Here is a 141,019-nt window from a genome sequence, read left to right as displayed (position 1 = left end):
CATCCTCTCTTCCAAAACACCGACACTTAAAAGTCATCTTCCTTTTCCACTGCTTTATTGTGTCACTTCGCTGCGTTGCTCAGACGATGATGACTAAAAGCATTGTGGTTCTAACAGGCGTAATTAGAAAGCAAAAGAGAACACAATGGCAGTGGGACAGAGCTCTGCCAGCCCGTGGCACAGCCATGGAACCTGCCCCAGGGGTGGGACAGACTGGCCAGCAGCTGGGCTACAAACCTGAGAAAAGGACAAGGTGACACCTGGGCGTGTGCAGGATCCCACTGCCATCTTTCCACAGGGCTTAGGAAAACCTGCACTGCCCAGAGGAGCTCTCCTGAGCCCAGGAGAGTCACAAACTTCATCACCTGTCACTCAAGCACCTGGCATTTACAAGAACTCCTGCCTGGTATGCAAATATTCATCGCCATAATGTAGCAAGCATTTGCATTCGAGTAGGAAATATGTATATTTATAAGGCAGTGTGCACTTTGAATGAGATTGTTCAATTGCTTAAATCAGCCATTTGCATGCCATTAGAGATATTTAGGGACTGGGTACAGGGCAAATTTAATCTAGTCAGTGTTGTTATGACTTCCTGTCTATGTGCTTTTCTGTAACTTAAGAATTCTGTTATGTTTAAATCTCTGTATATGTGGACTAACATAACACAAATGCATCAAGCTACTAGGGAATAGGAAGGGGGAGTGTCCAATTCTGAGCTGGCATCTGACTGCATTATAGTCATTTAAATAATAATAGTGCTACGTCCTAGTTTTTCTATTACTTCTCATACACCTAGGATTGGGTCCTGGCTGCTTTCTTCTTAAAATAACTCTTTAAAATTCAAATATGAAGTTAATTTATTTGTCTATTACTGTAAAATTTACTTGTGTAACAGGAATAATGCGCAGACATTAGCACCCTATATCAGCAATGTGTTGTAAATCTGGTAAACGCCTTAGCTTGGCTTCAGCACTTAGTAGATCTGGCAACTTGTATACCCTTTGCATCCACACATTAGCACTTAATTACTTTGTCACATCATTAAACCCAGGTACATTTGCATTCCGGGGAGGTGCTGTGGGCGTGACTCAGAAAAAGATGAAAGAACAGCTGTTTTGCCTTCGCATCAGGAAAAATTTCTGGGAAGCTCCCTTCCAGCAGTGAGGTCATGGGATTAAATTTGTCACTTCGTCCAGGATCCTTTCAGCAAAAGGGTTGGCTATTGGTTACTCTGAGATTTTCTGTCCCTCTGAAGGATAGAATTAAAGCATGGCTGTTCATAGGACTAAAGAGTGGACATCATGAATACCACTTTGTGAACGAGCCCCAAAACATCACTAATAGAGCTTTCTTTTCAAGTAAATCAGGAATTATTGCAAGAATTAGCTTAAATTAGTGCACTAATGCTCAGACTTGCGCCAACTAATGTTAATGATTAAACTAAAATACTTAAGTTGTGATGGCTGTAAGATCAATGAAGAGAGATGATGGATGTGCTGATCTTTGTCAGTTCCTTGAAATTAGATCCTAGACAAGCACTTTATGCAGACTGGCTATGACTGAAGCCCAGCTTTGATTCTTCATTGAGCATATGATGAGCTGATGTTCATGCAGATTGTCTACTCTGTGATTGCCTACTCTATTTCCTCTGCTTCATCTTGATAGTACAGTTCCCATTCATAGCTGACCCTTCCTGATGCCTCTGCTGTGTTGGTCTGTGTCTCCATTGCAATCCAGGTTGGGGAATGAGTCTGTTTCCAGCATAAGATTACCCTCAGCTAGTATTGCCACCAGCCCTGGAGCTGTGCCTGTAGCGACCATCCCAAGGTGACAAAGTGTGAATCATTTGGGAGCTGAACCCTTCTAAGTTTTGCACCAACCAAGATATCCTCTCCTTTCATCAGTTGTCCCATGCTCTCCATCCCAAACACACATTAAATATAAAAGTCTCTTTGTACATCACTTAAAACCACTTTCTAATCATTTTCTGAGTTGCAGCAATAGTGAACAGAATATAAACCTCATGTTATCTTGGGTAATCACACAAGGTGCATGTGAATTACTTGAGTCTTTTGAGTTCCCACTGGTAGGTGGGAAATCTCAAAAGGCATTCAGAATTTCTGTTTGGTGTTCTGGATAGGACTTTGGTGAGAAAGGCTTCCTTGTCATTTCTCTGGAGCATTCCAGGGAATGAGTAAAGTCTGAGTACTGAAACTGTTGGAAACAGTAGACAAAGAAGCTGCTGGAACTCAAGAATAACAAGGATCTACAATGAGAGAAGACATTAGAAATGCAGCTTTATCCCATATTACATGTGACACGGTGAACCTGACTCACATCTGCCCAGAAGTCTTTGAGGTAGGATGGAAACTGGAGCCATCCCTCCAGATTCCCATGTCAGAGCCCACATGGCTCCCTGGTGTTGCCTTCCAGCCATTTGGGCTCAGCCCATTCACCCAGCTCAGGGTCACAACTGGGCATTTACCACAGTGGTTGTCTGCAGATCATGAGTGCTGAATAATTGTCTCTGCACATCTCTGTGCAGACAGTCTCCTTGCAAAACAGCTACATTGGTACATTACCAGTGGACAAATCTTGTGGCAAGGTGTGAAATGGAAAAATGGGCCCCTCTGTTGTATCAGAAGCAGCACACAGATCCTTTGTTTTCTGTCAAGGTTTTGAGCCAAACCCAGAGTCTCTCACTCTACCAACAAAGTATGATAATAGATTAGTTTAGATTTCAGAGAAACCAATGATACATTTGTAAAATACTCCTAAAGATATTTCAGTTTGAAGAATGTAAAGGAATGCAATGATGAGAAGAAAGGCATTTAACTGTATACTGAAAGGAACTGTAAGCTTGAAGAGATTACAAATTGCCAAATAGGCTGGGCAAGCTAAAAAAAGTAAGTTTGATCCTAATTAACAGAAGCTTCTTGTGTGTGGTAACTCATGTAAATCTGCACTGTTAAAACAAGGTTAATACCTCGACAGAACTTCAAGGTACATTATTTATGAGTTTCTATGGTGCTGCCTATTGTAGCACTTACCAAACATGAAAGAGCTTTACATTACGTCAGCATGTGGGACAGAACATGTTTATTAACCCTATTATACAAATGAGGAAGGAGGAAGGGTACACAACGTCCAGATGCTCACAAAGCAAGGCTGCTTGGTCCCTTGACTCCCTGCCCAGAGCTGGGAGCAAGGCAATAGCCCTCCTGGACCACAGGCTTCCCCTGGCCATGGGGCTGGTGGAGATCAGGGGCTTGCTGGACTTCCAGTGTTAGTGACAGTGATGCTGTGACTGGTTGCATGGTGGAACTCTCACACACACCTTTGCTGTCTGCCAGCAGGAGGGCTTGTGCCCAGTCCACCTGAGCTCTGCCCCAGGCAGCTCTGCTGCCATTCCAGCCTCCTCTTGTAACCCCATGGCCATCATGGGGATCCTCTTCCAGACCTGAGCTCTGCCCCAGGCAGCCCTGCTGCCATTCCAGCCTCCTCTAGTCACCCTGTGGCCATCATGGGATCCTCTTCCAGACCTGAGCTCTGCCCCAGGCAGCTCTGCTGCCATTCCAGCCTCTTCTAGTCACCCTGTGGCCATCATGGGATCCTCTTCCAGACCTGAGCTCTGCCCCAGGCAGCCCTGCTGTCATTCCAGCCTCTTCTAGTCACCCTGTGGGCATCATGGGATCCTCTTCCATCACATCTCGTGGCACTGGCCTACTTACTTATTCTAGAGGAAATGTGATCCTTTTGTTTTCCTCCTGTGAGATCATTGCCTCATTTTGTCTCTGGGTAAATAGGGGAGTTGAGGTTATAAACCCAAGCACTGGAAACCCAACCAGGACTATATAAAGTAGGCAGCAGAAAGGAAGGCATCAAGAACTGCAAGCAGAAAAGAAAGAATTGATGTGATTGCATCTGCACAAGTGGCTTCCAAACTGTTGCAAACTCAATTCTGCCAGACAACCCATTCCCAAGAGTGATATTAAGCTGCATACTCCCAGCAGGATTATGACACTTTGCTTAGGGTCTGTTGATTAAATGGGAGGGAGCTGACAAGAGTTACCTGATGTCCAGACAACCTCTTCTGGCCAGTTTCTTGGCTGGAAAGGAGGAAATGTGGAAAATATCACAACCTTGTGGAAACCTGGATGACTGCCCACAGTGAAATCATGTGATTCGTGGGATATGCTGCCAACACTGGTAGTGTCTTTCATCTGAGTCTACAAAGTTTTGCAATAAGGAGCAGCCCTACTGTTCCTCAGTGACTCTACTTCCTATTTGAAGGAGCCTATCTTACAGCCAGAGTGCCATTCCTGGAATGGAAGCCTTTCAGGTTCGGTATTACAAAGGAAAATAATTTCTGCAGCATTAGAAAGTCCATAGTCTATGGAAAAAAAACCCTCTTGTCCACCACCCAGTTACCACTTTGAAGAGTTTGCTGTGGTCTTTAAAAACATCATTTGCCTTTGTTTTATAATTTCATGTCAGTACCAGATCTTACATAGTTGATACTGAGAATTTCTTCCTTTCCCCTGTTGAGTACAGTCCTGGGAGTTGCAGGACACCCTTGTTTTAACAGAGATCTGTTTAAGAATCCAGATTTGGGTCAGGACTCTCAGCATCTTTCTTTGCAAGAAAGGGCTGTGAACACCATGGCAGGGCCTGGTAAGCCCACACTATGTATATAAGGCTGCTCAAATTTGCCAGTTCTGGTACAGGTTCCTCTCCAAGAGGGTTATGAAGTGAAAGGCAGCACGATGCCAACCTGGCTGCACCACCCCTGGATCCAAGCTGAAGGGCTTCTGTGCCAGGGGCCACTTACATTTCTGAAATCAGGACTAACTCAGAGCCACTCTGGCTTTGCCAACACAGTGCCAGCAGAACTTCCATCCCTCCCAGGCCAGGTTAGCCGTTCAAATGGTAAACTTCACAAAGGACGTGCATCCTCCAGCTCCTGCAGGGCAGATCACACAGCTCCACAGCCTGTATGTTTTGGAAGTAGAAAGTGGGCATCAAACCCCACCTTTGGACACCCCAAAAAGCAGCCTGAGCCTCCTAAGTGCTGAGCAAGCTCCCCCAATGGAGGAAACATGGTTTCAGCTGACTAACTGTAAGCACTGTGCTAGCTTAGCTTCTCCTCCTGTGTGCTCATCTAAAAGTGGGGATGATTACATCTGACTCCCTCTCCAGGTATTTGGAAGCTAATTTAGTTAATGCTTGTCAAGCACTTTCAGGTCTTGAGATGAAAGGGGCCGCAGATAGGCAAAGCACTGCCATTACTATTAATTATTTCTATTGTGCAAGGAGACATGAAAGCAGCAAGAGTGATGATTACTCGCTTCCTTTACAAGTGTCAAGGCACAGCGCAAATACACAGACGGGGATCCTCCCTGCCCTGCAGTGCTCCTAATCTCACCAGCCAGATCAGCCAGACAAAGAGAGGGGAAGGGAACACAAACCCAGACAAAAAGCAATGCATGTAGTGACTTACCGCACAGGGCCTGGGTTTTGCAATAGCTGCTTTTTGCAAGTGTCCTCTTAGCCAAAAAAAGCACAATATTACTGTTCTGAGGTATTTAAAAACCTCAAGTCAGCATCTCAAAAAAGGAAAAGTCTTTTACAAAAAAGTAGCAGATGCAACTTCCCTTGTTTGCCCTCTAATTTTTGAGCAAATCAAGCTTTGAAGTTTTTCTTTGCAGTCATGAGTACTGAAAGTATTTCATTAATAAAGAAGAAGCCAAAACTATCCACGAACAATTTGAAATATTTGGATAGGTAGAACAAATTCCTGGTGGTAGCAGGTTGCTGTCAATCACCTGCTCTGCAGGAAGGAGGTGTCCATGGGCTTGGTGACAGCTCATTCCTCTTCCCTTCCAGGTACCCAGTGAGTCTCACTATGAGTTTTCATCCTCCCAAAGTGCCAGGGGCTGGGTGTTAGGAGGAGCTTACACGCAGTGATGAGGTGCTCCACAGTAACTTGTTCCTTTATCTAGTGCCTGACTAGACAGGCAGACAGATACAGAAGTAAAAACCCCAAGTGGGTCCCAGACATGCTGAGAACTCACACATGACTGTGAAAGTGCTGGCTCTGGCTCAGTGGAGGGAGTGGGAAACATGGCCAAGGCCAGTAGCATAGCTGCAGTGGGATGCTCTGGGATGGGGTGTGCCAATCTGAGCCATCACACCTTTCCTTCAGACTGTGAAGGGCAGCAAGGCAGATCCTGGGTCAGGGAGCACCAGGCTAGCCCAGGGGTCAGGCATCTGCATCCCTCATCTCCTCCAGGGTCTGTTTTAGCCCATCAGTGGAATGAGGTTGTAGCTGGAGCTGCAATGTCCTGGGTGAATCCAGCAACTGCCGAACCTTCCTCTGACTGCTGTATGAATCCAAATGGTATTCTTGTTTTCTTTTTCCCAAGTAAAACTACCCAGTTCACTTAATAACACCTAGTGAACATCCTTGGGACAATATCAGCTGCATTTTTAAAAATTTAATTTATCATGGGATGAGGATGTCTGATGGAAGATACCACCAGAAATGTGCTTTAATTAAACTACTGAACTGTTATTAAAAGAATCCCAGCCTCTTTCAAAAAGCAATTCTTCCAAGGAAGAAATCTTCCAAGCTGTATTTCTTGGATATCATATGGAAATGCCTCCTTATCTCATTAATCATCTCAAAGATATTAAAAATAGGTTTAAAATGCTGAACCAGCTGTCTTCCATACACTGCTTCTGCTTTCCAGGGCTGCATGTCATCCTTGTGCTCCTCCAAGCTCCCTCTAATGGCCATCGGCATCGTGGGTCATTGTCCCCCTGTGCCATTGCAGGGGAGCCACACAGGCACGAAGCTCCAGCAGTGCACAGGGCAAGATGTGCCCCCTGGAGGAGCCCCTCCAGGCTTTCATTTTGGTAGAGTGTGTGTCTTCATCTTTCACCCAGCTCTTTTGTGATCCTGTCTCCACCCAGTGTCTTCCCTCTCATCACTTCCTGGTGTTCTTGCCTTTCTCCCAGATTCTGGAGCCTTGCCATCTTCACAGAGTTAATGCAGGTCTTGCCCTTAGCTCAGCTCAGGCTCACACCCAATATAAAAAATGGATTACACCACCAAGGAATGACAAGAGCATACTCCAGATGGTTTGTTCATTTTTTTAAGTCTGGTTTTTGGATGTCTTCCTCATGATGGCTCAGGCAGGGCTACCTGGAGCTGGCTAACCTGGACCATTTACAGACAACTTTTGAATATTTCCAGGACTGAAGATTTTGTATCTCCAAGGATGGAGACAGTCAGTTCACTCCTTTTCAGAAAGGACCTTTAATTCTGTCTGCTTAATTTTACACATGAATAAAATGCCTGCAGCCCACTTTCCTCAACATCCCCTCACCCTCAAAAAAGCCTTGAATCTGACTTTCAGTGGACATAGATGGAGTAAAGAATAAATAATTTGAAGATGAAGATTGCTTAATTTCTGGGGAAATCTGGAATGTGTTTGTCTATGAAAGCAGAGAATCCCTTTCAGAAACCCATGCAGTGCTAAGAAATGCCCAAAAGCACTTCCCAGTTTGGGAAATACTGACTTAATTGCCTGGGGCCCTTCTGCTACCTATGTGGAGATTTTAAATACTACCTTGTCCCACAAGGGATGCAAACAACTAGCAACTTTGGAGTCAGCAAGTTTCTCCAACCAGTCAGCACCAGCTGGAAAGAAACAAACTTCAGAATCTGAAAACTAGCTGTATTTCCAAAGGCTTGTCCAATTTTTCCACATATATTCATTTCTCTGAAATGGGCAAAGTAAGTAGTAAGCACTTCTACTAGCAAGCAGTAATTCTGGCTATAAACCTGCATGTTCAAAACATCACAACTATGCACACAGAGCTAGTATTGATTTTTCTTTTTTTTCCTTTTGGCACCAAACCAGATGGAAATGGTGAACGAGAGGACAATGCCCTTTGCAATAACAAAACACTTAATGGTCACTTCTGATCTCCTGGGTGCTACCCTCCTCTTTCATTCTGGTGGGAGTCACTGCCCCAGGTGCATCAGTCTTGCATGGAAATTTGTAATCTCTTTTAGGTTACCTGGTTAAACTGCATCTCTCAGTCTGACCAAAACCAGCACTCTGGACTACAGAAATCTTCCCTCCTCACAGTGTCAAACATCTATAAAAAATACAATAAGTATTTTTGACAAATCAGGTATTTCTTGAGCATATTCCTAATATTTGTTCTTTATTACTGAGGACTTCCTAAGAAACCTAGGGCAGTTCAGGGCAGGAGAGGAAGAGTAAGATTTCTCCTGTTTGTTCAGGTAAAGAGGGGAATTTTCCAGTCAGTACTACTTTTAGTTCCTAATTCACCCTCTCCCCAAGCACATTCTTGGGCAAACCCCAGTGTCAAAACATATGGCTGAGAAATGCCTTTCAGCCAAAATCAGAAAAAAGTGTTGCATGAAACCAACAAAATGAAAGCACAAACCTCTAATTATTTTAATATTGGATAGTGACAGCGTTGTTCTGTGTTGGGAGTACAAACAACCCTTGGCCACAGGTCACAGTTCATTGCTCTTTTAGAAAACATTGGGGTTGGTACAGTGCTGTCCCTGGGCAAACCACTCAGGTAATTAAATGAAACAAGCTTTGTTATAAATCAGATGAACAAACACGCAGACAAGCAAGCAATGGATAATGCTTTGTCGGATGGGCAGAGCTCACTGGGTGTTGTCTCAGGACCATTCTCTTCACCCCAGAAGGTGCTTCTGCAAAGGGTTGGCTGTGCCACCCTGGGGTGCCCTGGGGTCACAGAGTAACTGATAATGATGGGGTTTATTCCCACTGTCTCTTGGTAGTGGTGCAGATGTCCCCAGAGGCAATGATGTGCTGTGCTGCCATATATGTGCTTAGTAGGATGTTATCTCAGGGAGTAGAGAGAGACCCTAAGTATGTAGGAAAGGGGATTATGCATAAAAGGAGAGACAAGAGTAAAGAAAGAATGTGGGGAAATGAGTAAAACAGAACAGAAGGAAAGGTCCACCCATGTGACTATTGTTCCTGTGAAGGACATATCCAGGATATGCTGTGTGTTGGGACCACCAGTGAATGATGGTGCAATGCAGTGAATACATTCCCAAAGAGTGCAGAGAGACTATTTCAAAATATGTCCAGAATGACTTCCATTCCACCTCCTCAGACTCATAGGTATCCTTAAAATGAAAACCTTAACTTGCCCCACTCAGCCATTGACAGTAGTTTTTTTCTGACTATCTTTGATCTGATTCAAGTTATGAGCCTTTTTGTAGTGAGCTGTTTCTCAGCTTCTTCCATACCTTTGCCATGCAGTCAGCTCTTTGTGGCATAGGTCATGCAGGTCTTGGATACTCCAGATAAAGGAAAACCTGAATGACACTGGTAGTGCCAGTTACATCTTCCTGTTTCTACCTTAAGAGCATCTGCATGCTCCTGGACACAGGCAGGCAGGTTTAGCTGGGCACCTGCTGGAAGAGATGCAGGGCAGTTGGTGCTCCAGGCCAGGTTACCTGCAGTGCCCAAGCACATGGACCTTCTCAGAGCCAGCTCATCTCAGAAATAGCTTCTTAACAGCAGCTAAACTTCCTAACAGCAGTCTGATCTCAGGAAAATCAACCTCCCTTTCCCTCAGCTGAAGGGAACATTAACAGCAGCAAGAAATAACTTGTGTTATGGAATAAATTAAATTGAGTAGTGTGTCACTGTATACTCAGAAAAAAGGTGTGACTTCAGAGCCATCACTTAAGTTTTGTACAAGAATAGATGGGAGCAGAGCTGTCTTGCTCCTTTTCCCACGTTGTATCAACAGCTAAAAGGCCATTTTTCCTTAGTGCGCAGCAGCCACGCTCCAAATGGGGCAGATCAATTAATAGAGCAAGTGGGCAGTCAGATATGCCCTTCAAAAACCTGCACAGGGCTGTAATTCTTCAGTATCTCACATTGCACCACTAGGGAAATTGTGGGGCTGGAACTGTTTTCATTCCTATCATGAGGAGCAAGATTTTTCACACATTTCCAGTTCCTCTCTCAGTTCCCATGTACTACTGTAACTGGAAAATTAATAAAGGATTTATGGCTAAAAGAGTAGAATTAAAAGGAGGATCAGAGCTGGTGTACAGCAAGTCAATATAATCAGGAGGCATTGATCAGTGGAACACAAAATGTTTTCATTGCCTTAAAAGTCAATATTGCAGGGGGAAAAATAGATGTACACAATCGTATACACTCAGCTTAGCCACTAAACACTTCACAGACAAAGCTCAGTGTTTTTAAGTGTTTCAGAGGTTGCTTGTTTTCATTTCTTTCAGGTGAGTCTGTCGCTTTAGAAAACCAGGTAGTAGTCAGGATGCCTGGTGTTACTACAGATTTTTATTATGTTCTTCTTTTTGGCATTCTTCCTGTGCATGTGCAGTACTTAGCACAGAGCTCATCAAAGACTGAATGTAGATCCTACTCAACAATGAGCACATCTAAAGATATTCTTGAACCAGTAAGAGAATAGAGTTCAATACAGCCCACTAGTATTTTATTTTTTCTGCATTGACTAGAAGCACTAATCTTTGGTTAAGACCCTGAGCACACATGTGTTATAAAAATGTAGATGAAAACACTGAACTTGCCCCATATAGTTTAAAATCTACATTGTTGATAGACAAACTTTGGAAAGGGCAGAGAAGAAAATGAAAAAGGTCAGTAAAAGAATGTATAGTGCTGGGGACACAATATAGGTGAGAAACTACAGAGGTGAGGTTTGCATATCATCTTAGAGGAGTATGAGCCAGGCAAAACCAGAGAAAATCAAAATCAAAATGAAGGATGCTGAGCCCAGCTTAGGGTGTTGAGTATGTAAACATGGGAAAGGTGGTGCCTGAGAGATATTATGGAGTTAAAGTCTATAAAAACTCCAAGCAACCAGGATATGATATTTAGGGGCAGGGTTCGTCTTAAGCATCATTGTGAAGTTCCCTCATTTGCTTCTTAAATCTCTACATAAGCTGGCAGGTCCCTCCAGTTGTTTCAGCTGTCAGTGCAAATTGCTGATGGTCTTCAAGTTGTTCTAAAGTTAATTCTTTAACTGCTTTAAATGTCACTGGTGCCTTTGTCCTGTCTGAAGGTTGTATGACACTTACTTTGTTCCTGTCCCTTGGAGTTGAATCACTGCCACAAAAGACATGGTTAAAGGCTGCTGCTGCTCATGTCAGCTGGGCATTGGATTCAGTGAGTTAGTTCAGTTTTCCTCCTTGTTATCATCTTCATTTTAATGAAGGTTCTTTGCCTGAGATCCTGACTGTGAATCAGCAATTATTTGATATTATGATTTATATTAAATATGCAACCAGGGATTGAATTCCTGGTGCTTTTGCAGTCACTCTGCCATGCTGGTAGTCCTCATGGATGCAATTCATCTGACAACAGATTCTGATATCTGTATCTGAGCCAGTGGTAAGATTCTTTTCCCATTAATGATTTACTGTATCCCTACAGTAATCCCTAAAATAGATCTTGTGATCCTTTTCCTTAGAAATGTCTGTTTCTCTCATGAGAAATAAGATAGCCTAGGTTAACATCTGTGCCCAAAATCACATGAGATGAATTCCACCCTTCACAACCAATCTTTCCCAGAGGGTTTAGAGGACAAAGGTGAGAGGTGAGGATGCAGATGCTTGTCACAGAAGGGATGTTTTCAGTTGAAGGGAGGGATCTGGATACATTCTCAGCACAAATGCAGCCAAATCTGACCTATCAATTAACGTATATATTTTTATGCTTTAAAGTTTGGACATATTTTAAAAGTTATTATTATCATTGCATTTTCTACAAAAGAAACTCCCTTTCTCCTCAGTCTTCTCCCACTTCAATTTAGTGTCTTAACACACTTCATTGTGTTTTACATTTCTTGGCCCATCCCTAGTGTCTCTTCTACCTTTATTTTCTCCATTGACAAAGCAAATTTTCAGTTTCCCTACCATATTCCCATTCTCTCCTCTTTGGAATAGTGTGGGTTTTTGCTTCCTTGCTCCTTCCTTTGGTCACATATCTCTTTTTTCCCCAGCCTGTTTGTCCTCCTTTCTCCTTTTTCTTCTGTCTTACTGTGAGTCTTCTCCCCTTCCAATTCTCCTCACCTAACTCTCCCAAGAGCATGCTTTGGAGCATGTACTGAATTTTAACAGCCAAGCCTGGTGTGCAGAAGATGACACAACACCAATGGCCAGGCTTTGCTGTGCCACCGCCTCGTGCTCCAACCACATCTTCTGCCAGGTACTCATTGCTCCCCTGCCATCTCCTGCCTTTCCTCTTCTGCCAAACTCCACACAGCTGCAATGGTAACAGCTGTAAAAATGTCTCTGCTGCTCCCATCCACGTGTCCCGGGGGCTGAGGCATTGACCATTGGAACACTGCCTTAAAATGATCAATAACCGCGGGTGACGCGCCAGCCTCGCGCTGGCCAACCAGGGATAACTTGGGGTATTTCCTCATTCTCAGAGAGAAACAGCTATTTGTTTAAGAGAGGCCGTCACCCAAAAACCTTGCTGTGCCTCGCTCACACGGCCACGCTCCAGGAGAGAGGAGCTGGAGAGCCTGTGGGGAACTCTGGGGGCCATCTTAGCCCGTTTGGAAGGTAAGCAAAAGTATTTACATGCTTACTGCAGCATTAAAAAGCTAAACTTTCTGAAAACCTCACTAAAAATTAATAGCTTGCTTTAGCCGCCTTGCTTAACGAAGCTGTAGAATGTGCTTTTGTTTGGTTAATTAATGAAGTGGTTTAAGTGCTCCTGGCAAACCGGAGTGTTTTCCTAAGCTGTAATAACGCACGCAGATCCTCTGATGTGCACAGGTGGCAAGGCGGCATCGATTCTGGTGGTGGAGGCTCTCACTAGGGCTGGTGATTGTTGTTTAGGTTAAGTTCTCCCTGCAGTTTGAAGTGGTGTTGAGATAGGTCAGAGAGAATGGGCTGGAACCCCCAGTTCTTCAGACAAAGCAGCGTCGTGTTGCTTTGCGCCGTGCAAGAACTGGGCCCTCCAGCGATGGACAAAAGATGCAGAGGAGAATTTACAGCTCAACTACAAGGCTTAGCTTTTGTAGAAGGAGGTTAGGCTGTGCCTGTGCTTGTTTGCTTCTTTCTGGGGAGGGGAAGTAGGTGAGGTTGGGCAAATGAATGGAAAAGCTAAAGCTGGAATGAGATGGGAAAGCAGGCAGGCAAGAGTCAATGCAAAAAAATAACCTAGATATTGGTTATTTGAAAGACAGGTGAAATATCCAGTATTCTTTCCATTTTCTTCCATTCCCATCCCCACTTCATCTTTCACTTTCACGTTGTTGGTCTGTTTAGATTTTTATCTGTTTGAGCCAGGGCTTGCTTGCAAAGTGCTTTGCCAAATTTTGAGCACTGCATAAACAGCAGGTAATGACCATAAACACAGAAGTACCTGTGTTAAAAATGATCCCATCTAGAATAGTTTAATGCCAGTTAGCTTATTTTAAAGATGGATTATAAAGCTCAACATGACTGCAAAGTGCTCAGAAGAAAAGGCATAGTGCTCTTGTTGAACTCATGGCAGAAGAGAACAAATGCAAATTTTTTGCTGTAGAAATCCAAACTCAGAAGTCATCTCTGGCAACCAGAGCTGCTTCACAGCAATACATGGCACCCCATATAGTCTTTCTGTTTTCCCTCTCAGCTGGAGAGGTCTGAGGACATCTCACCTGCTATCTTACCTTATCTCTTCACTGTCTTCATTCTGTCACCAAAGTCTGTTTTAGCCTGTCTTTGGCTTTCTCAAATGGCTTCAAGCTACCTTTCATCTGGGCCTTTTTCTTGCTTGGGAACCCAACCCTGATTGATTTCTGTGTTCCCAGCCTGCTTAATACCTTCTCCACACCAATCTTTGTCATAAAACTTTCTGGATTAGCCAATACACATGAGTAAATTGAGGGACATTTCACTGCTGACTGCCACAGTTATTACGAAAACTATATGCACATAACAAGCAAAGGCATTTGCATGTGCTTGAAAGGGTGTTTGTCCAGGTCCTTTTCCTCCTCTTGCATTTGTTAACTTACAGGCAAGCCTGTCATAAGCTGACAGTTCTCTCCAAGGACAGAAATCCACAGCTTGATATTTTGTATTTTCATGCACATTTTATATTTTTATGCATTTGAAAGCCATGAGCTGGAATGAAGCTATGATAAAACATCATGAAGAAGTCGTGATCAGTTTGTGCCATAAAATTGAAGGTGGTATGTGAGTTCAATCACTTCTGATCCAGTAGTCTAAAATTTCCAAACTGACATGGAGATATACCAGTCAGGCTTTTCTCTCTGGCTATAGATCACAGCGTGGGTGCAGTGTGAGCTGAGGCTATAGACTTTGGTGAAGAGGGGTCTAACAACAGCCTACAAAAAACTGGGAGGTGACCAAGGTGATGGAGTGGTGTGAGAGGATACAATGAGGAGCAACAGCCCTGTTTACAGCTTCAGAGTTTCAGACTGGACATGAGAAAAGACTTTTTCATCAAGGGATTGGGTCAGCCCTGCAACAGAGAGGCAGTTATGGCTCTGTCCTTGGGGGTTTTTAAAGCTGAGCTGCACAAAGCCATGGCTGACACAGTGACCTAGTGTTGGTGGTAGTGCCCTGCTTTCAGCAGGAGGTCAGACTGGACCCCTGAAGAGATGTGTCTCAACCAGTGCTTCATCCATGTTGATTCTTTGATTTTTTTAAAAAATAACCTGAATGCTATGAACTACTAAGCTACTGTATGCTATGACAGGTCTCTGAAAATGAGATGGGATGGCTTTTTGACCTGCCTTTAGCAAATAGACACAGAATTAGACAAGACTGCAGCTTTTGAGATAATTTAGGGTGGGTGCCAAACAGGCCCATAATCCACAGTCTTATCTACCCTTATGTGCAGAATAAGCATGTCACAGTAAACAACAATAAATATTTCTCCAGTTCTTGCCAAGGGTGTATTTTTGACTGAAATAGAGGAAATGCAGCTGGAAGGCACCCTGGGGAAGCTTCCCTGCTTGTCCCAGTGCCAAGACAGGGTTGAATATTCACATGGTATCATTGGTAGCTGTAGTGGGTCGAGTGCTGGCCAAATGCCAGTGCACCCACTACAATTATTTACTCATTTTCTGCTGTGATAAAAGGGTTAGGAGGACAGCAAAGCAGGCTCAAAATTTTTAAAGGGTATAAAGAAAATTTTATTAACAGAATTAAAAGAAAAAACTAGAAGAAAATCAGAATAAACCTTCAGAACACTTCTCCTCCCCCCACACCCTCTTTTCTTTCCCACTGACCATGTAAAGAGACAAAACCTGGGATTTTCAGCCAGTTTAGCACCTCTAAAATAGTCTTTCTTCAGTACACTTAGGGAGAGGAGTCTCACTTGCCATGCTGTGGAGATTTCTCCACAAGTAACAGTTCTTTCATGGCTTCAATGTCACAGTGAATCAGCCACCCAGGAAAGGGAAACCTGTTCTCAGTGGGAAATCCTTCCCATGCATTGCAGGTTTCCCACAGCTACTTTCATGAGCCATGTCAACTTATTGGGGTGATATTTTAAGGATGTTCTAGCATAAAAAACAGAAGTTCTCTTCATCCATCCCTGGGAACACAGGTTTTCTTCTTCTATTCCCAGGTCAAGGTTTCTCATCTCTCTCATCTCTCTCTGTTCAAGTTTTTCACTGGATCACAGCTACTGCAACATCTGCTTATTTCAACACTGATGCTTCTGCTCTCAGCTGTAGTTAGAGCATTACATCCCATAGAGAGCCACTCCCCTAGCTGAAAACCACACAGAAGCCATTTCCTGCTCCTCTAGACCTTCAGTGCAAGAGATTTCAAATCAGCTTCCCAAGACAGTGGTCCCAGAAAACCCAGTGCATCCACCTCTCCTTCCACTCAAGCCTTAACCCTGACTGCCAGCCAGGGTATCTGTTTGTGGGGTCATGGTTTTGTTATTGATATTTCTAGTGGACAGACAATTGTCCATTAACAACTAAAATGAAACTCTCTGTTAATTTCCTACCAACACAGGTTTAGTCCTACAATTTTAAATAAATTCAATTAAACATCCCAGATTTGAATAATTCAATTTTAAATAAATTCTCTGAATGGAGCAGGGTCTATAAACAAGACTACCTGTGTAAGTCTTACCTGGAATATTTCTATACAAAATTGATTCTTCTTTCATTAAATAATAAAACTGCTGAAATCCAGTGCTTCCTGCATTGCTGTAACCCAAACCTCCCTCCCTGTATCTTTCCTGAGCAGAGAGCTGCCATGTGCACGGGGAAGTGTTCGAAGTGCATTGGGATCACCCTCTTCCCACTGGCAGTATGTGCCATTGTCTCCAACATTCTCCTGTACTTCCCCAATGGACAAGTCCTGCAGCTCAGCGAGATAACCGATTTGGTCTGGTTTTTCCATGGCATTCTGGGAGCTGGGATACTGGTAAGAGATGGATGTTTCTTGTGAGTTTTGCTCTGTTTTGTTTTAAATTTGGGGCCAAGAAAAACTCAGTTAAAAAAAAGGTCATAAAAATGTGTTTTGCATAAACTTGTGACAGCTTAAATGAGAAATTTGGTATGTAACTAAGAAAATGCAAAAAAGGCAAAAAAAATTGCCTAGTCAAAGACATAGAAAACATTATTGAAATAAATATCAGGACTCCAAATTAGGAAGAAGCAACATGCCTGACTGCTCACCGTGAAGAGTTATACAAGTGCTCATCCTCCAAGAGTGAAAGCAAAGGTGAGGTCCTAAACTCAGGAGGTGGAGAGTTTTCACTATTGTCTGCACCCCCCAACTGATTTTGTGTACACACAATTCACAAAAACATTAAGAGAAAAACTGAAACATGTTTCAGCAGCTGTTAGTTCAAGACCCAGCTAACACTTTACAAATGTGGAGTTGCAAATGGCTTAATAAGCTGAATGCCTCCTGTTCCCACACTGTCACCTCTTTTGGGTTGGATCTGGTTTGAATGTGCTCTTCTTTAACTAGTTCTGCATCCTAGGCCTAAGGAAAGATCACTTTTATGTGAATATCCATGGCTAAAAGGGAATATGTTGGGGAATACATCTTTCCAGTTCATCAGAAAGCCTGCTCCCTTTGTGCTCTCAATTATCTACCCAAGCACAGTTAAAAAGCTGAGCAAGTAACATGCATATGACCAGTACTAGGCAGATGGCAACCTGGCACAGAGCTGGCCAGAAAAAATAAAAGAATGTTTAAGAATAATTAACTTAGAAAAAAGTGAATCTCATTCACAGTCAGACTATGATGCAGCTGCCACTTAAGTCTATGGAAAGCCTGCGTGGATCTGGTTCATACTCATAATTCCTGAAGCAGAAACATGGTATAAGATCATTCAATAAACTGCTCTCCACCAGCAGCTTGTCTGCTTCTTCTTGTGGCTACCACTTGGGCCTATTACTCATGCTGAGCTTGAACATAAGCATGGGTTTGTAGAAGGAAGAAGTGGAACTATGTGAGAGACCTTGTGGAAAATTCGCATCACTGCAAGCCCAGGAGTCATTGGCGTTCAATGAAAGGGAAGGCAGATGTGAGAGCATCATTGGCTCATTGAAAACGTGCCTTCTTTCAAGGCTTCCACACAGACTTGCCTGTGGCCAGCACCACATACATCAAAAATGAGAACAGCTAGTCAGAGGAAAGGAAAAATTTGCATTGACCTTCAAAACGCGGCATTAGGAGTAATTATTGATCCACAAACAGTGCTGTTGAGCGTGCACATTTTCCAGAAAACAGCATGAGAAATGCCCACAGGGTAAGAGGAAAGAAAGCATTATCATCAGCTCCATCTTCCAGGTGCTGGAAGCATGGGAAAATGAAGATTGGCTTTTTGGTGTCCTAAGGAGTTAAAACAAGGGACAGGATGTCCCATGTCTGGAGTCTGGTCCTTATCCTGACACTACAATGAGGAGAGATGAAGCTGCAATTTGTTCACCCATGAACTTGACTTCCTCCCAAAGGAAACTGAGGCAAGCCAACAAGTTGTGTGATCTTGGAGAATCTCCCCAACAACTAGGCCACAGCCTCCAGAATCAAGACTGGGAGAAATTTCAGAACAGCCTGGCTTAGCTCTGTGAGCCAGTAAACGTCCCTTCACCTGGGAACTTCATCTCTAGACTGATACATAGATCATCAGCACACACTTTGGCTGAGTAACCAGCTCCACCCTTTCCTCCTCCTCTGCTGAATCTCTAATGGAAATTGTATGACATGAAAACCTCTCAATTTCCTTATTTCAAATATTTAGGATGTAAAGAGAGTAAGACTGGCTCTATGTGTCATAGTAACATTTTTCCTCATGGTAAACCTGGTGCAACACAAGGAAATGCCTGACTGAGCCATGGCTCACACACAGCTCTTGTTTTACTGACAACAGCCAAACCCAGCAAATTCTCATTGCCATGTCAAAAGGCAGGTATTTATAATCAGGCACTGCATGAAAAGAAAGCTGCCAAGCAAACCCTTCATCCTGAGCCAGGCTAATAGATGGCACAAAAGTGTTTGCTGCTTAGATGGGAAACCTCAAAAGAAAAATGACAGCCCTGGAGGAAAAGGAGTGTTGGTTTGATGGGCAGAGGTATTAACTCTTCTTCTGAGTGACAGACAGTTGAACACCAGGGCTGAGGCTGCCTTGGGGACCATTTGTGATTATTTAAAAGCAGACTTCTTTGCAGGAAGAGGAGAAAATCTCTTTTTAACCTCAGTGATCTACTTCTGCAGGCTTCCAGCCACCACTGCAGGTGCTGTAGGTTGCCTCTAGGGTGTGCATAAAAGGCAACAGAGAATAAATCCTTTGAAAAATACTTAGAAGCCTACAGATCTAAGCAAGTTTCACAAAACTGTCCCACGCTGTTCAACAGAGATATTCACACTACACACATAAATTCTGTGCACTTTGCTCATTGTGGTCATTCTGCTCTTCCTGCCAGCATCTAGTCAGGCCATTTTTACAGTTTTTACCTTTCATGTTTGTTTGGTTTTTTGATTGATTGATTGATTGACTGATTGATTTGGGTTCTCCTTCTTCCATTCATTTTATGGTAAGCATTTCCTACTTTCTCAAATACTCCTTTACTTGTGTTGCTCTTTGAGATGCTTTAACAAGCACTGGTGTGTGTAGACAAGGCAGTGGGAGTGTGCTGGCTGCACAGCCAGATCCACAAAAGCTTTCTTGCCCTCTGGCTACCAAACTAAAGGCAACTTTTCCTAACTCCAGAGTGTCTGTAAGGCAGCATTATATCCCGAGTCAGAGATGGTTACTGACTGAATTGTATTGGTCCAGCTCCACTTGATAATTACCATGAAGAAAGCTGATGTGAGCTGGAAGTTCCCTATTGACTGAAGTCCATCTTGTAGGTTTTCCAGAAGTTTAGCACAAAGAAAAAACAAACAAAAAATAAAGCCCCCCCCCAAAAAAAAAAAACAATCAACCAAACCAAAGTCAGATCTGTTTCAAGAAGCTCAAGGTTGATTTCCTAATTATAATCCGGAGCAGAATGCTCGGGAGGCTTAAACTGCCATAATTTGTAGCACAGCTATGTATCTTTCCTGGGCAGAAATTCAATTTTCTCAAAACTGACACATTTTTTTCCAAACAGAAAATCCCCAGCAATACCATACTGAACCTTTTTATGCCCTGAAAAAAGCAGTATAGCTTCAGCAACCAGAATTAATGCACCAGCAATTTGCCAGACAGCTCTAGCTGTAATCCCACACTTATTTCTGAGTAACTCTTCAGCAGCACCAACATCCAAGCAGGTATCATTCCCAGAGAAGAGTCAAAAAGTGACTTGTATTTAAAGAACATGCTGCCCAAGCTCTTAGAATTTAAAAACCACCCCAGCAGAAGTGCTGCACACTAATTCAGCCTGTGCTTTTCTTACAGGTTATTCTGCCAGCGTTCATGATGCTGGGAGCAGGTGGAGCAGGATGTTGTGCTAACAGATGTGGGGTAAGTGGATATTTATATGTTGAAATGGCACTACAGAGTTTATGCAACAGCTCTTTAAATGGCTGCTCAGCAGGTGGAAATGTGCAGTGACAAACCATCACTCCACTGTCAGCAGCCATGCCAGGGAAACGTAGAAGAGGAGCTTGATCCAGAGTGTCCCTGGGCTGGGGCTGAGAGCTCAGCTATGAAAACAAGAACATTGTGATGTTGCAGCTGCTGATATGAGGGAAATCAGCCAGGGCTGGAGCTGGAGTCCTTAGACACAGTGCTAAGGGCAAAGGGGACTACATCACATAAAGTAAAACGTGGCTCCAGCTTCCCCTGCTCAAGGCAATCCTAAAGACTGGGACAGCTGCCTGTTCCCCCTGCTTCCAGAGTCCTGTTTCCTCCATACCCTTCCTTGGCAATCTGGTTCATCCCTGCTTTTCTCTGTAGGGATACACAGGTCCCCTATTTGCAGGTCCATGCCAAAAGTGTGAGCTGCTGCATCTGGTACCAAGGAGCCAGAGCTGCTTCCTGCAGTTCTGACCAGGAGCTCACATGTGCCCAAATGTTATACATGTGAAATGTGAAAACACAATTCAGGCTCTCTGACACCTAAAGAAAGGCCAGAGAGACTTTTTCCTTGATATTTAAGAATATTATAAAGCAACAGCTCCTGGGAAGAGTGTTTTCCAAACATTCAAAAAGAGATGAGTCTTACAGGGAAGTCTGAAGGCTGATGATCTGCTTCTTCAAGGGAAGAAACCTCAGGCAAAATTTGCTTTGTGGAGAGTGGAAGAAAATGCACAGCTATCCTCAGCAGGAGTGCTCAGATGTCCTGACTATAAGGGCTGCATATGCAAGGCAGGGTATGTTGTGAGGCCCTGGAGAGCAGAGGACTCCTGGGATTGGTACCAACATTCACAATATCAGCAACATCCCAAAGTGCCAGAGCTCCTTGGGAGGTAGATCTGGATGGACCTGCTAAGGGATCCACACCTACTGGCAGAGAAATAGCCCTCATGGAACTACTCAGGAGCCTCTCTAATCCAAAGGCTAGTTTGGGCACCTTTCTGCTTTGGATAGCTTAGGTATAAAATGATAATGTACACTGAATACTTATAACGGCAAAATTGCTTATCATAGTAAAAAAAAAAAAAATAAAAATTAAACATTATTACTGATCATGTTTATTGTTCAATCAAAATGTAATATTTTCCTCAGGGCAGGGACTGTTCTATTTGATTTTGCACAATTCCTAGCTTAATAGTTTCAGACTTCATCAAAGCCTTTACACAATGCCAAAGTATTTTCAACAGTAATAAAAATTACTGTGTTTCTCATTCACTTTGGTGAGCTCTCCAGTTCTCAGTGATTACATGCTACATTAAGGTTTTTCATTAATCAACTTTAAATTATTACTTACAAACATACATCAATAGCTTCTTGTCCTTGCACTATGGAGGAATGAATTTGGAAAGCAATAGATTTAGAAAGCTTCAGTGTCTTGCAGCTTAACACGTACACATCTGAAATCATCCACTGCACTGACGTGATGAGGAAAAAGGCCCACCCAAAATACAGCTTCTCTCATTGCATCAGCAAACAGATACTCCAGTATTTCTGTCTTCTTAAGAGTTACTAGTAGAACAAGAATAGCCATAACAGCTTTCCAGACAAACAAACCTAAGCAATGATATCCAGATAACCAGACAGAATAACAACTCCATCAAAAACCCAAAAATTAAAAAAACCACTTCCAGACAAAGAAACAGAGAAGAAAGAAATGTGTATGGAATGAGAACCAGAGTAACAAAGAGCAGCACAAGCTGGGACAAGAGGAGCTTGGTAACTTCACCAAGTAGCTGATGCAAACATTCAAATATTGAATTCTAGAGTCTTCATCAGCTCACCAGGGACAATTCAATTTTTGTGAGGGATAAAGAATGGAAAAATCAGCAAAAATGACCAGCAAAACCTTTTTAGGAGTACAGAACAGGTCAATATCATGGGAAACAAATTTCAACACACTCAAGTATCCCAGCTTAGGCCTCCTATTGCAATTAAGGGCACAAATGAGGAAATGAAATATTCCAAAGAGAAGTACAGCTAGGGAAAACACTGAAAGTTTTAGATGAAGAAACGGTTAATAAAATTCTTGGATTTTCACAAATTATGAGGCAAGCCTCCAGATCAGTAGATAAAATGGGGAAATGCCCCTGCATGTCTAGAAAATGCTGAGGAGAGCAATCTAACAGCTGCAGCAACTTCAGACTCCTCTTTCAGTGACAAGTCTCTGTCTAGATGATCTTGTACACAGTAAGGGAAATAGTTGGGATGAGGCTATTCATATGGTCAACAGATTCCAAATGAGACAATCATATGACAGAGCACAGTCATCAGAGATAGCACTGGCAAGTACTATTAGTACTAACTGCTATCATGAAACATCATAATACCAAGAGACCATTTGATTTTTTCTTCATAATGATCTTTGGGATGCCCTGTACTGCTCTGCTATACTAAAATGAATTGTTAACATAATTAAGATCCTTCAACCAAGAAGCAGAATGTGCAGTTGAAGTAATGAGCAAACAAATGGGAAAGTGATTCAGAATAGGTAGGAGTTTTAAAGACAGTATCAGTCACTCACCTTCACCACAAGGCATGGTTGGTGATCTGATTATGAGAGACAGCTACAACCCAGACACTTCCAGGGCAATAGACTAAATTACCTACATTTTGCTGACAATGGAGCTCTGCTAGAGGCAATTCAGCCAACATGCAGATAAAGACTAAAGAAAGAGTATCCAGCTTTGCAAGAAAAGACTAAGTTGTTAATCAGTTATGATTAAATAAATCCCATGAGAAGTCCCAGCAACTTTTAACTCAAGGATTGCTTTAGAGGCAAAACAACACACAAAATTAGCCATTCACACACCAGCATCTTGCAAGGTTCTACAGAGAGCAGTTGGCTGGCAAGCTGGAAACTGCATTCACCAGTTTGAATACAATCAGACAGAATATGTTCAGCCTTTTCAGGGCTTTGTCAAAAATCTCCAACATGGATGGTGGATATTTCCATTTGACTCTGTAGTGCAGTGGTCTGTGGAACAGCTGGGACTAAGAGAAGATTTGTTCCTTCCTTGTGGGCTGGTGGATTTCACCTGGTATTTGCTGGAAACAGGGAATTATGAGACTTGAGATATTTGGCTTCAAATCTGAGTCAGGGATGAGAGTCTTTTGTATGTGCTTCCTTGGTCACACCACTGCCCTGACTTTAAGGCAGGCCTGCTGCCTCCTCCCTGCTCCAGTCTTCTCCTGGCTTTATCAGTCTGCCCCACAGTTCTTCCCTCACTTGGCAGAGCTGTGAATGACCACAAACAGTGATTCTTAACAAGACTATTGGGAAGCCTGTCCCAGATGCACCACCAGTAGCACCCTCCTGGGATTTTTGTTGCTGTAGACAAACAGCAACCAGATTCATCCCATTCATTACTAGAAAACTAGCCCAGAATGGAGTAAAGGTAACATTTCTATGGGAGTGGCTGATGTAAAACATGCGTGCATTACATACAACTTGAAGTCATTGCTGGCTTGTTGCCACATGCAGCACAATTAGATTTCTCAGCAGGAGAAGTGTCATGGTGTTGCAAAATGAAGGAAAGCAGCAGTAAGAAAGGCTCTTCTGCATTCCATCAATTAGCAAAAACAATTAATGTACCCTCTGTTGCTTTCATACCTGATTCAGTACTTGCTTGTTTTTTTCTGTTGGTGCAAGGGTCAAAAAAGGTAAAGAGCTGGAAATGCCAAGGCACATGATGCAGAACAGATCAATCCAGGACTGACCTCATACTGGCTTTTGAAAGAAAACTCACCAGATTTTTCATAATTGATGGCTTAAGATAAAACTATGAATAAGTTCTTTAACATCTAGGACAGCTACAACAGTCAGAAAAAGTAACAATTTTTATTCCCACAAATTTAGTAGCAGTAGTGGCTTCAGAATAAAGTAAGTGACAAGAAAGAAAATTCTTTCTCGTTCATTGTGAGCTCTCCCTGCTACTCAAACCTCACACAATGCTGAAGGTCTTTTCCCTTTCAGATGCTGCTGTCAGTGATCCTGTCTGTGCTGGGATTTGCAGGAGGAGCATATTGTGTGGTCATCTCTTCATTGGGGCTGATTGGGGGTCCTCTGTGTGACACAGGTGATGGAGAATACCTCTATCCTTTCAGGAATGACACTCTAGAGTGAGTATGGCTGACAAGCTCCTCCAGTTTTGTTTTCCCTGATCCCTCCCCTATCTTTTTAAAGTGAACTTGGATTTTTTCCAAAATGAACTGATGGTTCACCCTGTGTACACCTGAACTCACACTTCTCTGAGTAGCATGTTCCAGCTGGTCATCTCTTTGACCAGGGCATCATTCTTGGGCAAATTGCCTGAGTTGCTGTGCTTGCCACAGCCCCTTGTGCAATTTGTACCATGCTTTCAAAATGCCCATGAGCTGTGACTCCCACTGGAGTCAAAGGGAAATGTTTGCTTACTGTGCCACATTAATCTGTTAAATTATCAGGGATTCAGCTGGCTCTACCTACTTCTGAAAAACAAAGCAAAAATCTTCTTTAAAGTCAGTCTTGACAACCATGCTCTTCAAATCAGAGCCAGAGATGTTGAATGGACTGGGCTGAGATACAACAGCTGGAATGGAGAATGTAGAGACAAATTTTAAAACCATCACAGACCTTTCTCTTTAGGTATTAACATAATTTTGCCATACAACAAAGTGGAGATTTTTGTGCATGCAAAAAAGTACAGATGTGGCTCTCCTCCCTAATTACCAATTGCATCTCTGCAATGGAAGTTCTGGGGAGGATCCCCAGCTTTGACCAGTTATAGCACCATCTGAGACTCACTTTGTGCAGTCAGAAAATAAAATGCCAGAAAACACAGAAAGCATTCTCAAGTTTTTACTTTCTAATACCTTGCCAATTATTTTCCTCTATGACAGAGACAATTATTTGTTTAACCAGACAACATGGAGTATTTGCAAACAACCTGAAAACATCATCCTTTGGAATATTGTCCTTTTCTCTATTCTCCTGGTCATTGGTGTGATTGAAGCTATCCTTTGTTTCATTCAAGTCATCAATGGACTCACTGGCTTCATATGTGGCACATGTATGAGGAGAAGAAAGGTTGGTATGCAGTAAAAGGGCACTTAATGCTCTTCCCAGTTTTATTTTTCAGGCTTTGGTAATGGTACATGAGATGAGAGATCTGTACAGTCCCTGGACAAGCTGCTCTGGGCAGCACAGATGCATTTGCACACTTTTTGTCTGTCACATTACAGTCAGGGATAACCTGGTCCTCAGATTCTTCTAAACAGCAGACCAGTATGACATACTGACATACTCCTTGCATGGTTCTGTTCCTATTTAAGAAGCCTTTTTGATAAAGTGTAATGACTCTCCCCAGCATTTGTAAGTGAGAGAAAAAAAAGTAGAGATGTTTTAAATTGGTCAAATGTAGTAATATTGTTATTTTACAGAATGGAAGAACACATCTTCCAAATTTCACTTATCACTACTGCTTCCTTTTCATTGTTTATTTTCATTGTACAAGATATTTGCAGTAAGCCAGATATACCCTGGAATATTAACTAATCATCTTTCATTCACTGTCTTTCAGACAAATATTTCTGGAATGTGAATGACCTACAAGGAATGTCAAGACAAGCCCCAAACTGCCAATTCACATACAAAAAGGATAGTGCACTGTACTGTTATACTTATGGGGGACAACAAAAACACATGGTTAGGTGTTTCACAGGGCAAAATGATTTTTTTATAAAGAAGTCAGGGTGGAAAAGGGCTAGATCATTTCAGTCTGAGACTCCACATTTTCATCTCTCTAAACAGACCTGCTAAACCTCAGGTACTGGCAAAAACATTAATTTATCTGGCCCTTACTGCTGTACTTGTGTATAAAGCACAGCAGTCCTCAGATAAGAGATCACCACTTGCCCTCTCATGTATGTGGGAAATGCAGCTGCTGTTAATGTGTATATTTATCAGCTGCATGAAGCAGGTGCTCTCTGGCTGATGTAAATACTGTCCTGTCCTCCCCAAATCCCACTGTGAGCTCACCTGTCTGTTCCTATTAATATTCAATTGGGGCACTTACAGATTTGAGTGAGGATGAGCAGAGAATGTATCAAGCAGTGTTTGAGACACTGCAGAGGCAACTGAAGAATGTGGTTTTCAGCTTCTTTCTGCCACCCTGGAGCCAGATCCCCTTGCCAAAGCCCAGTGCACTTCTAAATTGGTTCTTCAGGAGCATCTGAGAGTTGTGGCAGCCTTAGGGGAGCATTTGGGTCAGCAGGGTTTGCAGCAAGAGTTTAAAATGTCTGGTTCAACAAAAGGGTGAAGAACCTCACCACCAATTTTGCCTTCATGAAACTGCCTAAGAATTTCACTGACTTCCACACAGGTCTGTAGGGCTGTTCTAGAAAAGAGAACATGGATCAAGGAATTAACTCACCAAAGATAAACACAGATATATGTAGTAATTACATGCAGCTTAGTAATAAATAGAAGATATAATCTGAAGGCAGCAAATTGCATCAACTTTAATTTTTTTGCAACAGTAATACCAACCAGGAACTGCATAATTCCCCATCATCACTCAAGAGAAAGCTCTTGAACTTGAGCTAATATCCATGACTGGGAAATTTCAGAAAACTCATTATTTTAGTGACTTTCTCAAAGATTAATTTTTGGACATGAGCTGTCTTTCCTCGGTCAGCCAAATCATGAAATAATCTTTACCCATCCTGAATGCATGTAGGCAGCTATGAAAACCTGAATATATTTAAGGCACTTGGAGCCTATTTTTCCTGATTCATGTTTTCTCAAAGTTGTTCATATTTCTGCACTGTAGCATTGGAGCAAGCTCTTTATTGCAGACATATGTGGCTGCTTGTGCTGTGCAGCAGGCAAAATACTTCACATTCTCCTTTATAAAATGGAGAAGAAAATGTCAGTTGCCTAGATGAGGAGCACATGCACCTTGGAGCATAGTTTCACCCCTAGAAGCAGGAAATTTAACCTATAAAATGTCACTTCTGTAAAGAAGAAAGGGTAAGACTTGCTGAAGTTTGCAATCCAAACCTGCCAGGTGGCTTAAAAAGCTCATGTCCATTGCCAGCAGTGAAGTGTGGATGGTGCAACCACATACAGCAGACAGCAAACCAGGAAAAGAGTTAAAGGACAGTGGGAAATAAGGATATTCACATGTAGTCAGGTGGAGAGAGACTCCTTCATCAGCACAGGGGCTCTATGAACTCTTCACAGTCCCACCCTTCTTCATCCCTTAGTTTTGACTCCCTGATTCTCACCTCTGGAATAAAGCCAACTTTGGCTGTGCTAGCACCAGTAGAGGAAGAGATACCCACTGGCACATCTCCAGCACAGAAGAATAAGAGTTCTGTGTTGCTGTCATCTGCTTGTTCCAGGCTGTCCTGCCCTGGGGATATCTGTGTGCTCCTGAGAACACCCTCTGTCCTGCCAACTGTGTGACTACTGGCCTCACTGATATTGTAAATATTAAATATTGCTGTTCTGAACTTATTTTCTGGCTTGATTTGTGTGGTCTAAAGGATTTGTGAGTTCACACTACTTCCAATAGGAAGATAAATGGGATAACAGAGAAAGCAGAGTTAAATTGTCTAACTTGAATCACCATGAAGAAGTTTCTTCTAGGGTAGGCATCAAGATACAAAGGTCTTGGGGAGAGGAAACCTTCCCCCTGCCCACACTGAAAGAGATGCCCAAGGCAGGTGGGAGGTGTTGCCTTTCTGAGAACGTTCAGTTGTCCTCCATGGACAGGAACATCTGTCTACCATGGACAGGAACATCTAGTGCCAGCTGAAATGCAGCAAGGAACCCACTCACAGATGTCCAGAGATCCAAGAGTCTCATCTGGACCTAACAACACGAAGGTGTGGATGACCAAGGCAAACAGCTGTCTCTTGCAAACACAAGGATGCTGAAAATTCATTTACTGAAAATACATAAAGGTGACTAAAATTAGACTAAATTATTTCAGCTTATGTTTTTTTGGATCCCCCAAATCACCTTTTACATGAGGCAAAGCCTGTCCTCTCAGAAGTATCACCAGAGCCTTCTCCAGGAGCTGGCCAGCATTGCAACAGGGGCAGCTCCTCATGCTGAGCAGTGTGGGGAGACCTATGAACTCAAGCTCTTCTGGTGGGCAAGGCTTCAAAAGAAAATGTCAACATAATACTAAATATAACAAAAACTTGGATTAGAACAGAGGGTTGGCTTGACTAAAGATATCGTGCTTCAGATTTTGAGTTATTGGTTTGGGATTTTTTCCAAAATGGAGAGAATTTTTTCAGGGAAATCTCCTAGCAAAGGAAAAGAGCAATTTTGCCTTGTCCTTGTCCTTTTGTATTGTAAACATGAAGAACTTAGTAAAACAAAGGAACTCATTCTTCTATATCTAACTTTTCTCTATATCCATCCATCCATCCATCCATCCATCCATCCATCCATCCATCCATCTTTTCCATTTCTATCAGCTTTAAATAATTCATATACAAAAACTACCCAGACATAAAGACAAAAATATTTGTGTAATTTTGATACAAATTCACTGTGCAATCACGCTACATAGGCTGTGATTTAAGAACTTAAATGTGTTGGGTTTACATCAAATTTTCCCTCTCTGTCCTGCATTTGAAACTCACGCAGGAGATCAGCCACTTGCAATTAGGACTACTTTGGGACAGGAATAAAACTTTAGACCAAGGACATCATCTCAAAAATGTAAATGTTTGGAGACCAGCAGCCCCATGTTTCAGCTGTCAGGATCAAGGACACAATCCAAATACCTGGGCTGGACACCACAGACTGGTTCATACCCTCTCATTTCAAGAGGAACTGTCAGTTCATTTTGATGCAAATGGCTCAGATGCCTCAGGCCCTGGCACTCTGATGTTCTCAGGTGTTTTTTTTTTTTTGCTTGCAGAGCAAAGTAAACCAGTGAGAGGTTCATCCCTGCAGACTGCAGGCCTCTGCTCTACTGTCCCAGTTCTGTGCCTCCGCTCTCAGGTGAACTCTTCTGTACAAATAAACTTTAAAAAAATCCCAAAGGGAATTTAAAAAAACCCTAACCTTTCCAGACTCTCAGAGTGCTTTATTTCATCTCCTACAGAGCACCAGTTCTTTGGGCTTGTCCCTTTCCAGAGGAGTGACAGCCTTGAGCACTTCCAGAGATGGGGCATCCACAACTCCTCTAGGAACCTTTGGCAGCGCCTCAGCACCCTCACAGTAAAGAATTTCTTTGTGATATCTAATCTAAACCTACCTCCTTTCAGTTTAAAGTAATTACTCCTTGTCCTGTCATTACATGCCCTTGTAAAAAGTCACTCCTCAGCTTTCCTTTATTTCCTTCAGGTACTGGAAAGAACTTGTATCCCCTAAGCTCTGAACATTGGAGATACACCAGAATATCTTGGCTGCTATTCCAGGAAGGCAAGGTGTCTCCAACAGGGACTGTAACCTCTGCTTGGTCAAGTGGACATTTCACAGGTTTATGGCATCTCAGGGGACACCAGCCTTCTCTATGTGAGCATTCAGAGCAACCTCTGAAACATCTACTGGGTGTCACTGCTCTTGGAAGTAACCCTGAGTTCATCAGTCTGAGACCTGTGCTCACTCTGCCCTGCCTAGAAATAGGTCAGCCAATCACCCCCTAAGATTTCTCCAGGAAAATCTGGAGATTTGAAGTGAGCAGCACAGCAGCTGGCACCCAAAGCTGCAGCCCCCTGTCATGAGCAGGTAGTAAAGCCCACCTCAAAAATATCGTCATTTGTGAGATTTCTTTTTTTCCCCCCTTAAAATAGATTCATTAGCTGAGAGGCATTCACTGGCAAAAGAGTATAATAACAGATTCAATGAGGAACTGGTCTTCTTGGTATAAGCTTGTGTTTTTACAATCATTCTTCTTTGCACTGTATATCAGCAAAAACACCCCAGATTCAGATAAACTACCTTACACATCCTCTTTCTCTAAGTCTCCTTCATCCCATCATGTAATGTTTTCACTTGCACTGTGTCCTACCACATCTGCCCTCCACCCCTCTGGGTCTTTAAATGAAGTTTCTCTGGAGAATTTTATGCCTGACAATTTTTTGGGCTTTTCCCCAAGACATGAAAAAAAGCTGGGTCAGTCCAGACATTCTCTGCAGATGTCAAAGAACAAATGCAAATCTTGCTTTGGGCATGTTGAATTTAGTTGACCCTCACATGAGGGGTGCAAGGTCAGGGGTGTCCTCCCAGGAGTGTCTGATTGCATAGCAGGCTGAGACCTGGCTGCATTCACCATCAGCCACATGTACCTGTTCCTGCTCCTGCCTACAAAATATACTGCAAAACATTTGTTTGTAGCAAAAAACTTAGTATGTGTATGCTGTTTTAAAAGTTTGTGGAACATTCATTTTGAGCAAGGAAGGCAAACCAGAGAAACCAACGGTGCCACTGGCAATGGAGCTGCAGTTTCTGTGACCTTGTAGCAGGTTCATTTAAGGTGGAAGGGAGTGTTTCTAATTACCACCCCAAAAAATGTGCCTTTAAAATGCACAGTGTCCCTTTTTGTACTTAAAATAGTAATTGTACTTAAAAAAATTTAGAAGTCATTACTCAGTGAAAATAGCGAATGATTATAAATATAAAGGAATATTTATCCTAAGGTAGGTTAAGTAATTATCTGGTTGTCAGGCTTCTTCATCTCTTTTAATTTTCACTTCTTTTTAAACACTAATTATAGAGTCTTCCCACCAGATCACTGCATATCTTACCAAAACCTTTACTTCCCCTTGTGCAAGGAGGTGTCACAGACATCATGGAGTTCTGGCACTTCTCTCCTGTGTGTTCCTACCATGTCCTGCTGGCAGGATATGCTTAGCCTGTGCCACTGTCACTTCCATGCACAGCTACTGCTGTCTGTCTGCAGGAGCTGGCACACTGCAGAAAACCTTCCTAAAGATTTGGTCTGTCACTCAGAGTGCATCTGAGAAGAAGAATTCTGAGATTTCCCCATGGAAAGGAGCTACCCACTCCACAGATGAACAAAGGAAAGCCCTACATGTGCCATAAAATGGGCAGATTTTACATAGAATTGGTTATAAAGAGCCATACATGGACAGATGGTAAAGATTGACAGAGCACCTGAAATATATTGGTGTGGCAACTCTACAATAAATGTACAATAAATGTAACCAGCTCAATTCTGTAATGCATGTATGAGGTTTTCTCCCAGAATTGTTTCTGTTTACGGAGAGCTTCACAAAGTTTAAAAGTCTGCATCATTCCTATAGTTTCCCTGAGGAGTCCAACACTACCTCACTTTCCTACCACTTTCCAATGCTTGTTTTGAGTATCATCATGTAGCTCCTGCCATTGGTCAATGGTAAATATTTCTTTACTTTTTCCCAGGTTTATTTTGACCATTGCTGAGAGTTTAGTTTAGTCAACTTCAAACAAATTCTTAGCCCTATCTTCTGCTATAGCCTTGTGCCTAGAACCCAGAGAAACATGGATTATCTTCATACTATTTCACACAGACAAAATATAACATTTCCCCTACTTTAAGCCAATCTGGTAACACTACTCACATCAGTGCTCCATTATGCATATCAACACTAACTCCTAGGCTCTTAATCTTTGCTTCTCACAAAAATAAGATTGGATATCTACTGGAGAAGGGGGAAGGCCACAGAATTGCCAGTGTCTTTCCAAAGACTGAGACTCTCCAGTTCTGCAGACTTCTGGGTTTATCACTCTGTTTCATACTGCTTCTTTTGTTGCAAAGTCCAGCAAATACTCAGCAGTCTCTTTACAAGGCACCATTACTTCCACTGATTTTTTCTGATTGTGTACCTGATCAAAGAACATTATCATCACACCATTTTTCCTCTCTATAACCTAAACTGAGCAACAGAAAATGGCTCTGAATGTACCAGGCTTAGTATCTCTGACTGTATTTTTTACATTAACTTTAGCCACTGGAATTTGGGCTTCTTGGAAAAGCAGAAAGGATCAGCAGAACAGGAACCCAACAGAGATGGCCATGGTTGGAGGCAGGAATATAAATGTTTTCATTGGATTGTTTACTGCAACAGGTAAGTTTTCTTAAAAGACTTTAAAATTCTTCTTAAAACACGTGTATTGCATAGGTCTGGGTGACTTTTATTTCAAAGGAAGTGAACTCCTTTAATGTCAGGGTAGATTTTGCCTAAGTGTGACTTTAAAGGAGTATGGTTTAATGAATCATTTTGGGATGGATTCTTACAAACCTCTTTACACTGAGCAGAACCTAATGTTTATGTAGATTCTCTTAAATTAAAGAGATTCATTTAAGAGTTTAGTTAAGAGTTAAGAGTTTAATTTAATTTGACAAAAGAATACAACACTTTTCATTAAGGAAGACTGTGGTCTTAATTGTGAACCAGTTTCTGTTATCCAATATAACAGAAGAATTTTACTCATAGAAAAGTCCAGTTCTGTGTGAAATAAATTGTCACTCACTATGAGCATTGGTCTGTCTTAAGGAGAAAGCTTCCCTCAACTTCCCTTTTCTCTCCTTGCTGCCTGGCATAATGTGAAATTTACTTCCCTGACCTCTTTTTTGTAGAGGCATACCCAGTGGCATTGGCTAAGACACTTAAATCATTGTTGTAGGTTTGTTGTCTGACTGCATTGCCTGTTTGCATTTGTTTTCCCTAATGTCTATTTTCTTAGACCCTGTAAGTGATGCTCTTGAAGGAGAACAGTTCTACAAAGGCAATTCTATTTCCTCTAGCAAAAGTCTTCCTCTGAGGAAAAAAAATGCAATTAAAAATTGCTATATTCAAATTGCCTCTAAATGTTTAAACATTGAGGTTTTCCATGCACATAGATATCCATTCTTGAAGCTGGAAAATTATTTAGAGTGAGATTCTAATTCAGCAGCACATCTCTGTATGGCAGAAAACTTTGCAAAGAAAATAGAGGTGTGATTAAATATTTGTATGAGAAAAATGTTTACAAGCTCTCAGTGTGTTCTGCAGGGAATATGTCTCAATTCTAACCTTTTCATCTTACATGATTACAGCCACCTGGGTTGGAGGAGCATATATCAACAGCACAGCTGAAATTGTCTACCTGCCTTCTAAAGGATTACTGTGGGTCCAGGCACCTGTGGGATTCGCCTTGTCCCTTGTTATTGGTAAATAATTCATGTAATTAGGACACATAAGCTTTAAAAATATACCATAGAAGTATATTCAGATATGTAACACATTATAGGGTTCATTTTAAATGTGATTTTGTTTTTTCAGTCTCCCATATATCAAGGATAAGCACCCATAATGCAATCCTCTGAACTGGAACAAAAGTTAGAGTAGCTTGGAGCTAGTGTAGAGTTTTGCCTGCTTGTAGTAATTTATAGGACAAAAAAATCTTATCTGAGGATTTAGAAAAATGTGTCTATGTGCATATTGCTTTTTTCACATGGTCTGTAATTCACAGACTATTGAGAGTATGAGTATCTAATTTTTTTCTTGGAATTTCTGTGTGATAAAATAATAGTATCTTGACTTTTCCATTAAATTCATTCTTCTGAGTAGTCTTGTCTCAGGATGAATGTGTCATGCATCCACATTCATGCCACTTTATAGCTGGTCACTTTTTTGTTGAAACTAAGTGTGCAGTGTTCTATACTTGAGTTGCCATTTCTGATTCTGAGAATTATTGGACTTGTGCTGAGTTTCAGCTCTCTTGCCAAGACCAAAGTTGCTTTCAGGTCACATTGTGTTATACCAAAACTCTCTAAGGACACAGGATGATGAAAGCAAGGAGACCTGTGCAGACCTTACAGGAATTTCTAAAAGAACAATAACCTTTATTTTCAAGTCAAAGAAAGAGTCCAACTGACGTGAATATGAATCAGGCTTGGAAATATATTGCCAGCACTGCTTATGTTAGTAATTCTTACTAATGAAACTGAGGAGTGCAGGTCTGATCCTGCAATCTTTGCTCAGGTCAGTAGTGCCCAGACAAGCAGTCCTTTTGGCTTCAGGGTTAGACACAATACATATTCTTTGCTTTTAATGAGATGGTTTCACATCTGAGGTCCAATATTTAGATGAAGGTTGGTGGGAGTCAGCACAATGCAGAGATTAAAACAATATGGTTTTGGGAAGAGACAATAAAGCCACCAAAATGAAAAATGTCATCAGAAAATGACCATATATCAAGAGGTACTATAACATAACCAAGGACAAAAACTTTCCCTCCTTTTTAGCCAAATATGAGTCTTCAGTGCCTCACTCTTGTCTACTGACATCTTCCCCAGGATGCTTTCCAGAAAAACTTATGTCTCAGATTGGTAGGTCTTTGAGGATGCAGCAGAGATTATATGGAGGTATTCACTGAGCTAAATTCCTGTTACAGTCACACAGGTAGTTTGTGCCACTTGGGGTGTTACAGGGGGTCCTCTCTGGCCTCCAGTAGCCATTCCAGAAAGGTCATATATATCAGCTGTAACCAGATATCCTTTATAAGATGGGACCTCTCGAATGGATGAAACCCCGCATTTAGCAAATGAATGTAAACCCTGGTGTCTGGTTGCCTGCATCATTCTCTAGGCTCCTTTATGTACAAATTCCACATTCAGGTGGGTCTGATATGCATATACCATATTACTCTCACCTCTTTTTTTCCTGGAATATAAAACATGCAAAATTCTACCAAAATGTCATTACTTCCTGATAGGTGGTTTCTTCTTTGTAAACCCAATGAGGTCAAAGAATTACGTGACTGTGATGGACCCCCTTCAAGAAACTTATGGGAACATGATGGGAACCTTACTCTTCATTCCACCACTGCTAGGAGAGGTGTTCTGGTTTGCAGCTATCCTGGCATCCCTGGGTAAATTCTTGCTTTCCTGTTATATTTGTTAAAGGTCACGTGGACTGACAGAGTGTGGCACACATTTGGGTTTTGTGGAAAGCTGTGCTTCACATCTTTTGTGAGAGGAACAAGCATTTCTCATTTCTAGAAAACACGTTCTAAAGTTTAAAACAAATAGTGCTATATATTCATTATAATAGAGAACTCTTCCAGTGTGAGTCTGTACCTTCCAGATGTAAAAAGGCAAAGTGCTTTGGCAATGGTCATGCAGTAAGGTGAAGCAGTAAGAGCAGGAAGGAATAATGGGCTCTCTTGAGTTCCCACTGTGCATGCTCTCTGTAGACTGCATTTTTCATACAGTGTGTTGTACTGTCGCCAGGGAAATAACATATCCTTATTTATCCTGTATTCTGCACTTATAAAACCTGTCTTAAAATACTTGACTGCTGTCCTTGTCTGCAGGAGCAACAATGAGGGTCATCCTGGATATTGGAGGCTCTTTGGCTATCACCATCTCAGCATGCACTGTGATACTGTACACTCTGCTGGGAGGCCTCTACTCTGTTGCCTACACTGATGTCATCCAGATGGTTTTCATTACCCTCAGCCTGGCAAGTCCTGTGTATTTCTTTGGTACCAGTTTTCTAACTAAAGGGAAAAGTCCTTCAGTCTTCTTTTCAGCATGTCTCAAACCAAAAATAACTTCCTTGACCTACAGTTCCCCTTAAGGAGAGCAGGTTTCCTGAAAAATGTTACAGTCTTTATAAATCTTTGTACCTTATGCATTTCACACAGTGCTCACACAAGCCACTGGCCTTGCTGGGTGAACACAAAAAGGTCTGCACAAAAGTGAAGTTTGCAGAACCTGTCTAGAACCATATTGAATGGTATTTTCTACAGAAGGTACCACTTAACCTGAATCACAGACTCATGTTCTTGATGATGCCATGAACCAGAAACATGTAGATTTAGAGTAAGGAAGGGGGAGAAAGGAAGACTCTAAGTCTAAGGTTAATCTTATGCAACTGTGTTCTACATCTACCTTAACTTAAATATCTGTTCTCCAAGAACAAGGACACTGGAAAAAATGGTTAACAGCTTCCATTTCTATCCTAGTGGATCTGTATCCCCTTTGCCCTGGTGAATTCTGCAACAGAAAGTATTTATCACACTGCAACTCATCAATCTTACCAAGATCCTTGGATTGGGAAGATAGAAAAAGAGTATCTTGGAAGGTGGCTGGACGACTTCTTCTACTTGGTATGGAGTATTTTGTGGACAAGTGGTTGGGAGGAGGAATTGTGTGGAGACTTTCTGTCTGGAAAGCTTGTGAGTTCTACCAGCCAGGAGCCCCTATATTGCAATGCCAGTTGGCCAAGCTGGAGATGTAAAACTGTCTCTCAGCACCCCCTACAGCCGCCTAAATGGACTGGGGAGACCTTGGGCTCAGCTGTGGGATGAAAAGAAGCAGTAGGGACACCCCATCCTTTACCCACATGGAGGAACACACCTCTTGGGTAAGACCATCCAGGCAGCCAGTTCCTCTCCTGGCACCTAGTGAGTAATTTCCTACCTTTTGAGACTCTGGTCTTGCAGCCTCAATAGTGTGCTTTTAACATAAACATGTAAAATTTCCTTTATTTGAAAAAAAAATTAAAATTACATGACTGCAAGTCAGCAGCAAGCACAGTGTGATTGGCTCTGCTGTACAACACAACTTTTGAGTTACCACTATAGCCAAGACTCCAGGAGGTTGTTCTGCTCTTATTAAACTGATAATAGGGACACATAGAAGCTTGTTTGATGAGGACAGAATCTTCAGATTTTATCTGATTAATTTTGTGTGCTAAGAAAGCGAAAATTATGGGTTCATTTTTCATTTTAAAAGCAGAATAGCTAAGTTTGGGTAGATCTATTTACAAAAGCTGCATTCCTGAAAAACTTTCCTTTCACTTCCTCTGTGCCTGATTCACAATTGCAAACAACCATTTTTCAGCTTCCTCCATCTGCCAAACCATTAACCTGTTTTCATTAAAGTTTCACATCCATAGCAATGATAACAGAGGAAAAGGGAATTCTCAACTATCAGAAATATTATCCTCAAGAGTTAGAGCTGGGCAACACTTACACAGTTGAAATGAGAATTTGGTAACACTAAAGATTATTATGGATGATGCCCTACAGAGCCAGGTGGGTACCACTGGTAACCAATGAATGTTTCAGGTGCTTGGGAGCATCCCGTGGCAGACTTTCTTCCAGAGGGTGCTGTCTGCTGCCTCGACAGGACAGGCAAGGCTTATCTCCTACCTCTCTGGACTGGGGTGCTTTGCTATGGCCATCCCCTCCGTGCTCATTGGGGCAGTTGCAGCATCAACAGGTAAAACAAATCGTTTGTCTCTGAACAATCTGTGTTTTGGGCAAAGGTGATTAAAATGGGATCCAAAGATGTCCTGACAGAGACTTCAGATTACCCTGCCCTCTGATCCTCCACACCAAGATAGGTGATCTGCACCAGAAAATGTGAAGCCCTCTGAGATACATTGCACAACTACTTATGGACATTTAAACAGCCCCAAGACCTATTTAAAGCTATTTCTTCGTGATGAAATTACTTTTCCCAGACTTTGTGTTAGTAAGGATGAAAGCAGACTCTCTGAAACCTTGTATAATCCTATTTTAGAAAAAACTTTATGCTTCCTTCTGTTCATGCCTTAGACATGTAAGACCTGGCAATATTAGTGCAGATTGTTAATAAGGTTATTGACAGAAGGAATCAGGAGGTTCAGTCCTGGAAACTCACAGTCTCCATGTAGGGAATCAGTCCTGTGTTGGCTGTGAGCAAGGGTAAAAGTGTAGCCAGATCACTGAACATTCAAGGAAATCAGCTGAAGTCACGGGATTTCATCCAATTCCCTTCTCCTCATGAGCAGAAGTTGACCTTTAATTGAGCCAATTCTGGAATCATACCTATTTCTACAGATGCTGCTGAGGAAAAGGGAAATTTTTGATCTAATGGGAGCTGCAGCATGCTAACGGGAATCATGAAAGTTCACCACAAAACCCAAAGAAATCTATCTAAGTCCTAAATTACTAAGTTCATCTCCGTTCTTAGCCCTTCTGTGACAAGGAAATTTCACATCCAGCAGAAATGTCCACGAAGGATTTGTTGTGACTTCTCCTTGTTTTGTTTTAAAGACTGGAATCAGACAAACTACGGTCTTCCAAGTCCATTCGAGAGAGGGGAGTCAGTGATGATATTACCACTTGTCTTACAACACCTCTGCCCAGCATATATCTCCATTACTGGTTTGGGAGCCATCGCTGCTGCTGCAATGTCTTCTGCAGATTCCGCCCTTCTCTCCACTGGCTCCATGTTTGCTCACAATATCTACAGGAAAATCTTGAGGAAAAAGGTACCTGGTTGCAGCATTCAGTAGTTTTGTGTGTCAGGAAAGGCAGTTTTGTTTCAAGGCTATTTCTAAACCAGTCTGTGACCAGAGGTGCATGTCCTGAACTGATTTCTGGAGATAGAGCTCCAAACATAAGCCAGGTGTTCATATCCTTGGTAGAGATATCCACAGGGATGAGCTTTGCTCATTCTAACATGACTAGTATAAAATTTGGACTAAGGTATTAATAGAAACAGCATAAAGCCATGACTCTTAAAATCAGAGGGCCCCTCCAGAGGGCTGCTGGTGGTAAGTGATGCCTGAAAGCATCAAGGGCTTGGGGAGAAGCAGAACCAGGGTCATTCACCCAGAAAACACTGTGTCTAATGCTGCAATCTCCGCTTTACAGGCTTCAGAGACAGAGGTGCTGTGGGCCATGAGGATCTCCATGTTGGTGTTTGGGGCTGGGGCTGCTGGTCTGGCTTTTCACTCCAGCTCTGTCTATGACCTCTGGTTCCTCAGCGGGGAGCTGGTGTACGCCCTCCTCTTCCCCCAGCTCTGCTGTGCCCTCTTTGCACCCAGCACAAACACCTATGGATCAGCTGCTGGCTTCCTGGTTGGGCTCCTGCTGAGGCTACTGGCAGGGGAGCCTGCCCTGGGCATCCCCCCTGTCATCCTCTACCCAGCCTGCTCCCTGGTGAATGGGACCTACAGCCAGCTCTTCCCCTTTAAAACATTCACCGTGCTTCTCACCTTGGGCACAATCCTTGCTGTTTCACACCTGGCCAAGGCTTTGTTTCAGAGAAACCTCCTCCCTCGCAGCTGGGATGTTTGCAATATTGTGGGGGGAGCTGCCATCCCCATCCCCTTGCAGCAGGTGGATAAACAGGAGCATTTGCCAACCACTGCACTGGAAGAGAACCACGATTAAAAGTGGGGCTTCATTTGAAAGGCCACTGTGTGCTGAGCAGTTAGAGCACGGCACAGACAGCATCACTCTGCTTTCTCCACTAATGATTTATTTAAATTCCTCACCGAGAAATAAAGAACATGTGATTTGAAGTCAGCAGTGATTAAAGTCACATGGTGATGGAGCACAATCTTGTGGTGGTGACCACAGGACACCTTGGACCCCCCAAGTAGCTGCTTTGATGTGCCCCTGGTATTCCACCTGAAAGCAAAGCTATAATCCTGCTCCAACTCTTAGGGTGTTCCCGAGTCACATGCTTTTCTCACCACAAAGAAGACAAATTAATGTCTGATAGATTGGGTATTCTTGATTAAAAAAAAAAAAAAAAAAAGGGTGAACAGACCTGTTTCCATTAAACAGCAAGAGGTTCAGCATAATCAAACCTCTGGGGAGCGCATCAAACCTCTGAAAACACAAATTACTGAAAGCAGTGCAACTGCCACAGCAGTGCAGCAGTAATGACAGTTCTGCACCATTCCTTGTGTGCTTTACAAAGCTTTGCTTCACATTGCAAACCTTTTAGCACGTCTCTCTCCACTGCAGTATCTGCCAGTGGATCACTCAGCCCAGGAATGTGTGAGACATCCCCTCTATACAAGCTGGTAGGACAGCAACAGGTAAGCAAGATAAAGCAACAGCCCATAACTATTCACCAAGAAAGATTTACATAGCCACTATTTACAAAATCGTAACCAGATAGAAAAACAGAGGTGCCAGACAGACTATTGGATGAATTTTGTCTAAAACCTGTTAAATCACTTGTGTCAAGGTTTTACTCTAGCACAGTGGCAGGATGGTGTGTGACATACACAAACTAGTGTGTGAGAACTCAGAGGACTATGAGGATAGAAAGGTGCTGGCAACAGATCCTAAAATTTCCTGCAGGGGCACAAAATCCTAAAATCCTGAAGGCAAGATCCTAAAAGATTCAAGCCCCAGATGAGTACAGAAAAGGCCTCAATAACCTGTTTGCATAAATTTTTGATGACATGGAAGACAAGAAACCCAGATAAATAGTGAGTTTGGATTCTAGCCTGAAGTCAGATGGAGAACATCCCTCAGTGAGATGGATCATTAAGATGTGAGCTGAATTAAAGATTCAGGAGGATTCTATAGCAATGGCTCACAGATGGCTGTCATTTTACACTCCTCTCAGCAGCTGTGCAGCATCTTACCCGGGTCAGTTGCAATCCACTCACAAGAGCCAGCAGGAACCACACTCACAGTGCCTTTCCAAAGTGCTTGTGGGAGCTGCTGTGAGTGGAAACACCTGGCACTATTGAAAGGAAGACATTTACTGGCATAACCAAAATGTCTTGCAGCAGACTTACCCTCACAGCCAAGTGAGCTGCTGAGGTGAGAACAAGGTGCTGCTCTATGATTTACTTGCAGCATGTGCATGCACAAAGTGAGAAGCTCCACTGGTGCCACTGTGCATTCATTACTGCAGCAAGGAGCCACAAGACTCTAAATTGAACCAAGGCAACCACCTTGGCTTGGGAGGAGGACTGTCAGCCCTGCACTCTTGGTATGGCTTTGAGGACTCTGCTCCCTGTGGGGGATCATTTACTTCTTATAAAATATCCATCCTCAGCAAGGTGGAGATTCTGCTCCTCATCAGAAAAATATCACATAACCTGGGCATATTAACCTTCCAATGCACAGCAGTCCTGCTGATATACTTTGTTCAACCAAGACCAGAAATTCTCTCCTGTGTCTCTAGAGACTGCCACAAAATATTAATTATAATGTGCCCAGAAAAGGGGGGAAAAAACTGGTTTACAAATCAAAAGCTTTGCCATAGACTATGGCCCTAGGCAGTCACCCACGGGAGTCTTTCACACAGCAGTGATTTGAGTGGGAGCATGTGAGGTTGTGCTTAGGCAAGGGAGGCACCAAAGCTATCATTACCTCAGCACCAGGAGAACAGGGCTCTCCTGAAATCACAGTTGCTGATTCAAGCATACTCCCCTGAGAGATTTAGGAGTGACCTAGTTTGAGGACCTGTCCATCCCCCTCTGTGGAGCAGATCAAAGCTGCACATCAGGGCAGAGACCTGATGCATGACACAGAAAAGAGTGAAACCCCAATGTCCTCTTGCCAAGGTCATCATCCTACTTCCTGACCATAGAATCATAGAAGGTTAAGGGCTTGGAAGAGACCCTAAAGATCATCCAGTTCCAAGCCCCCTGACGTGGGGAGGGATGTCACTGACTAGATGAGGTTGCTCAGGGCCCATTCAACCTGGCCTTGAACACTTCCAGGAATTGGACATCCACAACTTCCCTGGGCAAACTGTTCCTGTGCCTCACCAACCTTTGAGAAAAGAATTCATTATCTAATCTAAAAATACCCTCTTTCATTTTAAAAATACTGCTCCTTGTCCCGTCACTATCTGTTCACACAAAAAGTCCCTTTATCTCCTTTTTATAAGCCTCCTTAAGGTACTTGAAGGCCACAATGAGGACTCCATGGAGCTTTCTCTTTTCCAGGCTGAGTAACCCCAAATCTCTCAGACTGTCTCCATAGGAGAGGTGCTCTGTCTCTCTGATCATCTTTGTGGCTTCATCTGGACCAGCTCAGCACATCTTTCCTGTGCTGGGACCCCAGAACTGGTGCAGCACTGCAGGTGGGGTCTCACCAGAGCAGAGTAGAATCCCCTCCCTCCCCTGCTGCCCATGCTGCTTTGGATGCAGCCCAGGACCCATCCCATACAGCAGCTTTGACAAGCAAATGCCGATATCTGGAGATACCTTTTCACTCTACTGTTGTGCTCAACTTCTGCTGCTTTTACCCTGCAGAGACCCAAAGTTTGATACTGCAGCCTTTCTGTGCTAACAGGCTTGGCAATAGATCCACAGCTTCCTGAGAGAGCAGCAAAGGACACTGCTGAAGAGTGCCACCACTGCCACCATCATGTCACCACCCAGCGTCACCACAGAAACCCACAGAGACTTCAAACACCAGAGTCTTTGCTGTCAGGGGCATCTGGCATACTCAGCCATACTTGGCCCTTGCAAAGCTTCCCTAAATTTCATACCACTAACAGCCCTCTGCTTTGTGTGAAGAGAGGAAAATGGCAAAGACACAATTACTGTAACTCTCATGAATGTTTACCATTTTCCACCCTTATATGACTCTCTCCTCCGAGAGCTTAAAAAGCATAAAAAGAAAACAGTCATCAAGGTTGGACAAAGTTTTGGAAGCAATTACCTGCAAGCAAAATAAACACAAAAGTACTTCTGTCCTGTATTTAATGCCCAAATGCCTAGTTGCTCCAGTCCAGCAGAGCCAAGGTCCTCGAGGTGTTGTTAGCATGGGGGATAATGACCCAGCTCCCATGAAGCCATTCTGTTCATGGGTTACAGCCTCCAGTTCAGCATTCCTTTATTTTTCCATCCCCCCTCAATAAAAAATTCACCTGAGCTCTGAAGAGCCCCAGTTCACCTCTCCACCTGTGGATTTACCTCCTTTGACCCTTAGAAGTGTCCATGACAATGGCTCTATACCATTTCAGCTTTCATTAGCTTTTGTCAGCCTGGACAGCTGCTACAAAAAGCAGTACACTTGGCCTGGGCTGGCAGGATCCACTGAGATACCCTGAGGCTTCCACTGTCTTGCCTTTCTTGGACATTTTTACAGTTCATCTTCAGAGCATCTGAGATGGTATCAGACTGAAATTTGATTAAGAAAGAAGAACCATACAAAATCAATGCCATGTGCATAAGGTAGATTAACAACTGGCAGGTTTGAAATGTAATTACAAGTAGGAAATTACCATCCAGGAGGTTCCAAAAGGAACCTCTAGAGAGGGTGATTCTTGGCACTGTGCTGTGGAACTGCACTTACCAGTGGTGGGGTGGGCAGTGAGGAGCAGTGCACATCGTGTGCTCAGCTGGTCAAACAAGCTGCAGGTCAGTGTGGGCTCATGGACAATCTGATGCAGGTATCTACAGACAAATCAAGTGTATCCCAGCCTAAAACCAACTGCTGGCTGTGCTGTCCTCAAAGGAAGGTCTGAGTGATGCTATGCACTGCAATGTCAAGATTTACTGAGATTAATCTTACCCAAAGCATGCTCCTGCTACTTTATCTCTTTTTTATTTTTTTCCTCCCAGGCAAGGTTTATGGTAACATCCAGTGTCTGGAAGTAAAACTGGACAAATTAAGACTACAAATGAGGCTCAGCATTTTAAATGTAAAGTCCATTAATACAGCAAGTTGGCAAGGGCTGAGGTGGATTTGCCATCACTGAAAATGCTACAGTGCAGGTGGAAGCTTTTCTCAAAGTTATCCCTCTGTTTTAAGAGGAATCCTTTCAGTGTAGCCCTAGGGTATCTGATGTCCAGCCCAGAGTTCAGACTGACAAATCCCAGTAACATTTGTTCCTTACTTCTCCCAGCCCTGCTGGAGATGAGCAATCAGGTAACCACTGAGATAACCACTGCCACTTCTACCTTAATGCTGACATTACTCAGAGCCCTGCCTGCCACCCTTGAACTACAACAATAAGAAGTCAAGAACACATTATGATTTGGATTTCTAAATCTAAACTGGGTCCTCCATCAGCAGACTCTCTGTACCCTGGACCCCAAGTGGTCTGTTCAAAGATGAGTGAAGAAAGTCTCCTTCTCTCAGTGATGGCTCTGCACAACCTCCTTCAGCAGCCCCTTACCCATCCTGCACCACAAAATCAAATTCCATCTCTGGTGTGTGGGGAGCAGTTCCTAAATCCTCCACACACACAGGATGAGGTGGGGCATAAGGCCAAGGCTGTAATTGATGTTTTGATGTCTGTGTGTGGTGCTCCAGGGGGAAACCATCCACTGTGCCTGTGCAAGGGTCTGAGCTGTAGCTGCCCTGAGTCACCTGTATTGTTTCCAGGGGAGACACCATAATTACACCACCATTGCTCAGTCACAGTCATTATTTGACTGTCACATGCCTGTCATGCTTCAGCAGCTGCTCTGCAGGGCCAGGGGGGCTCGATTCCATTCACTTCAGTTCTGTATTCCCAGCTGCCTTGCAGGGGCTGTGTCCAGGCACAAGAACCAGCACAGACAGGAGGTTGCCTGCAGTGGGGATCAAGTCTGGCTCTCCAGAGAGACCCTGTGGCAGCCCCTGCTCAGTGCTTCAGCAGGCTCATTGTGAGCCTAATCAGTGGCAGAAAAAAGAGTTGTGGTTTTGGCAGCTCGGACACCATCAGGATGCAGCTATGTAGACAGGGCAGGTCAAAGTAAACACTTTGCACCAAATTTAGGCCAAATGAATTGGAGAGCTGTTTAGGTGATCCACATAAAAAGTGGGGTTAAGACTGAAGTGTGAATGTTTAAACAATCATTTCAACTAGACCAACTTAATCATGCTTAATTATTGCTTTTCTTAATTATTACTCATGTTTAATTTTACTTGTCAGTCAACCTGTACATATCAGATTAAGACATAATGTACATATCCTGCATCTTAGGACAGTGATCAAATCAGATGAGAGACAGACTTGAGCACCTAGAGCATTCTGAGACTTGAGATGAAAAAGCTTATATTATTCTGGTAATGGACAGCAATGGAGAGAAAAAGGGGGAAAAAAGAGGGAGAAAATGGGAAGACACAAGAGACTCTTTTGCACTTATCCCTTCCCTTTTTGGGATTGTTTTTATCCTGCACACAGTGGATAGGTGTGCCATTCACTTTGCTGAATTCTACAACTGAAAATATTTATATTTCTAATGAACAACAGTGAAAAATATCATGGGTCAGCAAAGTTGAACTAGAAACCTGGAAAATGGTCAGATGAATCCTCCTTGTGATAAAGGCTCCTCTTGTATATTCTTTGTGTGGTATGACACTAACTAATAGACAGTAATTTGGGACACTGATGTGAAGTGAAGGGTTGTAGGAATGACTGACATTCTGGTGTTCAAAGTGGAATACAATTATTTTATTTAATTGGAATTACATTATTGTTTTACTTTATTTTTACCACCACAACACAAGTTAATCAGTGACATCAAGGTTGGATACAGCCTGGGCTGCAGTGATAATGCACTAGCAGAGTTCACATCCTGAGGGATAAAGGCCAGGCGAAGAATAAAATCAGGACTCTGAATTTTAGGAAAAAAATATTCCAATCCTTCAAAGAGTTTGTCAATAGGACCCCCATGGAAAACTGCCCTCAGGGGCAAGGAAGCAGAAGAGAGCTGAGAGATCTTAAAGGACATTTTTCATTGAGCATTAGAGCTCTAAATCACCAAGTATAAGAAATCAGGAAAGGAAGGCAAGAGACTGGCATGGCTGAATCAAGACCTGCTAGAGAAACTAAAGGGCAAGGAGGAAATGCACAGGTAGTGGACAGGAACAGGTATTCTGGGAAGGGTATAGGGACACTGCTCAGCTGTGTAAAGACTGGGTGAGGAAGGCCAAGGAGCAGCTGTAGTGAAAGGAAAAGGGTTATTGGTTTTAAATCAGAGGTGATTCAACTTGGATTAGATATAGGAAAGAAAATTTTTACAGTGAGGATGGTTCAATACTAGAACAGGTTGCTCAGAGAGGCAGGACAGAGACCACCTCAAAGACTTAAGATAGAGATTTATTTTCTCTGTTTTGGTATAAACTTCCTAGAAAAAAAAGCAACTTTGTGCTTTGGTTTCCCATTGAAAGAACATGAGGATATTCCACTCTCTGCCACACCAGCACCCCCTGGGCAAATGTCAGCCATCCCTGCTCAAAGGTGTGCTTTGAGCATCTCCCATTTGATAAAAGCTGTTTCCAAATGTCTCTCTTCTCCTAAGCATCTGTGTATTCTCAGATAAACATTTCTGCATCATCATTTAATATTTTCCCTCTATTTCCCTAACCTGCAAACCCACAGGCCAAACCCACAAGAAGATTTAGGCAGTCTAGATAGCTTAAAAAGTGGATGAATGCTGACAGACCAGAACTGCCCATTGTCTTTCTTCTTACAGCTATTGATTGATTTGAGGTAAGAAAGGGGCTTTTTGTACTGTTTCTCTGCAGAAAAAATAAAATGCAAAAGGAAACTACTGACATGCATAGGCAGATTTGACCATGTTCTACTTCAGATGCTGAAAAATCCTTTTTCATCTTATACAAAGGGAAGGGATGTTTTTACACATCAAGACCTCACAACAAATGTTCTTCTCACTCCCAGAAGACCAGAACAGCTAAACCAGGATGACTAACCTCATGTGAAAGAGGGGCCAGAAGAATGTTACCTATTTTTCACTACTCCTGTGCCAGGTGGATGTTTCTTTGGTGATTTGAAAGCCTGCAGCTCTCTCCTGCTCTCTGCCAGCTGTTTGCCAGCTCACTGCATCATCAACCAAAAACAATGGTGAGCAGCCTCTGCAGCCCATCTGGCCAGGCAGATGCAATGCCCTGCAGCCTCTGATAACATTTCTTTGCTGAGTTTTCTCCTATGGTTTCATGCAGGATGAAATTACCTCTAAAGGGCCATCTCAGGTCTGCTATCTCTTCCAATATTTAACTCTGGTGGTTTTTATCTTTTCTTCAGCAAAAGACAAGGTCAAGCATTTTATCAACTCCAAAAAAGACATCAATACAAAAGGGTGAGAAAAAAAGAGCAAACCCTCTGTATAAAGCACTTCAGTGTACTCATGCAGCATATTAGAGAGCAAAAGGAGCTTTCTGGCTCCTATCTGGCTGTTGTTGCAATCGTTAATGTGGTTTTGTTCCATTATTAATGGCACCAGAAAGAGAAATCAGGCTCTCCAGACAAACTTGAGAGACTGTGGTTTAACATTTGGCAATGAGAAGAAAGGAAAAAAACATTTAAAATAATGGAAAAAGCAAAGGGAAGGGGAAGGAATACTAAAATGCTAAGCATGTAGTAGTAATATCTGCAGATACTTACAGTAGGTTAGGAATGGCAAACTAAATCTTTTACAGACCTTGTAAGTCATTCCCAGAGCCTGGTAGTTTAAGACCACTTTGTAATTAAACAAAAACAACCTAATTTTTTACAGTGCCTATTATATTATTTGAATTTTGTGCAGGGCCTATTATATTACTTGATACGTTTATGTTTCCTACAACTGGTGAATGACAAGCAGAGAAAAATAAAACCAGAAGAGAAGCATTAATGGATGAAGAACCTACAACCTGAGTGGCATATCATTAGGTTTATCTGAATGTGGTTGGACAAGATTTTAATAAAAAACTTTGTTAGGAAAATAGATCATGAATATGCAAGGTAAATTAGGAATAACACTACAATCTGGCTTTTCTGTAAAGTTACCCTGAGTTAGGCACCAAATCCTGCAGAAGAGCCAGGCAGGGTACATCCCTTCACTCACACCTGGCAGAAAATGTTCCCCTGCTGAAGTTTGCACCAATGCCCAAGCACCAAAGCCCAGATGTCCACAGCATCCTCTTCAAACTCCAGCCCAACAGCAGGTGATATCTGCTGAAGCTCAACCCCCATTGCCTTTGGGGTGCTGGGGGGACTCAGCAGGTTAAATTCAGTTAGATTGGTAGCAATCAATAATCCAGCCATCATCAGTATGAGAGGAAATTACTTTAGGTTATGCCAGAGGACTTTACTAAAAATTGCTTCTGTGAAAGGGTTGTCAACCACTTGAACAGGCTGCACAGGGAAGTGGTAGAGCCACCATCCTGGAGGTATTTAAAGACATGTAGATGTGGTTCCTATGGGCATGGTTTAGTGGTGTGCTGGGTTAATGGCTGACTTGATGGTCTCTTCCAACCAAAGTGATCCTATGATTCCTTGAAGCCAAGTGATTCTCGCTGTAGTCACTTATTGATGGGGCTGCACCCCATGGTCTCCAGCACCAGCTCCCACAGTGCAGCTGATATGGCCACACTTCTGCACAGGCTGCAGGCATGAAGACTGCCCTGAAAATTGCCCCCGCCCTCTGCTTCTCCCCTGCCTTGCCAAGGGGCCCCCACCTGCCCAGCTGTCACCCAGCCTTACTGCTTCACACCCCAATGCATCTCTGCTTAAGAGAAACCTCCTCCCTTGCAGAGGGGATGTTTGCAGCACAGGGAGAGGAAGCATTGCTTCCAAGGGCTCTCAGGGAGAGGGGAACCAGCCACCTTTCAAATAAATATGGTTTAAATAGCTCCATTAAATGCTTTCTTTATGCTGAGCACTTTGTTATATGTATTTCTTGGGGTGCAGTCTATATTAAAAAAAAAAAAAAAAAAACAACCTCTAGGTGTTTTATAACTTTTCCTTTTAAAAGAAGGAATTTAAAATTTCTTTGCTGTTAATTGTTGCTGCTGAACACAAACACAGGACTTCTTTTTATCACATTTGACCTATGGTAGCCAAAACTGTCAAAATTTTAGAGGAGCTTCAAGCCTGTATTTCAATTGCATTACTAACATCTGTCTTTCCAATAGAGTGCTTTTACTCAATGCAACCAGATCAATACATTTAAAATATGCAGGGTTAAATTAATTTTATATGAGAATATAGCTCGTGAGTTGTGCTGCCAAAATAATTGACTGGGCCACGAGCTCAAAAATAATTTAAATAAAAGGCTGAAAGAGATAAAAAAGGAAATTGCACGAAGTCACATCACCATGAGACCTTCTTTAATGCACTGAGAAATAAAACTGCTATAAAGTGATGGGATCAGGAAGAAACTTTGTCTGACAGAATCTCTCCCAGGGGAAGCACTACACACTTTTTCCTGCAGTTACATTTTCAGCAGGGACACCCAGGCACAACGTTGGCCTGACACAGCAGAGGGGATTTGGCAAAGCACAGGAGCAGCTCGGACAGATGAGGCAGAAGGGAAGCACTTCATGGCCTGCCTCTGCAGACTGTGCAAACACACTTCCAGGCACCCCCAGCACCATGGCAGGCTGCAAAACCTAACGGGGATCAAACAGCTGGGCAGCACGTCCTCACTGACCTCCTTCCCTGCCTTTCATCTGAGTGTCATCGCTGAAGCTTCAGGAGATGCACCAGAAGTCGGTGAAGCTGGAGGTTTTTTTGCACCTGAACAAAATCCAGGCTCTGGAGTCCATGAAGACTGTGCTGTCTCTTGTCAAGGCCTGACTTAAGTCCTAGAAGACTCCCCTGAGATGTGCATGAAAGAATCTGCAATGCCATATGGTGTGGCAGCACACGATAGCAGCACTCTTGGGTTGAAAAGCCCCAGCAGGAGTGGGTCCCCTGCAGCTGAGCCCTGCCTCACTCCTTCTCAGCCCCTTGCCTAGAGCTGTGCCTCAGCCCTCCAGACCCCCTTGGGACTCACCTGCTCTCCTCACAGCCAGCCAGTACATAAGGAAACCTTTATTCCATTAATATTCCATTATCCATACATTATTCCATACAGTGCAGGCGGCTCAGGCAGATCGCAGCTGTCCCTCCTCACCTGCGTGGTTGTCCTTTCCTCCCACTCACCCTGAGGAGCCTGTGCTGACCAGCGCGCTGAAGCAGCTCTCTTTAATCCACAACTCTACTAAAGAAAACTTGAGGAGAGGGAAATGCAAGAAAGAGAATGGAAAATCTGCCAAAAGGCTGATCTGTGTAATTCTTTCCCTGGTCAGAGGCACAAGTCTCCTGGGGTGTATATGGCTTCTGCTAGCCATGCACAAGGATGCCTCTGAGCAAGGAGGAATTTTCAGGATTTTTTCTGAATGTTTTTCTGATGTTTTCTGATCATGTTTCCCACTACCTCACACTGTCCGGTGCTTCTGGAAGAAGCACAAGGATTGCTGGGGACCTCCTCTGGACGGCAGTAGAAGGAAGAGAGGAGCACCTAGTGCATGTGCCGGGTACAGGTGGATGCGAACCGGGTTCGTTTTCCAGCGCGATAGTCTGAGATGATCTCTGGGGACACTGAGAGATGCTGCTCTCTAGCCCTCCCCCCATCCGCGTCTCACCTGCAGCATCACCAGACTTCTTGGAGCAAAAAGTCAGTTTTTAACACCTCGAAGTGAAATTTCCCTTGCGGCTGCCAAATCACAGTTAAAAGCAGCCTGCTCGGCCGGGTGTCCCGATGCTGCTCCCGGCTGCAGGCTCCGGCCGGGCAGGGATTTCCCTGCGCTCATTTCCCGGCTGGGCGATGGCCGGCAGCGCCTTCGCTTCCTCAGCCAATTGCATCTCCGGCCGGGCTCGGAGACCGCGGGTGCGCGGCGGGGGAGCTGGGCGCAGCGCCGGGAGCGGGAGGAAGAGGAGGGAGGGAGGAAGGGAGAGGAGCGGGGCAGAGCCTGGGGCAGGCAGCCCCGGGGTCGGGCCGGCCCGGGCACTTCAATGCGAGCCCTGGGGCATCAGCTTCCCGCTGATGAGACCGCTGCGGGGCTGTCGCGGCCGGGGCGTCGTCGTGGGCACCGTCACCCTCTGCCTGGCCGCCGGGTGGGCTCTGCAGAGTAAGTGTCCGACCCCGTCCCTGCCTCCCCCGCTCCCTCCCCCGGCCCTTCCCTGCTGCTCCGCGATGTCCCGGCTCAGCCCCACGCCCGCTGAGCCCCGCTCTGCTCAGCCCGTCCGCAGCTGGGAGCGGCTGGGGAGGGGATGGGCACGGGACGTACCGAGACTCAGGCTGGATCGCCGCTCTCTGGGGGCTGGGCATGGGCAGGGGAGGCTCGTCCCTGCTCCTGCTGCTCGGAGGGAGCGGGGGAGCCGAGCGGGTCCAGCGGGGGGAGCCGCACGCCCCGGGCTCACGGCCCCAGCAGCCGCCGTCCCCCCGCTGCTTCTCCGAGGGGACAAGGCGTGGAACGGGAAATAACCCCGACCAGCCAGGGTGTCGGGTCCCGCTGGGAAGGTGGGTTCCGACGCAGCAGCGCACGGGGGGTGAGTGGGGATGGGGCAGAGAGCCGTCCGCTCCTCTCCCAGAGAGTCCTGAAGGAAGGAGGCGAGGCTGCTCGCAGCCCACCCTCGCCTGGACCGGGGTGTCAGTGCCGCCAGGGAGCTCGGCTTGGTCACGGCACTCCACCAACAGAGGTGACGCACAAGCAGGACACCAAAGGCTGGAGAAACAGACCACAGGGTTTCAGAGACCCCTTTTAGAGCAGCCCCCCAGTTTAGAGCTCCTGCGTGGGGGCCTCTTGCTGCCAGCGTTTATCTTTCCCACTCACTGCCCAGCACCCTGCACGCCCAGGTCTGGTACGCAGAGCCGCACTTCCCACTTGCACTCTTGGCCAGGCAGATACTCTGGAGCAGAGCAGCGTGCCAGGACGGCAAACCCGGTGAGCTCTGAGCAACTCCTGTAGCCTCTTCTCCTGGGTGTGTTTTACTGGGTGTGAAGGGGCTGGTTTTGCCCGCAGCAGAGAGCAGCCACCCGGCGTAGGGCGCTGCATGTGGGTGTGATGTTTGCTCTCCAGCCTGGTGCAGCTCTGTTGGGTCAGACCGGTTCAGGTGATCTAGGCACACTGCCTACTAAAAATAGTTTTGAATGGTTAGATACTGCACTGTGTTTTTTAGCTCTGCATGCCTGATAGGGACAGAACATGTTCGCAAATCATTTAATGGAAAGATTTAAATTCTCTCTTTTTTTTTTTTTTTTTTTTTTTTTTTTTTTTTAACATTTACCTTGCAATCACGTATTCAAAACAAAGCCTTTATAAAAACATGAAAGGGTCACTGAGGGGAGACACTCAGCTCCTGTCTGGTCAGAAACAGTGGGAAAGGCCTTTAAATAAACACACGGACCAGAAAACAATTGGAACAATTTGCAGTGATTACCAGAAGTTCCCGGCTGTTCTGTTTCTGTAGCTGGCACAAACCTCGTTTTCACAGCTCTGGTTAGTCTCTCCTGCACACAGGCTGAACAGCAGACCACAGCTCAGCTGAGGATGCACTGAGCTGCCTGGAAAGCATGATGTTCCTGCAGGGGGACTGGGCAGCATGAGTACGACAATGCTGATTAAAGGGGGAGCCCAGGAGTGTTATCTTGGAAAAATCCTATTTGGTATTGTAGATGAGGGCCTGGGAATTGAACTGGCTTCTTGAGCTCCCTTATATTACCCTGACCAGGAGAGTTAGTGAATTCTGCTACAGATCCCAAATACAGTGAAGTCAGGCTGTAATCCACCCATCTCTTCCATTTGTGGTGGCTGTGGAGTTTTGGTTGTAGAGGGCTCCCATTTTAAAGATTTTTTAAACATGTATTTTTTCCCTTGGAGATTTATTCATTGCCTTTCTTAATTGTTCTTATCCCTGAAGATTCTGCAGAACCTTCAGGATCATCTCCAGATGTCCTGCTTTGCACTCATGCAGTGTAGCTGAGGGTCTCATTCTCACTCCCCTACTGGGTTACAGGCAGTTACAGGTCAGCATTTCTTTTTCATTTTGCTCTTGCAGTCAGGCTGTTCCCACAGTAAGGGAGTAGAGCAGGGAAGCTGCTCCAAGCCAAACCAGGAAAAGGCATTCAGCCTTACTCTGTGCTTTATCTGCCTTTCGTCTGCCTTGATTTTTGTGGGTAGGTAACAGGATTTCAGTCTTTAGCCAAGGGTTTCAAACAAGCCACTAATAAAAAGAACACATGCATGCCAGTTAAAACTCCAGTGTTGGTGTTCATCCAAATCTGCATGCAGAAACACCAAATGCAAGCAGAAATTATTGCAGTTACACATTAAACTAAGCTGTTGGTTCAGTTTCACAGTGTCATGAACAGCTCTGTAATCACATCAGGAGGAAGTAGTTGAGAATTAAATATTCTTTTATATGCATTTTTTGCCCAGATATCATCAGGAACATGAAGTCCTTGGCTTTTCATGAAACTGTACCTTTGGTTACATGATTTATCTGCACTGACTTATTAACTGGCTGCCTTTAAGAAGCTGATATTTCTAATGTTGATTACATATCCTGAAAACACAACAGAGTCCTTGCCAAGATTTCACATACTTATGTCTGCTACAATTCTTGCTTTTGGGGGATGGTAGATAACAAATGTGATAGATTACCTTGGACATGGCGACTAAACTTTCCATGTAAATGCAGGATTTGTAAAGATAGCCAGTTACCGATGAAATAAAGAAAATTGGTCCGTTTTCAGAAAATGTTATGCTTATCCAAAGTCCCTTTCTGTGGGTATTAAAACATTGAAACACATGCAATTATGTGTCCTCTATGGTGAAAGCATTTTTACTATCACAAATTATAAATGTGTATTTAATCTTCAAGTATGTATGTTACTTTTATAAAAAGCAGAAAGAAAAAGGTATTGAAAAGCGTAATCTATCCTCCTTTAAAACAGATCACTGATAGGTAGGATGAATCACCAGGATCCGGAGTCCCAACATGCCCTGGACAGTTGGTGCAGCATCACTTCAGACTCATCACTTTCCTTTGCCTTTCAGCTCCTGGAGGAGTATCCTTAGTTGTCCCACAACCCAACATCAATGCAACAGTGGCACAAAACATCCTCCTCTCAGTTGAATACTCTTGCCGAGGCGTGGCCACCATTGAGTGGAAGCACGTGTCAAGCTGGGGCACCACCAGCATTGTGGAGTGGAGAAGTGGGAATTATGTCAACATATCCACAGTGTACAAGGACAGAGTGACTACTTTTGAAAATGGCTCTATACAGCTTCGGAATGTGGGCATGAGAGATGCCGGCTACTATTTTGTCACTGTAACGGAGGAGCATGGAACCAATGCCTATGGCACCATCGTAGTCAATGTTAACGGTACAAACTAGACAAGACTTCTTGGCTTTACCCTGTGTTTAAGCACCAGTCTACTTGTAATCAATTTTATAATATTAATTCTTTCCCATTTTCCCTACAGAGATTATCTATGAAGATTTGCATTTTGTAGCAGTTCTCTTCGCATTTCTCGCTGCAGTATCTGCCGTTCTAGTCTGCTTCATGTGGCTGTGTAATAAATCTCTGCATCTATTTCAGAAGAAGACAACACACAAACTAACAGGTATTTCTTTAAAACTGTAGTCAGGGTATAGGGTCTTCAAGCTTGAAATTTGAGCCTAAAATTTGTACCATAAAGGTGCTATACAGGGCCACTGAGCAACAAGACTGAATGACTCATATTAGTTATCCTGTTCTAACTCCTTAGTAGCTGAGGCTACTGAATAACAGGTGTTTAGGTGAAGAAAAATTCACAGGACATCTACCGTATATGTTTCACATTAGAAATAATAAAATACTTCCCAACACTGCTGATTGCTAAACTTGAGGAGAAAAGGCCTGAACTGCAATAACCCCCCCATCAAAGGGCAGGAGACACAGTCAAGAGCATCAGCAATTCTCTCAGAGTTCACATCAGCAGGGTGTATCCTTGGGGAAAATATTCAAATGACTCTTGGGAGTGGACCCACCTCAGTTCAATCCTCAGTGGAGGATTGCATCTCTTCCTCTCAAACCCCCTCTTCATCTGTTCACTTTTGATCCAGTTGCAGACTCCAACAAACACTGAGTAATATCAAAACCTGACTGAAGACAACAGTCATGAAAAGCAGGTCAAGGGAACACAAGGGCTATACTGAAGGAACATATTAGAGAAGAAATTTCCAAGCCACTGCCAGGGATATTTGGTCTAGGCAGAAAGACAAGATGCACATTACAGGCCTGAGACCACACTCTTAGGTACATCTCTGAAATGGGAGGTTTCCTTTACCACTTCAGAATTTTTCAGATATTTACCTCCCTTCTTTGGAAGTGCAGATCCACTCGTGGTTTCTTGCCCTCTAGGTAAAAGGTCTGTATTTCTTCTACAGTAAGTGTTACAACAAGCAGCCTAGCTATCAGTATTTTACTAGACCAGCAGAGACACCCAAGCATCCTACGATTCATGGCCCAGACTTTGTGTCAACTCTGCAAAACCTAAGAGAGGAAGAAATTAACTTGGTTTGAGCTGTCTCTTCCTTTCTGTTGCTCACCTACAGCTCTTAAGGGCTGCTGCTGTTTTCATGGTGCATACACCATTCACAAGCTTCTGTAGCTACTGAAAACTTTCCTATCACCCAGAATATACAGATAGATTTGTTTAGATAAAGTCTCTTCCTCCTACTGAAGCCAATCTTCCCACAGGGCTGAATTGAATAGATAGGTTCATGTAACACATGGCAGAGTTCAGGAAAGCACAGTTCTATAAACTTGTGTGATCTCCCAGGAAATGGTCCAAAGCAGAGACCTAATTTCTGCCCCAATTCTATCTCAGAAGAGCCCTCCTTTCAGAAGTCATGAAGAGAGATATAAGAACAGGCCCTAGGACTTAGTTTTCTTAGTGCCTTTAGCCTTGTACAGGAAGAAATCGTTGTCACTTTAAAGATTGTGAGAACCTCTCAGTTAAATATTTTGAAAAGATGTATTTAAAACCTAATTTTAGGTGAGCAGGCTTGAGCTAATATAAAAAAGTTAAAAATACTTTGGCACGGTTAATTTTGGAATATTGGCCTTCCAATCCATTTGCCAATCAATAACAATATCATTTTATTTACAGCAAGTACAACAGAAGAGATTGAACTGGAAACCATTGAGTGTTAGCCAAGGACTGTATCATAATAAAAATAACAATTCTACCTCAAGAGAAAGATTGTCCAAGAAAACAAGAACAAACCTAGAAGGTAAAATGTTTGTGACTACTGCAGAAACATCCTGACTTGCAAAGAAATTAAATCAGCAGTGCCTGATGTCTGTTTTGACCTATAAAGTTTTCAGTTCTGCTAGTCAAGGTCAGAGTACAAAGAGTATGCTTTCATGCTGAGCATGAACACATTTTTCTGGTTAGCTAATAAAATCTACAGCCTCTACCACTCTTAAAAACAACCAACCTACCAACCAACCAACCAAGCCTCTAAGATCAACCCATAAAGGAAATTATCATGGTCTTGAAGGACACCTGCATTATGGATACAGCAAGTCTCCTACTACAGACAGAGTGGTCATTAGCATCCATCAACATAATAAATTAAATATCTAATTACAGTATTACATTAAAAAATTAATTGCAAGCATTGAATCCTGTTTATTGCACCTATGCTGCTACTTCTGGGTGTAAGGAACTTCCTGAAGCTCTGAAGACAAACTGCAATTTTTCATGAGACAAAACTAACTTTGAAAGAACGCTGAGCTGGTCAAAGTTCTCCCTCTTGTGTTTCTAATTGTTTACACTGCCCCAGGATGGATGTTAACACACGTTTTATGACATTACTAGAGCAGGTGGTTGTACAAGGAACAGTGCAGTCAGGCACTGAAGAGTCTATAAAGATTAGAGGGGTCAGATAAAATACTGACACACAACACCAGTGGGGTGGCAAAGTACTAAACAATTTTTTTGTGAAAGATGTCAAGTCCTTTGCAAACTTAGCCTAGTGATGAACAATCTATCTAAGAAGAAAAGTTAAAACAGCATTATTTTGAAATACAGTATTTACAAATACAGTTTAAAATTGCTCTTGTTGAGAAGCCACCTTTGCTTCCCCTATGTTGTAGGAAAACATGAACTGACCCAACTAATGTTTTCTTGAATCCGCATATTGCACATATTGCAATTCTCCACCTGTAGATCTGTTGGGTGGTATAACATTTGTGTTTGTCAGTGAGAGAGCAGTTAACTGACCTAGTTCCAAATTATTCTATTTTGCTTTTGTAATGAGAATTTTGCAGTGTGAAATAAACTTTCAACTTGGAAGACACCATGAACTAGTCTGCGCCTGTAGATTGCCACATGGCTGTTTGAGTCAAACTGCTGCTACTGCCTTTCTCACACTTCATCTCACTTGGTTGCAAAAACCTTTTACAGGACAGGCTGACAGAGGTTTCCCTCTGGTCAGGGACTTGGATGCTCAAGTGCAGAGGTACTATGGGCTCCATTTGGAAAAACATTCAGGGAATTTCTCACCAAGTCCACAGTGATGCAGGTAGGTGCCAAACAAGCAAAAGCACCCTGTGCACAACACCTTTAAGCCATCCCATACTGAGCTGGCCATTTGTAGGACAAAGGGCCTCTCTCCCAGTCATAAATTGAGGTACCAGATTCTGCTGTTTGCTTATTCCTACATCTAGAACTGGTCAAAAAAGGTGAGAAATGAAGTAAGTATCAGATACAGCACAGACAAGTAACAGTTTATTCCAATTCGCTGCTTTAAATGTGTATTGCCCATCTTTTTGTGTCTTTGAGTGAACTAAGTTTTGACAACGGGGAAACTGTAAGTGCATCTATTTCAATCACCAAACTTGAATTACTTGGAAAAGCCTGCTTATAGAATATGGAAAACATTGTTAGGGGTTCTTTTTGAGCCCTAAGTCTTAGACTTTTAATGCAGAAAAAGCATTAAAACACTTTGAATGTGAAGCTAGGTATTAGGCTGAGCTGAATATTTAGTAGCTGCTCTGCCCGACTTCAAAAGTACAAGAAGTGCAGCTTCCACATAAAACCACTATTATCTGCTAATACTGACCTGAACATTGCAATTGCCAGAGGAAGTCAGGAAACATATCCAGACATGAATAACCATTCTAGTGCATTGCTGTGATTGCAGGTCACACGCATATTTAAACCACAACATTTGAAAGTTGGGACAGAAGTAGGAAATGAACACTTACAATTCTTCAGTTTAAAATGTATTACAACAAAAGAAGTTTACAACTAGCACAGTTGTTCTACCTCTTCCAGGTTGGCTGAAGTCACTGCAACTTCAGGCACCCAACCTTGGTTACTGGACCTGTTGCCAACCTCACTTTTAGGTAGTTATATCCTGCATGAGCAGCAGGGACTCAAACAGTACTCATCGAGAACACTCAGCCTGTATATAGCTTTCCTTATAGACAATTCCTCACCCAAAAATTTTACCCACAATTTAACATGCTTACTCTACACAAGTAACATTACTCAAAAAATACTCACATTTTCCTGAAAATAATGTTTGTCAATATGCACTATTAATCTCAATATTTGAGGTACAGAACAGGCGGCTAAACTGTAGCAGCTTCTTGCTACCCTGAAGCACCTAAAGTCTTATGGAAGGTTTTTACAGTAGAAATTCAGAAATGAATAGCTGTTCTTACTGTACTTGTAAACTCCCTGCAGAACAGTAGCAAATTTAACATTTACAGCATTGTAGATGATCAAAGGGATTAAGGCATTTTACTTTTTAACTTGAATTAAAAAGATGTCCAATTTCACCAGATTGCTTTGGCAATTGAAAAGGTCTTAATCATTCCCTATCATCACCAGTTCATCTTCAAAGATGCACTACCAAGTTTCAAGACAGTCTCTCTGTTAGATGTCTAATCAGTCTGTTTTCCATTAAAATTAATAAACCCTGTGTATTCAACAAGGAAACACAGACTCTCCAGGTCTCTAATAATTTTTTTTGTTATTATTTTTTTTCCAGCTAGACCTAGAAGTCTTGACAAGCGTTTTCATGCTAACATGCAGAACTTGCCCTCCTGCAACACAGGAGGTGTCTTTTTCAGGAGAGAAGTCCTGCAACCATGAGATTATAATAGCTCCACGCTGACTGATTACTTGGCAACAAAGAACTTACTTGACAAAAAGGCTATTGCTACATGCAGACCCGTCAATTTAAGTTAAGAACAATAAAGTGTAAAGACATTTTCAAGTTTCATCTCCTAATTATTAATAAGAGATTTGTTGTGTTGGCAGGAGTCAGAACAGCCTCATCTAGTTGGATGCATGAACACATGGATCAGGCTGTTGGCTGAACTGTTCACCAGGGAACAATCCTCTCCCTCTGCCTGTAATCACACAGTGTCTGCTGGCACAGCAATACAGGACCTGGCATCACAGGGGTCACATTAGGCTCAGCCCTGTTTCAAGATCAGGAGACTATTTTCAACTAGGGCTTTTAATTTTCATTATTTGTCACAGGTAACACACGTCCACCTGAAAGGAAAACTCTTTCTCTCTCTTAGTTCAGTCACAGAGAAGCAAGTGCTTCCAGGAACTGAAACCAGATGCTTTGTGCTGGCCAACACCAATCTAAGTACAAGAACTGCTTTGGATACATGCTGTGCAGCAGCTTGCTGCTCATTCTCCTACAATTATTCTTTATACTTGAGAATACAACAAAATAAATCACCATGGAAGTGTGATGCTCAACTCAAACGTTTATGTGCAAGAAGTTCATATATATACATATAGACAGATACCACATAAGACAATACATGAATATGAACCAGTTGACACAGATAGGTTGCAAAGACCCTTAGCACCTAAGTACCAAACAAAATGAAAGCTTTGTTGAACACCATACTGTAAGTTTCAAGAAGGCTACAACTGCAACCAAAACTATACAAAATGTGACTTTTTTATTTTGAAAGAACTCAAAAGAGCTGATGTTCAGGAAGATATTATTATTTCCCTGGATGATAATCATGGAGTATACAGGACAAAGATACAGATGTGCAAGTGTGGAGGTTTACAGCATGAGAGTTACCTCCTTCTGACCAGCCAACTAAGTCACAAGTCATCCACAAATTCAAATTGTCAGAACTTTGCAAGCCAAGTAAAACCCTTTCTTCTATATTCTTGCAAAAACAAGATTAAAAACCAAGCAAAATAGCTGACATCACACAGGCCATCAGAGAGGAAAGACTTTTGCCACAGGCAGTGTCTTTGTAACACTCTCAAATTAAACTGCCAAGTAAACATTTCTCAAAAATAAAGGGGTCACTCAGAATCCCCATCAATGTACAAATAAATTCCAACTCAAGAATGCTTGAACTCAAGGAGTAGCAAATTTAATTTTATAAACAAAAAATACATTAATTACTCATCTATGTCACTCTGGACACAGCAATTTTCAAAGATAAAGCTGAAAGGAACTTTTACCAAAAATTGTATGTATTTTATATGCCACTGAGAAAAGTTTCATTACAAATACCAAAATGGCTACTTCTGTACAGGAAATAAATCTGATTTTGCTTTCTTGTATTGGCCCATAGCTCCCATTTCCCTTTGCTGCACTGGCAGTTATCACTGCACAGCAACACTTCAAAGCCCTCAGAGGCTGACACTTCACTAGCAGGGAGTTAGGGCCGCCATGAGGAGTTCCATTTTATAGACAAAGTTCCGCCCTTCCATTTTATTCCACTGCACTTCCTTGAACGGCCCGCGGAGATGATTCCACTTGCTGTCCTGCAGGACGTCGCCCTTGGGGAGATCCTTGCACTGGCTCCGTGGAAACTGAACCATGACTTTGCTGCCGCTCTCCGGGCCGTTACGTACTGCGGCGAAAGGAGATTTCAGTGAGCATTTTTACACTTTGAGGAATTCCTCATACTAAAATTTTTCCTTGTGTATGCTATACTTTGCTTCTAATCAATTCCAAACACGCTGAAAGCAAGCAAGGGAAATTCCTTTCCTTTTTTCTTCAAAGCTTTTTCTCTGGATTTTCTCTCTTGTCTCCCACTTCTCTATGATTTTGTTGCCTTAGCACTGCATGTTCTAGGTTAGATCAAGAGAAGAAACTTCTAATAAACCCTAAATGTACACCTTAGAAATGCACTTCTTTTTCCTTTTGATTCCAAGAAGAGCAAAGGCATCATTGCTCATTCTTTCCTTGGATGTATTCCCCACATTCTGTTGCAAAATGTATTGTTTCTAGTGTATTTACCTCAAATAGACAGGATCTAAGTCACTAGGCAGTTACTTTTAATCACAGAATTCTGCAAGACTGGTGGAGAGATGGTAGTGCTTCGTTGAGTTGGATGAGTTTCTGTGTTCATGTCAAGGAGTGGTACGTGTTGGCTTTTTAAATAAACAGTCAGAGTGGTATCACCTAGCTAACCTTCCATAAAGAGATGACTGTCAGGCTGATTGAACATAATTCTCTTTCATAAATTGATGCCAACTACTCCCCATCACCACATTCTCCATGGTACGTTCGTAAAATTCTTCTGAGACTATTTTTTTTCTCCTCATCTTCCCAGTAATTGCAATGAGGCTGATCAGACTGTAGTCCCCCACATTTTCCTTCTTGAATATAGGATTTAACATTTGCCTTCTTCCAGTCCTCACGAGTCCTTCCTGAGCCTGGCCTTTTAGAGATGATCAAGACTGGCTTTGCAGTGACATCAATCAACAACCTCGGCAGTCATGGATATATATCCCACCTGGTCCCAAGAATTTGTGTATGTCTAAGTCTGTTCAAAGGTTCTCTAACCTGGTATTCCACTACTGAGGCTTTATCTTTGCTCCAAAATTCCCAAGGGTCTCACAGATCCATCTGAACGCCATTCTTAAGACCAAAGTAAAGAAGGTACTGAGTACCTTGGCCTCCTCCATGTCCTGTGCCACCATGTATTCTCTCAAACTTTAACAGCAGTCCCACTTTTTTCCCTGATTTCTCCCTTGCTGACATATCTGCTGAAGCTCTTCTTAATGCCCTGTACAACCCTCATCAGATTCCTATCCTATCCTTATCTTTCCTATCCTTACCAATGCATGCTTGGATAGTCTCTCTATATCCCTCCCAGGTCAACTACTTCAAAAATCTCTTGGAGCTTCCTTCCTATGTCCTATGAGTTCAGTCACAAGCTCTTTGTTCATACAAACAGGACTTCTGTCACCTTTGCACAACCTCCTGAACATTAGGAATGACCATTCTTGAGCTTGAAAGAGGTGACCCTTGAAAACAATAATCAAACAGCACTCCAGGACCCCTCTTCTTTCCATCCCACAGGATCATAATCCCATAGAATTCTTTCAAAAGGATCCCAAAAGAGACCAAACTCTGTTCTTCCTAAATTTGGAGTTGTGATCCTGTTGTTTATCCCCTTCTTTCAGGATCCTGATGGTTTCTGTCATCTCTTTTTTCTATGCTAATAATAACACACATATATATATTTATATTATATAAACAAATGTTTATATAATATTTATAAAAATAATATATTTAAATAATGTATTTATATATTACATATTATAGAATATATCTATAATTTTCCATAATAACTATAAGAAATATTTTCAAGCCTGTGTAAATTAAATCACGTTTATCATAAGTGGCTTCTTAGGCAAGGTGTTGATCCTATTTAGATCTCAATTCCATACACAAAAGAGATAAGTCTCTCCACTTTCAAGGAATAGGATCACTTTATAGTAAAATATTCTACAAACACGCTCATAAAGATTTGACTTCTATTTGCAAGAGGAAACAGTACCTGAAATGGCATAGTCTCCATTTGGTGATGCTACAGTTATTGCTGATGCATTGCCAATGCTCTCCACCGGCCCCAGACCAACATGATTACTGAAACTCAGGACATGCCATCCCATAACTTTTGCAAGCTGCTGAACTGCATGTACTTGGTGCTGTGACATCTGAAACAAGAGGTTTGTTTTCTGTTCAATATTTGCAGACCACAGAAAGAATTGTTTATGGGGTTTTGCAAGACTGTTTTCTGTACAATAGTTATCTATAAAAGTGACTTTAAGTTCTCTACTTTCAGAGGAACTTTTTAATCTTAATTTAGACTAGTTCCTCTGCAGACAGAGAAGTCCTCTGCACTCCATCATGCAGTTAAGTGAATTTTTCATAGGTATATGTGCTTAGCCATTTTATTTAAATATTGCTTTCAATTTACAAAAATATTTTTAGGTCTCAAAAAATTAAACTGTAAACAATCCTGTCTTTCAGGAGAGACAAGACTTCTGCTATAAAATATATAAAAATATGAGGAAGTATTAGCAGAGAAAATTTAGAAAAAGAAGTTGAGGTTCTCACATGCATGATTACCTCCATTAATGCTCAAGTGTAAGCACTGAGCTCTAACAGCTTAGGAGTTTAAATGCTACTGTTTTCCTGTATCATGACTTAACCCTTGTAATAAGGAAGTATCCAACACCGCTCAGCAGTTCTCTGTGAACAAGTCTGACAGCACTTGACCAAAAAGACACAACCTCAGCAGAATCTGTTTGGACTTGTTTTCTGTGTCATGGAGTTTTACATAACTGCAACAGGCTAACCACTGTTATTAAAGACCTGTATTTTGACTATTTATAATGCATAGTGGGGAGATTGTTACTTCTGAATAAAACCAGCAGGTTGTTCTAAGCAATTAAAACAGAGTTCATTCAAGAATCAGCTGATTTAGTAACGACAGATGCAAAGTGAGCATTAACAATGTTGAAATGACAGTAATTGTAGGTTCATTAAGAACTTGGCTACAGTAAGTTTCATATATAGAATGCCTTATTGTCTGCTATGATTACCACTGACTTGTTTCTCTCATAATGAGCAGCATAAAGAAATGCATTTTAAATGGGAGGGAAAAATTATCATGACTACTGACCCTAGTAAAAAATGGCAATATATTCTAGTAACAGTTACTAAAGACTCTACACAAACATAGTGAAAATTCAGTCATCCAGCTTCACATTTACTATCTGAATTTGAATTTTTGAGTATTTTCTAAAACATCACGAGAAAGGGAAGAATAACATACGTGAGTCTACCTGAGATAAAAGGAAATCCTGCAGTTCTTGCTCTTGATGGGACAATGTAATAACTCTTCCATCTCTATGCACAACTCTGATTTGTTCAACTCCAATGTTCAGCTGTAGTTGAATGGATCTTTGAAGACAAGACCCATATTTATTCAAAAAGCATTAAAACACTTAAGAAAACAGAAAACTAAGAACACTTAATCCCACCTAGTCATTGACAAGAATTCCTAAGACAGATGGTGCAAAGCCTACAGAATGTGACAGCAACTGGAAACATTCCAGTTTCATCAGTCATCACAGTAGCTCCCTCGATATGGCAGGTGACATATTCTGTGGCATGCTCCCAGACCTGGCCTACCATTTGTTCAGGTCAAGGGAGCCTCACAGCTCCCTGCCTGCCCCTGTGCCCAAGTTTCCTTCCAGTTGTGCAGGGGAAAATGGTGTGTTCTATGCTACAGAGAAGACCTGGCCAGCTTATGAACTCTGGAATCAAGACTGGAAATGCACCAATGACTGCAGGTTGCCCCACACTGTGGTCACAGCCAGAGAGCACAGTTCCAAATGGAAAAAAACACTGTTGATGCATTAATGAATTCACTCCTGGTCAATCTGCAGGCATTTATTTCTGCAACATGAGATCTTGAATTTCAGCAACAACATGCATAATTACTACATGAATTACGTGAGCTCCACATTTCAGTACCTACGCAACCAAGCCAAGACTGAGCACTGATGTGCTTTCCAGCACATCAAATAATAATTTGTATTCAGTCATCTCTACCCAAAATAAATCCCACCCCTAAGTGTCCATCTCATCTTAAATTTCTTCTTAGAATGGAAACTGTACTGTTTAAAGATAAATATCTTCTTTAAAGGGTGAAGAGGGTGAAGTTTTCTTAAGGTGATTTAAGTCAGTCACACACACAGTCAAGTCAGAAAAACAAACACACACAAATAAGGGACTCCTACTTGTCTGTCTGAAAAGAATCTAAACCTTTAAAGCACAATGCTGCTTTTGCTTCATGCTTCTACAACTAAAAGGACATGCAATCTCATACTTACTTGCATATCTGCTCATATCCTTGAGAAGTTATTAGAACTTTAACACTGGATTCATAAACATCATTGATATTGGACCAGTGAGCCTGAATCTGAGGATCCTCGATACGACTTGCCAGACTGTCAATGGTTCGAGCAGTTCTACAAGATAAAGCCATATTCCACACACTATAATCCAGGCAGTTTGTGCTGTTATCTTGCTTAAAGGAAGCAAGGAGGTTATTAGATTTAATAGAAACATGTGGATCCAAATTCTATTTCAGCACTGTTCTGGTGCTAATGAAGTACCCTTGTTTATTCTATACATTTCTCATACATTCTGCAGCAGTATTGAAGTGTTATTACTCAGTATCAACTACTGCACTGCAAAGAATATTAAAAAAGGATTTATGCAGTTTGAGATAAGTAGGGACAATTATCAGCAGCTTATGTTGCAACTGTCACAGAGATCTCAAAGACATCTTGTATTTTTTTCTTTTTACTAGCTGAATGTTTTATGCTCATATTTTTTCATAACTTTTGGTTCTTAGTACTTGCAAAAAAAGACTGTATTAACCATTAAGGAAACAGCAGGTAGTTCTAAGAACACTTAAAATAGATAAATTGTATTCAACATAATGGTACATGTTTCTGTAACAAGAGTATCTTTGTGACCCACCTTCGTCTCAAAAAGATATGCTTTGCCTGTTTTATGATCTTTTCCAGAAGTCCTTCATTTGACTGTAAAGAACTGATTTCATTTTTATCAAAAGCCTGGGGCCCTGCAAGTCTCATTCTCTTATGGCCAAAAGGTGCACTAGCTGGATGTGGCATCACTGTTGAGCTCAGGGTTTGCTTGTGACACTGCAAAAACCAACAGATGTTACAAAAGGAAGGGACCAAATAACCTATCTGCAAGAAATACCATGTATACTACAATGTGTTGCTTCACATCAGGTTTTTTGAGTGTATATACTTTCAAAAAGTACAACTTTTTAACTTTATCAACCTGACAGCACTTTACTTCGCTTCCCCCATTTATACATATCTTTCAAACCTTATAGAAAGTTATTAAAAAAAAAAGAAGTACTAGCTAACAAAAATTTGGTAGCATGGCAGTAGCTCCTACTAATAAGTCTTCTTTATATACATCCATGGAGACAGAAAGAATGGTCACTTAAAAATAAAGGAAGCATTTTAGATGAAAAAAATTGAAGTACAAAAAGTTTTAGCAACATGTCCAAAGTGATGAAAGGAAATCCACAGGAAAGGTGGGCACTGAGCCAAAGCTTCATGAACCCTAAATCAGTGTTTAAAACACTGGACTGTTCCACAAGACTGCATGACTTGCAGAGCCATGCTCTAAGGATGTACCCCAGGTTCTTCTGCTATATTATACAATATTCTAAAATGCTGAAGCAGAGAAGTGGACCTTAAAATAAACAAAGCTTTATGGCAATCAATTGTTCCTTCATGAGGGTATGGGCTGGCCAGATGCTCACTGACAATGCTTAGTAAGCACTATGAGACACAACAAAAAAAGGCAAAACTGATGAACTCTACGGGGAAAGCTTTGCATGGTTCTTCTGAAGTGAGCAGCCAGGTCTAAGGTTAAGTAAAGAATCAGCATTCCATGAAAGCATTAACTGAACTCCCAAACCACCCACACCCACGGAAACCAAGCAGCAGGTTGTCTTTCACAAATGGATGGAAAAGGACTGGCCTCTAGTGGCACTTGGCTGTTATACCAGTGCCACACATTAGGCAGAAGGCTGAACAAAAGCCCAAAAACTCTTCAGTACTTCAGCCATAGATACAGTACCTCTCTGATAAGTTGATGTAAATTATGTTCCAAAACATACAGATGATCCTCTGGATTCTGTTTTTCAGAAGCAGCCTTTTGTGACTTTTTATCATTGGAAGAGTGACACAGAGAAATAGACAACTGCAAACCTGTACAAAGCAGATGGAAACAAAGATTTTAAAAAGTGAGCACTGACAATTTTCAAGGTTGCTACTGAGAACTGCTTTTCTTCGTGTTTTTTACTCAGTAGTTTAACAACAGGTATTCACTGTATCAGAGAAAAAAGAATGATGGTGGAGAGCACAGCACCAAAGGCAAGTAAAACCTGATATTCACTGAAGCGTTGACAGGCCAACTGTGAACTCATCAGGTGCATTTAACATCAAATTCTATGACTCAATCCCACGCAAAAAGAAAAGTCCCCAGGATCCCATTCCTTTCTCAAAGAAGGAGTGATTAACCATCACACACATTTGAAGCAATCCAGAAATATATTCTTTGCATGACACAATCAGTTATGTACCCCTTGTAAGAACATTCACCACTGACTCTGAGCCACCTTTATGCTGTTTAATTATCCTTGCTCAAAAGAGCATTTGCTTTTGTTCTTCTGAGGACCCTTAAACTCAAGTATTAAATTTCTTTTTACATGTAATCCAGGAGCAATGACTAATGCACAACTCCAAACTGCCACATGCACATGGCATTACAGCTGACAGTTCTAAGCGCTGCTGACAAAGAACATAACAAAGGAAAACACGGTACTTTAGAAACTACTGTGCATTAGTTGAAATACTGTTTTTCAAAACCTTTGAAAATCAAGGAGTTTGCTTTTTCTTCTTTAAGGACAGAGCATTAAAAAGGTGACATCGATCAGTATTTAAGCAAATAATTGTAGGTTAAGAGTCTTAAAAAGCTTCCTACCTGGGAAAGGCTGGGAGATTATCTGATTTTTCACTACGATGTGAGGAATCTGTGATTTAATTTGAACAGCTTCTCGTGACAGCTGGGCAAAAATTTCTTTACACAGAAGAACATTCTGTGCAGTCTCCAACTTTGTCTGCCAGTGTGCAGAACCTGAAAAGTATAAATCAATATTTGCAGGAGGGAAGAGCAAAGAGAAGCCACCTTTTTGTCGAGATGCCAGATACTATGCAGCAGCCAGATCACTAAGATAAAGCAGTCAGTACCTTATACCCAAACTGAGTATTAGCAGAATTCTATCTCAACTAAGTAAGCACTTTAAGGTAAAACTAAAACTAATTTTGATTCAATTTTACATGTATGTATATTGTGAAGTGCAACACCTTTATGGAACAGTGTATTACACTCCCAGGCCTTTTGTGAACTCTCCTTATGAACCTTTGCTCCTTAACTTGTAATTTACTTTCAATGATGCTACTGGTTTTTTTAAATTCACTCTATGGTGAACTACCTAATAATGTTCAGTGCATATATGTGCTTTCACAGGGTTTATAGGCCCAAAATTCTTGAGAGATTCTGGGGTGAGTAAGCACACAAGCTGTATAATGTACTCTCAATACCATATGAAACACCTCATAGTACAGCACTCTGTCTATGCTTAGGACAGCACCAGCATCTGTATCACAGACAATTGTGAAAGAAAATCCTGCCAGTTTACTTCTAACTTTAAAGAGTAAAGGATGGCTTTTTAATCCAAAAGTTCACAAATTCACATACTGGCACATATTAAATGAATCCATGTACTATGCCAGGTGAGCTGTTGGTAATTAACACGCAGACCACCAGCACAGTTTCAGATCCAGATAAAACATATGAGCAACAGACACCAATGATGCAAGAGTGCAATGATGCACTCTTAAATCTGCATTTTGGGCAGAGTTAAGAGTGAGCAATTATTAGTTGAGCCGAATTAATGGGATGTAACTGACTGAAACACAACACCTTGGCTTGATTTCAATTATGGCCTCAAACTTTTAATGTCTAACAAAAGGGGCTCCAGAATGCTCAAAATACAACCTAATAATTTTGTTTCAAAACTGCATAAGTACATAAGAAAAACTGAAGAAGCATGCTTCAAAAGCATAATTTCCAAAGCCTAAGCAGCACCCAAACAGAAAATTTCAGTTTAAATAAGGGAAGTCTTATTCACTCTTCTTCCCAGATATATACTGAAATTTTCGAACAATCATATGCAAACTCATTCCTTGAGAACATATTCACAGAACAAGATATAAGCTGTACCTGGTTTTGATTTTGGCAAGGGTCTTTTAAAGAGATTGACTGTCCCGAGGTCACCAATGTCTGGTGCTTGTTTTTGAATAGAAACCTAGGCAAGAGAGAACAGTGTTTAATGTTTGTTCTCTGCTGCAAGCACACAAATCTGAAACAAAACTCCACTAGGTTATTAAGGCTTCTCTGACAAACCTTGATGTATGCTGATCCCTCTAAATCACTCGGAATTTGAACGTCCAAGGGACAGTAATCCTCAGGTATCTTTTTATCCAGGTCAATGTCAGTGTTCTTTATCACCTCAAATGTGCCATGATGAAGAAAAAGGGAGCCTGAGTAAAGAAGGACAAAGACATACACATTAAATATTAAGCACCTTCTGCAAATGAAAAAGCTCCTATCTCTGTTTCGGAACAATATTTATTTATGAGTCTTCAAATCTTCAGAGCTGCACTTGGCTCAAATTTCTTAATGACTTCTTAAAAAAAACCAGGTAAATTAGAAAGCTCATGCCACTGTATCAGCATCTATATCCTCCACTGTGCAATGTGTAATGTTTTACAGTAAGTTAGCCCAGACTATTTAATAATTATGGGGGGAAGCCAAGAGTTTTTCAAAATTGAGTCATTAGGTGTGAGGAAGGAGAAAAAAGAGATATTTGGTTTAAAAAGACAAAAAAGTAAATGTGTGAAGTTTTGCAAGCAGCTAGTTAAAGATACAACATCCTTATTGATTAAAGGAATTCTGATGATGTTTGGCTAGAAGTTGCAAAACTATGACCATGTTCTGACTGTAAAAAATAACTCTATAGCCAGTCATTCACGGACTGATAAAAGCAGATACCCACAACTATCCTAGCTGCACACCTTTTTTATCCAGAGCACAGTTCACCTAGTTCAGGGTTACACAGCCTGGGGTACATCTACAGCTTTTTCATGAACATAACTAAATTTATTCTTCCCCTCCCTCATAAATGACAACAGGAACCCAATACATCCAGTTTGGATGCCTGCTTTGTACCTACATCTTAAGTTCTGTGTACACTTTGTCTCTCCATAATGGCATCTAGAACCCTGGGCTGGTCACCCCCTTTAAATGTAATCCATTAATTAAGGCATATTCTCACCATAACTTCTCAACAGCAGGAATAACAGGTATAATAATCCAGCCTTCAATGTCACTCTTTAGTCACATAGTTTAGCTTTACCTGGTGTGAATTCTTGAGGAGCAGGGAGTTAGACATCATAAGCCTTTTGGGTATCTTGTAACTTGAGATATTCTAGGTTTTTCTAACCCTTGATTTTAAAAAAATGCAACCCACTCTTCACTTTTTTTAAAAGTGCTTTACCCACCAAACATAGATAAAAGCCAAGGATTTACAAAGTCTGCCTGTCAAGTGATCAACTACATTGCAAATGCAGTATTATTTTTGTGAACAAATTCTTAGTAAAATACTACACAGCCTTTAAAATCACTTTCTGGATTGAAGATGGCAATATATTCTCCTTGATACTAAAATGAGAATTCTCCCTTTATAAACCTGTCTCTTAAATATAACAAATTCATATTGAAATTATTTATGATGAGATATTCCACTTCTTTTTCCAGTTACAAAAAGACAATTCCATAAATATCCATTCTTGTGAAAAAGATCCTACTGTTTTACCTGCGCTTCTGTAGCTCAGATCACCAAGAATTTTATCTCCCACTTTTCTCAGCTTCCAATGTTGTCTCAGTCTTAGCAGTTCAGAGTTGAAGTCTCTTTGTCGCTTATTTTCCTGATTTTCAGCAACTGATTTGGATAATCTTTCTGCACCTTTCAACAGGATCTGAGCTGCTCCAGCTAATGACTTCTTTTTTGAAATCAGCTGTAGAAACTGAGGATTCTAGTACCAACAACAACAAGATACTTGCACTTTAATTCACAAATGATTATTCATTATTAATAATAATTTTAGTTATTATTTATTTAGTAGTAGTAGCAGAAACTGAAGGCAGTTGATAAGTTGTTTTTGCTGGATGTCCAATAACTTATTCAGAATTACTTTCATACCAGCATTATACAGCTGGAAGTAGCATTTTAACTTAGAGCTTCAGGAAAGAGGCTTCTGAAATTGGCCTTAACTCCCATTCCCAGCCTTACTCTGACCCTCAAAGCACTGCACTAGCACATCAACAGGAATATCTTGATAAATTTTGTACTGATCACATGAAAAAAAAAAACAAACATTGGAATAAAATCTTTAGCACCAAACCACACAAAGTGCTCAGTTGGTACAACATACTTGTTTTGGAGGAAGGGGATCCTGCCCAACTGGATCTAGAGTCATGAACTTTTTATCCTTCACGATGCTAAGAACGTCATACAACACACACATCTCAGTCAAGGCACTTCTTAAGTTGTTCCTCACTGAATCCCAAGGCCAGAGGGATGGCTGAAACTTTACCAACCCTAAAAACAAAGCAAAGCAAGGAAAACAAAAAAGGAGCTTAAAAAGGTGCAGTGTAAGGCTCCTTTCTGAACCACAAGGAGATCATAACGGCACGAAATACAGCACGACATCATATCTGCTGCTGTCCTTTCCCACTACAGTTTACTGGGGCTGGGTCACGAACACTCGGAGCTGCCCACCCCGGGAGCCCCCGGGGAAGGAAGGCAGGCCAGGCCCAAGCACCCGCGGAGCTGCAGGCCGGCCCCGCCACAGCTCGGCGGCCTGCGCCAGCCGCATCCCGGCGGGAGAGCTGCGGCTGCCCGCCCTTCTCACCTTCCTCATCCTCCGCCTCGCCCGGCTCGGCCCAGGGCCGGCCCGCCGAGCCCGGCTCGTCCTCCTCGGAGCCGGAGCCCTGGCTGAAGTCGATGCGCTGCGCCAGGCGCGCCAGGTTCTGGGACATGGAGAGCGGCTGGAGGTAGGTCTCGCTGCCATCCAGCCCCACCTCCTGCACCTGCTTCTCGCACGCCGACTCGATGCTGATGCGCACGGCCGGCACGCCCGCCATCTTGCAGCGACCCCCGCCCGCGCTCGGCAGGGGGCGGGCCAGCGCCGGCGGGCCCGGGAGAGGGCGGGGCCAGCGCCGGGCGGGCTCGGCCGTTTCCGGAGGCGCTCGCGAGGGAGAGCGACCGGTGCCGGGCGGGCTCGGCCATTTTCGGAGAGCTCGGAAAGGGGCGGGGCCAGAGCCGAGTTGGCTCGGTTGCCTCCGGAGGTGCTCGTGAGAGAGAGGGATCAGTGCCGGGCGAGCTCGGCCGTTTCCGGACAGCTCGGAAAGGGGCGGGGCTAGCGCCGAGTGGGCTCGGCCGTTTCCGGGGGCGCTCGCGAAGGGGCGGGGCCAACGCAGTGACGGGAGGGTGCTGAGCACAGAAGCTCGAAGCTACTACTATTTTCTGCTATTGCCTTATTTTTGAGCAGAAGTTGGTTTCATGTCCCGTTGTAAACATAATTTCACCTCTGGTTCCCCATCGGCAGCTATGGCCACGCAGGAAGTTCAACCAAACAAAAGGAAAACATACAATAACACTGCCATTAAATTACCATTTGAATTCGGTCATAACTCCAGTGAGAGGTATGCTCCGAGTTCTGCCCTTTGACACAATTAAGAAGGCGGCAGCTTACTATTCTCATATTTATTCTTAAATCTGGTGAGTGTGCATAATGGAAAGGATTACAAAAATCGGCACGTGTACTCGAGGAGGATTAAATGCCCGCGGGGCTCAGTCTCTCCCGACCAGGTGCGTCTCCTGCGGCCTGTCGATGCGGAAGAGCAGCTCGGCGGGCTGGAAGTAGCCCAGGTACTGCACGCTGTCCGGGCTGGTGTCCTGGTGGTAGTGCCCTCCTTCCCCGTGGTGGCTGAAGCAGTGCGTGTGCTCCACACGCAGGTCGAAGCCCTGCCACCAGACAGAGGCCCGTCAGCAATGGGAACAGCATTTAAAAGGCACGGGATAGTCTATCCTAATGTGTATTTCCACACATCTCCAAATCTTAAGCAGTGAAAACTTGCAAGACGCTTGTGAAACCAGTAAGTCAAAAGAATTTAGAAACACTGACAGCCCCCAGCTTTCGGTGTAACTCCGACTGAGATCTCCTTTTTAACCTTTTCCCCCCCCACCTTTCCTTCCATTGAGATGCAGTCACACTAAGGAACCCCTACAGGAAATCAAACCCCATTGCACTGAATTGCCACAGGCCCATGTAATAAAGGGATTGTCTCTGCTCCAATTCTCAGAGCCAGTTTAGATGAATATGGGAAGAACAGTGAATAAAATAGCAATGAACATCCTAAACCATGAGATCAACATCACCAGTTCCATGTATCATAGAATGGGCTGGGTTCAAAGGGACCTTCACAGATCATTTATTCTAACCACTCTGTCATAGGCCAGGACATCTTCCATTCAACCAGCTTGCTCAAAGCCCTATCTAACCTGGCCTTAAACACTTCCAGGGATGGGACATCCACATCTTCTCTGGGCAACCTGTTCCACTGTCTGTCTAAAAAAACTTTTCCATATGTCTGATTTAAATCCGTTCTCTTTTAATTTAAAATCTTTGCCTCTTCTTTTGTCACTACATGTCCTGGTAAAAAGTTTCCATCTTTCCTGAAAGCCTCCTTTAAGTACTGGAAGGCTGCAATAAGGTCTTTCTGGAGCCTTTTCTTCTCCAGGCTAAACAATGTCATCTCCCAGTCTCTTCATAGGAGGAGGTACTCCAGCCCTCTGCTTGTTTTCATGGCCCTCCTTGGGCCCTGCTCTAACAGGTCAACATCTCTCTTGGCACCCCAAAGCTACATCCAGCACTCCAGGTGGGGTTTCACGAGGGAAAGGATCACCTTGCTTGACCTTGCCACGCCTACTTTGACATAGCTCAGGACAGCATTATTTTCTGGGCTGCAAGGGGATACTGGTGAATAGTGCTATGGCACTGGAATGCCATCATCTACTGCTCTCTTTGTAGTGACACTCAGACATTTCCAAAACCTCAGGCCTAGCCAGGTGCTGTTGAGTTTGCAGGGAATGCAGGCAGGAGAAAGCCCTGCACCACCCAAGTTGCATTGGTTCTGAATGGAGCAGCTGCTGATGGCTGCTTTCAAAGGATGCATCAGTGGATTATGGGAAGATACACAAAATTTAGCCTTAGGCCTAAGGCTGTCACATAATGACACAATAAAATCACACCCTTCAATATATTTAAGCCTACAGTATGTCCCACTTACCTCTGGAAAAAACGTTTTTATATTACTTATGATTGCATTGTTATTTATAAAATAGTAATTTTCATCTATGGTTTTCTGGTTACTTTTAAACAAATAGTTTCCCTAATCATGAACATCTTAATATTTTTTGAAACCAGATTGATTATCATCCTGAATTATTTTCTGTTGAATTTGATGCTTGTGAAAGATGCTGGGTAAGTTTCCAGCATGAGGCTTTGCAGGATCCAATTTACATCAGCAACAGGACACATGCTTCATGTCTTTTGACACAGCATTAGCAGAGGGAGTTCTTATGAAAGCAAACTACATAAACACAAGGCTGAACCACCTTCCATGCTCTTGGCATTTCTCCCAGTGTGGCCAGCAGTGAATGTAAACTGTACTGTTGGGTTTGGGATGCAAGCACTTGCACACATGCAGCTGGACCAGAACCATGAAGTTATGAACAACCACTAGGTTTCAGAACAGATTGATCTATCCTCAATTCAAACAATTCACAGAAATTGCCCCAGCTCTGGAAGAGTCGAATACAATATATATACACACTCCCATTCTTGAAAGGAAAATCACATCCAAGACAAAATTCATTACAGGTCTCAGTCTGTATTTAGAAATAAGAAAAAGAGACTCACCGGATCTCTGGAAACTATTACTGGCTGACAAATCAGTGGAGCCTTCATTTCAAAGAATTTGAGCCAGTTATTCACATCCTCATCAGTATTCAGGGGACAGGCAGAAAACTCTGGAGGCTAGAGCAAAAATAAAAGCTTTACAAGTAAAAGAAAGACACTTGCATCAGGATACTTTTTCTCTAGAAACTTTGCTTTTTCCCTCCTCACTATTCTGTTCACTGTCTTTCTTGAAAGAAGCTTACCACTGTCCATCACCGTTTCTGCCAGAAACAGAAGCCACAAGAATATTGTATCTTTCATTGCACAGGGAGTGGAAAAACTACTGAAGTGAGGATGCTCCTCCTCCTGGTACATTTTAGAAGCTCAGTTATTTTTTAGAAGTTTAATGCTTCTTATAAATATCATCTGAGTTCATCTATTTAATTTTAATTTGTTTTACAATAGTTCTCCAGCTCTTTAGCTGCACACAGATTTCAAAAGACGATGGCATCAATGCCAACTAAAATAGAATTGCTAGTTTTGGAATACTGATTTTGTAATGTCAGCTCCTTACTTTAATACAGTGCTCATCCTAATAGTTTGTGCATACATTTAAAAATACAAAACAAAGTGAAGGAACTAAGATTTACACCTTGATTTATACTTCTGTTTTCAGGAGGACAAAGAAAGTTACATGCATTGAGAACAACATACCATAATGTGAATCTTTGCTTTCCCCTTCTGAATGATAAACGTTCCACCCATCCCAACTGGCTTTTCTCCATAGTGTTTCTCTAAAGTTTGTCTCAGACAGGACACAAAGTTAAGCTCCCCGGTTCTTCCATTGGCCTTCACTTCAATGACCTGGAAGATAAAGTCAGTTTGTCACTTCTGTCTCCTGCTGCAGTGGTCTGGAATGGTCTGTGAAAGCTGTTCTGATATTCTCCCAAGCTGATAACCCAAGATCACTTTTTGAAAAACAAGTTTCCATGCAAGTGCTGCTGCAAGCAGCAAGTCAAGTATGTGACCAACTCCCTTTCCTTTGGTTCTGTTCAATGCTAGCTTTGCCTGTAAATGGAGCTGAGACAGAGAGACAGTGACTTGAGCAACTCCCTTCTGCCCACCAGCTGGCTTCCACTCTGTCAGAAAGAAACACTGGGTAACAGAGAAGACTGTTATGTTTCCATGCAGCTGTCAGGTTTTTGACTGTTCTGCCAGCACCTCTTAGTGCTGGCTGTGTCAGGAGAAGTACTTGTGCAAGAAACTACCTAAGTGCCAATGTTTCATTTATACAAGTACATTGCACCATTACTTTAAGTCCCTGCTTTTTCATGTTTCTCTTGTGGAATTACTACTTTACTATTATCACAGAACACTGATAGGAGAACCATGAGTTTCCATTCAGTCACAAAACACCACAAAGTCACCTTAGATGGAAGTACATACCTTACCAGGTTGCCCCTCGCTGGCATAAAGGTTGGCCAGCAGTCCAAACTCACAATCTGTGTATTTACTGCTGTACTTCTCAAGCAGGCACCCTTTATCTGCAGGATTTATCTGAGCAACGTAGCTCCCATTTACAGCAGGCTTTTTTTCACTCTTAGTTTGAACAATAGGGATAAGCTGGGAAAAAGAACATATAAGTCAATAAGAACATGTAAGAATCAGCCAAAATAACTGAACTCATACCAATGTGATTTAAGCTTTGGACCATGATGCCAAGAAAAAAAATCCACTTCATCACCCAGCTCCGTCTCTCAGGAGGTCTGTACTGGTAAGAAAAATGCACTAATATTGTAATATAATTGAAAGGTCCAGAAAACAAGTCTACTTTTTCTGAACAATTAAACTTAATGTTATATAAAGATGAATGGTAGTGTTAAAAAAAACAAAACAAAACAACAAAACAAAAGAAAGAAAAAAGATCTATAGTCTGCATGCAAGTATTGGAATTCTATGTAATACTCTCTCAGTGTACAGTAACAACCACTGTTAGAGTGGCCCAAATTTAATGCTCGTATGGACTATCTCATCTGCCAATAAATCCATCAAAAGGAGACCACAAGACCAAAGATTTATGTCTGAAAAAAACTGTGATCAACCAAAGTCTCCATAGGCAATAGTTTTTGTCTCCTACCCCTCCTGCAGTTTATAATTTTCTAGGTGATATCTTTGAAATTTGCAACAGTGAAACAAAGTCATCCAAGAGGGCAAAAGATAGGGAGTATTTCAAAGACATTTAACAGTAAGCTTGAGAAGCATTTCTAAGTTTTAGAATTAAAACCTCTTTTTCTTTGTCAATCAGTTCCAAGAAACAAAACCCATGTTTCTTGCATGCTTCAAGGTAATCACATGCTTCCTGAAGAATTAGAAGTTAAAAATTAACCTTTATTATCTCAGAAGTAGGCACCTCAGTGGATGCCCCTCATCTCAGTTCCCTCCAATGTGTTTTATGTGTTCGTGGTGTGAAAGTGTTTATTAAATACATTGCTGTAAATGGGGAATACCCAGCATGATACTGCTCTACTGCTATGATAGTTCCATGAATTCATTGAGAACCATCACACTTATATACTGACCTCAGCATTTATTCCAAGAACTTTGGATGAAACAGCTCCAGCTCCAAGAATGAAAGCTCCAGGCAGCTCTATGTCCTTTGCAACTTTATTTAGATCATAAACCTGCAAAAGAAAAACAGTAATTTCATACCTGGAAGTGTCCAAGGCTAGGCTGGATGGGGCCTTGCTGGATGAAGCAACCTGACCTAGTGGGTGGCATCCCTGCTCACCACAGGAGAGGTTGAAATTAGATTATCTCTAAGGTCTCTTCCAACCCAAACCATTCTATGATTTTGGTGTAGCACTCTGATCTGCAGTTGTCATTTTGTTCACTGCAGTCCTGGAAGTATTTAATTCACAATACCCACCCTCATTAAAATTTTGATAATTAGGTTGAACATGGCTTCTGAACACATAACATTTAGTAATAACAAATTTGGTAGATGTCCATTTGTTTGCTAAAAGATAGATTCTACCTGTATGTTCCCTGTTCATTTTATTCAAAGACTGAATTATTGTTCATAATAGATTTATGACATACAACACACATCACAATCAGTTCACAAGTGTAGAATTCCAGTATCTAAATCCTAGTATCTCTTAGTCCTTAGCTTTGTTTATAGCTTTTCTTTTGACAAATGTATTAAACCCCAGAGCTACAGGGAAAAACTCACTTTTTCTTTCTGTGCAATAGGTATGAGGTAAGGAACACCTCCCACATCTGCTATCCTAGGCTTCCCACAGATTCCTGGAAAAATGCAGCCAGTTAGCTTGGTAAAACCTTTATTCCCAATAATCATCAATAAGCATGCATTCTAACCCACCAAAGAACTGGTTCCTCAAACTTCTCAAACCCTTCAGAACACTGTTTCCCTAGAATGCTTAGATAAAGTGTTGAGCTATTAAGAAGTCCAGCCCTAAAATTATTCACAGTAGGATTTAATGCTGCACAACATGTTGCAAATAACATTCTCTAAGCACAAAAAAAAATTGACAGAGTGGACAACACCTTCCATTTGCCAGTTCTCCAGTAACACCCTCACCACACAGTAGAGACCTCTGCTGGGACTCCACTTGCAAAATTATAGCAAATAATTATAGCAAAGCTGAAAGCTGTCTCAGGACAATTCATCCCAGTTAGTTGGATATGTATTTTAATAAGGGATGAATAACCTCCTGGAGGTGTTTCTTTCACATTGATGCCAGAGGGAACTCAGATGAGTGGCACAGATTACATGTCTGTGTTCCAGACAGCTAGTGTCAAAGAAGATTAATCCCATTCAGAATAAGACAGTTTCACATCATTGACATACATGTATGCCAGGAATTTAAAAATTAATGAAGCACAACTCCTTAGGTTCAGATAGTGATTGGCATGGTTCGAAAAAATTTCTCCATCTGAAAGATAACAATTTCAAAACCTTTTCAGTACACTAAATAAAGGTTATGAAATAAGTAGGTATGCAATGACAGGTTAAGAAAAAAAAAAATTATGACAAGTGCTTAGTAATGACTTGTCCCTGTTCATACATCAACTAGGAAGCAAATCCAGAAATAAAATATAGCTCTTCTCTCATGTATATTCTTTACCTGAAAAACATTTTAAGCTCTCACAACATCTTCAGAGGATCAAAACTAAGCAGGATTGTGCAGAAAGAACTGGAGAAGTCTTAATGGAAAACAAGAATGCTAGGTTACCTTTAGCAGGAAAATTGAAGGGTTCCTTAGTCATATCAGGACAGTCTACAACAGAGACTTGAACATCAGCAAAGTTCTCTTTAAGCCCTTTCTGCAAAACTATAATAAAGAATAATGGCAAAATGATTGACAACGAAAAATTACCAAGAGTCTGACAAACTTCTAACAACAATAAACATATCTGTTTGGGCTTTATTTCTGCACATTACTTACGCTTATCCTAAGTAACTCCATTGATTTAAATGCCTGCAAGCACTTGTTACATTATTCTGAGCTTCAGAGAGGAGCAAAAGTTTGTTCAGATAATTGTTTGCCACATTAATTAATTTTAAGAATTTAAAAAACATTTTCATTTCATTTCAATACATTGACTGCTCTAAGTAGCACTAGGGGCAGCATAGTGTGAAGTAACATGGGTAAGCTTCAATCAGATTCAGCAGTGGGTTTGTTTCAAAGAGCAGACAATTACAACCACAGTCAAATATGATGCAAGAACAAAGGAGGAAGCAAGATTTAGCTGAAGCAACAATCAGTTCTTTACATACATTAACCAGACAGTTTGCAATTGATTATAATCTCAAACTGTCTCTGGCTGTCTGGAAATTTCCACCACCAAGGGATACTGCCTATCATGTTTATGCTCTTGCAGAGATTTTCTGGCAAGTGCCACTGTCACAGCAAGACAGATAATGAATGGTGTGGGTGATAATCAAATCTAAAATTTTTTGTTTTCTTCATATCAAATGTTTTTTAGGCTCAGAATTTGCAAAGTCACTCAAACAACAGGGAGGATTATATGAATGCATTGCTTGGAAACAACTTCCAAGCCTTTAGTGTGGCATTGTCTTCACATACACTGCTTCAAATACTATGTTGAAAGGTCCAGGTTCTTTCATGCCATGTCAAATGCTTTGACAGGTATTTCAAACTAAAGAACAGAACATCCAATCTGTGATCTCAAATCAGGTGGTTCCTTACTTACACAGAAGAGTTTCCTGTGCCTCTTTTTCTTCAGTTAGGCTTTCAGCCATACCTTACTTCTTGAGATCAGATTTACCAAGCTATTGACCCAAAGAGTCAGTAGCTTGGTACATTTCTAATACATCTCAGTACCTTCTGGCAAGTGGACAAGGACAGTAGAAAGGCACTCCTCAAATTATACCCAAAATCTGGAAGCAACACAATTCCCAGCATACAGGAGATCCTCAAGACAGGGGAAAAAAGGGAAAATTCTGCTTTGTGATGAAATTTTTCTGACACTCTTTCAAGCTGTTCTACTGTAAGTACTTGGTGTTCTCTGCAGAGCTTACAGGTCTACAGCAGCCCTGGCCTACTGCCCCAGTGTGACTGGGTGAGAAAAGCACTGAGAACCACAAGTTCTCAATACACAGGAATGTCAAACTGACACAGATTCAGGAAAGTGGCAAACTGAACTTGAGGATCAATCTGAAAGACAAAAATCCTTCAGTGTATCTGCTGCAGGGGAGTGACTGCCAGAAGGAATAATGTCTTCCTACTAGGGCAAGAAAACAAGCTCATGAGCAACTGGGCTGAACCCTAGGCCCTTCCAACCTCAACCATTTTGTTATTCCAAGCACACCTTGAAAAGGCTTTAGAAAAAAATAAACTAAAGATGTTTCCTGCAGCCCTGTTCTAAGGCAATACCAAAAGAAGAGCCAACTAGGTTCAAGCAAGAGGGTCTGCCATGCTACATTGCATTTTGTCAGCTATGTTTTGAGCAGTCCTGAAAAAGAAAGAAATATTAGAGGATAGAGGAGGACAGATGATTCTGTATGTGTAAAGAGGTTTGGTGTGTAGTGGTCAAACTTTCTTGACCTGCACACAGATCTGCATATGCAGAAGTTTTGAAGAGATTGATAGCCTGTGTGTTTAAATATCTTGGGGGCTTGGTGGAGAAGTCATTGTTTGCTCTAAGAAAATCATCACATATAGAGAAATAGTGCAGTTCTTTACCTCTCGGTGTGCTAAAAGCAGGAACTAGCATGTACTAGCTGTAGAAAGACTTGGAGCTATAAGGTATGTTTGAAGAGTACATTACAAGTTTGTATAAAGTCACATGTTGCATTACTTACCCCCAGCAAGCTCCTCCAGACTTGGGACATGAAAAGCAAACCTTTCGACTTTGGCCATTTCCTAATCGGTGCTGATTTCTTCAGGTAAGAAGTTACAGTACACACACTGCAGAGTGATTGGTCTGCCAACAAAGATAATAGTTTAACAATTTAAACAGGCTCCTTTCAACACGTTAATTATTTCTCTATTTTATTCAAGAATACATAGAAAAAATAGAACTGCAGTTCTGCCATTACAGAAGAGACTGACAGCTTCAATAGTAATGTTACATTTCTTATGCACTTCAACAGAAGATGTGTCTGCCCTATAGCTGGCTCAGAGCATTGCACATATTAGTCCTCAAGCTGACAACCAGGTGTAGGGAAAACACATCCTGTGCTGAATGCAGTTCAAGGGATCAGGAGATTTGGGTGTCTTTTTGTAAGCCTGGAGTCACAAGAAGGTTTTGAAAGAAAACCTGAGCTTTTCTGAGCACATCAACTGGCTCCTAAGGTCTCCCCAACCTTAATGTTTACTTTTCCAGCAGTGGCTATGGTGGACTTTCAACCCCAGCTGTGGCATGGTCCCCAATTGATTCTGGGCATGTGTTTCCCCTTCCAGAGAGAAACAGGCTAGCAGCAAAATAGAAATAATCAGCAGCAAGTTCAGCAGTATCAGGCTCTGTATGGGTACCGAGTCTGTAAAAAAAGTTTTGAACATGTGTTTAAGAACCTCATCACAAATGAGCTGTACTTCAGTCAGCCTTGCAAAGTCAGCTAGAAGGGTAAGCCACTAGCTCAGGGCAGAAACAACTGATTGTACACTACCTAAAAATCAGCTGCAGCAATCATTAACTCCTTAGGCACATAATTGCTGCACACAGCAATAAAAAATAAAATGGGTCCCATTTACCTAGATCTCAGGTGTTGAAGGAAAAAGCCAAAATCCTAACTACCTTCCTAGCTAAATCTGACTGAGTCTTAGTTAGGAAGGACTATGGTGTGGAACAGCTGTTTATATATAGTTGTAGCTTCTGCTTTAAAAAAATCCTAACTTTTATGACTGTCAAAAAATGTAACTGTCCTTACACCATCAGCATCTTGAATCTGTATAAAGGAAAAAAAAGCCCAAACAAACAGTGTTAAAAAAAAAAAAAGAAATAAGAAGAGTGGGGAGATGGTATCAGTCACTTAACTGAAATCTTTGAGCTCAGTGCTCAGCCACCCCAAATTACTGTTGTAGCAAGCAGTAGAGAAAGGAAGAAAGACTGCAACCTATGTATAGCAATTCTCATCTTAGTTGGTCTTATCTGTCTCCACAGTTGACTTTGTCCCTCCTCTGGCTCTGGAGGAGAAAGTAGCAGGCTGGATTTGGTGCCTCTGGTAGAAGCCTAATGACAGGTGGAGTGAATCATATCCCAAGACTTTTAGTGTGCACCAAGAAAGGGAGTAATTAGCCATAGGCAGAAAGTGAGAACATGGTTTGGCAGCATGGTTGGAGATGATCCTCACCCCCTCAAGAACCTTTTGCCACATCCAGAAAGAGGCTGTGCCAGCACTCAACACATTGTTGTCCTGAAACAGTCTGAGAAGACAAACTAGAACTGCTGTTGTGTAAAAGGCAAAGGCAAGACTTGTACATATTCAAATAAGTTGGCTCCCCACAATCAAGAAAGGAGGGAAAGACTGTGGAAAAATTTGATGTACCGTGATAAACCCAGTCTGATTGGTAGACAGTAGTTCTCCTGAGGAAAGACAGAAAAGAGTAATTTGTGGCCCATCACTGCAAATATTTGCAGGGGAGTGGATTGTATGGTGTGGGACAGAGAGAACTTGAGACAGTAGCACACAAGTAACATCCACCACGGGCAGGTGCAGTAACTGAATTGCTATAGAAGACTTCCAAAGAAAGAACACAAATGCTAAAGGAATGATAAAATCATTATAGATGTGGGATGGTGCAGCTAGAATGAAGGCAACAAGTAAGTAAAAACCTAAAAAGTCTACTTTTGAAGTGGGAAGAAAACATCAGAGAAAGTAGCTAGGTGCCAGGAGGACACAGATGAAATGTGAACCATTAGATTAATTATGTGTGTAGGATGTCTATTATCAAAACCTGAATTTAAATTAACTAAGGGGGTTAAAGCCATAAAGGAACGGTTATAGGCAGGCTAGACATGAGTCGGGGGGAGGGTGGTGGGGGAAGAAATTATCAGTGGAAAAAAATTGAAGATGGCAGTTGTGAGAGAGAAATTTAGCGATGACACCAAGAAGAGCAGGACATCCACAGATGCAGAAGCCGTATTTCTCGTCTGGGGCGGTGCGAGGAAATACCGTACGGGGCAGAGGAAGGCTGCGGGGCAGCAGAAACAAGTGCTTGAGCGGCTGGGATTTGGGGAAGGGACGGGAACAGGCGAGGCTGGGGTCCAGAGGGACAGAGAGCATCCCGGCAAGTAAAGGCAGCCAAGAATGCTGGAGCGAGGGAGCGCTAGAGGCGGCAGCACGCTTGGCACGGCTGCGAGGGGAAGGAAGGGGCTGTTCGGGCTGGAGCAGCCAGCTCGGAGGAGCCTGGGCAGCGCGGGGACGCAGAAGGAGCAGAGCAGGAGAGGGAGCCTCTCACCGGGCGGGAAGCCGAGGGAAGCCGGGACTGCTCGATCTCTGCCACGCACCCACAGCCGCTATCGCCCGGCCGCACGTACCTGCCCTGCTGACGGGGACTGGCACAGCAAGGCTCGGCTCGGCTCGGCTCGGCTCGGCTCGGCTCGGCTCGGCTCGGCTCGGCTCGGCTCGGCTCGGCTCGGCTCGGCTCGGCTCGGCTCGGCTCCGCCCCCGGGCGCGGCCTCCCGGTGCCACTCCCAGCATGGCGCCACCTCTTTCCCGCTTTCCCTCCTTCCCGTCGGCCCGCGCGCCTCTCGCGAGCGCCGGGCGCTATTTAAGCTGCGGAGCCGCCATTGCGCGCCCTTTACGGCGAGGCACCAGAGGCTGTAGGTAGGTGTGTTGTGGCGGGCGGATCCGCCGCCATCCGCGCTGCCGGGGCCCGGGACCGAGGGGCTCGGGGGTGGAGGGACAGTCCGGGCGGTGTGGAGTCGCGCCCCGAGTTCTGTGTGGCGGCGGTCGGTGAGGGGTGTGCCCGGCCCGTGGTGACTTGGTGCGCGCCCGCGTTCGAGAGGCCTTCCCGGCTGGCAGCCAGGCCTGGCGAGCGGTCTAGGGGTCAGTGCCTTTGTCAGGTTCTTCAGCAAGTTTAGATGGTTGTTTTTCTTGCCTAAGGGATCTGCGTGCCGTGCCAGCGCTGCGGGCCGGAGCTGCCTTGGTGGCCATGAAGGATGCTGAGTTGCGGCTTGTTAGAACTAGGCAGAGTCGGTGCGGTCCGAGGGGCATTGCTGCCGCTGGCCTGGCTCTGGCGGTGTTGGCTTTGTTCCTGTGTTTGTTAGGCCGTGGGTGAGCCTGTGTTAGCAGTGTGCCCACACAGGCAAAGCGAAGCTGGCACATGAATGTTTTTCTAGGTGTGAGGGGCGCAGAATGGAACACAGTACTGGAGCTGTGGCCTCAGCAGTACCCAGTACAGGGGGACAATCTCTGCCCTGGTCCTGCTGGCCACACCACTGCTGATCCAGGCCAGGATGCCATTGGCTTTCTTGGCCACCTGGGCACACCTTGGATCATGTCCAGCCGTTGCTGACCAGCACCCCCAGGTGTTTTCTGCTGTGACCAAAGGGCAGGACCCAGCACTTTGCCTTACTAAATGCACCTCACTCAGTTTTCTTTAATCCATCAATAAAGCCCCTGCAGACACCTCTGCAGAGCCTTCCTGCCCTCCAGCAGATCAGCATTCCCACCCAATTTGGTGTAATCTGCAAACTGAATGAGGGTACCTTAATCCTCTTTTTGAGGTAGTCATTGAAGACATTAAACTGATCTGGCCCCAGCACTGATCCCTGGGGGGCATCACTTAAGGCCAGCTACCAGCTGGATGTAAGTCCATTCAGTATCACTCTCAAGGTCCAGCCATCCATCCAGTTTTTCATGCAATGAACAGTCACCCACCCAAGCCATCAGCAGCCAGTTTCTCCAGGAGAGTGCTGTGAGAAATGGTGTCCAAAGCTTCACTGAAGTGCAGGCAGACAATATCCACAGCCTTTGCCTCATCTGCTAAGTGGGTCACCTGGTCATAAAAGATCAGGTGTTTGGACATGCCTTTCCTAAATTCATGCTGGCTGGGCCTGATCCTTTGGTTGAAATGTATGTGCCCTCTGGGTGATCTGCTGCAGAGTATGTGAGGACATTAAATGAGTTCTGCTGTAGTGTCTTCAGGTGCTGAACTGTGTGTAATTACATTTGAAATATTGATGGGTATGATAAGTTTGTAAAACTCCAAAAAGCACAGTAAAAATAGAAAGATACACATCTATAGGGCTAGTACATTACTTAAGGGTATTACAGAGGTTCCTTTTCTATATGTTCTAGTTCCTTTTGCATAGCCTTGGCCACTGAAGAGCTGGATTGTGATGTCTTGCGAACAAATGGGTGATAAATTGTTATGAGCAGAGGAGATTTAGGTATCTTACAGCTCACAAAAAAACCAGAGGGAAGATGGCATTGCTTCTCATGATGACACTTGGATTAATTTAAAGGTTTAAACCACAGTGACATACTTATGTATGACTTAAAACTACAATATTCTTACAAGTTTAAGAAGCCATTGGCTACTTGTATGTGTGCTTACTTGGAGGAAAACTTAACCTTAGTAGGGAGAGGGTTAAAACATTCAGAATTAATCTCACTTAAGTCTCTGAACTCTGTTGAACCACTGAGGTTTGCCTTCCTTTGGGCAGGAATTGAACTAAAAAATTTTCTGACCTCAGTTATGCTGTGAATATTTTTAGGTAAGTGTCTGTGACTTGAATGTTAGTATGAAGAATGTAATTGGTCATGGTTCATAAGAAAATCTTTTCTCTAGTTTTCTCAGGATTGTTCTTGTAAGTTTACCCTGTCCTTATGAGTGGAGTAGAGGAAAGTTTGTTACCTGATAAATGTAAAATTTTGATTAGTTTCTTGTATTCTTGTTGCTTTTAGGGCAAGCTAAAACATGACTGATACAGATGAATCCCAGGCTTCTGGCTCTGATTACCCTGATGCCCAAGAACTGATCAGCCAGCAGCAGAAGGAGCCATCTGAGGTGTGTTCGTGGCAAAGGAATACAGGAACAGAGCCTTCATGGTCAAGGCAGAAGGCAGCTGCTCCTGGGGAGTCTTCAGATGATCCTAACAGCATGTGTAAATCATCAGCAGCTTCAGCTGAGGTTTTACTGATTAGCAGTGATTCAGAAATGTGAGTTTTTATCTCTAGTTCAGAATTTATTCTGTGGAGAACCTATGAAATGTATCATAAAAGTGTACCATTTTTTGAAAGTAAATACTTTTTTCTTCTTCAGTGATGTCTCTGCTGCTCATCCTGGGTGCTCCTTTGCTTCAAAGCAGAAAAGAAGATCTCAATCTTCAAGGCTGCAAGTTGAACCTGTTACAGGAGTGCCTGACAATGAAAGTTCCTCAGATTCTTCTCTGTCTCCCCAAAGTCCAGGGAAATCATTGGAAGTTCCCAAGCAGCAGAAGTCAAAACTCAATTTGAAGGCCATTTTTGCCTATCACTTCAGGGGAAGGAAGTTCAAAGCAGCCGCACACCGAAAATTCAAAATTCGCACACGGAAGAAAAAGAAGAAAAACTATGAGAGCACACAGATGCCCACAGGGAGGCCCCCACTCACAGCCTCACCTCAGGAGCAAAAGAGGAGGCTTCTAGACAGAGGGTTTCAATTCCCTTTTGTTGAAAAACATTATGGGGAGAAACATATTCCCTTAAAGATGGTTCTTGGCTATGAGGTAAGTCCTCTGTTTTGTGGGATATTGTCTTAGTCTAAAAATAGGGAATTGAGATGGGATATGTTGTGCATCTAGAATAAAACAATGAAACAAGTTTTACTTCTGTTAAACAGGACACTTGATGTTGTAGATTTAACAGCTATTAAAGGAAACAGCAAGAATATATTGTTGATACCATGTTACAATTGAGTTCATAATGTATATAAATGCTTTATAATGGTATTTTTAAGATCTTACCTTGCATATTATTTTCTACAGCAAGCAGCTGCAAAGGGATATTTCAAGTATATTGAAGTGCTTAAATATGAAGACCATCTTAAAAAAGCTTTAAAAGCCCTTCAGGCCAATGACGACTTAGAAAAAGAATGTGTGGTGTTTCGGAAACACAAATACTTAGATGATGAGGGCCCCATTTCCCCTATTCAGGAGACAGAGTAAGTTCATCTTTAACTGCTCTTTTGTGCTTAACTAATATATAAATGTGTGTATCAAGTTCAGTTGATCTCCTCTCCTGTTAACCTATGAAGGCATTGCTTATTTTGTGAGCAAAGCACTCTGCCACTTGGGATTCTGTGTTTGTAGATGTGACTTGAAAGTTCTCAGAGAAAGTAGTATTTTTAGTTTGATCTGATGACTGATAATTGTTGTTAGAAATTAAAATAAAGTATTTCCTGAAAGGCTGTGTTCTAAAAGTTCTAAGTGTTCTAAAACAAAGACTAAAGGATAATTTTTAATAACTTTTTACATTATTAAAAACCAAAGTGTCATCTTTGGTCTTCAGGGTCAAACAATTAGCTTAGTGCAATAAAAAGACCAGTGAATCAGCAAGAATACTTGCTCTTGTAAATATACTTTAAACCTTTAGAAAGCTTAAAAGAGAGTCTGAAGGTACAATACTGTCTTTCAGCTACTGTTCACTTAAGGGTTTGGAACTTCACATTTTAAGGTGCTATAAAAATACACAATTTGATCTATTTTTTTTTTTTTTTCAGTGATGATGAGGACAGCTTGAATGCTGATACTCAGGAAGAGTTTGATGCCAGAGTAGTGGTAAGCAAGCACTCCTTAAGTTCATAAACATTCTAGCCTTTCTGTTCTGAAGCTAAAGAATTAGTAGATGTCTTCAGTAGTCTTTAGTTCTTGAGCTTAAATCCAGAGTTAACTGTGACCTCTTTGTATCCTGATCTTTTAGTGCAGAAGGAGGTTGATAGTCCCCACTCTTCAGTGTATTGCTGAAATGTATTAGGAGTACTGCAGTTCTCTGTAGAGTTCTTAAAATTTGCAAATTTGCTACTAACATCTTAAGTATCTATAAACTAGACTTGTGACTACTTCTGTCTTCCATTTTCTTAGGCGAACAGCTCATTCATTCTAAGCAGCACAATTCCCAGTAAGAAAAAGTCAAAGCCAGGAAGAAAATGTGCAGAACCACCGGAAGTGATTGAAATAGTGGATGAAGAAGATGGTGCTGGAGAGAACTCGGTGCCTCTGCAAGGCTCTGCTCTGTGAGAGGCAGATGGAGAAAAGAGGTGGCAGTGGTCATTCTTCAGATACCTCTTTAATGGGCCTGTTTGGTTTAAAACATCAGTCTGGAGTCAGTGTTGAGCTCTCCACTAAGCTGCCCTAGGCACATTTGACTTACTGTGAGTATATTGGATTTGTGTCTGAGATAGTTTAAAAAAAAAACAAACTTGTCCTGCTAAGCTTCTAAGTGTTTTCTTTGCTACTCTCTATCCAAGAGTACAATATTCCTAGTTCAGTGGCTGATGATCTTGGTGAAATTCTGGCTTCTGGAACTTGAGTTCTGTTAACCAATGGGTCATAGAATTTCCATAATTAAAAATGGAAAGACAAATTCCAAATACTGTAACGGAACAACAGCACAGGATAAAAAAGCATGTGTACATAAAAAAGCAAGCATACATCTATATTCTCAAGTTAAAAGGGCAGTTTAGATGCCTTTCTTTCATAGCTGACTTCTTTGTGGATGGTGCTTGAGAGTGTTTTTCTTAGAGGTGCCGGTTTGAAATAGTTTAAAAGTTGAAGGGTTGAAGACAGAATTAAAGCTTAATGCAAGTCAAGTTCCATAAAATTGCAGAAGTGGTTGGTCAGCTTTGACAAAAGTTGCAGAATTTGGTTAATGCATTCAAATGATAATAAAATCCAGTTTTGTATGATTGAGGTTGTCTATTCCACGTGGAAGAACTTCTTAGAAAACTAATTCTCTGCTCCTTAATCTAATACAATAATTTGAAATTGTAAGTTAATTGTAAAAAATAACTGTAGCAGTATAGTGAATTTTGGATTTAAAATTTTTTCCCTCTTGCACTCCTCTGTCCAGAATGGCTTCTGATGTGAACATGACTTGGCAGAAGCTAAAAGCTCTTTATTAGCAGTACTTAGCAGACATTGGCCCAGCTGCAAATACCTTTCTCAAAGGTGTTTTATTCATTAGAAAACATGGCTAGTGGTTAGAAGTCCTACTGCAGCAGTTTTGGTAGCTGAAGTAATAAATACTTAGAATGTTCACTTATGAATCAGAAAGGTTTTTTTGTCACCTCACAGCCTCACTCAGGTGCTCTTAACCAAATTGCTGTCAGCAGCTGATTGACAGCTGTTCAGCATTTAAAAGTAATTTGTGCTGAACGAGCATGTTGTCAGTAAAAGGCTTTGTCTGCTGGTTAAGTTTCCTTCAAATGCAACTAACAGTCTGAGGAGATTTGCAGTAGGTGCTCAATATTGAGAGCAGGTCAAGTTGTGTTTAGATGCTTGAATTAAGGTCCTAGACTTTTGTAAAGAAAGTTTTCCAAATGCAGTTTGATAGCTCTAGGATTGCAGAAATTGTCTTCAGCAATTAAAGGTCACAACTAAAACTGGTCCAGAATTAATGGCTAAATGTAACTCTTTTGGGTGTCTCCCTGAGAAATACTCAATGGCTTGAAAGACTCATGCTGAATCTAGGAGTGGGGTTCTTGGTAGGCCATAGTGAGGAGTATGTGGAGTCCTGCTCATTCTGCAGTTCATGTGATGAATTTGGCTGTTCAACTGCTGAGTGACTCAGAAATGAACTAAATTTCAATTCTGATTAGAACTGGATAATTGCACATGAAAATCAAGCCTTATAGCTGTTAAATTGTTGAAATCCAGTTTTGACTTCAGGAATCTTCAGTTATTTGACTGTATATGACAGTTCTTACCACTTTGCTTTTCTTTCCCTTCTAGTTAATGTTGCTTTTGGAAGACGAAGTACCTCATGGTTTTTTTGCTGCACAAGGTAAGCTGTTACTTGGGTTTCAGTTTAGTTTCCTTCAGGTAGCTTTTTTTGCATTATTTCACAAAAGGTTTTGAAAAAATGCTCCATAGTTAAAATAAGCACATTACAGTGCTCCACAGCTGAGCAGCTTGTGTGTGTGAAGCTTCCAAGGTATGAGTTCAGTGCTACATACCTTTCATCTGTCTGATGAAAATTAGAGCCTGTTAGCCTCTCTTTGAACAAAAAATTGAGTTTTTGAATACTTCAGAATTCAGTTTTCCTTAGAAAACAGAAGTTTTACCTGATGTCAAATACTGCAGGGCAACTTTATCTGATCTGGTTTGGACAACACTGCCTGGAATTTTCTCTGCTGAAGATGTTGAAGAACTAGTTTCTCTTCAGTGTCTTTGTGGTGTTTCACCCACACTTTCTGTACCAGGGTGTATCATACCAGCTGCAGCTTCTGGTGGCTTCCCTGTGGTAAAATTCCATGTTAATTCATATCCCTTGCAAGCAAGAACAGGAGGGACAGCAGAGAGCAGCTGCTTAGTCTTGCATGTGGCTGTGAAAGCTTCTTACTGTAGGATGTTGCCAAGTTTGCATGGTTTGGGACAGTGTAGGAAGTAGCATGGAAGAAAGCACCTTGTAAAAATACAGCATAGGAAAAACCCTTTGAGATGGGAAACACTGAGCTGAGGGTGGGCAAGTGAGACCTTACAAGAACATTCTCGAGTAAGAGGATAGGAACAGATACCTCACTTGGCCATTGCTGTAGGTAGGGAATTGCACTGGGAAGTATGTTAGGCTGGCACAGTGTAAGTTGTCCTGAGGAGTGCATGTGATTCTGAGCTCCTCACCACAAATACCTTGGTCCAAGCTACCTGTCTAGAACTGGGAAGCGTGGTCATTATCAGCTGCTTCTACTGCTAACAGTAAGTATTTATAGTCAATTGGGAAGTAGCTTCAAATGCTGTTTAAAAATAGTAAAGAAATGTGTTTGGTCTGTTCCAGCACTTGATCAGGTATTGTCTTTCGCTGTAGACAAAAACCTGGAACCTAGTGCTTAGAAAAAACCCTTCTTTTGCAACCCACAGCTGATGGATGTATTAGTTGTGTTACTTATATGAAGGGACAATATTTGCATGGCCTCAAATAGCATTCATTCAAATACTGATCAGTCTAGAGCTTGGTGTTCTAAATTTTCAGAATTGTAGTTTGGTTACATCTTTTCTTTGCAGATGAACACACACTGCATCAGCAGCAGTTGTAACTTCTTTGGGGATCTCTTGAATTCTTACAGCTGTTTGCTGGCCTCATTCACTATTCCATTACTTCAGTGGACATCTATGCAACATGGTAGCAAAAGAGGTGAGGCTTTGTGTTTCTTCTGAGCTTCAGCATAAGACTGTTGGATTTCTTCAGCCTAGTGCTATTCACACAGCAGGTAATCAGACTAATTTGTGCACTGTATGGTATCTGCACCCAGCAGTGTCTTCCTGATGGGATGTTCAAAAAGCAGTGCTACAGTATTTCAACAGCTGGCATCGTTGGTTTTCATGCAAATGTGCTGGTTAAACTTGGTATTTCTGTTGAAACAAGTAAATTTAGTGTTTCTTAGTGGGGAACTTTTCAAATATAACAGTAAAAACTGTTAAACTGTTATGGGATAAAATATAGTTAAAACTAATGATGTTGTTCCAAAATATTTTTTCTTAAAGGGGCATTCCTGTGATGGGTGGAACAGATTGGAAAGCCTCTACTCAGGTGTAAGTATTGAGGAAACAGCTGGGTTTTTTCTGAGCTAGAGGTAGTTGTATAAAGATAAAAGCTTAAGTCTTAACTACTGGACTGCCTTTTGACAAGGAAAAAAAAAATTATTCTCTTTTGAAACAAATTCAAGTTCCACATGGCCACTAGAGAGGCTTCATTCAAAGTTACCTGGCTAGGCTTAAATACCAGGCTTTTCAAAAGACATTTTGGAGATTTTATGCCTCGTTTTTCAGCAACTAGACACAACCTGCTGTGTGTCTGAATTTGAAAACGTGGCTAGAAGAGTAACAGGTTCTGCTTTCCTCGCTGTACACTTAATTGCAGTGGTGACAATGAGACCTGTAACAAGTTAATTTAGTGGGACAGTTCTGCAAGCATACTTAAAAGTGCAGCTACTATGAAATTAAGGATAAACTTGAGTTAATGTGCTTCAATTCTGCATCCTATGTACTAAAAGAAGTAGAATTAACAGGTAGAGGAAAAGTACTTGAAGTGCTGAATTCTTGTAGATGGTTTATTAAAGACATATTTTTAAGGTGTCTTGAAATGGTGTCTTCCATGCTTTCTTTGTGAGGTAACTCCTTAGTTTTACCTTGTGTACCAGAGTGCTTGAGTTTCTTCAACTGCAGAGAGACCTTATTGCAGATAAAATACTTTGTGTCATCAGCCTTCAGCCAGTGTGTAACTGGACTACTGTCTGCATGGCTTGATAAAAGCACCCAAGTCTTGATGGACTACTAAAATACTGAGGAAACCTGAAAGTATTACTTACATACAATAATTTATTTTAGGAAGTGCACCTGAAGTCCAGTCTGAAGTAACATTTTTCGGTAAGTTTGTGTGACTTTTTTCCCCCTTGCCTCTTTCAGGTCAGCCACCTGTCTTTAGCTTGGTGAGCTGGTTATACTGCTGCTCCTTTCTTACTGAGAGAATGCAGTGTTGTTTTGGAAAACACAAGAGCTTATCTTCCCCAAACTTGAGAATGCTGTGAAAAAGTTGTTGTGATGATTGGCAAAATGTTCAACTGCTCTGAAGAGCGTGAGTGAGAAGAGCCTTTCTGAACAAATTACTCAGTACTGTTGTAGGTTCTGCTGATTTGCATGCACATACGTGCTGGTTTGTAATATAATGTTTGTAACATTACATGCTGGCTTTTTCTGATGGCAGGTACTCAGAGAAAGTGAAGGAAGAAATGTAGGATGCCATTTCACAGAAGTCTGAAGCCGCCTCACGGGTTAGTGTTACATCTGAAGTTCTGCCTGTATCTTAATGACTGAGGGGCTCTGGTTGGCCAGAAGTCTCTCAGACCAAGCTTAATAATTTGTGAAGATTTCAGGGACTGTTTTCAGCATTACACTACTATACCTTAATGGATCATTTGTTCTGTTAAGGGAAGAATTTACTCTAACTTAAGTTTGCCCTAAGAATGTTCATGTAAATTCCTCAGTCAAAAATAGGTGAACAGGCTAACTGCTTAAACTGATAGTTTTTTGTTGACCAGTAGTTTGAAACAACATAAAATGACACTTAGTGGGATCTGTACCAGATGACTTTCCAGTCTGCTTGATTTTTATTTGTCTCTTGTGTTAATTTATAGTACCAGAAGTGTTGAGGTCTATCCCGATGGGATCTTTTCTGTAGGTTCATGTCGTTGGAAACGCCTCACAGAATAAACTTGTGGTTTGCCTTTACCCACTTAACTACCTGTTAGCTCTGTGGGATAAAACTGCAAGACAAATCTTAAATCCGAGGATTGCGGGGATGCCCAGTGCTCTCCATTAGGTGTACATGCTTGGAATACAAAACAAAAAGTGATTCAAGTGGAAAAGCTTGGTTGGAGTCAAAAGTCACCGTGTTCTGGTTCTGGGACTTCAGGTGCAACTGACATTCTGAACTTAGTCTTTTGCCCAGGTTTTTGTGTAGGCGCCTGACTTGTAAGACAGTCTTTTTGTTGCTTGTTTTCTGGGTGGCTTGAAACAGTCTATTCCACTTTAATCATGCAGGAGTGATTATTTTTTCTTGTTTCAGTGGCTGTAGGTAAGAAGAGAGCACTGTGATGTCTGTTATGAAGTAATTTCATAACTTGATGCATTTTAGATGCGTATCAAGAGATGCTCCAGTTTCATACTGAGTGGCAATATTTGAGTTATTTCTTCAGGTATGGGGTTTAATGAGTTAATTTCTGAGCAGCTCAGCCAGTTAACTGCTATACTGTTAAATCCCTGGATTCTGTTCTGTAGAATGAAGAGTAAAAGTAAAAGAAGCAAAGTACTCTGGAAAAAGTATAAAGTATAAGAGTACCTCTCACTGCTGATAGCCACTGGGGCTGTCAAGAACCTTGAATGTAAAGTGAGATGATTTGTAAAGTGTAAGTGAAGGATTTGCAGTACCTGCACCCAGCATCCTTCTGTGGGATGTTCAAAAAGCAGTGCTACACCAGTGCAGCATTTTGCATCCTTGGTTTTCATTCTGCTGTGTCTGTTAAACCTGGTATTTTTGTTGAAACAGTCTTTAACCTCTTCAGATATTTCAGTGTACTTTCTATTTCCATGTAACAAATGAAAATAGAGGTTTTTGTTTGTCTTCATTTTGATTACCTCTGTGAAAACTGGCTACTGGCCTCTGGAACTCAGCAAGTGCATTCAATTCTTGGTAACAGGTGCCTGAGGATACAGAACAAAGTGAACTGCCCTGAGTTTAAAAAATGGAAGCTATTTGACAGGTAAGTACTCAGTTACTAGTTCCATACTGTTTCACAGTTGTTGTATTAGCTTTGTATGACTGTAAATATGTGAACTACTAAACTGTTGAACTAAGTGTATAAATGGTTGTGCAGTACCAGACATTATTGGGTAGTGATCACTGCAGATCTTGGCAGTATCTGAGCAGATCACTCACCTGTGAGTCATTCTTGTGTGTGTATGCACACTTGATTTTGCTGGCAGTTTTGCAGCCAGTTGTAGTACTGGTGTCTTAATTAGACTGCTGTTGGTTGTGAGGAATTCCTCAGTACTTGGAGCTTGTGCCATACTTCAGGCTTGTTCACAGCTTGGGCTGCATATTGGCATTGACTGGTCCTTCACTGGAAAAGATGGGCAGCTGGGTTATTGAGTCCCATAAGAGCAGTGAGAGGAGTATCTGGTCATTACCAAGGCTGCTGGGATGTTCCTGTTTCTGGTGAGCTGTGGACATGACCATAAAGCAAATCCACCAGACTCATGTGTTTGTCACGCAATGTGGCACCAAGTCTGCTGGGAATAAAGCTTTAACATAGGTCAAGGACACAATATTCTGTTCTGCTGTTAAGAGTAAGTTCCTGCTGATGCGTTGGGATGTGGCTTGTAGGGCTGTATCCTTGGGCACCTTCAACACTGAAACTACAGGGGAACAAAAGTTCCAGTTGGGAGGGCTTCTAGAGCTCCTGCTATGAGGATGGTTCTTTGGAACAGAAGCAAGAAAGGGAAACAAAGGCTGTTCCATGCAATTTACACCCAGGGTGCCTTTCCCCCTGTACTAATCAAACCCGTCTTTTTAACTCCTAGGGTCTGCTGCCAAATTGCTGCATGTCAGAGGGATGAGAAACACCTCCTGGAAGCTACCAAAGTGAGAGTGAAGGTAAGGGCACTTGGCAAAAAGGCTGATAACTGTAAAGAAATTAAAGGTCACTTCAAAGAGGGTTTGCATGGCTGAAAAACCAGCAGCTCTTAACGCGGTGACCGCATATTGAAATCCTCTTCAGGATGCCGTGGACACTCCATGTGTTCTATGGTCTATTTCTGAGGAGATAACACCTCGTGTAGTTTGGCCTCCTGGGCTGAAAAAGAGCCTCATCCTGCTGCCTTTGGGGCTTTTTGATGCTCATGTAGAGGAGAGCCTACTAAGTTCCGTCCTGAAGCAAGAACTTGCAGCATGGGACATTCGGGAACAGAGTTGATTTGGTTGTGGTTTGAGCAGTCTTGCAGCCCAGTTGCTGCTTGTGTGTCCAGAGAAGGTCAGTGGAGCTAGGAAAGGGTCTGGAGCATGTCCGATGAGGAGCAGCTGGTGGGGGTGTTTAGCCTGGAGAAAAGAAGACACAAGGGGAATCTTCTGCTTTGTACAACCTCCTAAAAGGAGCTTGTGTTGAGGTGGGGTTGATCTGCCAATCTGCAAGCAGGAGGATGAGAGGAGATGACCTCAAGTTCTGCCTGGAGAGGTTTAGATTGGATATTAGACAAGTTGCTTTTATTTGTATTGAAAGTGCTAATAGATATTTTTCCTCTCTTAGATCCTGGTGATGGTGCTGCAAGCCTGCTGCAAAGAACTGCACAGCTGTTACACTCTAGAGAAGGTTCTTTATTTGTATTGCAGTTTTTTGGAATTAAACGTTCATTTTCACTTGTTACTGCTTTGTACACTGTAGTATGTGTTGTGACTTGTCTCTTGCCCTCCTGAGAGCTGTGCAGGTGCCTGTTGAGTGTTAGAGAGAGCCCAGCTAAACTGAGTGCAGAGGTGACTGGAAGTGGATTTATCAGGTCTTTTCCCTCCCTTCCCTGTCACTCAATTCAACTGTACCAAAGCCCTGGACAGGTCTGGGAAGAGGCTCAGAGTTGGGGTTCAGCCTGGAGCAGAGAAGGTTCCAGGGATCTTTATAGAGCCTTAAGCACTGCAGGGGAATTGGACCAGAGGACCTTTAAAGGTTTCTTCACGACCCCCAACTGCTCCATGATTTGCTGTGGTGCACTTGAACCAAAATGAGAATGAAAAGCCCTTGGTACTGCACCTGTTAATAGCAAAGTTTACAGCACAAGTTGAGTTTTGAATTTGTCTGGATGATGTGCTTACCTCTTTTTAATTCTCCCATTCAACTCCTTTTTTTATGTACCTTGTAACTGCAGGAAACTATACTTCTAATCTTAAATCACATACTGCAAAGAATAGATTAAAAACTCCAGCTTTACAGAAGAAATGTCCTGTACTCAAGAATTCAAATAACCTTAACTTTATTTAAAAATATTTTATACATATACATTACAAAACTTAGTATCTCTGTAAAATATTAACATACATGAAAGGCCTTTCAGGCCAATAACTCCATCTGAGATAAACAATGATGAAAGCAGCACAGTCCATCTGCTGCACTGGTGAGCTCTGAACAGGGGGCTGCAGGGGGTTTGGGGTACTCACTGTTTTCCTACAGCTTGAAGCTGAGGATTCCTAAATAGCTTCACAATTCACTATTTAGGCTGCACCACTCAGTGGCCTGGATTGTACCAATCCCACTGTGTCCTTGTTGCTCAGTCTTTGCCTGTCATGGTGCTTTCCTGGTCTTCTTGGCTCGCAGTTTTTCCAGCATTTTCTGCAAATACAACAAACCAGGAATAAAGTACTGAAGCTGAAGTGACTGCCCTAAAGCCAGCATTCCTGGGTACTGTGCTGTACCAGAACATCAGGAATGGGCAGGGCAGTCTGGACAGCAGTGAGTGCTGTTCCAAAGGGCAGGGGGGGCAGGTGTGCTTATTTGTCATTTCTGTCAATGCTGGGGTCTGTAAAGCAATGTAACGAGCAGCAAATCATTCTGCCACAAAGCAGGTGAGTTGTGCTCAGGGCCAAAGGTAGGAATTGGACCTAAATCCCCTATGGTTGTCACAGCCTGTCAGGATTATCAATCATTTCCTCCCCTTCAGTTTGAGGCCCAGCAGGGGAATGGGGGAATTGTCAAGTACAGGTTTCTTGTTCAACCCTGTTCCACAGCAACTGCCATCAAAACCCCAACAAGATTCTTGCATCTTTCAAGTTTGGGCATGTCCAGAATCTTACCCTACCTATAGTAGCCAAAGCAGCCCAAAATGTACCAAACCCAGAATATTGTAAGCAGCTGGAGCCTTATTGCTTAAGCTCAGGTCAGAAAAATTCAGCCTGAGGCAGACATGCTTTTTAGAGAAAATATGAGTTCAGTTGTTGACAAGGAAATTCTCACATGGGATGTATCAATGGCATCACTTTACATCCAGACTGGTTTGAGGGTTCTCCATTTCATCTCCAGTCACAGCACATCTCCATTACTCTGGAATCACGAGACCAAAGGACAAGAAGACACTGTAGCAAACTATTACCTTTTGAAACTCTTTAGCCTTTTCTCTGTTTTTAGCATAAGTTTCTTGCCTTGTTTTTTCTTCCCTTCTGATTTTTACTTCTGCAAGCTGATTATAAAGTCTGTGAAAACAGAAAAACAAGTGTCTGGGCAGGAAGGAAGTGGCACAAACGGAGTAGGTTAACAAGTTTAAGGGTTTGCCTTGGCTCAGTTGCTAGCAACTGGGAAAATTTCACTGCACTCTCCAGTAATCCAGAATCACTTCAAATAGTTTTTCAACTGCATCAAACAAGCCCCCTCCCCATTCAGAGCTGCTCTTGTTACTGCTCTAAGTGCCCAAGTGCAACTGTGAACTTGGCATCAAATTTAATCCCATGACACAGCTGGCTCAGTAGGGTGACACCAGCAGAGTGACCTTCCTCAGTGCCACCTCTGCAAGGGCAATGCCCAGCAGGTACCTGCATCAGACACACCTGGCTCCTCTCCCACCTGCTCAATGTTAGCAGCACTGGGTCCAGCTGGAAGAGCACAGACTGAACAGCAGCTTTCATAAAACACAGATGAACTCGGGGGTTTTTTGGGTTGTTTTTAATTAAACTTCTCCCACTTGTGTTCATGCATTACCTGGATGTACGCTGGTGCATTTCAATCTCTCCAGCCTTCCTCTCCTCTCGAGAAGATACTTTCACTTCTCCTACTTTTTTCAACTGATTGGCAAGTGTACCATTTTTTCCTAGGGGAAAAAAAGAAGCCAAACATATCTTATATTTAAATCACTAGTTCAGCTACCTCAAAAGCATGAGAGATTTCCATAGATTTTTAAAGACACAACAAAACCCAAAACAAGCTAGCAGAATGGAAGCAATAGAGATGACATCCTGAGTTAAATCCTCCCAGTCTCACTCCTGAGGCTGCTGCCTGTGCTTCAGGCCATCCATAGCTCTCCAGAGCTGACCTCCAAGCCACCAGGACCAGGCACTAGAGATGCACAAGTTTGCTAAACTGCTACACTGTTCTGTGATGAGCAGCTGTTTGCAGAGGCACCTTACAATGATAAAGGTGGGCTGATTGTGAAATATGAAGAGCCCTTGTAAGGGCCTTTACAGCACTGAAGAGGCAGCCAGACAGTGGGGAAAACAAATCTGATTCCCTGAGAAAACAAAGAATATCCCAGTCTGCAACAGCAAATACATGGCAAATACATTTATTCTTTGATTGAAGGGATACCTAATACTGTGTCTTGCCCCCAGATAAACCTACCAGAGAGAAGACCAGACTCCTGTTTGCTTCTTAGATTCTTAGACTTTCCTCCTTGAAGCTTTCTTGCTCCCAGCTTTTCATTTTCTCTCTCCTTATTTTTTATTGCTTCTACTCTTTTCTGAGATTCCTGGATGAAATTCTGCTTTCTTTTTAAGAAAGATTTTTGTAAACTTCCGGGTGTAGCTGCAAATTCCAGCAGCATCACTGTGAAAGAAAAGGAGAAGTCTCTACATTTCTCACTGTTAGCAATGAGCAGTAAGTCATGCATTTCAAGATACTTCTCCTAAAATGCTGAGTTGAGCACTGTTGTAAATGGCATGAGGAGAATGGCTTAGAATGAGGCATCTTGCAGAACCAGCAGCAATTCAGACCTATGGTATTCAGAATGGTCAGCAGGTCTGCCCAGACAAATGCTGTGAGAAATATTGCATCAAAAGCATCTGGATGCATCAAAATATACTGAAGACCTGACAAATCCCTAACAAAATTAAGTTCTGTGAATTCCTGACCTTCACATTACTGTAGTTCATCTTAGACAAAAAAAGTCAGTATTTTACTACTGTTACAGACTATCATCAGAACAGGATTAAAAAAAAAAAAAAAGGATAATTCTTTGGCTACAGGACTTGAGGGACTAAAAGAAAATCAAAAATAAAGGTTCATAAACTATGACAACAAATCAGAAAATGACACAGATTTTTTCAAAATCAAGTCATTACAACACCAAACAAGTGTAGAGATTCTGAAGTTTTATCAGAGAGAACCTGGCCTAGGAAGAGACAAGTCAATGTGACACACTAATCCTCAGTCAAAGGTGCTACAGAGCAAGCCTGAACAGCAGGATGCACTTGCCTAAGTGAAACCAGCTCTAAGTTTTCCAAATGAGAAGTGTATTTTGTTGAGGAAATACTAAATAATACTAAAAAATACTTTCAACTTCAGTGTATTGAAGTACCACATAATTACCTGCAGTCTGATGTGATGGACAGTGACTGTCATTGGAACTCTGGGCTTTGGGAGAACTGTCAGGCCCTGTGAATGCTGAATAATCTGCATCTGGACCTAGTGGTAAAAATTCTCTCTCCTGTTTCAAAAGATAAGTGATTGGATTGGAAATGCTTAAAACATACAACAAATCTGAGTGAAGCAGTACTACTGTACCACAGCATAGACCCAATGCAAAGAAAAGACATGTTTTTGCCTTTATGCCTGATGCAAAGCAAAATCAGAAATGGATCTTGGTAATAGGTATGAAAAAACTGTTTTCTAAAAACATTTTAAAACTTAAAACAGAAACAAACAAAGTCCTCAAAAAACCTAAAAACATCCATTAAAGACTTTTTGCCCACCAGATTTTAATTGCATGTTCTTAGTACAGGTCTGCAAATCCAATTTCTTTTCCTTTCCTCCTGCTCTCTCCAGTTCTCCCCATCACTCTCTTCTGTTCTCTTTTCCCTCTTTTCCCAGAGACAGTGACACCCACTGCAGCAGTACAGCCTCCACCTGCCAACCTCCACCTCACCCATGTATAAACTACTTGGTAAAAACCCATCCTTAGAAACTTTTAGGAATTCTCTAGATGCCTCTTGCAATTAGTGCACGATTTAATATAAACCATTTATCTAACAGACACAGATTACTTGGTTCTGCATCAGTACTTCAGCACCCATGGAGCACAAGGTGAGGGGCTCCTCCTTTTTTTACCTGTTTAATTTGTAGTTTTCATTTTATCCCACGTGCTCCTTTCATTCAGTTTTAACTAAGATACAATTCAATCTTGCAAACACCAGCAAGTTGGTTTTGTTTTTTGCAGCAAGTCTTCCCAAACTCTATCTAGATCAATATGACAAGGTAGTAATTCTAAGGAATATCCCAAATTTAGGATCTATGAGATATGTCTGGAAAACCTAACATCAAACCAAGATGATCCAAAGCAATTACAAAGCTTGGAGAACCCAACAATCTCTTGTTTGGAAACAGTGGATGAACTGCTGCAGTGGGGCCTCTCTCTCTCTAACTTCAAAACAGAATCGCCTTAGATAATGCTCACCTCAGTAAAAACATTACATTCACACTGATCCACACATGCTGAGTTATCCATTGCATCCTCCTTAACTTTCTCTTGGTTAGGATGTTGAATGTCTGATTCTACAATACTGATGTCATTGGAGCTTATCAGAGTGAGCTCAGGTTCTTCCATAATACCATGCCCTGACTCAGTCTCCTAGAAAATAAATTAATCAAGACATAGGAAGGAAAATAGTAAAAACCCAGTATTTCCAGCAACAACTGTTATCAGAAAAAGGAACTCATTTAACATACAGAAGAAAGAAAACCTGCCCCAAGCAGCAAATGAAATACAGAAAGAATATTTGTATATCAGAATTCAAAAAACTGAAACAAATAACCCAAAGCAACTAACAACTACAAATACTCTCCCTCTCCACAAGTTTAAATTACGTAGTTCTAGGGCAATTTTTTTTTAACGCTACATCAACACTGTTTCTTTAAGTTTGCTTATGCTTTGGTTAATTTATTTACCTCCTTCAGGCTTCTAAACAGAGCCAGGGGCTGTTCAGTGAGGCACTCATGCCATGTAACCCAGCTGCATGAGCTCTGTCACTGTGCTAAGGGGAGGAGGTGCAGTAGAGATGCTACAGCTCCTCCAACCATCGTGGGAACTCAGCCATTTAAACTACTGCTAATCATCTCAGTGCCAAGATCTGGAAGGAGGAGTAGGGCAAAACTCCAGGAAACAGGAACTGGAATTGCAAAATCAACATTTGCCAAGCTTTCAGATATTGAAGGTCTAAAATAACTTTGTGCAACAACAAAATCCCTGCTTTTGGAAATCTGTTCTACTCACCCAGACTGGAATATGACAAGAGCTTCTGGGCTCAGGATGAGAATGTTTTTCATGTCTTTGGAATAAAGAACTGTTCTGTTGTACAACAGTGTGCAAACGGATGTCTGAGTCTTGCAAATTGGTTTCTATGAGAACTCTGAGAGGTTCTTGTCCTTCTGGAAAGCTTTGATCTGGCTCCTTTATATCTGTATTGCACTGAGAATGCAGCTCCACAGCTTTATTTACCTCATCTACATGAACTGATTTTTCAGGAAGCTTCACATGCTTCTTCTCATCAAATGCCTCCAAAGGTAATTTTTCAGAAGACATAGTCTCTTTTATTAACTGCTGAGGGGAAGTTTGATCCATCGGAACAGGTGAGGGATCTAGTTGATAAAATGATTTTTGCTCTTCCAGGTGAATCAGACTTTCATTCCGCAGATTTTCCACTGAACACTGGAGACTAATACATCCCATACTTCTTGACAGCTCTTCATATCCACTTGCAGGTGAAATATAGTTCTCATTGTCTCTGTTCATAATTCCAGGGGTTTGTTCAAAAGGTCTCTGTGTCACCGTGTTAATACCCCCTGGCTGATCAGCATTCTGACAGTCATCACTCAGAGTAGAGTCTAATTGCAGTGGTTGAAAAGATTCTTCAGATCCTGTTTCAAAAATTGTCAGAAGTCAAACTTCTTGCTAACAAAACAGAATTTCCACTTTAAGTCTCTCTATAAGAAGATTTTTCAGTAATGTATAACTGTATATAATGTATAAGAAGTCTAGTAAATAGGAAGAAACATTTTGTTTAAAAAAACTGCTTAAGTTTCCTCAAACATAATACCATTAACATCACAGAAAATTAATCCATCACTGTACACAAAATTAAAAATACAGCAATTTCTGCTGCTGCTTATGTTTAGGGATGGATTTTGTGATGGTGCTGACATAACTACACTGAAGTCAGAACATTTTATACCTTATACCCTGTAAATGGAAGTCCTCTGAATCTCTTTTGGGCCTGCAACAAAATTTCTAAACCAGAAGGAAAATGATCCAAAACACCATAACTTGGGCAGAAAATCTTCAAAGTAGAAAGCAACATTCAAACTGGAACAGAGACCACTGTTCCTACAAGGAACAGTATTGCACCCTAAATTATCTTTCTTTATCTGAGCATAGAAGTCAAGATACCATTTTTCCCCAGAAGAAGCTGGGCAAAGAGAAAGACTGGGTATCAACATTAATTATTGGGGAAGCATTTCAGCAGAATAGCATCTGCCAAACAGGTAACAGTGTTGTTTAAATTACTTTTTTTTGTCCTAAGTTTGATGAAATTGGTTGCACAGACTCCAGCACTGTGTTATCACCAGGCTTTTTATACACATGGAAAGTGCCACAGAAACCTTTTAATGGTTTCCTTTAGACTTTTTTGGCATTCTTTGATACACAGAAGAAATCTAGTTTTACATGTATAAAGAATATTTTCTGCTGATAAACAGCTGTTCAGGGGGAGGGAAGAATTACATTGCAACATCAGTCTTCCTTGAACAATCCAAAATAGTTTTTACTTACTTAGCCCGTTGCTTATGTTATTTTCCCCCTCCTTTTAAACCACAACAATAATTGGTTTGAGATTATAAAAAAAACTTAAGAGATGGGAAGATTTTGCAGTTAAAAAAAAAGAATGTGTCTATAAGCAATTTAGAAATAGAATGGTTTGAAGTTAAAATGGAGCTTCCTAAATCTTATTTGATGTGACCACAACATCTTGAAGTGTCAACCTCTTCTAGCATTTTTTATTACTTTGCAAGTTACAAATATAACTGACCAATAACATTTACATTATAACTACACCTATTACTTAAATTAGTGGTAATTATTGCCACATTTCCTGTTCAGCTTTTTGCTGGAGCATCTTGAAACACTGAAACACCTGATTCTTGCTCCAGAAATATTTAGATTGCTACTAGCTGCATTTGGAATTTTCAGAATTTAGAATTACATGAAATATCAAGTTAATTTAAAATTTAACTGCAAAACATTAAAAATATTTTTCCTGCTATAAGTTGCAGTTAAGTTAATCATAAATTTCTAATCCACTAAATTAATTATAACACTGTAGCTCAAAAGTTGCTGTCCTGTCCTCCACTTTATTTTGTAGAGATAAGGCAGTTCTGTAATCAAACCAAGTATCACGGTGTGCAGTATATTGCTGTGACTTACAGTAGGAAAGAAAAATGGAATTTTTCCTGAAAAATGCAATGTATGTAAAAGACAAATGTGTCAGTTCAGAGAGACTAACACATGAACAAAATTTTAATCAATTTTTAGAACCTCCTTATCTTACTCAAGCTTACAAAATAATGGATATAGATTAATAAGTATTTGAAAAAGGACAGCTTCAGACAGAGTTGATATTTCTTCACTAACCAAATCACTGCAGAAGGAATAAGTAACATAATATCCATTACAGTGACTTGAACACACTGGTCTGCTTTTGTATCACAGTCTTAACTGCGGAAGAAATGAACTTAGAAAATTTAGAAGTTCTACCATTTAAGGTGGTGGAGGAGATCGTGAGGTTAAGCTAAGACATTTCAAAGCAGGGCTGAGCAGTGAGATCTGTCCCCTTTTCAACACTGCAAATCCACTCTAAGGGCTGGTATTTACACACTGGCACAAAGCTGATTTTGAAAGCACTGATCTGACTACACTGAACATACCTGGAGTAACATTTTCTCTAGCAGAACCTTCTTCTGATGTAATATTTTGCCCATTTCTTTCAAGACTAGAAGGCAGACTGCTTCTTTGTCCATTCAGACCAGGGTTTTCCCCTTCTAGAAATGTAGACACATCTGGACTTTCTGTTGAAAATTCTGAAGTCTAGCGGCATAAAAAAATTTTGATTTAAGATTAATTTTTTCAGAAATATGAAGGATTAAAAGAAAAAAGTAGTTTTGATTTTTGGGTCACACTTCTGCTACAATCAGCAATCTATGCATATAAAAATACTGCTGTATTTTTTCTAAATAGTATAGGGATTATCCATTTACATCTTACAGAAATCTTCAGCCAAAGCATTTCCTCTTCCAGAGTTTTTTCTGCAGTACCTTGCTAAATTCTCTACTGTGTTGGAAAATTCTGTATTGAGAACAGGATGATGATGTTGATGATGTATCAAAGTCAACACTTGGTTCCAAAGGCTGAAAGAGCTGGTGATGGAAGTTTCGAAAAGGTCTCTTCATTTCAGGAAAACAGAATTCAGTTGCTAGAGCTAAAAGAAAAGAGGTTATTTAAAAAACAAACAAACATCACCCACATCCCCAAAACCAGCCCCACATAAAACCAACCAAACAAACAAACAAAAAAACAATTAAAAAAACCAAACAATAAAACCCCAAAATCAACAAAAAAAACAAAACCCCCAAACAATGGACATGTCACAAGTTGTTTCTATATACAGTAAATAAAGTCTATAGAATCCTGGAGGTATACAAATACCAGCTGTAAAAACAAAACCTTTTGCATCCAATTCTTTGACTCTGACACAATGCAGATATAAGAAGTAGTAAGAAAGTGTTACCCCGTTCAATTTTATTATTCTTTATTTGAAAGGGTGAAGTCCATAAGTTCTCTGTTCAGCTCTTTTGAGACTGCATCAGAAGTAGTGTGGGTTTTTCAGTACAAAACTCACAATGGAACAAGACCAACAAAGAGCCACAAGGATGATCAGAGGATGATGTAGCACATGATGTTCAAACAGCAGCTAAATAACTGAGTTTGTTCAATCTTAAAAGAAGAACTGGGGGTGTGAGGGAAGTGATAGAAAAAATGTCTGCTGTCCACTACCCCTTAAGAGACAGCACAGAGAATCCTAGAATGGTCTGGGTTGGAAGGGACCCTAAATATCATCTAGTTCCAAACCCCTTGCAATGGGACACCCTCCACTTGTCCAGTTACTCAAAGTCCCATCCAATCTGGCCTTGAACACTTTCAGGGATGGGGCATCTATAACCTCTCTGGGCAACCAGCATCAGTGCCTCAGCACTGTACCAGTGCCTCAACACCCTCACTATGATGGATTTCTTCCTAGTACTAAACCCAAATCTGTTCTCTGTCAGTTAAAAGAAAATGCAGTCTCTTCAATCATCCAAGAAGAGAAGAAAAAAAAAAAAAAAAAAAAAAAAAAGAAAATAATTAAAATGTTGCTTGGAGGTGTAGAATCTTTGTCCTTGGAGATACTCAGAACTCGTCTGGACAAGCCCTTAACCAGCCTGGTCTAAGATGGCTCTGCTGTGAGCAGGAAGGAGAATTTGGGCCACACAACTAGAAGGTACTTCCAGGTCTAGATTAATCTATAATTATATGATTTGAGGTTTTCAAATATTCCAGGAGGAAATTATTTGAATTAAATATTTATGATAGCTAATAATGATGTTCCTAATTTTCATGAATTGCTACATTTTTCTAGAAAGCTTAAAACTCCCATCAGCCAGTCAATCAAGAGTTCCATCAACTATGTGAACCCCTGTGAACAATGAAGTGTTACATAGTATTTCTCTACCTTCCAGAAGTGAAAGCTGTGCATAAACAAGTGACAAAAATTGCACAAGTAACAAGCAGCCACAGTGGCAGGAAATGGCACAGAACTGATAGAGACCTGGCCAGTCATTTTTTTTTTCTGCACTAGATAATGCTTTGTGAACATATATCTAACACCAAGTTCCAAGAACATCAATGTATTGAATTCCTGCATGTAGAATCCTTATTGACTTTAAAATGTAAGTTGAATATAAATAATACAGACCAATGCCTAACACTGAGCAAGCTCCTTATTCTGTATGATCAGAGAGCAGCACAAAAATGCTATAAAATAATGAATACCTTGGAAATGTGTATTGTCCTCTGAGTAAGAGTTCAAGTTCCCAGTAGGTCTCCCCAAGATCTGCTGTATCTGGTTTTCTTTGTAAAAGTACATCTCTCCTTCAGACAACTGACTTTCAGATGCTCCAGACAAATTCTCTTGCCTCTGCTGCAAAGTAAAAGGAAGTGAGGAGTTCCTAGAGTGGCTTCTTGTTTCTCTCAGAATTCCATCTTCTCTACTATCAGAAGACAATCCTGAAATAATAAGTTAGATGTTCACAGTTTTGCATACAAACCACTTACATTACATCATTTGAAAAGACAGTGCTTAGTATCCTGAAATATTCATAAAGAGTTCTGGAGTTTTGTTTCTTTAATTGTCTCCTGTCAACGTTCCTACAAACCTCAGCACACATTTTCACAAATGCAAGTTGCTAATATCTAATTAGGGAGCAGTCAGTCTTAGCACTTTTACAGAATGCAGACTTAGGAAATACTGAAATTATAGAATCAGAAAAGAATTAATACTGCTCTTTTATGCTAACTAGCACATTTTTACCTCCTACTGCATATAAATGTGTCAATCCTTTAATGTGCTCTTGAATATCTTTATGACACCCCACAGTGGTTTGATTCGTGCTCAAACAGAAATTGCTTTATACCAACACTAGAAATTCAAGGGATCAAGACAACCAAAATCATGTTCCTAAACAGTACACCAACTCTTCTTTATCCATAAGTTTACAGAAGAATTGCACAAAGCTACCAGAAAAGGTCATTACTAAGCACTAAGTGTTGAGTGAAGACACACCTAGACTTGAAAAAATTATTTAGTCAAACAACAAAACTTCTGGTATCTTTCTTTCAAAACTGAAAAAGAACAGAGAAGAAAAACTACAAGAAAATTATCTTAGAAATGGCTTTAGCTCTCTTACATCAATAAAACACAGATGTCTTACTTGAGTTATAAAAGTTTACTACTCAAAATAACATCTGTTTGAAACATTAGAGTTAAAATGAGTCATTGAAATCTCAGGCTATAAAAACTATAATCTTAAAAAAATTGATTTATAAACATGGAATAATATACATATATATATGTTTCTTAAGAAATCAGATGCATGTCAGAGTAACACAATATTAAGCCTCAAAGTAAGTTAATCCAAGGGTCACTATCAAATCAATTTCGAACTCGCTTCTATGTTCACGAGTAATAACGTCAGGAGCACTTACATATTTATTACAAAGGAATTGCTTTTGATTTTACAAAAAACTAACAACACCAAGAGGCAGACTACACACAAAAAATAGTAAGAACATATTTCCCAGAAAACTATAAAAGTCAATATGGCATTCAAATTACATTTTCACAAATATGTCATTAAGAATTACTGTGGTGACAAGCAGATAGTGGAACAAGTATCTTAACAGCAAGGCAATCATAGCTCTGCAATAATCCATGTTATATATTGATTAGGAAACTTTTATCATTTGAAGATAATTTAAAAAAAAAATTACCACTTGAAAGCTGCTAATGTTACAGTTGCATAATAAAACTCAAAATATTTCTTTGCCAAAGAAGATGAATAATAACATTAAATTATTATAAAAGTAAAAAATTATGAGCACCTAAGAAAACATTCTGATTATTCTCAACTCTGTAGGGTGTATTAATCACCCTTCAGTGAAGTCTGACATAAGCTTATCTCAGAATTTATGTTCAGTGAGTTAGACCCATTCTGCCACAAAATTAAACCATGATTTTCCTTTTACAGGAACAACAAAACCTGAACACTCACCAGTGTTAACAGGGCTTGCTTTCAACATTTCACTGGTTGAAAAGCTGCCAGTGGAAATTGTTGAAGTTACATCACAGGGTATTTGTTGCATGAAAGCCTCTGAACGTGGTGCTTCCTAGGATAAAGTAATACATCTGTTACCATGTATTCACATGTTCAGAAGTAAAGCTTTAAACCCACACATTTTATTCTGAGCTCAGTTCAAGTGTAGGAGCCTTCATGTTTTGCACAGTCAGGCAAATATAGGTTCATCCTTGCTCAGTACAACACATTCATACCCCATGTCCCAGGCACATCACTCACCAACAGCCCCCTCCCCTCTCTCTCATATACACACACACACACACACACTCACTCACTCTCATATATAGCTTCTCAGAACTGCATATAAATCATGACACCTGGAAGATTGTTTTATCTTCTGGTGGTCAGATTTGGCTATTTCTCATCACAGACCCACTTCAGTAGAATTGTGGATCTCAGAGGGACATATATGCAAAACATTAAAAACTCATGAATTTTACAAATACTTCCAATATTGAACTTTTTGCATACAGGAGACTTAAAATCTAATTCTATGAAATTAAACTAAAATATACAAAATCCTCTAAAGCATTATCTTCTTTAAGGTAAGCTCTACAAAGTCACAAAGCAGATAATGAGGGTTCTTGTACTTCATAATTTTTAAGAATTAGATGTAAACTGTTCTTCTTAAACTTTGACTTAAAATGTGCCCTAAGAAAATAAAAAGTCTTGAAAATCCTTCTGCTACATTTTTCTTTAAATACTACTTTATATATACACATATATGTATTTAACATATACATGTAAAACATTTACATCCTAAGGTACTTTCACACATCCATGTAATACACAGCATGTTTTAAATACTGTTTTTATCTGCTACCAAAATGATGTAATCCTTGAGGGAGAGAAAGGAGGGAGATTGGTGCTGGTTTTGGCAAGGCTTTTAACACTCTCACAATATTCTATTATCCCAGTTTAGATGTTGCAACCTGAATGGATAGACAGTAAGAAGGGTAAAAACCTGGCTGGATAATCAGGCTCAGAAGTCAGTGACTGAAGGGTTACACACTCTGTGCAGGTAAGGAACAAGTACACAGGGCTCTGTCCTTGTCAATGACCCAGAGGAGGTGACACCACACTTTTTATCAAATTTGCAGATACATTAAGGCAGGAAAAGCATCCCATGCACTGAACAGCAGGGCTGGTATCCAGAAGGACCTCTGAGCCTGATTCTACAGGAATGGTATGCAATTCAGCAAGGGCAAACTCCAGCACCTGGGAAGGGAAGAGCACCAGTCCAGCTGGGCTTGCCTGGGAAGCAGCACTGCAGAAAAGGAGTCTCAGCAAGCTGAGTGTAAGCCCATGATGTGCCCTGACAGAGCAGCAACAGCATCCCATACTGTACAAACAGGGCCAGAGCCAGCAGATGCATCACAGTGGTTGCCTCTTTACTTAGTGCTTGTTTTATTGCTGCATCTAGAATAGTGCACCCTCTCTTAGCCACTCAATATGAGAAAGAAAGATTACATCACACAATAAAGAGTTATATAAATATTTTGATATGACCAACCGTATTATCAAGCCTGAATGATGGTCCAGAACTTGTTCTAATTCGCTCTCCTTCAGCAGTGGCAACTGGTGAATTTTGAGACACTTGAGAATCCTGGGACTGGGCTGAACACAAAAGTAACAGAAGCAATAAGGAAAAAAAAGCTATTTTTGAGTTCACAGTGAGCAATGCACAGCAGAGGGCACTAACACTCCACTGCTGTTGGCATTGATCCTGCCCATCTATAACCACTTTTCTCTCACCTACACAACAGTTCTTGCTCCACCATACCACCAACTTCATCAGCAACCTGTGGTCCTTGACATGCCTTCCTAAAATTTCTACCTACCCTGACTGCTCTCCACAGAGCAGGCAGGAAGAGCTTGAAATTAATGTTTTGGCTTAGCAGAATGAAACGTGGCTCTGCCAGTGTTACCGCAATCATTTCACTGGAACAGGGGGAATCCTGTACAATCTACCATTACAGTGATTACAAACAAAATCAGATGTTCCAGGTGAATCTGGGAAACCAGAAACACTTATTTGCTTAACTACAGCATGACTACTACCATGGAACTGAGTCACTTTTGCCATAATGCTCTTACACATAAAAGATTGGTATCTGTGCAAAAAACCCCATCATGGCAGCACCCAAAAAATGCAATTTCTGCATGCAGTGCTGATAAGCACTTTCAAAATTTGACAATTCTATGATTGTAAATTAATTGTCACAAACAAATACATATTCTTATTTCCAGTATAGTTTTCAAGAGAGAAGTGCTAAGTATGAAACTGAAATGAAACACAAGTGAAGTAGGTATGTTTTCTCCCAATTATAAAAAGGCTGCTAATGACAGACATTTCAAATCCCCAGCTTTTGTAAGACTCTCTACTTAGGCATATCTAACTTTTTCTGAATCCTAACACTACTTTGTACTTTGTATATGCTGAAACTCAGTTTCTTACCAGATGGCAAACTCTGTTCTAATTCATACTATAAAAAACCAGATGTTTCCTCTGTAAAGCAACAGCAGTGATGATTGATACAATGTGATAATAATAAAGATTGTGTTCTCAACAAATACAAAACATTTTAAAATTTATTTCAGGAAAAGGGAAAAAAAAAACCCAAGACTTCTTACAGCCACTATTACCCAGCAGACATGTAGGATAAAGTACAAAACATGAAAGGAAATACATCTAAAACACATTTATTTTGAGAACAAGTACCCTGCTCAAGTCTGCTCCTCTTCCTTGGAGCAGGATACAGGGGACAGAGGATCTTGAAAATAAGCACAGCCTTCAAGAAAATTCCTTGAAGAAGCATGAAAACTGCAATGATCTAATCAATTGCTATTTAAATAGCTCCATAGGAGAAAAATGCATAGTACAAAAGATTGCTGAACCTAAAGTAATAATAAGAAGCAGTGTCTAGAAATGGCTGTCTGACATTCAGAAACTAGAAATAACTATTTCTTTTAAAATTTGATAAAAAAGTGAATGCTGGAACAAGCTACCACATAATTCTCCATTTCCTAATACCTTTCCATCAACATTAGAGATAATTTTCTGAAAGAAATTATTTTACTTTCTGTAGAATATCACCATGACAGGCAGTAACTCAGGATACACTAGAGATGAGACTCAAGCAGTTAATAATCTCTTGTATATAGATTCTATGGACAGCTATGTTACAAATGTTTCATTACTGAACTGTAATAACCTGCACTGTTCTTGTGTTTTTAATACCAAGGATGAACAGTATCAGTTTCATGCTATAAACCAAATTATTTAATTAAAAATCCATGCTCATATATCCCATGACTTTATTATATTAATATCCTTTACAATCCTGTATTTGGTGATTCATAAAGGAGGGTTTTTCAGTCTTCTCTACCTCCTCTAAAATAATAGTGCAAGGTTCTTGCTCCCCACACCATCCTGACATTGACATAGGACTTTCATGTTTTAACTTCCTGGCCACCACAATGTCATGAAGAATATATGTTTAAAAGCTGAATCTGTAATATCCCAAATGCTTTTATTTCCCCCCAAGAGAAATGGCAGTAAAATAGCAACAATTATTTTAGGGTGCAATTTGAAAGATAAATGACCAAATATTCAACCACTCAGCGAAGACAATATAAAACCAGGGATTAGTCCAAATCCAGCCATGTAGATAAACAAACAAACAAAAGCTAATGGAAATGGAAAAGACAGTCTGTTGAAATCCTGAATTATGGACAACTATTTGTGAGTACTAAAAATAAAGTGATATCTTAGGTTAGCCTGGATCACCAAAAAAAAAAAAGAAGTCTTGCTTGGAATAACATCCCTGTACAGAGTAGCAGCACATGAATATAATCAAATCTGGAACACTGCTCAAGGGAACCACTGCAGATGAATACCAAGAGACAAATGTGTTGATATGTCCTGAAGGAGAACTGTTGAAGAGATGAATATATCAAACCTAGTCACTAGATCCAGGCTGACTTCCTAAGGAAATTCCATTCATGCCATCAAACTGCCTATCTCACCTGCAGGGTTACTCTATTTCCTATTAGCAGTTTGAATTCTATTAGCCCATTCCAACTAAACAGGATTGGAAAGAACATTAAGCATCCGAAGCTCCCAACTCATCCTATCAACGCATCAGTGGCACGTAAAAGAGCAGCTCAGATTTTAGACTCATTGGTGGCACCCCACGCAACAGCACTTCAGCAGTTACCTGTCCTCTGGCTGCAACCACATCAGTTTGTGTAGCACTTGCAACCACTCAATACTGAGCACAAGGATTCATCCCCACTAACCCTAAGCAGTCCTTAAGACCCATTTTACAGACATGGCTGCCTCTAAATTCAAGAGGCAAAATAATTACAGACTTTTAAAAAAATTGCCTGTTACCCAAGGTAACTCTGCTGTCATAGGAAACTCACCTTTGTTGATAAAGCACCTGCATTTAAAAAGCAGATTTACCAACTTTCTCTTTTCACCTTTTATGTCTGATTTGGAAAAGCATGGGAGCAGTGACCAAGGATGTGAACACATCTAGTGGTTCTGTGATCATGAAAGCAGTACAACTCGTAAGTTGTAAAGACTTGCATTATTTGGTGAAAGGTTTAAACCACCAAGAACATAACTTCAAAGAATGAGGTCAAGAATCACACAAAGCCCTCATTTGCTCTTACCTGTAGAGACACAATTACATCTTGAAAACATGAGAAAAATGCAAACTTGTTTTGGTAAGAATCAAGTAGCAAAAAACTTTAAAAACCAAATTAAATAAAAAATCATAAGCAACAACCTAAAATGAACCTTAAATTTTCCCTTCAGAAACTTTGTATTTAAAGTGCAAGGGACTGTACATTTTCTTTCTGAAATACCACACTAGTTACTGAAAATAACAGAGACAGCCTCACAGCCTACATGTTATCAAGATTGTTACTGGCTCTTTTGGTTGCTGATCTGCTCAAGAGAGCAATCCTCTTACACACAATCACAGAAAGCTTTGAGTTTTTTTTCTTTTAATATAGATGTTCACATAAAGTTTCCTAATCCTCTTACATAAACTATTGCATTGTTCATATACAATAGTCTATAATATAAAAAGACACTACACCAATATATTTTATATTAATTTGGTAACAGCTGCTCTAGCAATGGTCCTACAGCTTACTCAGAAAATACAAGTCTTTTCTTTGAATATTGTTAAAAGACAAAACGTTTTCATGATAATTGAAGTTCAAAGATAGATATACTTCAAATGGGGCATCTGAGAAACAAAGAAACAGCTGAAGGAAAATGAGCTTATATGTACTTATTCAAAACAACTCCAATTCCAAGCAAATCCGATTGAATTGGAAATGATGTCTCAGTGCAAAGTAAATGAAAAATTAAAGCTTAGGGTGAAATTTCTAGCAAAACCCAGGAGATGTATACTACATAGCTGTATTGCTTGTAATAATGGGTATATGAAAGCTGCCAAGTTTCTGAGAACTCCACTGCAGCTCAAAAAATATTTTAGAAGGATACTGAAAACTGTACTGGACCATGCAATACTGCTTTCTTGTAATAAACTTTAAATTGCTTTAGTGAATGTTTTACAAACTAGTCATCTTTGCTCTTTTATAAAGCCTGTCAAGTTACCCATAATGTGTTTAGTAGATTTCAATGTCCCTGTAACAAAATTACTTTGAACATTCACAAAACTTTCTAACAAAAGCCTTTTTCTTGAAAACCAAAACAACCTGTTTAGTTTTATGGAATCAGATTAACTCTGCCACCTATGAACATGGCCTATCCTCAAAGGGGTTCTTGTTCAATAAAAGCTCTTCACAGACAAGAATAGAGCTAAAGTAGTCCTTATAATATTGCACTGTTATTCCTTTTGACATATTCAGTGGAACATGTGTAAAGCCTATAATGGCTACTAGAAAAGGTCAAAGCAGAATGGACCTCTCTTGAATACTGACTGTGCACAGTCAGTATTCAAGAGATACTTTTCCTAGTTGGAGAGCTGTCACAGCCATTTGAAAATTCCAGGTGTCTGGCTCAATTCCAGCATTGTGTTAGTCTCACAGGCTTAGACTCAAGGCTAATGAACTGTGAGCAGATAGCGACAACTTCCTAATATAGAAATTGCAGATAGAAAATAATTACCTGACACTAAACAAGGCAACAGGACACAAGGAAATGGAATGAAGCTGCATTAGGGCAAGCTCAGATTGGACGTTAGGAAAAGGTTTTTCACTGAGAGGGTGGTCAGTCATTGAGACACACTCCTTGGGGAAGTGATCATAGCACTAAGGCCATCAGAGTTCAAGGAGCAACTGGGCAATGGTTTCATTTTAGGTAATTCTGGGAGAAGCAGAGAATTAGACTTGATGATCTTTAAAGGTCTTTAAATTTGAAATATTCTACAATTCTCAATTTTCATGTCTGGCACACCTAAGACAAGATTCTTTCAAAGTTTTTTTGAGCTGACAGTGACCTCAGCTTTCTATTTTTTGTTTCACCCATATATTTAAGAAATTTCTAATATGCACTAATCTTTCAGTGGACATCTACATCAACACATTAACTCTCCAGAGGCCTTTTTAAGCACTGATTTTCTTTGTATCAGTACAAGAATCACTGGGTACTGACTCGGGAATGCCACTAGTCTGCCTAAAACGGGTTCCCACCTGGAACACCTGCAAACCTGTAACATTTCTAAAGGTTACAGATGAAAAGCACATGCCCTGAACAAGAAACTGTTGGCCAGCAGTGAAGTGTACTGCAGTGTCGACTTGTTACCAGAATAGCAATGGATCACAAAAACCCAAAAGATAAAAACTCATTAATTCTGAAATAAATGCTTATTGAAACACCCTTTTTCACACTCAAATTTTAATAGTATTAAATAGCACTGCATGTTCTTTAACAAGTCAGGTCACAGTCCACAAATAAACAGCAGCAAAATCAGCAATGCTGAATGGCTGAATGGTGTTCTTGAAGGGAGAGGATTTCCTCACCTGAATCATATGAAGTTTCAGCAGACATCATCAGCAATTCTTGTAATAATCTCCCTGATGGGTCAGTTTGCTTTGGACTTTCATTGGAGGCTATTCTTTCATAGTTTGGTATGCCCAAAGGAAAGGTGCCTTCATGAAGAGCATGACTGTGACGTTTCACACATCCAAACTCCCCAGATGTTGAAAGTGGAAAAGTTTCTCCAGTACCATCATCTGTTTTATCTGAATTTAAAACATTCATAATCAGCTTAGGTATAAAAAGGAAGCGTTTTGCACTTCATGAGGAACATTAAGATGCACATTCTATTCTACAGAAATGAACTGCTGAATTTGTATGGTCTCCACTTTAATGAATTCAGACATATCACCTCAGTCTATGCATTATATACAGGTTAAAAGATTATACAGATCATAGACTTCTCAAAAACTAATTCCTAACTCCACCAAAGTATTTCTTCAAAAGAAAAAAACTCACAAATTTTTTTCACACAGCAAATCCAAGAAAACTTGCAGTAACTTCTCCAGATCCAGAGGTAATACAACTTCTCTGCTTTGGTTTAAAGATTTCTTCTTCTACAGCCCACTCACAAAACAGCCCTTTTTGGCCATCCAATCCAATAAAAATATCAAGTTTTTACTAACTACCATGACCAATGGTTTGATAATATCAGAATAAATCACCTGTGGATCATAATAGTATTATACAGTTAAGTGTAAGTTACTAAGTCAAGTGCTTTCGAGAACATAAATATGTTCCTCCATCAAAACCTTCTCCAACAGAATTTGCTATCTAATCAAGATATCAAATTGATCCAACAAGAATTGTTCTGCATAAACTGATGCTGACTAGCATTAATTACTTTTCTTTAATTGAAGGATGTCCCACAACAGCTGTTTTATTATCTTGCAATGAATGCCAGCCTGACGGACCTATAATTACATTGTTCTGCTGAGCCTTTTTAAGAACACAACATAAAAAAACTTTCTAAAATATGCATTACATTTTAGATGTGAAGAGACACTGAAAAAAATTTAAATATTTACCTTTAGAAAACATGAGTTTGTTGTACCTGTTAAATAATGTTCTTTATAGAGAATTGCAAAGCATTGCCTACAGACTGTAACAAACATTTACAACATTTTTATTGCTCTCCAAATTTTTTTGCAACTAGTGTATTATAACTAGAAAAAAACAACCTAAAAAGATGGTCTAAAAGTTTCTTTAGAAGCTTGGTACCAACACCTTACTTGAAAGATTTCACAGACACCTTCTTGGTATGATCAAAAAGTAAATCTTTAAACAAAATCTACCAACTTCACTTTAGAGTTACTATACAACTGCCTATTAACACAGATGCTGCCCAAATGAAAAAAACAACAGAGAACTTGGGTCATGGAGTAACTGAATTTTCTTTTCCTGGTGAAATTTTGTTTAAATTCTGTTTTTCTAGAAAATCACAGAATAAACTTTTCTGAACTACACCTTTGCTAGTATATAAGTTATACATAAAGAAAGGCAACTGTTTCAGCTATTTTTTCCTTATAATCTCAAAGATTCTTCAGAAAAAAATTATATTACTCCAGTCCACTACTCATAACAGCACTTATTATATATTTTATACATTACCTGCCAAAGAGAGGCTGCAACTCTTCGGTGTGTCTACCTCTGGTATAATACTAAGTTCATGTTGTTGCAAACCAAGCCCTAACTTGACTTTTGTCACTGGTGGTTTGGAAGATCTCCATTTCTGTTCTCTACAGAGAACTTTCTCAGATTGTTCTGTAAAACAAAGTTTAGTATGTTGCAATAATACGTGTATACATACACACACACTCCTCTCAAATTAAGGTGGAGAGATGGGTGAGAACTCCATCTCAGCTGTAAAACAATGAAAATTATAATGAAAAATAACAGCCTTACCAGTTTGCTCAACTGGACCAATGCACCGTGAAATTGTTTCACTTCCATGAAATTTATTCCTGACACAATTCTCTTGCTGGTAGTTTTCTGAGACTTGGAAGAAGTCAGTTCTCTTCATTCCAATAGGCTTTTGTGCCTCTGTCATTTCTTCATTTGGGCACATATGTCTCACCTTAGAAAGGACGAAGCAGTTTTAGATAAGATTATATTCATACTCATTTATCAAAAGAGCATTTTCTCTTGTGTGTATTCCATGCAGGATAATATTGAGCACGTGGAGAAAGTAGTTCAATTATGCAGGATATCAGACAGATCTGCTTAGCTCACAAAAACATTTGGACATGGAGGTATTTTACTTAGCTCTACAAACCTAGTGTGCTAAAACACAATCTGTTACATTTTCAAGGCCTTTGTAAGATTAGATCAGAGTACTCATAATTTTTAATAGGAACAATTCCCGAAAAGTCTGGTTTTAGTTTTTCAGCTCCCAAATTCAGGAATTTTAGCTTCCTGGAGACTGCAAAATCAAAAGAAAGGAAATATAGGGAACAGTCATTCATCTAGGACCACTTCTGTTAAAAAAAAAAAACATAGGAGAGGCAAAAGGAGTCTCTTTAGAAGCTCAAAAATAAAGCTTGGATTTTTCTTCTGTTACTGAGAAACAAGCAAATTACAGCTCAAGATTGCAGCTGCCAAACCAATTTCCTAGTGGGTTTCTGAGGAAAATACACAAAAAGACAAGCTTTAAAAATGAACTACTCAAGATGCTTATGATATCCTTTCAGATATTATTTAAATATTTTTAATACAGGAGCTGTTTTACATATAGAGGTGCATTTATAGATTTAGATATAGTTATTTAGATATAGTTATTTCAGGCAACATAACAATTTCAATAGGCATTATATTCAGAGATGAAACACAGACCTTCACAGTATTTCTGTTAGACCTAGCAAAACTGCTCTTGGAGCTTTACAGAGGAAAAGTACTGATTACAAACCACAAGTCCTAATTAAAATTTTCATTATGGTAAATCACCTAAACTATCAACACTCCATGTGTGCACTGTAGCATTGACTTCTAAGTTTGATCACCTACTAGGTGATTAGCCATGTAAAGTGTTTATAAAGCCTACCTGCTTGTTTAGAAATTCTTTCAAAGCCTCTTGCTGTCTCTGCATCTGCTCCTTCAATTTATCTTGTTTCTGTAAAAGTAGATTTTCTTGTATTCTCTGTTTAGAAAGAAGAGCTTCTCTTTGTGCATCTAGCTGCTCTTGCAATTCTTTCAAATACTTTTGCTGAGCTTGGATGCTTTCTGATGAGGCCAACACTCTGTCCCTTAAACTCAGTATACCAGAATAATTTAACAAAGACGCATCTCCTGCTTTTGATATCGAGAATTCCTCAACACCCTGGGCTTTAGATTCTTCATGTGCTAGAATCATGGGTTCAGAGAGACTGAGGAGTTGATCAGGGCTTGTTTTGCTGCTGCTCTCTACAGATCCCTCCTGATAGGCTAAAGGATCAGCTGAGGCTGATCTCTTTGTTGCTGGCATAAGGGATGTCATAAATGGATGCTGTTCTCCAGCTTCTGTCTTGGTTTGATAGCTAGATATCTTCTGAGATAACTCTTTAGAGTGCACTGTTCCTGAAGACTCAGAAGAACTTTCTGCAGGCAACATATATCTAATGTGCTGCTGGTGTGCTTCTGGTTGTGCTCTTACTTCAGTCACTTCTTTCCTGACTGACCCTGATGGTAAATGGGATTTGAATGGTTCTCGGTTGTGATTATTGGCAGTTTCAAACATTCCCACTTGTTCCTGTGAAGAACTGTTACAGGACAAGTGAAACCCTCCATGGTTCAATTCTGATGCTTCTGAAAACTTCACTGATTTCCCAGCACAAATATGATGCACTTGCTCTTCCTGCTTCTGTGAAGATGGATTTTCCAACATACCCAATGTTCCTGAAAACACAGGTAATGATCGTGCATATTCTTGGGCATGAACTTGTTCTGATGACTGGTACTGTGTTGGCTGTGGTCCTTGCATCTGTAGGAATGGCTCTGAGACAGGCTCTAAATCAATGGATTTTGTTTCCCTTGCGCTCAGAGGTATTTCAGAAGTAGACAAGTACTTTTGCTTCAGTGTATTCTGATACTCCTGTAGATTCTTTCTAGCTTCTTCAATGATTTGTTTGTGCAACCTAAACAGAGCGAAAACATGCTTTTCAGAGCAGTGCAAAAAGAAACATCAATTCAATAATCAAGGCAATTCAAATTACTTTGAACAGGCATTCCATAAAAACACTTTACATTCCATAAAGATACTTACCTCTTTTGCTGCAGAAGGCGTTGTTGAAAATTATGTATCATCTGTCTATGACTGTCTTCTCTTGGACTTGTGGTTTCTGATGCATTTCCAGTCTAATAAAAAGAAAATAATTTTAATTACACATATTGAACTAACTCACAGAAAACTATTATGGCAGCAACCTCAAGATGTATGTTCTTCTGCCTAAGTTTACAGAAGCCGCTGGGTACCACCAGGTTTGAAGACTGAGATTTCAGCCTGAGGCAATGAAGCTAAAGGAGTTTCTAGAACAGATGGCCCACAGCTACAGCCTCTCTCTGCACACACCATCAAAGGCAATGGTGCTTACAGCAGCTCAGCCTAAAGAGGTAAATACACCCTGCAAACTCAGGGAGCAATGAGCCAATGTAGCTGCACTTCCAAGGCAATCAGGCTCTCAAAAAAGTACTGGCTGTGCAAATGAAGCAAGATTTTATATACAAAAGAGATTACTTTCCTTCAACATCCTCCATAATTTCCCTCTTCTTTAAGCAGCTGTTTGAGATTTAAACAAAGTCAGAGGCAGATTTTTGTGTCTTTTTTGTCCCACTATGGTTCCTTTTTTCCTTCTTGAAAACGGTTATGTCTGCATGTACAATCATTATGTGACTATAATCAGATTTTACTAACAGGTATTCTAAATAGATGGGCTGCCCCTCAGACTATAGAGAGACAATACAACAGCAAAAGCCACAATCATAAAATCACAGAATATCTGAGTTGAAAGGGACTCACAAAGTCATCAAAGTCCAGTTCCTTGCCCTGCACAAGACCATTCCCAAGAGTCACAGCATGTACCTGACAGCACTGTCCAAACACTTCTTGAACTCAGAGAAGCTTAGTGCTGTGACCACTTCTCTCAGAGCTGTCCCAGTGCCCAACTGGAACTGCCTCTTGGTTAGAAATCTTTTCATAGTACCCAACCTAAATCTCCCCTGACACAGATTCATGTCACTCCTTCGGGTCCAGTGATACAATGTGAAATAGAAGCTTGTACACCAGGAAAGGAAGCTTTAATATACACCAATTTCTAATTCCCAGCCTAAGAAATAAAAATTGTCTTAATTGATATAGTTTAAAACTGGTAAATGGTGTTCTTTATTTTTATTATAATAGTAAATAAAAACCTACACACAATTTTCTGTAATTCTTTACCTCATGTTCCATTTGGTTCTGCTGATCTGTGGATGGGAGACTGTGGCTTTGCACCAGCTGACCTTGCTCTTCCTCTTCTTTTTTTTTCTTAGCCTGCTCCAAACAAGTTTGCATTTGGATCTTCAGATAATCAGCCTCCAGAAGAGCTTTCTCTTCCTCAATTTTTTTAATCAAGGCTAGCTGCTCCTGTTTCTGTTTCTCTATTTCCTCATTCTATCAAAAAGAAAAATGAGGGAGAATCTCTAGAACTAAACAAGACTACTCACACACACCATCACACACAAACTTGTGTTCCAAAGAAGAAATTCTATTGCTTGTGACAGGTATTTCCAAATTGCAAAGGCTTTAAAAGTAGTTCCAAAGTTTACAGGAATAACCTTGTTTTATTGGCTCAATATTCCTAACAATCCCTGAATCCATTTACTACTGCATTATCATCTGTTCTCAAATTAATAAAATGCATAAAATCAGAATCCATTCAAGATATGCTATCATTTTCCAAAGACTGCAAAAGTCCTTTTCTTAAACTTGCTTGAAAAATCTATTTTGCATTTTACTCCATTTTTCATCAGAGTTCAACACATCTAAACATTAATTCAAGCTTTACAAAAGCTTCTAAAATAGCTAATGTATAGCCATTCTGAGAGCAGTCCATAAACCTCTGAAGTAGTCTGTTTATTTTTATTCTCTTTCCATATACTTGCCAGCTACAATTCACTTAGATCCACACTTAGTAACAGCATATGTGCTTTGAGAATGGAAGCAAAGAAAAAATTCCAAGTACTGGTAAAGATGAAGTGGACAACAGCCTTTAATGACAGTCTGAATAGGGATGTCAGGAAAAGGAACTCAAGAAAATGCTGGACCTGAGAACAGTTAATGTGAACACAGAACTACGTACACATGGCCAAGTGCGGAGGAAATGAAGGTTAAAGAAAGTAGTCACACTTTCATAGAGGATCTGTTGCTTTTTTGGTTTTTTCAAAATATTAGTATTTTGTCAAATTTTTGTTTCCTTAATTTCTGAACTTAAACTCTACAATTGAAGGCTGCATGTAGACCCAAATTTCAATTTTTTTTTTTTAATTGGTAAACCACCACATAACAGCTAGTAGGTCTCTAGGGATACAACAAGAATTAAAATAGAAGGAAACACAATACACAGTAGATATAATGAAATAATGCACAAAGTTATTATTTTCTAAATGTAATAAATAAAGCATTCCCAGAGATACAAAAAACTTTCTGCATTTGCTTCCTACATGACCTTCCTAGACAACTGAAAAAAAAAGTTACTCAAGGTTTATATACTTTTCCTGTCACTCCAAACACAACTCCATAGATTTTCATACATTATTACACAGGATTAATAAAGTTTACAGAGTTGTGTATTGCTGACTATATCCTCCCTTTATAAAACAAAGGTATTAATGTACAACTGGGATTCTCATTTAACCATGATTACCCTTGTCTACAGCCCTTGTCAGATTGGAAGAAACTAGGTAGGGGTTTCCACTCTATTCTAAATTCCAGCTACAGCTTCATCCTTTTTGAGAAGTATAGAAAATGTTACAGTAAAAGTTTAAATGTTAAGAGCGTCTATAGCTGCTTGTAGCCTGAAACATTTTTAAATCTTCCATAAATCATTTTTTTTTACATCACAACTGAGATAAGAATAAATACAAACACACTTACCCGCTTCTGTCTCTCCTCTTCTATTCTAATTTTAGCTGCCTCTTCCATTCTGATTTTAGCTGCTTGGTCTTGAGGATGGATTAGAACTGACTTTTCATCTGCAACTGCATTTTCCAGCATTTTCATAGGGTCTAAAATATACATGTTATTTAGCTGTAATTGCAGTTAGAATGAGCCTTGGATCTTCCCTACATCTTGCTTTACAGTTTTCCAATCTTTCAACAAAATGCATAAGCTACTCTTGAAAAGATCTTGTCCTACTACTCTGCCTGTCTCCATAAGCTAGAAGATCAGTTATTTATATTACTTAAGTCTTTAACAGCCCTTTATTGTGTGTCTTTCTTGAATACATAGCAATGTTCCAGCTCCAATGGGACTGAAAATTACTTCTAATATTACCCGGAAGCCCAAGAGCAAGATCATCCTGAAGAATCAAAAGCCACACATTAACCTCTTGGAACAAAGAGGGTCTAAAACTGGCAGTATTGGGAAACTATCTAACATTTGCCTATTGCCCAAAAAAGCAAGTCTCAATTCTGTACTGTTAGCTTCAAATAGCAGCACATTTTCCCCAAGGCAAGATTTCACTCATGCTGCACTCTCCAGTCCCCTGGCAGCATGTTGGCATAGCCATGTACATGATGGAACTAAATCACTTTATCTTGATTAAAAAAACAAGCACCCTATGAAAGTAAATAACCCAAAAGCAAAAAAACCAAATACCCAAAACACATGCCAGAACTCGACCACTTTAAGACTTCAGAAATCCCACTCCACATACAAGTTCAGCATTAGCCTAACCAGAAGAGCATTAAGACATGGTAAGTAACCCCAAGATGATTTGGCTATCAAACAAATTGCAATGTCTAATCGCTATAAATTCTAATTTTACAAAAATGTTTTTCAGAATGATGTCTAAAAGCAGAAAAAAACTCCACTTATGCTTATGCTTGTCTTGGGCATTTATAGCTGCGAATCTCCAAAGAAAACAGCTTTTCCAGTTCAACAGGTACAGAACTTCAATGCTGACTTCTGCACTGAGAATTCTATCTCTGGAAGCAAGCACCTATTAAAGTACAGCAACCCCAAGTGTGACAACAATTTGCGTGACATTTGAAAGATAGAATGGTATTTTGGACATCTGTTTTCTTCAAGATCTTAATGGACAAGTTGGACATAAGAGCAAAACCCTCTCCTATTTGTGGTTTCAACAAATCCACAGTGGGCACAGATATGAAATTTAACACTGAAAGTTCACTACACAGTTTTATCACAACCACTGTCACAGCTGCCCCCCCACCCCACCCCCATGCAAGCCTTTTTGCTCCTACACAACAAACTTTGATGCAAGTATGTATTGTGTACCTTTGGCTTCAGACACTGTATTTTTCTGCTGCTCCTTGTTAAGCCCTAAATCACATAACGGTCTCTTTTCACTAGCAATTGTGCCTGATTCAATAGTTTCAAATTCACGTTCACGCTCTTTCCCACTTTTTGATATCCATTCCTCTTTTTGGCTTCTAATTTTGTTCAACAATTTCTTTAAGGCAAGTTTTGATCGAGGTTGGCAAGTTTTTCCTTCTTCATGCCCTATAAAGAATATACACCGTTAAGAGTTTTGCATAATGAATATCTTCATATCATAAAAAAAAACCTCTATTTTTTTTTTTATTGCTTACAGAGTTGGACAAATAGCTTAAGTGTATTTTTAAAATCTTAGCAAAATTTTTTCTTACCTGCAAGAGAGAAGCAGTAATTTGCCTCTGCAAGCTATAAAAGAAGGACTAAGCTGGATGCAGTATTTTATAGTCAAACTGTAGCAGAAATATGCAGTGCTATCCCCACACCCACCCTCTGCTTTCTATCAGCACTGGCAACACAATGCACCACAGACCAAACACCAGACTGTGCCACCCAAGGGATGCAGAACTGTTGGCCAAGCAGCAAAGTTCACTGAGACACTTCTGACTCACATCACATGACCCTGGACATGCCACAAGCAAACAGGACACTCATGCATCCATTTCAGCCTACTCACAATATGCAGCAGCTCAACCACAAACCTGAACATAAAGGATGTACAATAAGCAGACCATAAAGCTTCAACTTTGAAATACCTCAAAATTGAAAACATTTAGGTTCACACATCAGCATCAGTCCATAATTTATACTAGTTACACAGGAATAATTATGGCTATTAACAGTGTAGTTCTTACAACTGAAAATTATTCTCAGCATACTAATGAACTGAAGCATATCAGAAAAAGAAGTCACATTTTTCATTTTTAAACTCAACATCATTAGGTATTATCACCTATGCTAAACATAAACAAAATTATACTGAATTATGTTACACAGATTAAGAAGTTTTACTACTTAAGGAATTTTACTTATTACTAAAATTTATTTGATATACTAGACTAATCCTTCCTAATAAAAAATGAAAAGGTTTAAGTTAAATATGAAGTTTAGAAGTCTTACTTTCCGGTTCACCAGGGACCTCCTCTTCTATCACGTGCTCTGATTCTTGTTGAGTATCACAAGGAAGCTCTGGTTGAGTGTCACAAGCAGATTCATGTTCCAAAGAGATATCAAGGTCATTATCTTGGGCTCTGTCAGAAGGGGCTGGCAAAGGCTGGGGCTCAAACTGCAAAATCAGGTCTCCTTTCATATCTAATTAAAAGAGCACAATGAAATAAAGTGGCCATTTGGAATACAAATCAAACAACATTGCATGACTACACTTACACGCAAATCCCCAGGAAATTAAAGTATTAATAGGTTATTTCACAACAGATTTATCCAACTTTTTTCCCACCAAAATACAAGATTCAAAATTGTTTAGATCAATAGCCATCTATTCATTCAGAATCTCCACAGCGTCCAAAATACGCTACATTTTCAAAATACAAGCTGATGTGATGAAAGGCTCAGTTTTACACCAGCAGCTAACAAGCAAAGTTACACATGATCCCAGTAACTTCATCGAGGGAAAGCCACACCTTGACCTGGCTGTTCACAAGGCTGCCACAGGAGAGTGACTGCACAATCCAGTTGTGAAATCCCAGAAGACTGCACAACAGGAATTCTCCTATGATCACTGACTGAGGGGGTTACTGCCTACAAGGGATGTGGGACACAAAGGAAGAACACCTTCGAATTCTACGCTTGTTACATATACTTAGGGGAGGAACTCAAGGCAGGAAAAGGATCAAGTTAGTCAGGGGCAAAACAATTATGAGATAAAAATGCAAAAATGGTGAGATAAAATGAGATAGTACACTTATCTGGCCATGCGCTATGCCTGACAGTCAGTTCTGTCTTCTCACAAAAGTCCAGTTGTAGCTGTTTTCCTATGGCAGGGAATGCTGAGTTTTGTATTCATGTGTGTGCATAGATATGTAAGGGCCAGCAACTGGAACAGGGACAAGAAGACACAGGTGCACCTGTGTCTAGAGCACTGCCTACTGCAGAAGCCATCATGAATGCATTTAAGTGGGTATGAGTATCAGCATGCAGTGGCTAGCAAATCACAAGCCAGACTAGCCAGCAAGAATGATAAGAACTGTAAGACTGGACTGGGTATTGCAGAGGCCAGGGGACCTACAAGTTGTCCAGTGGAGGGATCAGGAGATCCAAGTATTCAAGCCAGCTACAGAGGAGAGGAAGGGATCCTAAGAAACCTGCCAGCACATGTGCGTGCATCTCCAAGACTACAAGAGGATCCAGGGTCAGTTATGGCATAGACTGAGTATATAGGTCAGTTCCCACAGGAATCCATAACATGCATTTCTGTGCATATGCTCACATGCCCAGCTGGATCTGTGCAGCAATAACTGGAGTGGAACAGCAGACCTTGGAGTTCACATGCCCAGCGGCCAGCAACTGGGAAGACTGAAGATCAAGGGCCAGCTGGCAGGTAAGAGTGAGTGGCTAAAGCTATTCACCACGCGATCCATAGCACACATTTGAGCACATGTGCATTTGAGTGCATACATGAGTATGAGAGGTTAACTCCAAGGCTCCAGTATCCAGCATGAATCACTAGGTAGACTGGGTGTCTAAGACCTGAGGAAGATCTGTAGAATAGCAGATAGAGATCTGGGATACAGGGGAACAACTCCTGGATAGACTGGTGCCTTAGTGTCTAAGACCAACTGCTGGAGGGATCCATACCATATTACAGACATATATCCCACTAAAAGGCCTTCATCTTGATCAGCCAGAGCAGAAGGAGATCATTTATGCTGTTTGTAGTTAATGTGAGTGCTGTGTTTTCCCTGTTGGCCTGCACAGCCAGCTGTATGGATGTGCCCTGGAAGGCTGTTTGTGTGTGTGCCAACTATGAATAGACACAGGGCCTCGCTACTGGCTGGACCTGGCAAGAGGCAGCTGCAGCAGGCTCTCCTTTACTGGGTACCAGATTCAGCAAAAGTTCAGATTTAACCACCTACAAAGAACTTACTCCTGTCTTCACTGTACATTTCTTCAAATGCACACTCCAGTTCTCTCTGCCATTCTTCTTTTATTTCCATGCGTTTGTATGGTGGCATTGAAAGCTGAGGTGGCATCTGTGCGACACACTGTCTCCTGCGCATCCGATCCTGAGCATGCATTTGCTCCAGTTCTTCCAGGAGCCTTTCCCTGTCCTTCAAGAATAAAGAAGGGATAACATAAGCCTTCAGTGTTCAAATTCTGACAGCCACAAATCAAGACTGATATAAAATGCTTCCATTTGGTTACTGTGATGTTTGCTTAATGTTCAAAGTTAATCTTATTCTAGGGAGAAAGTGCTTCCTCAGGAGAAGGCTGTATCAGCCCTTTAGACACAGGAGTCATCAATATTACCTAGAAGATCTGATGCTGAATAAAGGATCAGACTCTACACCTGTAGGCCAACTCAAGATAATTAAACTTTCTGTTTTATAAGGCAAATGAGTACTTCTTTTACCAAGCATATATGTTTGCATATAATTCAGCAGTTGCTACTTTGTAAAATATAAACTAAATACTCTTTGGCACACTGACACACCGAGTATATGTGAGAGCTATCAAAAAAAAAAAAAAGAAAAAAAAGTTTGTTGGGGTTTTTTTTCTGTTAATTTCAGGAGCACCAGTAATATTTCCAGAAATCCCCATTTTTGTTTGGTTACTCATTCAGGGCCAATCATACCCCATACTTGTGAAGCTATCAGACAACAACAAAAAAATTTTTAGTGTAGATCTCACTAAAAAGACTTGTCTCAGTAGTTCAATTTTTATTTCTTAAAGGAACCTATTCCAACATTTCCAGACTCACAAGCTAACAGAATGTCAGTCTTTAAATAAAAACTCTGAAAAGTTTTCGAAAAATAAAAAAACTCATTACCTTCTTAGCAATATTTTTTTCCCCTTAGGTACAGAACTTAAACTGAAGTCAATGTGGAAAAGCAGAATTCATTACCTATTAAAAAAGCTTTGCTTGACTATCACCTATTGGTTAATAGCTGGTCAAACACTCAGACAACAAAAATTAAGAGGATGTTCTTTCATTCTCACTCCTTCCAGATGCCAAAACAAGCAAACAGATTTTGCCTTTTTTGTTTTTCAAAGACATTCTGCAAACTTTACTTAGTCCATCAATTTCCCCCCGTAAATGTAATTCCCTTATTAATCACCTGCCTGCAACTTACTTAACAGTGGTTGTTCTGACATTAAAAACAGGCATAACTATTTTGCCTACCTTGGCCAACTGGATTTTCTTCAAGGCATGACTTCCTCTAATATGTGCCTTTTCAAGCTGCTTTCTTCTCTCCCTCTCTGCCTCCCTGTGTAGTTCCTCCAAACGTCTCCCTTCTACTTCAGCTGCTAAATGAGCATCTGGCTGGCAGTCAATCAATAGTTTAGTCCACAGAATTCTTTGATAGTTTAAAGCATATGTAACAATAAATAAACCAATAATTCTGAGGCAAAAGCACTTAAAAAGACACACAATGTCACATGAACGTCCTTGAATGTTTATGTTGCAAGCAGGACCAAAATAATTTTTTACCTTTGGAAAAAAATTCATAGTTACATATTTTGTAAGTTTAGATGGCAAAGTGTTCCAGTTTCAAGCTGTACCAGGGTCAATCATTTATATTATTTATTTGTTATCAGAGTGGTTATCTTTCCTAAAATACATGGCAAAATGAATTATATGGTCAATGTCACAGATTGAGTACTTCTATCCTCACAGTTTTATTTTAAACAAGGGGAGAAAAAAAATCTCTGAAATATTTTCAATATCATTTGGGAAACCAGAAATAATCTGCAGCTTTCAAAGAAGAAAAATCTTACTAACATGAAAAAAAAAATACACTTAGGGAAGAAAAAGTAATTCCAAACCAGCAAGGCAAATACAAGGCAAATCTGGGAGTACATTGCTAAAAAGAGGGGAAGAGAAAAAAGCAGGACAACTTGCAGCTATCAAATCAGTATAAGTCGCAAGTCTTCCAGTTTGTATGTCTGAACATTATACCAGCCTTGTTATCTCGCCTTCCAATAAAAGCCTGTTCACAAGGGACTGCCAGGTGTGATTCTCTAAGTGACAGAGCACCTAACAGGCTTTACAAGGCTGCCCATCTGAGATTTTTCTCTAGTAAGTAGTGTAACAGTGCTTTACACAAGTTCACATCCTTAAATAGGTTCTAGAAAATCCAACGGCTGATATCCAGACAATGAATGCAATGTAAAGAAACATTTATGTAAGACTGTAGCACAAACACTTGGAGTTAATCACCTGCTCTCCATCCACTGCTCTGTCCACCAAAGCTTCAGCAATATGGTAACGTGTAACAGAAAAGTTGCCAGCACCACAGGACTTCATAGCAATGATCTTTCTCACTTCAAAACTCTAGAAAGAAAAGCACAACTGCAGCTGTATCACAGAACAGTATCGCCACCAAAGCAATTGAACAGAAGTGATCTGTACAGTTAAATAATTATTAAAAGAAACCCACCCCACCAAATTCTGTCCTGAAAATATTGCTTAAAACCTTAAATACACGTAATAATTAATAAATCACATCAGCAGAAGGCAGATCTAGAGGGCTTTAATAACTGAGAGCATTTAATTGTCTTAGGCAAACCTCTGCACAGAAATTGACGATCATCAGTGTCATGTTCCAAAAGCACAAATTTGAAAGCACTTGAGTTTAATGCATTAATACAAATCCCACTTACAACAACTGTCACATTCCCCTCAGAGCAGGGCAACCACAGACCCATAATATAATTATACCCAACAGCAAAGCAACACTTGAAGAGTACAGACACTGAAAAGTATCTATTCACAGAATGCTAAGTTGCTGTGGCTTTTTAGTTTTGGGTACACTAACACATTTCAACTCTTTTTCTGGAAGTTTGAACAATGAGACAGACCCTCCCTATTCTTTGGCTTAGCCTCATGTTTTCAGCAGCAAAGTAGAGAGGTCAGGTAAGTCAATATACTTTAGGATACTGTCTTTATACTCTTATACTTTATACTTTAAACATCTCTTCTGAATTATTTTTTAAAAATTTTAAATTAACAAACCAATAATAAATAATTTTTAATTACATGTAATCAAGCAAATCTGCAGAATTTTATTCAAAAAGGTGCAAAGATGTGAGAATTATGTTGGAGGCTGAAGTTTTCCAATTAATGTCAAAAGCAATTTAGGCTGAAAAAAATACTATACTTCCATCATTGTTTTGTAACTCCTCCCTCCTTTTATTTTTATTCCTTCAAAAAGCAAGTAATTCTTTACTAAAATCTGGCAAAACTGGAGCAACAAAGTGCCACGAAATGGGAAAAAAAACCCAATAAAAAACCCATGACCCCAACTATACAAATGTTATGAATACTCAAACAGAGTATAGTAACACTTTTTACGTTTTATTTTCATTCCATAAAAATATGAAAGATTGTGTAAGAAAAACTAAGTTTACTTGAAACTCTGGGACACTTTTCAATAAAATAATGTTTACAGTTTAAGTTCAATTAAATAACTTTTCATTTGGTCTAACTAAATATGGTCTCAACTCCTAAAATCCATAATTCTGAGAACCAAAATGGGTCACGACATTAGAGTAAAAATACTTCTTTTTTAACTGGGTAAAATAACAATAATAGGAGTATCTTTAGGGAATGTTTCTTGTATTCTAAGCAATCAAGCCAAGAACAACAGTGCCCTAGCTCCATTTTATGAAATTATAGTCAATTGTTACTGCAACAGAGCATCAGATTATGATTATAGTTATATTTAATAAGCTCCTTATGCAAACTGAATTAAAAAAAACACGCAGACTTATTCAGATGACCCTGTAATTTGCTGTAATTCACAAGATTTAAAGTTAAACAATTTAAATTCAATGTCTTTTGAGTAACACATTTGCAGGAAAAAGCCCTACATTTATCTTCCCCCAACTGACAGTCAATATCTCTTTTTCTCTCTCTCTTGAAGGAGAAACAGGAATAAAAATCTCTCAATCTTTCAATTACTTAACATTTTCCCCCATGAAGTACATGGCACCCGATAACTCTTTGAAGAAAATAACTTTATTCTTAGCCCTGTGCCCTCCCAGCCATGGGTCTACAACAAAAGGATCAAAATCTATACAGATATGAAAACTAGAAAAAAGGCTTAAAGTCAGGTAGTCTTTAAATGGAACAAATTGACACGCTGTGCTATACTGAAACAGAGCAATCTCCTTTCTCAACAAAAACTCAACATGTCTGCAAAGTTACTGATTCAATCTGCCATTATCACAACATGAACTTCATAACAGAAATGAAACCCACTTACTGTAGAAAATCTAGATGTTTGCAAACTCTGCTAAAACCAGTTACAAATCACATTTGTTGAAAAGGCAAGTAAAGGACATTTGGTAATGGATGGAAATGCATTAATATTTGGAAAGGAACAATACTTAAATAGAGCACTGACCCAGACTTATCATCCAACACAATTGTATATGCAATTCTGGTTTCACCAGAACCTGGAGAAACATGGAAACAAAGCCTTCTTGCTTCCCCCGGTGACAAAATACTAAAGAATGAGGAGAAAATTCTGCATTTATAAAATAGAAAGGAAGATGCATTATTTATGTTGCTAGATAGAAAGTATTAAATATAGATATTACATATTAAGTACTGTGTCATTTTAATTGCTATGGAGGTTAACTGGAGTGACTATCTATGGGGAAGTATTAAATAAAATTTGATGAAAGACACATTGTAAACTGCAAAAGTTATTACAAAGTAAAGCCACAGGATCTTGTGCTTTCCCAACAATGCCAAACTGAGCAACAGAAGCACCTGAAACCCAGGAAATAAAGTCAAAAGTCTGGACTGATACAGACTTCTCCTGCTCTACATCAGATATACCAGAACACACCCTGTGGCACAACATAGATGGGAACAGCAGCGTGAAAGGGTGTGTGACTTTACTTGAACTCTACCAGACAGGACCTTATTCCAGATATACTAAATTTCAGTACTGCATATACTTCACCAGAAATAACCCCAAACTTTACAACTTACAACACTTGTTTTAATATTCATTCATATCCAGCTTACACAACATGAAAACCCTTGGGCAGTCAATGAGATCTAGAGAAGAAAGTGTACTAATGAAAGGCCATGGGTAGTCCTTCTAATCATTCTTAAAACTCAGAGTCAAACCTCACTCAGTTTTTCCAGATACAACAACAGCCCCCTATCATCCTGAACTCTAACCTGTACATAATATGCTGGGATGTAACTGGGAAAAGTTTTGAAAGCTTCACTAGCTCTGAAAGGGGCTAGCATACCTCAACCCTTTCTTTTATTGTCAGTAGTCCTGACGATAACAACATCCCTGAACCCAAAGGTCTAAAAGGGCACAACACCACATGAGGCAACTTAAACTCTGCATTCATGAAGTTCTATTAGTTAACTCCAAAGTAAAAATGCATGCAATGTTCTTTCTGCAGTTCAGACCTGCAATCCTACAGGAAATTCTACACGTATGCATCAGCTCTGTGAAATCAAAGCAGCATGAATGGGGTACAAAGCCACACCTCAAAAGGCTGCAGCTCCCCAACAGACTTGTCTGACCGTTTCCTATCAAAATTAAAGAGTTTCCCCTTTATTTAGTACTCCCTACAAGAAAAAAAAATTGAAGGAGAAAAACACCCCAACAAAGCCTCCCCACAGCTAAAAAGACAGAATTGTCTTTATTACAGAACTAAACAGAATGCTGTTAACTGCATCAGTATGGCAGAAGGCTAAGGAGGCATGTAATGTACATTGTAAAGTCTCATACCACTAGGGCTACTAAATGAAAAATGAGATACGATGGAAGTTTAGAAAGACGTATTAACTACAAAAATAAGACTCCAATTACAAGAAATAAAATTCATATATAATAAGAGATCAGTAAAGTACCCAAGCTTAGTAGCAAGAAATCTGCTAATATATAATTAATTGATTCCCTTGGTTTTTGCTGAACCACTCTCCTTATAGTATGCAAGTAACAACTCTGGGTGTCCTGTTGCAAAGAGTCAGACCACTATACATGGTACTCCTTAAATTGTGATCACTGTTGTATCATGGATACATACCTCAAAAGGATGTGGTGGAGGAGGTGGCAGGCTTGCAACTTTGGCTGCTCTTTGTCTTTCCACTTCCAGAGCACGTTTACGTGCATCTGTTCGTCTTGGGGGATAAAAACAAAACAAAAGACAAAAGAGATGAGAGACAGAAAATTATTCAAGCAACAGTGACAGAACAGTGCAAAATAAAAGGTAAACCTAAAATCAGATTCCTAATTACCTGCACTGAATATCAGGCCATAGGGATGGAGAATCATATCAAAAAGACAACAGAACTTAGGCTGGAAGGCATAATTAAAAATTATCTTTTTCAAGTTATGCAAAATCGTTAATATATACAACCATCCCAAAAGCACACAAAATCTCTGCTTTTGACCTAAGTTTCCAGAAAGTGCACTTTAGCATACTTTAATTGTTTGAGTGTAAACATACTTAACTATTTAATTTACAGATCTCAGCTCTACTCAAGCACAGCTATGCCCAAGAGGACACAGACCATTTCCTATGCCACTTCAAGTTTGGCCCAACCTGCTTAATAAAAAAAACCCTAAGAAGGAAGACCATGACAAATTCACTAGGTCCCTTTTCCAGGTAGTTAACTTTCCATCAGGAACTGGCCTGACAACATTTCATTTTATATGAGAGTCTATAAGGCCAGCTTGAATATCTGACATTCTTGTCTTGGTTTTAAAACTACAGTTTTTAAGCAAAAGCCACAAGCTTTGTCCATGAGCATTAATTCTCTAACCCATAAAATTTCAAGATTGAAAAAGCTCCAAGCAAGAAGCATCAACATTTTTGGCTTTCAACTTGTGGCACTGTAAAGTTTATTCTTAATAAAACAAAATAACTATTGCATACCTGGCTTGTTCACGAAGTGTTTTTTCTTTCTGGTGCTTCTGCTCTATCAGAGCTTTTCTATGTCTCGTCTCAGCTCTTTGTTTCCTTTCCTCTGCTTGCTTAGCCAGAGCTTCTAAGTCAGGTTCCTTAACATTGAAATATTGTAATCACTTAATACAGAATTTTACATCTCATACTATCAGTATTACATACTGCTCGTAAGAAGCACAAGCTCACCTACTACCTACCTACTGTATTAGGATAAAAATACTCTAATAACTTTCCCTTCTGAGCCATCTTTATTTTCTTCTTCTCCACCAACAACAGCAGCAAATCTGCCACATCCCTCAGCCAATTTAATCAAATACTGATGCAGAAATCTCAGCTTCTTCTGCATCAGTTTGATGAAAAGGATAATTAAACACCCTGTTAATTTAAATTTAGTTATTTAACACCATGTAGCAAAAGCAGACTAAACTGTGTAGAAAAAGCATGTTACTACCCTTCAGTCATCAACAGAAATATTTAGTACCAGCTCTCTGCTCCTATAACACTGGTTCCACAGTTTTTTGCTAACTCACCCATCCTAGCATTGGCAAGGACTTTATAAAGAAGTTGATTCAAAGACACTGATATATGGAAAAGCATAATGCTATTTTACTTGGGTTTCAAGATCCTGACTAATTCAAGAAATAAGCTACTCTGTGAAATCCATGTTAAAAAAAAAATCTATGGCTGATTTCTATAAACCTGATTCAGAGTCAAAGCTATAGAAAAATTCTACCCAGCAATCTCAATGATCTCTCAAGCAGAGCCTACACAACTTACAGGATTTTAAACAAAGTCAAACCAGTTTATAGGTGCAGAATTAAAAATTGATACTGCCTGTTTGCAGTCCAGGCAAAGGCCTCTGAAGACCTTACCAAGGCTTTCCATGTTACTGGAGCACTGAAGGGAAAAAAATGTTAAGTGTATTTTCTTAACCATAGAAAAAACCCATGGTGGAGAAAAAAATTACTGTATTAGTGGCATAATTGAGATACTGAATCATTACGTACAATTTAGTCAAGTACAAACATACATGATCATACAAGCTAATACAAAGTAAGTAACTTTAAGGTCTGCCCAGCAAAAGATTATGGACAACAGGTCCACAGACTATCTTATGGAAAGATACCTGAAAAAAGTACATAACCACTTCTAAAAAGTTTCCATTCTTAAAAAGTTGTCTATTTAGCTATCAGGACTTCAAAATCAGGAATGACAAAGGAAAAACCAAACAAACAGCAATTTTGGTATTTCTAAAACATCAAAATTGCATCTGACAATATATGCTGGTATTAGCTGGGAGAGAAATTATTTTCTTCACAGTGACTGATATGAATGAGATTTGGATTTGTGCTGAACACAGGCTTGATAATTTAGAAATGTTTTTGTTATTGCTGAGCAGGGCGCACACAGAGCCAAGGCCTTCTCTGCTTTTTGTGCTGCCACACTGGTGAGGAAGTTAGCAGTGGCTAGGAGAGACACAGCCAGAACAGGTGGCCCTAACTGCCCAGAGACATTCCAGGCCATATGGCATCATGCTCAGTACATAAAGTGGGGGAATTAAAGAAGAAGAGGGTAATGTTCGGAGTGATGGTGTTTGTCTTCACCAAGTAACCACTGCACATGATGGGTCCCTGCTGGGTCCCTGGAGACGGCTGAATACCTCCCTGCCCATGGGAAGCAGTGATTTAATTCCTTGTTTTGCTTTACTCTGTGCGTGGCTTTTGCTTTTCCTATTAAACTGCATGAGTATTCTGGCTTTTACCCTTCTGATTCTCTCCCTGGTCCCACTGGTGAGGGAGTGAGCAAGCAGCTGCCTGGTGCTTGGCTGCTAGCTGGTGTGAAACCATGACACAGTAATATTAAGCTCACTTACGTTCTCCTTGGCCTGTCGGTGACCCTCCCCAATTGCTCTTAAGCTTGATAGATACAGTTCTTCCAGAGCTTTCATCTTCTCATCCTGTGCCTTCTGCCATTCAGCTCTCAGTGCCTCCTCTAACTGATGCAGTTGTTCTTCTCTCTTCTGCTTTACCTTCTGCCTTATCTGGTAGGAGATATACTTCTGCTGCTCTCTGACCTGTAGAAATAGCATTTACATTTGTCAGCAATTCAAGAAAAGCACAATACTTTTTGCAGCAAGACTTTCCACAACATTGTCTACCCTCCTTCCATTTTTCTATCTATCTCATCTATTCCATTTACAATCTATCCAGAAAGTACTTTCAAGTTGCTGTTACCTTTTTCCAGAATTAATACATTAAATAACAAATTTAATCTTAATTAAACACTTTAGTTAAAGTACAAAAAATTACATACAAGTGACAAACTGCAAAAACTGCTTGGAATACCCTTCCCTCCAAAAATACAACACAGTAATTTATGAACAGCTCCTATTACAATTCAATATGGTTTAAAAAAAATCAACAACTATACCGAAAACTTAGCAAACATAGTTTATTATTTTTCACTTTGTATCTCAGGCTTTTTTTTTTTTTTTTTTTTAACAGAAAAGGTTGTCAAGCACTGGAACAAGCTGCCCAAGGAACTGGTTGAGTCACCATCCCTTCAAAAGTTCCAAAGACATGTAGATGTGGCACTTAGGGACATAGTTTAGTGGTGGACTTGGCATTGCTGGATTAACAGTTGGACATGATGATCTCAAGAGTCTTTTCCAACATAAAATATTTCACCATTCTACAATACTATTACCTTAAAATTTAGCTTACAGGAAATAATATTTTCAGCTACTTCTCTTAAATTATTTGCTACATCATCAAATTAAATACATCACATGGAAAAATACAGGCATACCTGTTGTAACCTTAGTTTTCGTCTTCTTTCGTATTCTTCTTTCAGAAACATGGCTTCTTCGTTAGGACTAAGCCTCAATGCCCCAGCTGTTGCAAGCTTCCTCTTCATTTTTGGATATGCTGAATAATCAACTTCTATGAGAACAATGCAAAGAAAAAGAGAAATTGTGCATAAATGACACAGACAAAACAGCTAAAAAACAGGATGAAGTTTCTGCCATAATGTTGTCAACTCTATCATGGTATGTGTGTGAGAGCTACAACTGTTTGCATCTGTCTCAACTGCAGGCTGGAGTTGATGATCTCAGAAGTCTTTTCCAACCTTAATGACTCTTAACTGTAATGAACAGCATTGGCATTGTGACAAAACAGACAAAAACATAATGCTTTTGAACTACTTTGAGCTACATACCAAACACTGCAATACTATCACACTCACAGTCTACTCTGTGGACCAGCCACAAACGTTTGCAAAGAGTGAACAGCATTCCACCCCTGGGAAGATTTGAAAACAAACCCACAGACTGCTGAAAAGCACACCCCACAGTAAAGCAGGCTGGTCACTCAGGTGATTTGTCCTGAAGTACTCTCATAACTATGGTAGAGAAGAGGTAAGACACCATAGCAAGTCTGTTGATGTTTTTGGCTGCGCTCCAAGGTTTTCTGCCCTACAGCCTCTGAAACTGTAGCAACAGCCTAGGTACCAAGCATTTCAATGGAAAGCTGGAACTGCTCACTAACCATTTTTTTCTTCAAGTTTTCCTAAGAAGACAAATTTCAAATTATGTTTCCCTCGAGATTTTACTGTGAAACAAGAATCTTCTGGTTCTACAGATCGCTTCCCATTTTCCTTGCAATTACGATTTTCAAATGCACAAAAAAAAAAATTAAAAAAAAATAAAATAAAAAAGAGACTTCTTCCATCTGATATGATATGCAGCCTAGTCTAAAACTCCTCTCCCCCTAAATCAAGTAAGACTTTTACTAGATCTTTAAATATTTATAACCCTGGAAATATTCGCACGAAACAAGCAAAGACTTTCAAAACTCATTGTTTAATTCTAAAAAAACTAGTGAGCAATTCATATAGCGCTAACAGTTTAACCTATATGTCACACCTGGAAACAGTTATTTTCAGCATCATATATACTGGTCTTGGTATATTTAGAGACACAGTATCATAGATAAAATAGCAAGACTTTAAAGAAATCAGGTGAGGTGCAAAGCCGAAGATACATAAGATACTTTTGAGAAAGATTTATTAAAGCAACGAATCCCAAGCTCTTTAAAGCATAAAGAGGGACAGCAGCATCCTGGCTCCTGTCGGCCCTCCCTTAGTCAGCCGATGAGGTACAGAAGTTTATCAAGGCACAAAATTAAGGAGCAAATTAGTACATTCTCTCTCTCACACACACAATGTAGAGGATGACCAATGCAAAGCCTGGGTCCAAAGGATAAGAGCAGAGGCAGAGATTACAAACGCCGCGCTTGCCCGGGCTCAGCCGCAGCACGGCGGGGATGGCGCGGGGCGGAGAGGGCCCCAGTACGCCCGGGAGCCCCCGCCGGGGCCGCACCTGGATCCGCCCGAGCGGAGGAGGGACAGCGCGGACAGAAGAGAAAGTAAAGCAGCGGAGGAAGGGAAAGCGGGGAAGGGAAGAAGCGGGGAGATGGAAGGGGAAAGCAGAGCCGCCCCTCACGCACCCGCCGCCGCCGGGCCCCGCTCGCTCGCCGTGCCAACGGCCGCCGCTCCCGCCACGTGACCTCGCGCCCCCAAAGAGCCGCCAACAGCGCATGCGCCGCTGCCCGCCCCGGCAGCCCGAGCCCCGCCCCCGTCCTGCGCTGGCCAATCGGAGCTTGGGGCGGCTGCCGTGGCGCGCGCGCTCAGTATAAAAGCGGCGCTGCGGCCGGAGAAGGTGTTCACACGGCCGAGAGGTTCGTGAGGATTCTTCTGTGTCTTTAGGCTCTTCCCCATGACCGACCTAAGCGGGAACAGTGCCTTGCTTGCCTAGGGCGGCAATCTCCGCGCGCACCTGCAGGGCTCGTCACCACGGCTCCCTCACAGCACCGCGCCAGGAGCCCGCACTCGGCGTTTCCAAGTGCTCCGTGGGAGGGACACTCACTGGCCGAGCTTGAAATGCTGAGAGAGCAGAATAAAACTGAATCCTGCTAGTTCTGCCTCACTGGTGTTACTTCCGTGCAGCTTCCCCGCTCGTCGCTCTCTTTGTTTGCACTGTGTCAGTAGAAGGAGTTTCACAGAACCATGAAGTGGTTTGGCTTGCAGGGCACCTCAAAGATGATTTAGTTCCGACCCCCTTTAGGCCATGGCAGTGCCCCTGCAGCTGTAGCGCTGCTCTGCCTATTTTCTGGGCTTGCACATGGCTTCTACAAAGAGCACACCTGTGCTTCTGCCTCAACCTTGTAGCTAAACCTTTCCTTATAAACCTAGTTTTTAACCAACCCCTGCCCCTCATGAGTGTGATGCAATGTTTGCTTCTTTGCTGGTGGCATCTAGTGACAGGACAAGGGAAGTAATGGTTTTAAACAAAAAGAGAATAGGTCTAGATTAAACATTAGGAGAAGCTCTTTACTGTGAGGGGAGTGAGGCACTGGCACAGATGAAGCTGTGGGTGCCCCATCCCTGGAAGCTGGATCCCCCAATACCAGGTTGAGTGGGGTTTTGAGGAACCTGCTCTAGTGGCAGGTGTCCCTACCCATTGCAGGGGTTGGAAACAGATGATCTTTAAGGTCACATCCAACCCAAACCATTCTGTGATTCCTCCTCACGTTTCACCTTTCTTTCTGAAAGAAACCATCATATGTGTAAGATTTGCAGCAGTTGGGATTTGAAAGTGGAAACATCAGATATCCTTGATTTGTGAGGAGTGCAAATGTTATTTGTACAGAGGGAAATAATCCTGCCACACATACAGATGAGGTGAGAGAGGCTGTGTGAGTCTGCTTCTTTGCATAGAGCACATTCCAAGGGTCTAAGCTGCTGCTACAAAAATGGAAGATATATTTGTGATTTAAACAGACCAGGCACAAGAGAGATAACCAATTGTCTTGTGCTGAAACTTGAGTGCAAAATATAGCTACTTTTGGGACAGTTTCGTATAGGAAAAGGAAAAAAATATTTTATACTAGGAGCTAGCTGTCATAGTAACCACCATATTGTGCCCTACTGAAACCAGGAGGGCTGAGATTACTGAGTAAAACTTACTGGTTTGGTGCATGCAGATGCATGGCTGCACAAGAATTAGACTAAAAAAACACAGAATTGCAAAATAAAAGAAATCAGCATAAGGAGAAGAGGTAACATGGCATTTTTATGTGCTTTCTTCCCTACTTTCTGTATTTCACTGCTGAACTGCCTTCTTGTACACAGACTTGCTTTCTGACACGTGCCTGCAACTTGCTGCAAACTGCTGACTGGAATAGCTGTACCAAGCTAGTACCTGATTGTACATTAGACACACAGCTGTTTCACAGTATGCATGTTGAATAAATTAGACTCGAGAAGTTCACTTCCAAATGTGTTTTCTAGTCTCCTTATCGGATTTTTTGTCCTTCAGCATTTTCATTATGGCAGTGCTCTCCTCAATAACATCACTTGTAAATAGCTTTATCCTGCAGGTCAACAGGTGAAAAAAAGTCAAGACAGTCTATTAAGAGAGTAATTGAGATTATGGATTTTAGAATCCTCTGCTTATAAAATGTGAAAGAGGTCAAATATATGCTCCTCAATTTTACTGTTGAATAAAAGGGATATTGTGAAACCTGCATGTGCTGGGTAAGAATTTTGTCTCAAGGGTGTTTTCTGTCATTGTCTTGCGGAATTCT

The 141,019-nt window shown here is 41.0% G+C and overlaps 7 protein-coding genes and 9 non-coding genes across 21 annotated transcripts; 12 read left to right on the top strand and 4 right to left on the bottom strand.

The window, feature by feature from the left end:
- Nucleotides 1-12,540: 12,540 nt before the first annotated feature.
- Nucleotides 12,541-27,642, top strand: LOC130250149 (transmembrane 4 L6 family member 1-like). The gene is made up of 6 exons (XM_056485551.1): nt 12,541-12,655; nt 16,316-16,495; nt 19,965-20,030; nt 24,118-24,263; nt 25,023-25,209; nt 25,703-27,642. The coding sequence occupies exons 2-6, from the start codon at nt 16,325-16,327 to the stop codon at nt 25,721-25,723; spliced, it is 591 nt and encodes a 196-aa protein (XP_056341526.1). The 5' UTR covers nt 12,541-12,655; nt 16,316-16,324; the 3' UTR covers nt 25,724-27,642.
- Nucleotides 27,643-29,605: 1,963 nt separating this feature from the next.
- Nucleotides 29,606-39,567, top strand: LOC130250135 (high-affinity choline transporter 1-like). The gene is made up of 9 exons (XM_056485526.1): nt 29,606-29,664; nt 32,100-32,219; nt 33,191-33,304; nt 34,852-35,007; nt 35,452-35,600; nt 36,106-36,249; nt 37,213-37,366; nt 38,185-38,402; nt 38,788-39,567. Exons 2-9 carry the CDS (start codon nt 32,162-32,164, stop codon nt 39,307-39,309), a joined length of 1,515 nt encoding a protein of 504 aa, XP_056341501.1. The 5' UTR covers nt 29,606-29,664; nt 32,100-32,161; the 3' UTR covers nt 39,310-39,567.
- Nucleotides 39,568-50,514: 10,947 nt separating this feature from the next.
- VSTM5 (V-set and transmembrane domain containing 5) lies at nt 50,515-56,960 on the top strand. The gene is made up of 4 exons (XM_056485538.1): nt 50,515-50,730; nt 53,662-53,991; nt 54,092-54,232; nt 55,763-56,960. Exons 1-4 carry the CDS (start codon nt 50,646-50,648, stop codon nt 55,804-55,806), a joined length of 600 nt encoding a protein of 199 aa, XP_056341513.1. The 5' UTR covers nt 50,515-50,645; the 3' UTR covers nt 55,807-56,960.
- Nucleotides 56,961-59,374: 2,414 nt separating this feature from the next.
- On the bottom strand, nt 59,375-71,872 carry MED17 (mediator complex subunit 17). Its single transcript, XM_056485511.1, has 12 exons — nt 71,558-71,872; nt 71,078-71,244; nt 70,459-70,678; nt 68,988-69,124; nt 68,805-68,889; nt 67,503-67,655; nt 66,597-66,727; nt 65,454-65,638; nt 64,799-64,936; nt 63,746-63,863; nt 62,452-62,611; nt 59,375-60,513 (listed from the first exon to the last, which is right to left on the bottom strand). Exons 1-12 carry the CDS (start codon nt 71,787-71,789, stop codon nt 60,308-60,310), a joined length of 1,932 nt encoding a protein of 643 aa, XP_056341486.1. The 5' UTR covers nt 71,790-71,872; the 3' UTR covers nt 59,375-60,307.
- A 524-nt stretch (nt 71,873-72,396) lies between these two features.
- C1H11orf54 (chromosome 1 C11orf54 homolog) lies at nt 72,397-83,799 on the bottom strand. 2 transcript variants are annotated; one of them, XM_056502946.1, is made up of 9 exons: nt 83,636-83,799; nt 80,958-81,079; nt 78,865-78,963; nt 77,841-77,914; nt 77,188-77,289; nt 76,055-76,231; nt 75,323-75,472; nt 74,630-74,746; nt 72,397-72,672 (listed from the first exon to the last, which is right to left on the bottom strand). In XM_056502946.1, exons 2-9 carry the CDS (start codon nt 81,013-81,015, stop codon nt 72,499-72,501), a joined length of 951 nt encoding a protein of 316 aa, XP_056358921.1. In that variant the 5' UTR covers nt 81,016-81,079; nt 83,636-83,799; the 3' UTR covers nt 72,397-72,498. The 2 variants fall into 2 exon arrangements, with proteins under 2 accessions (XP_056358921.1, XP_056358832.1); XM_056502857.1 differs by having other exon boundaries at nt 83,557-83,782.
- A 1,849-nt stretch (nt 83,800-85,648) lies between these two features.
- Nucleotides 85,649-95,098, top strand: TAF1D (TATA-box binding protein associated factor, RNA polymerase I subunit D). 4 transcript variants are annotated; one of them, XM_056502651.1, is made up of 12 exons: nt 85,649-86,264; nt 86,368-86,812; nt 87,071-87,246; nt 87,805-87,862; nt 88,166-88,455; nt 90,035-90,086; nt 90,386-90,545; nt 91,366-91,433; nt 91,784-91,831; nt 92,627-92,665; nt 93,003-93,069; nt 94,495-95,098. In XM_056502651.1, the coding sequence occupies exons 1-5, from the start codon at nt 86,023-86,025 to the stop codon at nt 88,319-88,321; spliced, it is 1,077 nt and encodes a 358-aa protein (XP_056358626.1). In that variant the 5' UTR covers nt 85,649-86,022; the 3' UTR covers nt 88,322-88,455; nt 90,035-90,086; nt 90,386-90,545; nt 91,366-91,433; nt 91,784-91,831; nt 92,627-92,665; nt 93,003-93,069; nt 94,495-95,098. The 4 variants fall into 4 exon arrangements, with proteins under 4 accessions (XP_056358626.1, XP_056358697.1, XP_056358549.1 ...); XM_056502722.1 differs by lacking the exon at nt 92,627-92,665 and adding an exon at nt 92,705-92,873 and having other exon boundaries at nt 90,386-90,997; XM_056502574.1 differs by having other exon boundaries at nt 90,386-90,997.
- Nucleotides 89,831-89,902, top strand: LOC130260941 (small nucleolar RNA SNORD5). The gene has a single exon (XR_008841885.1). It is a non-coding gene; the product is annotated as a small nucleolar RNA SNORD5 (small nucleolar RNA).
- Nucleotides 91,075-91,201, top strand: LOC130260928 (small nucleolar RNA SNORA40). The gene has a single exon (XR_008841879.1). It is a non-coding gene; the product is annotated as a small nucleolar RNA SNORA40 (small nucleolar RNA).
- Nucleotides 91,527-91,665, top strand: LOC130260879 (small nucleolar RNA SNORA8). The gene has a single exon (XR_008841861.1). It is a non-coding gene; the product is annotated as a small nucleolar RNA SNORA8 (small nucleolar RNA).
- On the top strand, nt 92,054-92,185 carry LOC130260894 (small nucleolar RNA SNORA1). The gene has a single exon (XR_008841867.1). It is a non-coding gene; the product is annotated as a small nucleolar RNA SNORA1 (small nucleolar RNA).
- On the top strand, nt 92,830-92,902 carry LOC130260872 (small nucleolar RNA Z40). Its single transcript, XR_008841860.1, has one exon. It is a non-coding gene; the product is annotated as a small nucleolar RNA Z40 (small nucleolar RNA).
- Nucleotides 93,443-93,574, top strand: LOC130260902 (small nucleolar RNA SNORA18). The gene has a single exon (XR_008841871.1). It is a non-coding gene; the product is annotated as a small nucleolar RNA SNORA18 (small nucleolar RNA).
- LOC130260880 (small nucleolar RNA SNORA8) lies at nt 94,218-94,345 on the top strand. Its single transcript, XR_008841862.1, has one exon. It is a non-coding gene; the product is annotated as a small nucleolar RNA SNORA8 (small nucleolar RNA).
- Nucleotides 95,099-95,494: 396 nt separating the features above from the next.
- Nucleotides 95,495-95,627, top strand: LOC130260886 (small nucleolar RNA SNORA25). Its single transcript, XR_008841864.1, has one exon. It is a non-coding gene; the product is annotated as a small nucleolar RNA SNORA25 (small nucleolar RNA).
- Nucleotides 95,628-96,799: 1,172 nt separating this feature from the next.
- On the bottom strand, nt 96,800-138,945 carry CEP295 (centrosomal protein 295). 2 transcript variants are annotated; one of them, XM_056502285.1, is made up of 29 exons: nt 138,881-138,940; nt 137,181-137,311; nt 136,246-136,446; nt 134,343-134,467; nt 133,491-133,584; nt 129,646-129,759; nt 128,608-128,748; nt 127,351-127,534; nt 125,367-125,558; nt 124,251-124,475; nt 122,886-123,016; nt 121,191-121,403; nt 120,018-120,109; nt 118,821-119,889; nt 117,686-117,857; nt 117,392-117,544; nt 115,765-115,986; nt 110,273-110,376; nt 108,676-108,790; nt 106,898-107,131; nt 105,124-105,287; nt 104,737-104,896; nt 102,032-102,675; nt 101,216-101,389; nt 100,132-100,249; nt 99,166-99,369; nt 98,530-98,638; nt 97,928-98,027; nt 96,800-97,170 (listed from the first exon to the last, which is right to left on the bottom strand). In XM_056502285.1, the coding sequence occupies exons 2-29, from the start codon at nt 137,286-137,288 to the stop codon at nt 97,123-97,125; spliced, it is 5,610 nt and encodes a 1,869-aa protein (XP_056358260.1). In that variant the 5' UTR covers nt 137,289-137,311; nt 138,881-138,940; the 3' UTR covers nt 96,800-97,122. The 2 variants fall into 2 exon arrangements, with proteins under 2 accessions (XP_056358260.1, XP_056358342.1); XM_056502367.1 differs by having other exon boundaries at nt 96,993-97,170; nt 137,181-137,314; nt 138,881-138,945.
- LOC130260913 (small nucleolar RNA U2-19) lies at nt 109,049-109,132 on the bottom strand. The gene has a single exon (XR_008841874.1). It is a non-coding gene; the product is annotated as a small nucleolar RNA U2-19 (small nucleolar RNA).
- Nucleotides 138,946-141,019: the final 2,074 nt, after the last annotated feature.

The sequence above is a fragment of the Oenanthe melanoleuca genome, chromosome 1 (genome assembly GCF_029582105.1).
Source record: "Oenanthe melanoleuca isolate GR-GAL-2019-014 chromosome 1, OMel1.0, whole genome shotgun sequence".
Taxonomy (NCBI): Eukaryota; Metazoa; Chordata; class Aves; order Passeriformes; family Muscicapidae; genus Oenanthe; species Oenanthe melanoleuca.
Note: the sequence above shows the minus strand (reverse complement) of the source record. Positions and strands in the feature narration are given on the sequence as shown.

Bases quoted from the DNA above. Each gene is read 5' to 3' on its own strand.
- LOC130250149 (XM_056485551.1), top strand. From the start codon at position 16,325: ATGTGCACGGGGAAGTGTTCGAAGTGCATTGGGATCACCCTCTTCCCA. The intron at 16,496-19,964 runs GTAAGAGATGGA...CTTTTCTTACAG, and splicing joins TTCTGGGAGCTGGGATACTG to GTTATTCTGCCAGCGTTCAT. The intron at 24,264-25,022 runs GTGAGTATGGCT...CCTCTATGACAG, and splicing joins TTCAGGAATGACACTCTAGA to AGACAATTATTTGTTTAACC.
- LOC130250135 (XM_056485526.1), top strand. From the start codon at position 32,162: ATGGCCATGGTTGGAGGCAGGAATATAAATGTTTTCATTGGATTGTTT. The intron at 32,220-33,190 runs GTAAGTTTTCTT...ACATGATTACAG, and splicing joins TGGATTGTTTACTGCAACAG to CCACCTGGGTTGGAGGAGCA. The intron at 36,250-37,212 runs GTATGGAGTATT...TGAATGTTTCAG, and splicing joins TGGACGACTTCTTCTACTTG to GTGCTTGGGAGCATCCCGTG.
- VSTM5 (XM_056485538.1), top strand. From the start codon at position 50,646: ATGAGACCGCTGCGGGGCTGTCGCGGCCGGGGCGTCGTCGTGGGCACC. The intron at 53,992-54,091 runs GTACAAACTAGA...TTTTCCCTACAG, and splicing joins CATCGTAGTCAATGTTAACG to AGATTATCTATGAAGATTTG. The intron at 54,233-55,762 runs GTATTTCTTTAA...TTTTATTTACAG, and splicing joins GACAACACACAAACTAACAG to CAAGTACAACAGAAGAGATT.
- MED17 (XM_056485511.1), bottom strand. From the start codon at position 71,789: ATGGCGGGCGTGCCGGCCGTGCGCATCAGCATCGAGTCGGCGTGCGAG. The intron at 68,890-68,987 runs GTTTGTCAGAGA...TCTCTTGCCTAG, and splicing joins AGGGATCAGCATACATCAAG to GTTTCTATTCAAAAACAAGC. The intron at 66,728-67,502 runs GTAGGAAGCTTT...TGCTTTGTACAG, and splicing joins AATCTCCCAGCCTTTCCCAG to GTTTGCAGTTGTCTATTTCT.
- C1H11orf54 (XM_056502946.1), bottom strand. From the start codon at position 81,015: ATGGCCAAAGTCGAAAGGTTTGCTTTTCATGTCCCAAGTCTGGAGGAG. The intron at 77,915-78,864 runs GTAACCTAGCAT...GCATTTTTCCAG, and splicing joins CTTCAATTTTCCTGCTAAAG to GAATCTGTGGGAAGCCTAGG. The intron at 75,473-76,054 runs GTATGTACTTCC...TTTATCTTCCAG, and splicing joins GCGAGGGGCAACCTGGTAAG to GTCATTGAAGTGAAGGCCAA.
- TAF1D (XM_056502495.1), top strand. From the start codon at position 86,023: ATGACTGATACAGATGAATCCCAGGCTTCTGGCTCTGATTACCCTGAT. The intron at 86,813-87,070 runs GTAAGTCCTCTG...TATTTTCTACAG, and splicing joins AGATGGTTCTTGGCTATGAG to CAAGCAGCTGCAAAGGGATA. The intron at 87,247-87,804 runs GTAAGTTCATCT...TTTTTTTTTCAG, and splicing joins TCCCCTATTCAGGAGACAGA to TGATGATGAGGACAGCTTGA.
- CEP295 (XM_056502367.1), bottom strand. From the start codon at position 137,288: ATGAAGAGGAAGCTTGCAACAGCTGGGGCATTGAGGCTTAGTCCTAAC. The intron at 124,476-125,366 runs GTAAGACTTCTA...TATTCTTTATAG, and splicing joins GGTCCCTGGTGAACCGGAAA to GGCATGAAGAAGGAAAAACT. The intron at 123,017-124,250 runs GTACACAATACA...TGTATATTTTAG, and splicing joins TACAGTGTCTGAAGCCAAAG to ACCCTATGAAAATGCTGGAA.